This window comes from Zingiber officinale, chromosome 2B, assembly GCF_018446385.1.
Source record: "Zingiber officinale cultivar Zhangliang chromosome 2B, Zo_v1.1, whole genome shotgun sequence".
Classification (NCBI taxonomy): domain Eukaryota; kingdom Viridiplantae; phylum Streptophyta; class Magnoliopsida; order Zingiberales; family Zingiberaceae; genus Zingiber; species Zingiber officinale.
In genome coordinates this window covers 118,625,807-118,769,985 of record NC_055989.1, presented here as the reverse complement: position 1 = coordinate 118,769,985, position 144,179 = coordinate 118,625,807, and the positions used below count along the sequence as shown (strand labels likewise).

The 144,179-nt window shown below is 38.0% G+C and overlaps 3 protein-coding genes and 1 long non-coding RNA gene across 9 annotated transcripts; 1 reads left to right on the top strand and 3 right to left on the bottom strand.

The window, feature by feature from the left end:
* Positions 1 to 61,149: 61,149 nt before the first annotated feature.
* LOC122049470 lies at positions 61,150 to 62,297 on the top strand. Of its 2 annotated transcripts, XR_006130963.1 has the most exons (3): positions 61,172 to 61,548; positions 61,649 to 61,817; positions 61,920 to 62,297. It is a non-coding gene; the product is annotated as an uncharacterized LOC122049470 (long non-coding RNA). The 2 variants fall into 2 exon arrangements; XR_006130962.1 differs by having other exon boundaries at positions 61,150 to 61,817.
* A 1,012-nt stretch (positions 62,298 to 63,309) lies between these two features.
* On the bottom strand, positions 63,310 to 63,826 carry LOC122046926 (plasma membrane ATPase-like). The gene is made up of 2 exons (XM_042607886.1): positions 63,612 to 63,826; positions 63,310 to 63,525 (listed from the first exon to the last, which is right to left on the bottom strand). Exons 1-2 carry the CDS (start codon positions 63,824 to 63,826, stop codon positions 63,432 to 63,434), a joined length of 309 nt encoding a protein of 102 aa, XP_042463820.1. The 3' UTR covers positions 63,310 to 63,431.
* Positions 63,826 to 66,713, bottom strand: LOC122046925 (zinc finger BED domain-containing protein RICESLEEPER 2-like). The gene is made up of 4 exons (XM_042607885.1): positions 64,708 to 66,713; positions 64,319 to 64,631; positions 64,143 to 64,255; positions 63,826 to 64,044 (listed from the first exon to the last, which is right to left on the bottom strand). Exons 1-3 carry the CDS (start codon positions 66,403 to 66,405, stop codon positions 64,158 to 64,160), a joined length of 2,109 nt encoding a protein of 702 aa, XP_042463819.1. The 5' UTR covers positions 66,406 to 66,713; the 3' UTR covers positions 63,826 to 64,044; positions 64,143 to 64,157.
* A 1,562-nt stretch (positions 66,714 to 68,275) lies between these two features.
* LOC122046924 (symplekin-like) lies at positions 68,276 to 111,224 on the bottom strand. 5 transcript variants are annotated; one of them, XM_042607884.1, is made up of 22 exons: positions 111,091 to 111,224; positions 110,742 to 110,870; positions 110,049 to 110,654; positions 109,330 to 109,941; positions 108,712 to 108,780; positions 103,503 to 103,613; positions 103,158 to 103,403; positions 102,071 to 102,118; positions 101,761 to 101,901; positions 100,881 to 100,967; positions 100,636 to 100,698; positions 100,433 to 100,540; positions 100,252 to 100,335; positions 100,073 to 100,120; positions 99,600 to 99,674; positions 90,520 to 90,615; positions 90,339 to 90,419; positions 90,192 to 90,263; positions 74,429 to 74,473; positions 70,719 to 70,802; positions 70,538 to 70,641; positions 68,276 to 68,925 (listed from the first exon to the last, which is right to left on the bottom strand). In XM_042607884.1, exons 2-22 carry the CDS (start codon positions 110,787 to 110,789, stop codon positions 68,880 to 68,882), a joined length of 2,874 nt encoding a protein of 957 aa, XP_042463818.1. In that variant the 5' UTR covers positions 110,790 to 110,870; positions 111,091 to 111,224; the 3' UTR covers positions 68,276 to 68,879. The 5 variants fall into 5 exon arrangements, 1 of the variants encoding a protein (XP_042463818.1); XR_006130424.1 differs by lacking the exons at positions 68,276 to 68,925; positions 70,538 to 70,641; positions 70,719 to 70,802; positions 74,429 to 74,473 and having other exon boundaries at positions 90,190 to 90,263; positions 90,516 to 90,615; positions 100,815 to 100,967; XR_006130425.1 differs by lacking the exons at positions 68,276 to 68,925; positions 70,538 to 70,641; positions 70,719 to 70,802; positions 74,429 to 74,473 and having other exon boundaries at positions 90,203 to 90,263; positions 90,494 to 90,615; positions 100,815 to 100,967.
* Positions 111,225 to 144,179: the final 32,955 nt, after the last annotated feature.

Here is a 144,179-nt window from a genome sequence, read left to right as displayed (position 1 = left end):
AAGAGAAGGAAGAAGATTAGAAGGTGCCCCATCCTAGAACCTCTTTTTGTAGCCGGCGGTTTGGAAACCGAAAAGAGGAAGGTGGTGTTGTCTTGGTAGATCGTCGCCCACACGACGTCCAAGAAGAGGAGAGGAATACGGCAGAAGATCAAGAGATCTTTAGCTACAAAGATAAGGTACAACTAGTTCTTAATTCCACTGCGTAATTAGTTAGTTTTCTTTGTATCGGTTTTTGGAATACCAACACAAGAGGCCAGCGATCTTGTAATTCGATTAAGGTGCGCTTTGATCATTCAAGAACTTGTTTGATTGATCAAACACATGATTGATCGAATATGCGGGTTGCTAGGAAAAGTTCTGTTCTTGTATAATTTTTTGTACAAGGAAATTGAAACTGAACGGAATTCCAGCGCCTTCAAGTGGTATCAAAGCATGGTTTCTGGTTCTGTGTAATTGGTTTTTGGTTAAATTATGCACTGCTCGTATATAAATTTAGGCCGGATAATAGTAGGATGTGCAAGATAGATTAACTCTGTGGTTGCAGGCATCCTAGATCCAACTATTATGGCTTTGTGTCTTTGTGTATGATTTGAACCCTCAGGCATGTTGAGGTTGTTGTGTGTGCATGATTGTAATAATTAAATGCGACCGGTTGTGGTATTATTATTTTTTTTATATTCTGTTCGATCTAAATTACATGTAAATTCCTTTGTGGAATATAGGATCGATAAATGTAAATTTTTTTTTTTTGTTGTGGCTTGTATCCTTGCTATGCGTGGTGCTATTTTGAGGACCAGAGGTGCGGCGAAGAAGGAAGCGAGATAGACGTGACAGCGCGATCCATTGGCGGCATATTGGAGGGCAGCGTGCCGTAATAGTTAGAAATTTTATTTTCATATTTATTGCCTTTATATGCTGTGATGCTATGTGCTGTGATGTGTGTGCATGTTAAAATTCCTCGATTTAAATAACTAACTAGGAGAGGGATTATTTAAATAAATCTCATGGTCTCCATTTCTGGTTTGTAAGTGATGCATTCAAACTTGTGCGTTGACTTTAAGTGTCTTCCTCCATATCGGATGAGTTTGTTTGCGGATTACTAGATCAAACTTCCTCTATGGATGATTATAGGAAATTATTTAGGTATGTATGATCTTCTCCATCTGAAGGGGCGCAATCCTAATTAATGGACCAAGTATCAAGTAATGATATATACTTAGGTGCATTTAATAGTATCCTCCCCATCAGAGTCACTGCTATTATTTGTGTGACTGAAAATGAACCAATTATTAATTTTATTTATCATAAAGTTAGGTTGACAAGATAATAAAATTAATGGGTAAAACCTCCTCTTACACATGTTTGAATTAGTATACGTCCATACTATCGTGGCATACAAAATTCACGGTGTTTTGAGGTGTTGGTGAATTTAAATTATATTGTTTGAGGAATCAATATTATTTTAAATTCTAAAGTTTTGACCAAATATTTTATTTTATGATTCTCAGGATTTCAAAATGGCTTTCAATCCTCTTGCTGTTATTTTAAAAGAAAACATACTTACTGGTTCAAATTATATTGATTGGAAACGAAACTTGTACATTGTCTTAATTGCTGAATAATACAAGTTCGTACTTCTTGAGGTCTGTCCTAGAGTGCCTGATAAGGATTCTAGTGAATAGGAGATAGAGAGACATAGGAAATAGGTCGAGGCAGATGAGATGGCGCGGTGTAACATTTTGGCTTATATGTCAAATGTGTTGCAACATCAGCATCAAGCTCTACCCACTGTTTATGACATGATGCTCAATCTCAAGGAACTCTTCGGACACCAGAATCGGACTGCCAGGCAGGAGGTCATGAGAAACATAATGACGACCACCATGACTGAGGGGGCACCCGTGAGGGATCATATCCTCAAGATGATAGCTCATTTAAATGAGATGGAAGTCCTTGGAGCTGAAATCGATGGGGAAACCCAGGTCGATATCATTCTTCAAACGTTGCCCAAAAGTTTTGAGTAGTTCCGCCTGAATTACAAGATGAACAAGAGGGTTTATTCGTTGGCGAAACTTCTGACAGAACTCCAAGTAGCAGAAGGGCTATTTCGTCAAAGTTCTCAATTTCACATTGCTGAAAACATTTCTGCCTCTAACCCGAAAGGTGGAAAGAAGAAGAAGAAACAAGTTGGTTTGGCAAAGAAAGTGATTCGACCTCAAGGGACTGGGTCGTAGGCAGGTGTGAAGAAGTCGAAAGGCAAGTGCTTCACATGCAAGCAGTCTGGACATTGGAAGGTGGACTGTCCTCGTAGAAAGGAGAACAATAAAGGTATATCTTATTCATTAGTTGTTGAAACATGTTTAGCGGTGTTATCTATCAGTACCTGGTGTGTAGATACGGGAGCCACTGATCATGTCTGCAATTCATTGTAGGGGTTCCAGGAAACCAGACGACTACATGAATGGGAGATCACCATTTACATGGGCAATGCTACGAGAGTGGCGACTGTTGCAGTGAGAGATGTTTATTTATCTTTTGATAGGAATAAAACTTTAATTTTGAAAAATTGTCTTTACATACCATGTTTTAGAAAGAACTTGATTTCAATTTCTAAATAATTTATGAATGAATATTCTGTTTCTTTTGATGATAAAGTGGTTGTCAAAAAAAATAGGGTGGTTATCTGTTCTGGTGCGTTGGTTGGCAATTTGTATACTCTTAATCCAATAACTCCCACGATGCAACAAATAGAAATTAATAACATCTTCTAATTCTAATAAGAGAAAGCAACCTTCAAAAATGAACCAAACATATATTTGGCATCTAAGGTTCGGTCATATTAACTTGAGTAGGATTCAAAGATTAATAGCCGATGGACCTTTGGGTTCATTGGTAGTGGAAAACTTTCCGACCTGCGAGTCTTGCTTGGAAGGAAAAATTAGCAAAATGACCTTTTAAGGCAAAGGGGTATAGAGCCAAAAAAGTGTTGGAATTGGTTCATTCTGATTTGTGTGGGCCTATGACTATCCAGGCAAGAGGTGACTTCGAATATTTTATCTCTTTTATAGACAACTATTCAAGATATGGGTGCATTTACTTGATGCGCCGCAAGTTTGAATACTTTGATAAGTTCAAAGAGTAAAAGGTTGATGTGGAGAAACGTCATGGTAAAAGTATCAAGACACTATGATATGATCATGGTGGAGAGTACCTCTTAGTAGGGCTATAAATGAACCAAGCGTTCGTGAACAAGCTTGATGTTCGGCTTGGTAAGAGCTTGTTTATGTTCATTCAATATACATTAGATTAATTAAACAAACAAGCTTGAACAACTCGTTAAGCTAAACAAACAAGCTTGAACACATATGTGTTCAGTTCGTTAATGTTCATGAACAACGTTCGTGAACAATGTTCATGAACCATATTTATTAATAAAATTTTTTTCAATATGATAAATAAATGATAAAATAAAATAAAATTATCAATCTTAATAACCAATCAAACAATTAAAAGTTTCAAACAATCAAACAAGTTTGAATTGAGAGTTTGATAACATCTAAATGAACCAAGCTCAAACCAAGCTCAAGCCAAGATCGAACCAAGCTCAAGCCAAGCTTGAATTGAGAGCTTAATAACATCTAAACGAACCAAGCTCAAGCTAAGCTTCAAACAAGCTCAAGCCCATAAAAAAAAAATCAAGCCAAGATTGAACACTCATTTCAAAAGCTTGGTTCATTTTAAGCTCGGCTCGGCTCAGTTCGGCTCGGTTCAGTTATCTTATCAAACAAGCTTGAACACCCCAAAGCTCGGCTTGGCTCGGTTCGGCTCGGCTCGGCTCAGCTCGGCTCGGCTCGGTTCGGCTTGTTTACAACCCTACCTCTTAGGAGAGTTTAGAAGTTACTTATCAGAGGTCGGAATTCAATTCCAATTGTCTGCACCTGGTACACTCTAATAGAATGGTGTGGGAGAACGAAAGAATAGGACTCTTATGGAGATAGTTAGATCAATGATGAGTTATTCAGAATTACCAAATTCATTTTGGGGATATGCTCTGGAAACGACGGCGTACATTCTGAACCTGGTACCTTCTAAGTCAGTACCCTCTACACCCATAGAATTGTGGAATAGGCGTAAGCCTAGTTTGAAACACATTTGGATTTGGGGTAGTCCAACACTTGTGCTGAAGGGAGACACTGATAAGTTAAAATCATGTACAGAAGTTTGATTATTCGTGGGATATCCTAGAGGAACGAAAGGTGGTTTGTTTTATAGTCCTAAAGATCAGAAGGTCATTGTTAGCACCAATACCCGATTTTTAGAAGAGGACTATGTAATGAACCACAAGCCCATGAGTAAAATTATTTTTAAGGAAATAAGAGAGGATACTTCTACTTTAGTACCAACGGTACAAGATGAGATACAACAAGTAACTGCAACACGTGTCACAAATGATGCACAATTACAGGTAATGCGTCTTCGTAGTGGGAGGGTTGTTAGGCAACTTGAAAGATTCATATTTTTGGGAGAGTCTTCGGACTTGATCCCTGGTGAACATGAAGCTGATCCCTGGACATATGATAAAGCACTCCAAGATAAAGATGCAGCATCTTGGCAAAGTGCAATGAACTCTGAAATAGAATCTATGCATTTTAATTAGGTCTGGGAGCTTTAGAACCACCAAATGGTGTAAAAGTCATTAGATGTAAATGAGTCTACAAAAGGAAAAGAGGAACAGATGAGAAGGTAGAAACCTTTAAAGAGAGGCTTATTGCGAAGGGGTATACTCAGAAAGAGGGAATCGATTATAAGGAAACATTTTCACCGGTAGTCATGCTTAAGTCTATCTGGATTCTTTTATCTATTGTTGCTCATATGAATTATGAGGTTTGGCAAATGGATGTCAAGACAGCTTTCCTTAACGGAAGTCTTGAAGAAAACATCTATATGAAGCAACCAGAGGGATTCATTGCGAAGGGCAAAGAGCATCTTGTATGTGAGCTCAATCGGTCAATTTATGGACTGAAGCAAACTTCTAGATCTTGGAACATCCGGTTTGATGAAGTGATCCAGTCTTATAGATTCATTCAGTGCCCGGATGAGTCTTGTGTATACTAGAAAAGTGATGGAAACGTGGTGGTATTTCTTGTACTATACGTAGATGACATTTTGCTCATTGGCAACAATGTCAAAGTGTTGTCAGACGTAAGGGTATGGATGTCCAAGCAGTTTGATATGAAGGACTTGGGAGAATGTGAGCATATTCTAAGGATCAAAGTAATAAGGAATTACAAGAAAAGAATGTTGTGTTTATCCCAAGCTTCATACATCGATGCTATCCTAGCTCGTTTTAGCATGCAAAACTCCAAGAAAGGTTTTCTACCTTTTCGGCATGGAGTACCTTTATCTAAAAAGATGTATCCTAAAACATCAAAGGAGATAGAGGAGATGAAGGCAGTTCCTTATGCTTCGGCTGTAAGAAGCCTAATGTATGTGATGCTATGTATGAGACTGGATATCTATTTTGCTGTGAGCATGGTTTGCAGATATCAAAATAACCCAGGACTGGGGTATTGGACTGTCGTAAAGCATATATTAAAGTACCTGAAAATGACTAGAGATTATATGTTGGTTTATCAGGCAGATGATTTGCTCTCTGTGGGTTACACAGATTCAGACTTCTAATCAGATAGGGACAATAGTAAATCAACCTCGAGGTATGTGTTTACTTTGAGAGGTGGAGTCATAGCATGGAGGAGTGTTAAGCAGAAATGTGTTTCAGACTCCACCATGGAAGCTGAGTATGTGGCAGCCTCTGAGGTTGTCAAAGAAGTTGTATGACTCAGAAACTTCTTGATGGACTTAGATGTGATTCCTGGTTTATCCAAAGTTATCACAATTTATTGTGATAATAGTGGTGCAGTAGCAAACTCGAAGGAACCACGAGCCCATAAGGCAACTAAACACATTGAGTGCAAGTACCACCTGATACGAGGAGAGGTTGTTGTCGCCAAGATTACATCAGCAAATAACCTGACAGATCCTTTCACTAAGGCCCTTCCAGCAAGCGCTTTTGATAGGCATCTTGACGGGATGGGAATAAGATGTATGGCAGCATTTATGGCAGCATAGTCTTTTAATATAAGTGGGAGATTGTTGGGATGTATACTATAAGCCTAGCTTTTGTATAAACATCTGTTTTGAAATATTTTGAAATGAGAATCACTTTGGTCAAATATCTACATTTTATATTTATATATATGTCAATGCAGTTGTCCATTTAATTTATATTGTAGATAACATGGTGTGTGGTGCCACACAGAAGATCATGTTATCGGTTTCTTATAAATTATAAATAATAGCTCACAACCAAGATGGATAGAGACAAACCATTGGAACAGTTGTAGTGTAATTTGGTATTAGTCTGTCTTGACAATAAAATTACACTAGTACACTATGTGTGTATTGAGCAAGACCATTTGAGGTTGTTCGATTTATACTGACTATATAAAAGAACAGAATTTCTATTATTATGGATGTGCGCCCTCTTAATCTCGATATAATAACAAGCACGTATACTTAGTATTTATTTCTTTAACTTATCAATGGGTGAGATTTATTCGTTAAATCAATAAGCTCGATGAGTTGGGAGATAGTATTATTTATATGATGTGTTGTTGATTATAGAAGGAATCTATGTCCTAATGATTTAGACTAATGATGTCCCCTTGAGGAGCTCATAAGGATTATCATGTAAACCCTGTAGGTGGACTTAGTCCGGCATGATAATAAAGTTGAGTGGTACTACTCTTGGAATCAGATGTTAATTAATTGAGTTATCAGTAACTCATTTAATTAACAGGCATACGATATCTTAAACACGGAGAGATTAACACACTCATGATAAGAAGGAGCCCATATTGTAATATGGGATTGGTGCGGTAGTTCAATAATAACCCTTTGGTGGTATGGGTTATTATTGATGGACTTGGGTTGGGTGTTCGGGCCGAATACAAGAAGCCCAAGAACCAAAGAAGTACCTGAGATTCACCGTGGAGATCGTCGTTGCTTCAGTCGGTCCGTCGCCCTCTTCGCCGCCGTGTTCCCTTTTGTCGCACGAAAGAGAAAATAAAAACCTAACCCCTTCAAAAATAATAACAATGGTAAATAATTTAATGTTAAAATAAAAAACCTAAAACCTCTAATTATATTAATATCATCGATGATGTATGTAGATATATAATAAACTTATTATTTATTTAGTATCTAGGAGATTAGTATATTATTAAATATTTAATATGTTTTTTTCATAATTTTTAAATTATCAATAATCTAAACACGCACAGTGCGTGACTGTGCGCGTCGGGCAGGAAATCAGTATTTTTTTCCTTTTTAATTTTTTTTTTTTAATTTTGAATTAAAAAAAATCAATATTTCTATATATAAATATATCCTCTAAACACATTATAATACTCCATAAATATTTAAATATATTTTATTTTTATTTATTTATTTTACTAAACACTATAACCCAATTGGGATTCCTAAACCCTAGAGGTAAAATTTTTATAAAAAAATAGTTTGAAAATTATAATCCAATTGGGATGCATGAACCTAAAATAAAATCTTAAAAAATATTTTAATTAATTTTTTTAATTCAAAATTTAAAATAATAATAATAATAATAATAAATAATGAATATCTATTACTTCGATTTTGAATTTTTTTTTAATTCAAAATTTCAAAAAAAATTAAAAAGAAAAAAATACTGATTTCCTGCGCGATGCGCATAGTCGCGCACTGTGCGCGTCGCGCAGGATAACATAGCGCTCTCTCTCTCTCTCTCTCTCTCTCTCTCTCTCTATATATATATATATATATATATATATATATATATATATATATATATATATATATATATATATATATATATTCGATCCGTGTTGTGACCGTTCTATGAAAAGATATTGGAACTAGAACGGTAGAGTCCATAACGATTACCGTGACCGTTCCGATGAACCATATTCAAGATAATTTGAGACAAATACCTTTTTTACCGTCTTATTTGAATGTCTGAATGTCTTATATAATTATATTTTTAATCATCTTTATTAGGTGTCTTATTTAGTTGAATTTGAGACAAAATCTTAAATATTGTCTTAAATTTAATGTCTCTATATAAAATTTTGAGACATCTATTATTACTGTCTTAATTACTTAGTATTTGAGATGAATTTTGTCACTGTCTTAAAATTTTTGTCTCAAAAGCCTAGTTTTCTAGTAGTGTTGGTTTGCTTTAACATGGTTTGGTTTAACTTGGTTTGGTTTAACTTGGTTATAGAAAGGGAGATTATTTTCTTAACAGAATTCTGTTATTTTTCTTTCTTTGTAACCGACAGCAAGCCTATAAAAAGGAGTATGTTGTAACAACCCAAATTTCCTCATTTCAAGTCCTAAAAGTGCTTATAAATACTTAGAAATGCTTTAGAAATATTTTAGAGATTTTTAGAGTATTTTATTACAATTTTCGGAGTTCGTTTGGTATTTTTACCAAAAGAAACAAAGTTAAGGAAAAAAGAGGTCAGGCCGAGGATCGAACCGGAAACCTCTAGTTAAGCAAAGTCTTAAGTTATTTCGGATGACCAAGAACCCAGCAGGGTCGTGCTGATCAAATAGATAACGAAATAAACTTAAGTGGTAATAGATAACAGAAATAACCTAAGTATAAAAAGGGATAAGTTAAGAGAGGAATTAGGTTTTCTCTCTCGACCGAAATCTCTTCTCCTCCTCTTGCGCACGGCGTCGGCTGCTTGGGCGAAAACAAAAAGAGGAAGCTAGGGCTTCGTCTCCGGCGGCCGGCCAAGGACCCAATCCGAGGGCTTTTCACATCTTCGTGATCACCTCGTCGGGGAGAACGCGTAGACGTGAAGAAGTGGTCGCAATTTCAAGGTTCTCCGAAACCCTAGAAGCCGATCTCGGCTGTGAGTCAAGGGAACTAGGTAAGTGCTTCTCACCTGCAGTAGGAGTAGCTTTCGAATCTTCGTTTTCTTCTTGATTTCGAAGCATGTTGTAAAGAGTGTTGTTTTTGAAGCTTGCTGCCGTGAACCTCAAAAGGGAAATAAATAAATTGCATAGATTAGGCATGTGGTTTAGATTTTTCAGCCTTATAATTTAGGCTTTAATTCCAGCAAGTTGCAGTTTTGGGTTGTGTTATAAAAGGGGCACTAACAACCCCCTTTTGGAGCTTGTTGTGCAGTTTTGGTTTGTGCTATGAAAGGGGGCACGAACAACCCCCTTTGGAGCTTGCTGTGCAGTTTTGGTTTGTGCTATGAAAGGGGCACGAACTAGGCCTGTTCAATCGGTCAGTTAACCGGTTTATCGGTTTACTGGTTCCGGTTAATTTCGATTTATCGTCGATTATATAGAATCGGTTAACCGACCGGTATCCTTTTCGGTTGAACCGGTTCCGGCCGGTTAACCGGTTTGAACCAAGAACTGATGGGCTGAGGCCCAATGTCCAGTCCATCTGTGCCCGATTGGTTAGAAGCCAAATCGTGTTCGCAGTTCGATAATCGCTATACACTGCTTAACGTGAAGTGAAATCCACAAACCCAACAAGTCGATATATAACAATATATATATTGGAATGAAAGAGTCAAAGAGACGATTGGATATGGATTAAAAGGGAATTTATTAATTGATTATAATTATTAATTGATATTTTAGGAAATTGAAGAATGAGTAAGAAATAATCAAATAAATGAGAAATTACGATTTCAACTTTTCAAGTGCTGGGAGGTTGAATTGTTCTGTAATAAATCACCATAAAGTTGTATTGATTGTTGTGAACAGTGTGGGAAGCGCCGCCTCCAAACCTTCTGCTTCCCAATTTTACCAGTTTATCGGTTAAACCGGTAAAAAAAATCCAAAACCGGGAATCAACCGATAAACCAGTAAAAACCGGTTAACCAGAACCGGTTAAAACCGATTAACCGGTAAACCAGAACCGGTAAGCTACCGGTTCCGGTCTGATTTTCGGTTTGTCAGTTTTTTTGCACAGCCCTAGCACGAACAGCCCCCTTTGGAGCTTGCTGTGCAGTTTTAGTCTGTGCTATGAAAGGGGCACGAACAACCCTTATTGCTTGGTTTTGGTTTGTGCTATGCAATGAATATGAACAACCCTTTTGAGCTTACTGTTTAAATTCTGAGGTGTTCTTTTTATTAGGATTATTAACAAGTAACAAGTATTTTTCTTGAAAAGGCTAGTACCCGACTTCCAAGGTTGTCGTTAAACAAATCCAGGTGACCGGTACCGAGGTCTCGGCCCTGGTAAGACCAAGGTCTTCTCCTTCGTAGGACTGGTAGTTCGCCACCCCAGTCTCTATTAGGGAGCGCGCTTTGGTACTACGCCTGGGCCCAAGAGAGAGTTTATTATTATTTTGAAGTATAATAGTATAAGCTTTGAACAAATGAAACAAGCTTTACACATGTTTTAAAATTCCAGCAGGTTTTAGTTTTGTTTGTGCTATGCATTGGACATGAACAACCTTTGTTTCTGGGAGTATTCACCTAGATCTTTTAGCAGTTCATCTAAACATGCAGTTTGATTCCCTTCGGAACTATTTAGTAGGAACAACTTGTGTTAGCCATGTTGTTCGATCTGTTGTTATCAGTTTTATACATGCAGTTTTAGATCCATTGGTTGACTAGTTTAGCATTTCTGTTACAGATTTCCTTGTGAATTCTGAGCATGAACAGCTTTAATTCAGGTGTGCAGTTTAGATTTCGCTTGTATTTTCCATGAGCAAGAACAGCCCGCCAATTTCATATCAACTATAGATCTTTCACTAGGTTATGTACAGATTTCGGTTCCCCTTGAAACTCACTGGACATGGACAGCCATGCGTTTTTGCACTTTAGTTGAGATTTTCATTAAGAATTCCAGCTTCAGATATTCCTTTAAGCATTTCGGCTAGATCTTTATTAAGCATTCAGTTTTAGTTCTGTTATAGATATATATATGCACATTGAGTTTTTGTGAGTTAGACAGCGCTTACTAAGCATCTGCTTATAGTTGCATTTCCTCTTACTGCAGATAAAGGAAAAGGAAAGCTATAGTGAAGGAAGGCGACAAGGAGATGTGCGATGGGTGTGTGATGACTGATGAATGGAAGCCTTGGGACATTTCATAAAAAGTTTTATTAAGATTCTGTTTAGAGTGATAGGGAAACTTAGATGGTTTAAATTTTTTTGCACTGCTGAAATTGTACTTTTTGTATTGGTGATTCTGTTCATAGAACTCTTTCATTTCTATTGCTATACAATTAGTCCCATTATTTGAGTCGTATAGCTGTAGTATGCATGTGCAGATTTGTATTCAGTTGATCTCTTTGGTTTTTCGATCAGAGTATTGAGATGAACTATCTATTCCGTTATGTTTCTGCTGCTACTTAATTGCATGATTTGAGTTTCTGAGAGTTCTAAGTACCACTACCAATAGCGTGAGCAAGACTAGTTAAGTAAAGTTTATAGTTAAGTAACGTCCCACTCCCACAGACTAGTAAGAGTAGGGGTAGGGTTGTTACAGGAGAACGAAGAGCCCAGGACAACTGAGCCTAATCTCTCTAAAGTTGTTGCTCAACTCCAGAAACAAGTAGCAGAGCAGCAACAATTAATCGCAAATCTGATGGCAAATCAGCAGTCAGTTCCTCCCTCTCCCCCAACTATCAATGTGGAGACCCCAGTGGTGATTGGGGTTCCACCAGCTGTCCTGGAAGGCGCCACAGCACCTAAACGACAAGAAGCATACCTGATACAGTGGCTGAAGTTGAAGCCAGAAAGCTTCTCAGGCACGACTGAACCCTGAGATGCCCAAGCTTGGTTCAAGACACTGGAGAGCACAATGGAGCTTCTTGACTGGCCAGAAGTCGAGAAAGTCAAGTGTGCCTCCTTCTGCCTATCTGAAGATGCTCGTATGTGGTGGGAGAGAGTTAAGAGCAAGAGAGCAGCCAACCAGATGAGCTGGGATGACTTTGAGACAGAGTTTTACGAAGAATTCTTTCGCCAACAGATCACCAATAAACATTATGAGGAGTTTATAAAATTCAGACAAGGTGACCTGCCAATAGAAGAAGTAGTCAAAAGATTCAACAGGCTAGCTTGGCTCTGCCCAGAGTTAGTAAGTATAGAGAAAGAACGAGTCAGACTGATGCTCCGAATGCTAAGGCCAGAAATAGCACTTAACGTGAGTAGTGGAACTCACCGACCCCAGACTGGTGAAGAGTCGGTCAGCAGGGCATTAGTCGCTGAGCACTATCTGAACAACATCAAGGCACAACAAACGCAACTCAAGTCAATCAAGATAGAGGACAAGACAGCAGAGAGTCAGAAACCCCAGGCAAGTAAGCAGAACTGGAAGGGCAAGGATAACAAAAGGAAACGATGAAATACAGGAGACAGCCAAAAGGGAGGTCCAGTAGACAAGCAGGTCAAGTTCCCTCCTTGCCCTAAATGTGGGAGACTACATCCAGGAGCCTGTCTTTTGGGTATGACTGGATGTTATTCGTGTGGTCAAGAAGGACACCTGGCTACGGCATGTCCTAACAAGATCAAAGCACCTCAGGAACAAGCAGCGCCATACGGGAGCAAGCCTCAGTTACACTACATGCCTGCAACTCTGGACGGACCTCAGCTCAGTCAAGGAAGGTTGGAAGCCCCACTAGTTCCAGCCAGTGCCAGAGTATTCTCCCTCACTAAAGAGGAAGCTGCTAGTGCCTCCACGGTCGTAACAGGTCAAGTAGTTATTTTTCAGCATTTAGCTACGGTACTATTTGATACTGGGGCGACCCATTCTTTTATATCAGTGCCCTTTGCCAAGGAATTTCAGGTGCCTACAGAGAGCATGAACTCCAAGTTCTTGACAACCCTACCTTCTGGGGAGGTCATGGAGTCCAACCAATGGCTTCGGGTTGTACCAGTAAGAATTTCAGACCGAGAGTTATATGTTAATTTAGTAGTCCTTGCAATACAGAATTTCGACGTTATTCTGGGTATGGATTTCCTCAGCAAGTATAGTGCTTCGGTGGACTGCCGCAGAAGGAAAGTGATTTTCAGCCCAGAAGGTGAACCATCCTTTGAGTTCACGGGAGTCCCAAATAGAAAGACCCAGAAATTCCTCTCTTTACTAACAGCTCACTAGATGTTAGCTAAAGGGTGTGCTGGTTTTCTTACGTATATTGTGAATACAGAAGAACAAAGAGGACCCAAGCAGGAAGACATTCGGGTAGTTTGTGAGTATCCAAAGGTATTTCTAGAAGAGCTACCTGGACTACCTCCTAACAGAGAAGTGGAGTTCGAAATTGAGTTGGTTCCTGGCACCGGTCCAATTTCAAAACCTCCGTACCGAATGTCTCCAGCAGAGCTAAAAGAGTTACAAGAACAACTTCAGGAGCTACTTGACAAGGGTTTCATCCACCCTAGTCATTCACCCTGGGGAGCTCCAGTGTTGTTTGTTAAGAAGAAAGACGGATCGATGCAGATGTGCATAGATTATAGAGCGCTGAACAAAGTAACAGTTAAGAACAAGTACCCTCTTCCCAGAATAGATGATCTATTTGATCAGTTAAAGGAGGCAACAGTGTTCTCTAAGATAGACTTGCGCTCTGGGTACCATCAGTTGAAAGTGAAAGAAAGTGATATACCCAGAACAACTTTCAGGGCCAGATATGGACACTACGAGTTTGTAGTCATGTCTTTTGGTGTGACTAATGCACCTACGGTCTTCATGGACTTAATGAACAGAGTGTTCAGAGAATACCTCGACAAATTCATCATTGTTTTCATCGACGACATTCTGATGCCAAATTCTCAAAGTGCAAGTTCTAGTTGGAGCAGGTGGTGTTTCTAGGTCACATCATTTCTAAAAAAGGTATCCAGGTGGATCCTGCCAAAATAGAGGCGGTCAACAACTGGTGTAGACTCAAGAACGCCAAGGAGATCAGAAGCTTCCTTGGTTTAGCTGGGTATTACAGGAAATTCGTGGAGGACTTTTCCAAGATAGCCTCTCCATTAACAGGCCTAACTAGGAAGAACAAGAAGTTTGAATGGTCAGACAAATGTGAGCAAAGTTTCCAAGCATTGAAGAAAAGACTGACCAGTGCTCCCATTCTGACTGTTCCAGAGAGTGACAAGAGTTTTGACATATACAATGATGCTTCCAAGATGGGCCTTGGAGCTGTTCTCATGCAAGAGGGGAAGGTTATAGCTTATGCTTCCATACAACTGAAAGATTATGAGAAGAACTACCCCCCACTCATGATCTTGAACTGCAGTTGTGGTCTTTGCACTAAAACTCTGGCGACATTATTTGTATAGAGTTCAGTGCAGAATCTTCACCGACCATCAGAACTTGAAATATTTCTTTACCCAGAAAGACTTAAACATGAGACAGCGCAGGTGGCTAGAGTTGGTTAAAGATTATGACTGTGAAATCCTCTACCACCCAGGTAAAGCTAACAAAGTGGTGGATGCACTAAGCCGAAAATCCAGTGAAACCCTGATGCCCTTGTCATCATTAGCACTGCCACTGCAGAAGGAATTGTCAGACTTTGGAGTTGAAATTATTTATGGGCAACTCTCTGCATTGACCTTAGAGTCAACCCTGCTTGAGGATATACAGAGAAAGCAAAGTGAAGATCCAGATATCCAGAAGATCAAGCAAGGGATACAAAAAGAAGAAAATTCATAGTTTCGGGTATCAGACAGTGGAATCCTCTATCAGGGGAGTCGCCTTTGTGTCCCCAATGATGAGGAATTGAGAAAAAAGATTCTAGAAGAAGCTCATAGTACACCGTACTCCATACACCCTGGTTCCACCAAGATGTATCAAGATTTGAAATAGAGATTCTGGTAGTCTGGACTCAAGAGAGATGTTGCAAAATATGTCAGTACCTGCCAGACATGCCAGAGAGTCAAAGTAGAGCACCAGAGACCAGGAGGAGTCCTACAACCCCTCCCAATACCAGAGTGGAAGTGGAAAGAAATATCTTTGGACTTTATAACAGGTCTTCTAAGGACCACTAATGGGTACGATGCGATATGGGTGATAGTGGACAGGTTGACAAAGTCTGCCCACTTTCTAGCCATCAAGGTGTCCCACTCTATAGAGCAGTTGGCACAGCTATATGTTAAGGAAGTGATCAGACTTCATGGAGTCCAAAAAGTCGATTGTTTCTGATAGGGATGGGCGCTTCACCTCTCATTTTTGGGAGTGTGTTTAGAATACATTAGGCACCAAACTCAAGTTCAGTACAACCTTCCATCCCCAGACTGATGGACAGACAGAATGAGTAAATCAGATTTTAGAAGACATGCTCAGGGCTTGTGCATTAGATTTTAAGGGCAGTTGGTGCAAGTATCTGTACTTAGCTGAATTCGCCTACAACAATAGCTACCAGGCCACTATCAAGATGACGCCTTATGAAGCACTGTATGGTCGAAAGTGCAGATCACCCATTTGCTGGCAAGAAACAAGTGAAAGGAAAGAAATAGAAGTAGAGCTGGGCATTCAGACAGAGATGATAGATGAGACCACTCAGGCTATCCAGAAGATCAGACAGAGAATTGAGATTGCCCAGAGTAGGCAGAAAAGTTATGCTGACGCACGTCGTAGGCCACTTGAATTCCAAGTAGGGGATTCAGTCTTCCTCAAAGTTGCTCCTATGAAGGGAGTGATGAGATTTGGCAAAAAGGGCAAGTTAAGTCCCCGCTACGTAGGGCCCTACCTGATCACAGAGAGGATTGGGAAGGTAGCTTACAAGCTGGACTTACCACAAGACATGTCAACAATACACAATGTATTTCATGTCTCCATGCTGAAGAAGTGTCTCGACGACCCTAGTCAAGTGATTGAGCCTCAGTCAGTACAGATCCAGGAGAATCTTAGCTATGAGAACAGACCTACACAGATAGTGGACAGAGAAGTTAAGAGACTAAGGAACAAAGAAGTACCACTAGTGAAGGTCATCTGGCAAAATCAGAGGCGCGAGGAAACTACTTGGGAGCGTGAGGACAGTGTGAGACAGAGATATCCGAAATTATTCTAAGTTCGAGGATGAACTTTTTATAAGATATGGGGAATTGTAACAACCCAAATTTCCTCATTTCAAGTCCTAAAAGTGCTTATAAATACTTAGAAATGATTTAGAAATATTCTAGAGATTTTTAGAAATTTTTAGAGTATTTTATTGTAATTTTCAGAATTCGTTTGGTATTTTTACCAAAAGAAACAAAGTTGAGGCAAAAAGAGGTCGGGCCGAGGATCGAACCGGAAACCTCTAGTTAAGCAAAGTCTTAAGTAGTTTCGAATGACCAAGAACCCAGCAGGGTCGTGCTGATCAAATAGATAATGCAATAAACTTAAGTGGTAATAGATAACAGAAATAACCTAAGTATAAAAAGGGATAAGTTAAGAGAGGAATTAGGTTTTCTCTCTCGACCGAAATATCTTCTCCTCCTCTCGCGCACGGCGTCGGCTGCTTGGGCGAAAACAAAAAGAGGAAGCTAGGGCTTCGTCTCTGGCGACCGGCCAAGGAACCAATCCAAGGGCTTTTCACATCTTCGCGATCACCTCGTCATGGAGAACGCGTAGACGTGAAGAAGTTGTCATAATTTCAAGGTTCGTCGAAACCCTAGAAGCCGATCTTGGCTGTGAGTCAAGGGAACTAGGTAAGTGCTTCTCACCTGTAGTAGGAGTAGCTTTCGAATCTTCGTTTTCTTTTTGATTTTGAAGCATGCTGTAAAGAGTGTTGTTTTTGAAGCTTGCTGCCGTGAACCTCAAAAGGGAAATAAATAAATTTCATAGATTAGGCATGTGGTTTAGATTTTTCAGCCTTATAATTTAGGCTTTAATTCCAGCAAGTTGCAGTTTTGGGTTGTGCTATAAAAGGGGCACGAACAACCCCCTTTTGGAGCTTGTTGTGCAGTTTTGGTTTGTGCTATGAAAGGGGCACGAACAGCCCCCTTTGGAGCTTGCTGTGCAGTTTTAGTCTGTGCTATAAAAGGGGCACGAACAGCCCTTACTGCTTGGTTTCGGTTTGTGCTATGCAATGAATATGAACAGCCCTTTTGAGCTTACTGTTTAAATTCTGAGGTGTTCTTTTTATTAGGAGTATTAACAAGTAACAAGTATTTTTCTTGAAGAGGCTAGTACCTGACTTCCGAGGTTGTCGTTAAACAAATACATGTGACCGGTTCCGAGGTCTCGGCCCTGGTAAGACCAAGGTCTTCACCCTTGTAGGACTGGTGGTTCGCCACCCCAGTCTCTATTAGGGAGCGCCCTTTGGTACTACGCCTGGGCCCAAGAGAGAGTTTATTATTATTTTAAAGTATAATAGTATAAGCTTTGAACAAATGAAACAAGCTTTACACAAGTTTTAAAATTCCAGCAGGTTTTAGTTTTGTTTGTGCTATGCATTGGACATGAACAACCTTTGTTTCTGGGAGTATTCAGCTAGATCTTTTAGCAGTTCATCTAAACATGCAGTTTGATTCCCTTTGGAACTATTTAGTAGGAACAACTTGTGTTAACCATGTTGTTCGATCTGTTGCTATCAATTTTATACATGCAGTTTTAGATCCATTGGTTGACTAGTTTAGCATTTTTGTTACAGATTTCCTTGTGAATTCTGAGCATGAACAGCTTTAATTCAGGTGTGCAGTTTAGATTTCGCTTGTATTTTCCATGAGCAAGAACAACCCGCCAATTTCATATCAACTATAGATCTTTCACTAGGTTATGTACGGATTTCGATTCCCCTTGAAACTCACTGGACATGGACAGCCATGCATTTTTTGCACTTTAGTTGAGATTTTCATTAAGAATTCCAGCTTCAGATATTCCTTTAAGCATTTCGGCTAGATCTTTATTAAGCATTCAGTTTTAGTTCTGTTATAGATATATATATGCACATTGAGTTTTTGTGAGTTAGACAGCGCTTACTAAGCATCTGTTTATAGTTGCATTTCCTCTTACTGCAGATAAAGGAAAAGAAAAGCTATAGTGAAGGAAGGCGACAAGGAGATGTGCGATGAGTGTGTGATGACTGATGAATGGAAGCCTTGGGACATTTCACAAAAAGTTTTACTGAGATTCTGTTTAGAGTGATAGGGAAACTTAGATGGTTTAAATTTTTTTTCACTTCTGAAATTGTACTTTTTGTATTGGTGATTCTGTTCATAGAATTCTTTCATTTCTATTGCTATATAATTAGTCCCATTATTTGAGTCGTATAGCTGTAGTATGCATGTGCAGATTTGTATTCAGTTGCTCTCTTTGGTTTTTCGATCAGAGTATTGAGATGAACTATCTATTCCATTATGTTTCTGCTGCTACTTAATTGCATGATTTGAGTTTCTGAGAGTTCTAAGTACCACTACCAATAGCGTGAGCAAGACTAGTTAAGTAAAGTTTATAGTTAAGTAACGTCCCACTCCCACAGACTAGTAAGAGTAGGGGTAGGGTCGTTACATGGTGGCCCCTAAAACCTAATTTTCTCTCTTCTCCTCCTTATGGCCGGCGCCCCTCTCTTTCCTCCTCACCTAGGGTCGGCGCCCCTCCCCTTCTCCTTTGCTAGGGCTGGTGCCCCCTTTATCCTTGGTGCTCTGCGCCCCTCCTCCTTGGTGGTCGGCGCCCCCTCCTCCTTGGTGGTCGACGGATTGAAGAAGAAGAAGAAGAAGAGAAGGAAGAAGATTAGAAGGTGCCCCATCCAAGAGTCTCCTTTTGTAACCGGCGGTTTGGAGAAACGAGAGGAAGGGTGGTTTTTGTCTTGGTAGATCGTCGCCCACACGACGCCCAAGAAGAGGAGAGAAATACGACAGAAGATCAAGAGGTCTTTAGCTACAAAAAAAGGTATAACTAGTTCTTTAATTCTGCTGCGTAATTAGTTAGTTTTCTTTGTATCGATTTTGAATACCAACACATGAGGTTAGTGATCTTGTACTTCGATCAAGATGTGCTTTGATCATTCAAGAACTTGCTTGATTGATCAAACACATGATTGATCGAACATGCGGGTTACTAGGAAAAGTTCTGTTCTTGTACATTTTTTTGTACAGGGAAATTGAAACAGAACGAAATTCCAGCGCCTTCAAGTTTTCCTTCCAAGCAAGACTGGTAGGTCGGAAAGTTTTCCACTACCAATGAACCCAAAGGTCCATCGGCTATTAACCTTTGAATCCTACTCAAGTTAATATGACCCAACCTTAGATGCCAAAGATATGTTTGGTTCATTTCCGAAGGTTGCTTTCTCTTATTAGAATTAGAAGATGTGTTATTAATTTCCATTTGTTGCATCATGAGAGTTATTGGATTTAGAGTATACAAATTGTTAACCAACGTACTAGAACAGATAACCACCCTATTTTTCTTAACAACCACTTTGTCATCAAAAGAAACAGAATATCCATCCATAAATAGTTTAGAAACTGAAATCAAGTTCTTTCTAAAACATGGTACGTAATGAAAATTTTTTAAAATCAAAGTTTTATTCCTATCAAGAGATCAATAAACATCTCCCACTGTAACAGCCGCCACTCTCATAGCATTGCCCATGTGGACGGTGATCTCCCCTTCATGTAGTCGTCTGGTTTCCTGGAACCCCTGCAATGAATTGCAGACATGATTAGTGGCTCCCGTATCTACACACTAGGTACCGGTAGATAACACCGCTAAACATGTTTCAACAACTAAGAATAAGATATACCTTTATTGTTCTCCTTTCTGTAAGGACAACCCACCTTCCAATGTCCAGACTGCTTGCATGTGAAGCACTTGCCTTTCGGCTTCTTCACACCTACTTGCGGCCCAATCCCTTGAGGTCAAACCACTTTCTTTGCCGAACCAACTTGTTTCTTTTTCTTCTTTCCGCCTTTTGGTTTAGAGGCTGAAACATTTTCAGCAATGTGAACTTGAGAACTTTGACGAAATAGTCTTTCTATCCCTTGAAGTTCTGTCAGAAGTTCCGCCAACGAATAAACCCTTTTTTCATGTTGTAGTTCAGGCGGAACTGCTCAAAACTCTTGGGCAGGGTTTGGAGAATGATATCGACTTGGGTTTCCCCATCGATTTCAGCTCCAAGGACTTCCATCTCATTCAAATGAGCCATCATCTTGAGGATATGATCTCTCACGGGTGTCCCCTCAGTCATGGTGGCCGTCATTAAGTTTCTCATGACCTTCTACCTCGTAGCCCGATTCTGGTGTCCGAAGAGTTCCTTGAGATTGAGCATCATGTCATAGGCAGTGGGTATGACCTGATGCTGATGTTGCAGCACATTTGACATAGAAGCCAAAATATAACACAGCGTCATCTCATCTGCCTTGACCCATTTCCTATGTCTATCTATCTCCTCTTCACTAGAATCCTTATCAGGTACGCTAGGACAGACCTCAAGAAGTACGAACTTGTATTCTTCAGCAGTTAAGACAATGTCCAAGTTCCGTTTCCAATCAATATAATTTGGACCAGTAAGTTTATTTTCTTTTAAAATAACAGCAAGAGGATTGAAAGCCATTTTGAAATCCTGAGAATCACAAAATAAAATATTTGGTCAAAACTTTATAATTTAATATAATATTGATTCCTCAAACAATATAATTTAAATTCACCAACACCTCAAAACACCATGAATTTCGTATGCCACGATAGTGTGGATATATACTAATTCAAACATTTGTAAGAGGAGGTTTTACCCATTAATTTTATTATCTTGTCAACCTAACTTTATGACAAATAAAATTAATAGTTGGTTCATCTTCGGTCACACAAATAATAGCAGTGGCTCCAATGGGGAGGATACTATTAAATGCGCCTAAGTGTATACCATTACTTGATACTTAGTCCATTAATTAGGATTGTGCCCCTTCAGTTGGAAAAGATCACACATACCTTAATAATTTCCTATAATCATCCATAGAGGAAGTTTGATCTAGTGATCCGCAAACAAACTCATCTGATATGGAAGAAGGCACTTAAAGCCAATGCGCAAGTTTGAATGCATCACCTACAAACCAGTATTGGAGATCATGGAATTTAAATAATCCCTTTCCCACTTAGTTATTTAAATTGAGGATTTTTTAGCATGCACACACATCACAGCACATAAAACCATCATCACAGCACACACAAACAGCATATAAAGGAAATAAATATGAAAATAAAATTTCCAACTATTATGACCTCATCCAACGCTGTCCTCCAATATGCCGTCAATGGATCGCTGTCCTCCAATGTGCCGTCAATGGATCAAGACATCGCGTCTATCTCGCTTCCTTCTCTGTCGCGCCTCCAGTCCTCAAAATAGCACCATACATAGTAAGGATACAAGACGCAACATAAAGAAATAAAATTTATATTTATCGATCTTATATTCTACAAAGGAATTTACATGTAATCTAGATCGAACAAAATGTCAAAAAATAATACGACAACCGGCCTTATTTAATTATTACAATCATGCACACACAAACAATCTCGATATGCCCGAGGGTTCAAATCATACACAAAGACACAAAGCCATAATAGTTGGATCTAGGATGCTTGCAACCACATAGTTAATCTATCTTGCACATCCTACTATTATCCGGCATAAATTTATATACGAGCAGTGCATAATTTAATCGAAAACCAATCACACAGAACCAGAAACCATGCTCTGATACCACTTGAAGGCGTTAGAATTCCATTCTGTTTAAATTTCCCTGTACAAAAATTGTACAAGTATAGAATTTTTCATAGCAACCCGCATATTCGATTAGACATGTGTTTGATCAATCAAGCAAGTTCTTGACGGATCAAAGCACACCTTGATCGAAGTACAAGATCGCTGGCCTCTTGTGTTGGTATTCAAAATCGATACAAAGAAAACTCGACTAATTACGCAGCAGAATTAAAGAATTAGTTGTACATTTCCTTTACAGCTAAAGACCTCTTCATCTTCTGCCGTATTCCTCTCCTCTTCTTGGACATCGTGTGGGCGACGATCTACTAAGACAACACCACCCTTCTTCTCTTCTCTTCCAAACCCGCCGGACACAAAAGGAGGATGGGGCACCTTCTAATCTTCTTCCTTCTCTTCCTCTTCTTCAAGACGCCGCCCACCAAGGGAGAAGGGGCACCGGCCCTAAGCAAGGAGGAGGGGGGTGTCAGCCCTAAGCAAAGAGAAGAGGAGCCGACCCTAGGTAGAGAAGGTGGCGCCGGCCACCAAGGAGGGAGGAGGTGAGTGGTGCCAGCCACAAGGAGAAGGATGTGTGCCACCGGCCCTAGGAGGAGAGAAGAGAATTGTGGGAAAATTAGGTTTTAGGGGGCACCACCTACTCCTTTTATAACTTTTGTCGTCGGTTACAAAGAAAGAAAAATAACAAAATTCTATTTAGAAAAATTCTCCATTTCTATAACCTTGCCGCCAGCCCTAGGAGGATGGAGAAAACCAAACCAAAACCAAGTTAAACCAAACCAAGTTATGAATGGGTGGATGCGAGGTTTTATATAGAGGCTACAACAGGGACCTAGAGGAGGAATTGGTTTAGGCTTCCTGATGGGCTTGGGCTTCCTGTGTTCGACCCGAACACCCAACCTAAGTCCATCAATAATAACTCATACCACTAAAGGGTTATTATTTAACTACCGCACCAATCTCATATTACAATATGGACTCCTTCTTATCATGAGTGCGTTAATCTTCTCGTGTTTAAGATATCATATGCCCATTAATTAAATGAGTTACTGAAAACTCAATTAATTAACATCTGATTCCAAGAGTAGTACCACTCAACTTTATTATCATGCTGGACTAAGTCCACCTATAGGGTTTACATGATAATCCTTATGAGCTCCTCAAGGGGACATCATCAACCTAAATAATTATGACACAGATTCCTTCTACAATCAACAACACACCATATAAATAATATTATCTCCCAACTCATCGGGACTATTAATTTAACGAATAAATTTCACCCATTGATAAGTTAAAGAAATAAATACTAAGTATACGTGCTTGTTATTACATCGAGATTAAGAGGACGCACATCCATAATAATAAAAATTCTGTCCTTTTATGTAGTCGGTATAAATCGAACAACCTCAAATGGTCTTGCTCAATACACACATAGTGTACTAGTGTAATTTTATAGTCAAGACAGACTAATATCAAATTACACTACAACCATTCCAATGGTTTGTCCCAATCCATCTTGGTTGTGAGCTACCATTTATAATTTATAAGGAACTGATAACATGATCTTCTGTGTGGCACCACACACCATGTTATCTACAATATAAATTAAATGGACAACTGCATTGACATATATATAAATATAAAATGTAAACATTTGACCAAAGTGATTCTCATTTCAAAATATTTCAAAATAGATGTTCATACAAAAGTTAGGCTTATAGTATATATCCCAACAGACACATTCTTCTTGGCTTTTGATTTGTATCTCAAATCTCTCATTCCATTGAATGACTCTTGCCTATCTATCCTAGATTTTTTTTCTTAGGCCCTTGGACACTAATTGTCATTTTCTTAAAGGTATTCTCTAATTTATCAAGTCTTGACCTCAAGACTTAATTTTCTCTCTTTAAATCCTTAAATTTGAATTTTTATTGATTTTTTTAGTGTTTTTTTAGGCATATACTTAAAATCCTTAGAGTTTTCCCCTAAATTATTATCTACCTTTCTAATCTTTGGTGACGTAGTCTTAGCATGAAATGATTTATAATTGACCCTATGGTTTTCATGCTTTCTATTTTCATGATACATAGCATTAAAATTATAAAATTTAGAATCTAGCATGCTCTTTATCATGACACAAAGAAATACCATTGAATAATGGGACCTTAGTGTTATTCTTGAAAGGTCCCCCTTGACTTGAGTTTCCTCCTTTCTTCTTGGTTGAATCTCTTCCCCTTGGACATTGGTCCTGGTTGTTGGATCGAGACGCGCTAGAGGGGGGGTGAATAGCGCTCACGGCTAATTCGTTCGTTTCGGAATTGTAAAACGTTCGAAGAGTTAACAGAGTAATAAACGCAGCGGAAATTAAAAGCACACAGAAAGACGCAAGAGATTTACTTCGTTCGGAGCCTAGATCAACTCCTACTCGAAGGCCCGCGATCCTTGATCGCTTTCCGTGGGCAACAACTATAAGCTCGTAAAAACTATTACAAACTAATTACAATTCAAAGCAATAAAAAAGGTTATACCGACAACAAAGGACTAAATCTGAAGCTCCGGGTTGTCGGGGTGTCGTTGCAGCACTTCAGGACTGTCTCGTAGGCAGCTTGTAGTAGAAATTTCACTTGGAAGAAGATGTCTTGGCTGCTGCTTCGAGACACCCTTATAAAGGGTGTTCAAGGCGCCTTCATTAAGCTCCAAGGCGCCTCCAACCCAAGGTTTTATCCCGATTAATCTGCTGTCGATCAAGCTTTGACCGCTGCTCATTATCCACCTCAAGGCACCTCCAAGCCACGGTCCAAGGCGCCTTCAGTCCCCATGAAGGCGCCTCCAGCTCCTCTGGACAGCTGGCTTCGGCTTGCACCCGAGGCGCCTCCAAGCTCCATGGAGGCGCCTCGGACACTGTTCATCCGAGGTTAACTTGTGCTCCTTTGGTCCTGCAAAAGTGTTAGTCCCAAACACTTACCCTGCAAAACAAAGTTAACACTAAACAACAGTAAATAAGATAACATAATATAATGACAGTCTCCGGACTATCCGGGTCTGACTTCGGATTTCCGACCGGAAACCCTAGGTCGACCCGACGCCTACTGTTCCCTCTACGGGGAACTCGTCCTTACCTAGTTCGCGACACCAGAACTTTTCACCTAGGGTTACCCCCCCCCCCCCCCCCTAGGACTTTTGCCTGAAGCACTCGACCCACCAAGACTTTCCTCATAGGGTTACCATCCCCTATGACCTACGGTTACCACCCCCTAGGGTTTTCACCTGCCTAACCACAGTTAGGACTTTCCTGAAACACTTAGTCAAGCACGTTAGATCACAACACACCTTAACTTTGAATTCTTTGCCATTATCAAAACTCAGGTTCGATCGTCGGATGCTTCCCGCACCAACAGTCTCCCCCTTTTTGATTATGACAACCCAAATTCAAAGTTAAGTAAAACAAATGCATGAATATATTAAAAGATTTTAAGTGAGCACACTTAAGTATATAAATTCAAATAAAAGCATAACTTAAGCTAACACTTAAACTTTGTGAAGCTCTCCCTTAATACAGGGCTTCCTTTTACTTTAGATAGATTTTTACTTTTTGAATTTCCTACTTTGAATTTCCTACTCTCCTCCTTTGCCATTTATCAAAAAATAAGCCAGTTGTAGTCATTTACCAAAAAATAAGCCAGTTTAAGGAATTTTTTAATTTTTTCTTATTGAAAAATAGATTAGGCTTATAAATGGTAAATTGACTTTTGAATTTCCTACTTTCCCCCTTTTTCATTTACCAAAAAATAAGCCATTTTAAGGAATTTTTTAATTTTTTCTTATTGAAAAATAGATTAGTCTTATAAATGGTAAATTGACTTTGGGAAAAAATTCTCACCTAAGTTTAAAGTGCTAATATTTAGTAGACTGTTAAGAACGATTTTAGCCACGTTTGAAACTTAGTTGTTTTTTAAATATACTTAGTTAAATTTTGAAAATCTTAAAGAAATTTGAAGTCACTTTTTACTAAGCAAAAAATATTTTGAAAGCAATGATTTTTAATACTCTTAGGTAAGTAAAAATAGCTTAGCAAGAATTTATAAAAAGTTAGATTTGAGGGTTGGCTAAGTTTGAAAAAGTTTGAAGGTTTCTATATGAACTACTTAGCTTAGTCTTTTGCAAACAATGAATTTTGAAAATAGAGCTTAAATTAAAAAGACACTTAGCTTAATTTAAATAAAACAATACTTAATGTTAAAAACATAGGAGTAAGAACTTTTTAATTTTTAGGACGAAGAGGGATAAACTAAAATTTAATTTAATTAAATTGGTTGGTCCTTAAGTCCAAGCATGAGTCAAGTGAAATAATTGTTAATTTATTAATTTGTTTTGATCAGGTATCAGAGCCCTAAAGTATAAGCATGCTTAAACTTAATATTTCCTTCACCAACTGTCTAACCTTTAGCTACTTACTAATTGCCTAGAGGGCAGCAGCTTTCACTTGGTTAGTCAAGTTAAGTCATTTAGTCTAGTTAGATTTGACTAGAGCTGGAAGACTTGACTTGATTACTGTTAATAAAGTATTTAACGCCCAGACTCATATTGATGCACAAAAATAAGCATTCTTGAGTTCAGGTTGTACCCTTTGTATCTCACACCATTCTATGTTTTTCAAACACAAGCAAGGTATATCTAGGTGTTTGTGAGATGCTCTGGCTTAAGTCTAGGGGAACATGATCTCTATAGTAAAGCCTAGGCTAAATTCAAATTTTGAAAATTCTAAGAAAATGGGATTTTTTTTTTTAAAATCATTATTTTTCCTAGATTTTGAAAAGAATAAGAGAATGAGTTTTGAAGTAAGACAATGAATTTTGAAAATTAATATCTATTCTACCCAACACATCCCTATTTGTCTTCTAAGTGCACTGAACTCAAGTTCAGGTAAGGGTTTTGTGAAAATGTCAGCTAGGTTTGATTTGGACTCAACATAGTTGAGTGCAAGTTCACCTTTAGCGACGTGATCCCTTACAAAGTGATGCTTTACCTCTATGTGTTTAGTCCTAGAGTGGTGAATTGGATTTTCAGTTAGATTAATTGAGCTTATATTGTCAATTAAGATTTTTGTATTTTTGTATTCTAATTCATAATCTTTTAAGGTATGCATCATCCACAAAAGTTGAGAGGCACACTCACCTAGGGCTATGTATTCAGCTTCAGTGGTGGATAGAGCAACACAATGTTGCTTTCTGCTTGACCAACTTACTAGGCACTGACCTAGGATTTGGCAGCTACCACTTGTACTTTTTCTGTCTAATTTGCACCCGGCATAGTCTGAGTCATAATAGCCAAACATGTCAAAGGTGCTAGTTCTAGGGTGCCAAAGTCCTATATTGAGGGTGTCTTTTATATATCTAAGTATTCTTTTAACATATGTTAAATGTGATTCTTTTGCACAAGATTGGTATCTTGCGCACATACCAACTGCAAATATTATATCTGGTCGACTTGCAGTTAGGTAGAGTAGGCTTCCTATTATACTTCTATAGTATTTTGGGTCTACTGATTTTCCTTCTGGGTCCGAGTCAATGTTGATGTTAGTGGCCATTGGGGTATTTATGATTTTTGAGTTTTTCATGCCAAATTTTTTAATTAGTTCTTTAGCATATTTAGTTTGGTAAATATAGATTCCAGCTTTTGTTTGTTTAATTTGTAAATCTAAGAAGAAATTTAGTTCTCCAACCATACTCATTTCGAACTCATTTTCCATTAATTTAACAAATTCTTTTAGAAATTTAGAATTGGTTGAGCCAAAAATTATATCATCAACATAGATTTGGGCTATGAAGATGTCTTTTTCAATCATTTTTACAAATAGGGTTGGATCTATGTGACCTTGGCTAAAACCTTTGGATATTAAGTAATTGGATAATCATTCATACCATGCTCTAGGAGCTTGTTTAAGTCTATATAAGGCCTTTTTCAATTTAAATACATGATTAGGGTAGTCTAAGTCCTCAAATCCTGGGGGTTGATTTACATAGACCTCTTCTTTAATGAACCCATTTAGGAACGCGGATTTTACATCCATTTGGTACAACTTAAACCCTTTATGTGCTGCATAGGCTAGTAGCATCCTAATGGATTCGAGTCTTGCTACTGGTGCGTAGGTTTTGTCATAATCTAAACCTTCAACCTGACTAAAACCTTTGGCTACTAGTCTGGCCTTGTTTCGAACTATTTCACCCTGATCATCCAATTTGTTCATAAATACCCATTTGGTGTCAATTATGGACTTATCTATGGGTTTAGGTACAAGTTCCCAGACTTGGTTTCTTTTGAATTGTGCTAGCTCTTCCTGCATAGCAATGATCCAGTCTGGGTCGGGTAGGGCCTCTTCTATAGTCTTAGGCTCAATTTTTGAAATAAGGGCAATCTGACTTAGGTTCCTATATGAGGATCTGGTTCTGACTCCTAGGTTTGGATCACCCAAAATTTGGTCAGGTGGGTGAGAGGTACTTGCTCTAGTTAGTCTTATATTTGGGTCAAAAATTGGTTCCTCTGGTTTATTAGTTTTGGGATGAATTTCATCATCTTCATCAGTTTTTGGATTAACGTCAATACTTTCATCTATATTTGGTAGATTATTTTTTTCATCAAATATTACATTAGTTGTTTCTTTAACTTTTAGGGTATTTTGATTATAGACTCTATATGCCCTACTTGTTGTAGAGTACCCTAAAAAGATTCTTTGGTTTGATTTGGGAGTAAATTTTCCTAAGTAATCTTTAGTGTTTAAAATATGAACTTTACACCCGAAAACTTTCAAATAGTTTAAGTTAGGAATTTTATTATAATATATTTCATAAGAGGTTTTATTGTGAAGTTTGTTAATTAGAATTCGGTTTTGGATATAGTTTGCAGTATTCACTGCTTCAGCCCAAAATTGATGATTTAAATTATATTCATTTAACATAGTTCTAGCGGCTTTTTGTAGGGTTCAATTTTTACGTTCCACTAGGTCGTTTTGTTTTGGGGGGGTCCTAAGGCAAGAATATTCATGTTTATACCCATTGATTCTACAGAATTGGGTAAACCTATGATTTTCAAATCCCCCCCCCTCGTGATCACTTCTTATTCTTTTAATTTTAGTATCTTTTCATTTTCTATTAAATTACAAAAATTGCTAAATACTTCAAAGGTTTCATCTTTTGTTTTTAGAAATTTTACCCAAGTGAACCTAGAGTAGTCATCAATTATAACTAAGCAATACTGGTTCTTGCTTAGTGACTTGGCTCCATGTGAATCAAATAGGTCTAGATGTAGGAACTCAAGTAAGGAGTTGGTTCTATCTAGATTAGTTGACTTGTGGGTTGACTTGGTTTGTTTTCCTTGTTGACAAACATTACAGATTGAGTTTTCAATAAATTTTAGTTTGGGTAAACCTCTAACTAGATCATTTTAACTCATTTTTGAAATGAGTCTAGTGTGAGTGTGGCCCAATCTTCTGTGCCACAGATCAGTTTCCTCTTGTTGTGTTAGAAAACACTTTGTAGAGGATGTGGATAGGCCAATTGTGTAGATGTTATTTTTCCTAAGTCCCTTAAGAGTGATTTCAGGGTTTTCAATATTTTTAACTACACACCTAGATTTGTCAAAGGTAACTAGGTATCCACTATCACACAATTGACTTATACTTAGAAGATTAAAATTGAAATTTTCAACTAGTAGAACTTTTTGAATAATAAAATCGGAACTAAGTTCGATATTACCTTTTCCGATTACCTTAAGTTTACCGTTGTTGTCGAATGCAACTGATCCTAGGTTCTTTAGTTTGAGTTTAGTAAACTTCAATCTATCTCTAGTCATATGTCTGGAGCATCCACTATCCAACATCCATTGATCCAATTCTTACACATAAAGTAGTTGAATTGGTTTCTTTTTAACGGATTGATAGATAGCTTAATTGAAGAAGGCTCCCTAGTTTTTCCATCTCACCCAATCTAAGTTGACAATCAGTTAATCCTATGGGTGATTGTGAGATGGTTGAAAAAAAAAATCTTTTAGGTTAATTCATCGTGAAAATAATTTTAAGTTAATTAAGTTTAAAAAGAATTTTAAGTTAATTTAAAAATAATTTAATTTTGAAAGTAATTTTAATTTAATTAATTTTGAAAAGAATTTTAAGTCGATTTTGAAACACAATTTTAAGTTAATTTTGAAAAATAAGTTTTGAAAAGTTTTTTTTTAAATGATTTTGAAATTGAGTTTTAAAAGGATTTTTTTAATCATTTTGAAATTAAGTTTTTAAAAGATTTTTAAAATGATTTCTAAATATTTTTTCAAATAATTTTGAAATTAAGTTTTTAAAAGATTTTTAAAATGATTTTTAAAAGATTTTTCAAATAATTTTGAAATTAATTTTTTAAAAGATTTTTCAAATAATTTTGAAATTAAGTTTTTAAAAGATTTTTAAAATGATTTTTAAAAGATTTTTCAAATAATTTTGAAATTAATTTTTTAAAATGATTGTTAAAAGATTTTTCAAATAATTTTGAAATTAAGTTTTTAAAAGATTTTTTAAAAGATTTTTCAAATAATTTTGAAATTAAGTTTTTAAAAATATTTTTAAATAATTTTGAAAATAAGTTTATAAAAGATTTTTAAAAGAATTTTAAAAGATATTTCAAATAATTTTGAAATTAAGTTTTTAAAATATTTTTAAATAATTTTGAAAATAAGTTTTGTAAAGATTTTTAACATGATTTTTAAAGGATTTTTCAAATAATTTTGAAATTAAGTTTTAAAAGATTTTTAAATAATTTTGAAAATAAGTTTTGAAAAGATTTTTAAAATGATTTTGAAATTAAGTTTTAAAAATATTTTTAAAATGATTTTGTAAATTAAGTTTTAAAATAATTTTTAAAATGATTATGAGTTTAATTTTGAATTTGAATTTTAAATTCCTTAGTCATCTCACCCGATCTAAGTTTTCAATCAGGGAATCCTATGATTTTTGTGAGATGAATTGAGGTTCAATTTACGAGTTTGGTTTAACTTTGTGTTAGATTCAGGTTTAGCTTTGATTTCAACAAGTAAGCATTGTTTGGATAAACTTCTGGGCTATGGTGAGTCACAAGGAACTCATTAAAGTAATCATACCTTCGAGGTTTTCTAAATAGTCCTACCCATTGAATTTAATACTAAACCTTGGTCTAACTAGTCATGATTCATTTAAGGGTAGCTTCGGTCAGTTCCACTTGGCCAAATGCACCAGGTCGAAGTCATATCTTCCTAGACATGTGATGCCCAAGCTTCCCTAACGTACTATCATCCAAAAACTTCACCAGTACCGTGGGTCAAGTTAAACCTAGCCTAATTTTTCTAACCTTAATTACCCTGTCGGGTAGTCTACTCTTGTTTACCCATTTCGGGTAGATTAAGTTTGGTTACCTAGTCGAGTAGTTTAGTTAGGGGTGTCAGCTATTCTGGATCCTCCTTCTATATTTTTATTTGGTTTAAATTAAATTTTAATTTTTAATTTAATTTCAAATTTTTAATTGAATTTTGAATTTTGAATTTTAATTTAATTTTGAATTTTTAATTTAATTTTGAATTTTTAATTTAATTTCGAATTTTTAATTTAATTTCAAATTTTTAATTTTTAATTTTAATTTAATTTTGAAATTTTTTATTTAATTTCGAATTTTCAGATTATATAGTTTATTAAGTAAAAGATCTCTTTTACTTACCTTGGTGTCGGAGGTGCCCTCGTGAAGTTCTATCAGTTTCTCCCACAGCTCCTTTGCAGTTGAAAATGGACCGACTCTGTTGAGTTCCTCCTTGGTAAGACTACACTAGAGGGTGCAGGTAGCTTTGGCGTCGGCTTCCACCTTCTTGATTAGGGATGGCTCCCAGTCCTCGCAGGGTGTAGGCTTGCCGTCTTTATCAGTTGGCAGATCCAAACCAGTCTTGATTATCATCCAGGTTTCGAACTGGATTTTTAGGTAGGTTTCCATTCGTCCCTTCCAGTACCCGAAATCTTCTCCGGAGAAGAGGGGGAGACGAACGGTGCTGAAACCCTCTTGTTGGGCCATTGAGAGAATATGCAAAAGAAAACAAAAAAAATATGTCCCAAGACTAAGTCTTGGATTAGTAGTGCGGGAGTAAAGGATTGAAAAAGAACTAACTCGAGTGGTGTTGCACCAACTTCGAGCGAGATCAATACGAATGAAAAAAAACTGGAATATAGTAATGATACTAATTTCAGTTGACTCCGAAAAATTTAAAACACCGCGAAAAAAATTACGTGATTGGTGGTTGCACCAAATCAACGCGACCCCGCTCTGATACCAATTGTTGGATCGAAACGCGCTAGAGGGGGGTGAATAGCGCTCGCGGCTAATTCGTTCGTTTCGGAATCGTAAAACGTTCGAAGAGTTAACAGAGTAATAAACGCAGCGGAAATTAAAAACACACAGAAAGACGCAAGAGATTTACTTCGTTCGGAGCCTAGATCGACTCCTACTCGAAGGCCCACGATCCTTGATCGCTTTCCGTGGGCAACAACTATAAGCTCGTAAAAACTATTACAAACTAATTACAATTCAAAGCAGTAAAAAAGGTTATACCGACAACAAAGGACTAAATCTGAAGCTCCGGGTTGTCGGGGTGTCGTTGCAGCACTTCGGGACTGTCTCGTAGGCAGCTTGTAGCAGAAAGTTCACTTGGAAGAAGATGTCTTGACTGCTGCTTCGAGACACCCTTATAAAGGGTGTTCAAGGCGCCTTCATTAAGCTCCAAGGCGCCTCCAACCCAAGGTTTTATCCCGATTAATCTGCTGTTGATCAAGCTTTGACCGCTGCTCATTATCCACCTCAAGGCGCCTCCAATGCCACTCCAAGGCGCCTCCAAGCCACGGTCCAAGGCGCCTTCAGTCCCCATGAAGGCGCCTCCAGCTCCTTTGGACAGCTGGCTTCGGCTTGCACCCGAGACGCTTCCAAGCTCCATGGAGGCTCCTCGGACACTGTTCATCCGAGGTTAACTTGTGCTCCTTTGGTCCTGCAAAAGTGTTAGTCCCAAACACTTATCCTACAAAACAAAGTTAGCACTAAACAACAGTAAATAAGATAACCGAATATAATGACAGTCTCCAGACTGTCCGGGTCTGACTTCAGATTTTCGATCGGAAATCCTAGGTCGACTCGACGCCTACTGTTCCCTCTACGGGGAAAGTGTCCTCACCTACTCCACTCAGGAGATTTATCTGATGCCAGTGCGATCCTCCAGATCGACTGGACTTTTGCGCGGTGCTCGATGCTTCCGGACTTTCTGCTGGACTTCCACTTCCCGGCTGGTCCAGTCTTTCACCTGGTTCGCGACATCAGGACTTTCCACCTAGGGTTATGTAACACCCACAGAATGATAAGATAAGTATATGGGTGTTATTTGCTTTAGAGCATAAAAGTAAGAAGAATCAAAAGAAAAAGAAATAAGAGAAATAAAAAGAAGAGGTGAAGGTTTGAACCTTGAACCTCTCACAAAGAATAGAAATAAATTTATGTATGATAACCACTAGGATAATGAACAACATATGAATGTAAAATGATGGGAATGATAGTTAAAAGTGAGGATATAATTAAGGAACAAGAGAAAATCAAGTAGCTTTCTTCCTCTTGTTTACCTCTTGGTTAAGGAAAAGGAGTAAGCAAAAGACAAGTTGTCTTTTCTATTTTTTTTATCCTTGTTTTCGTGGGGATTAAGAGAGTGAGAATGAGGAGAATTAAGGGAGATGAATGAGGACATATTCTCATTAGAAAAGTATATACATGAATTAAGGAGAAAGGGAAGTAAAGTTCATATTTGTTTCTTCCACCCACTTAGCATAAAAAGGAAAGAAAGAAAAGGGTTTCATTTTCTTTCTTCTTCCTCACGATTGCCGAAACTAGAGTCTTTCTTCCTCATCACCACAAGCCAAGTTTAGGTTTTCTCCCTAAGAGAAAACTAAATTACAAGAAGGAGCCTTCAAGGTGTACCCTTCCAAGCAAGAGAAACCAAAAGGAGTAGCTCTCTTCTTCCTCTTCACCAAGGGTACCATTTCCTTAAGGATTTACAAGTGAACACTAGGTAAGCTTCCCCTCACCTGTGGTACAATAGCTCATATGATTTTCATGAAGATAGAGTGTTTAAAAAGAAACCTAGGGTTGCTTTATGGAACTTTCGGCCAAGACAAAAGGAAGAGGCTAAGAAATTTAAACTAGATGTGCTTATTATTTTCCTTATGACATGTATCTTATGTAGGAGGTTAATCTAATGTGTTCATACTAGAATGATTAATTAGAACTTAGATCCATGAACCTTAGACTCTCGGCCAAGCATGAACAAGAGGACTAGGTAAGCTAAAGACTCCAACTAAACATGCTCCCTTGTTCTGGTGTTATGTACCCTATGATAATGTTGTTATTAACTTTTCCTCTTACTTGTATGTTGATTTAAACTCCATTTTATGCTCATGAATATTCGGCCATGGAAGAATAAAAGGCCTAGGAGAGTTTAAACCTAAAACTAAGCATGCTATGATTTTTCCTAAGACAAGATATGAAGCTAAGATGTTATGCCATGATTGTATGTTGGTTTTGAATTCTATTTCATGCTTGTGAAGATTCGGCCATGTTGAGATTTGAGGCTTAGGAAAAGTTTAAACCAAGTCTAAGATGCTCATGACCTTCTTGATGAAATGTTATGAAACTAGTTTGATGTTCCTATGGTTGCTTATTACATAGAAATTTGGCTACATGTAACTTTCGGCCACACTAAGTTTTTGGGCTAGGATGCTTAGATTTTTAAACTAAGTTTACTCATGTTGTTTCTTGTAATGATGCCATGAAAATTGTGTAAGGTTTCCATGCTTTTAAGCCACATGAAAAACAATTCCATGCTCACATGTTTCGGCCACCATGGGTTTAAAGGCCTAGGAAATTTAGAACACAACTTAGAGATGCTCATGATGTTTCTTGTGATAAATGCTATGAAATGTAGTTGTGGTTTCCTTACTCTTATGCCACTAGAAACCTAGTTTCCATGTTTAATATGTTTCGGCCACCTTGAGTTAATGGGTTTAGGAAGTTTAGAACTTGAACAAAATGTGCTTATGATGTTCCTCATGAAATGTGTAGGAGATTGGCTTAAGGTTCAACATTTTCATGCTACATGTAACCTAGAATAAGGCCTTGCTAGGGTTCGGCCATGATAAGGTTAGAAGCTTAGGGAACTTAGAACCCAAATCAAACATGCTCAAGTTGCTCCTTATGAAATATGAAGTGATATGAGTTTAGGTTTACATGTTTGCATGTTGCTTAGAACTTGATTGCTCTTTATGAAAGTTTCGGCCATGAAAGAATTAGGAACCTAGGAGAGCTTAAAAATTTAGGTTAACATGCTTATGATCTTTCTTATGATAGGATATGAAGTTATCATGAATTTCTTATGTTTGTATGTTGTTTAGAATTCATGTCTCTACTCTTGACTTTCGGCCATAAAAGGTTTAGTGACCTAGTTGTGCCTCACATGCCATGTTATGAAATAAGAGATGTTATTTAAATGATTCCATGTATGATTATGTCTTTGTATGATGAGTGATATGTTCATTATGTATGCTTATGACCCATGCATGTGCTATGTGCCCAATTATGCATGCTTTATGATATGATAAATGACATGTCCATTATGTACGTTTATGATCCATGCATGTGCTGTGTGCCCAAATATGCATGCCTTATGATGTGATAAATGACATGTTCATTATATATGCTTATGACTCATGCATGTGCTGTGTGCCCAAATATGCATGTTTTATGATATGTTAAGAAATATGATATGCATGAAATGATAAGAATTATGATATGTATGACATGCTACTTTACTTTATGTATGGCTTGTACCAAGGGTGGGCTCCATAAGCGCCCCGGGGTCGATGGACTAAGAAACGTGCCTCGTTAGGGATGGGCTCCTAAGTGCCCCTAGGTCGATGGACTAAGAAACGGGCCTAGTATGTATGCCTTGTAGGGTTCAAGACTTGCTACCTTGGACCTACATAAGACGTGCGCATTTATGTATGTGGTACAAGTCGGGGCCCTAATCATGTTGAGATTATGTTTAAGTATGTATACAATAAGTTTTCAAAAGACATGTTGCATATGTTTCATGATACGTGATTAGGAATTTACCTTGTATATACGTTATGATTATGCCATGATATTTATGATGATGTTATGCTATATCAGGACACATTTGATGATTATGTTATATTATGCCATGATACCTTATGCTGGTTATGTTACGATATGCCATGATATGTTGCTTGATATGATAGATTTGTTTCCATGCATTATGACTTATGATTTTGATATGCTATGCGATTTTTTTTGTGAGTAGGAAAGGAACTTACTGAGCCATGAGTGCTCACAGCTTACTTTCTTGTACCGCAGATAAAGGCAAGGAATGGATGTACTAGGGGAGCAGTAGGAGGGGCTAGAAGGATGTGTGTGGAAGTGGTTGGCTAAATGGAAAGACCTGCTTTTGTTTAATAAGAAATATGCCATGTTATGTTATTACATTATGACTCCATGACATTAGTTATGTGTTAAGTATTATGATTCAAAAATTCATGTTAAGTAAGCTATGTGGTTTATATGTCCATGGTGATTTTAAAGTAAGGAAAAGTTTTAAATTCTCTAAGTAAGAATTCCGCTGTAGTAAGTAAGTATGTATGTTCAAGTAACCCCCCGTCGCCTTAGCAGGAGGGGCGGGGCGTTACAGGTTACCCCCCCTAGGACTTTTGCTTGAAGCACTCGACCCACCAAGACTTTCCGCATAGGGTTACCACCCCCTATGACCTACGGTTACCACCCCCTAGGGTTTTCACCTGCCTAACCACAGTTAAGACTTTCCTGAAACACTTAGTCAAGCACGTTAGATCACAACACACCTTAACTTTGAATCCTTTGCCATTATCAAAACTCAGGTTCGATCGTCGGATGCTTCCCGCACCAACACTGGTAATGTTCTTTTTTATTGCAAGAAAAACACGCAATGTGTTCCTTGCCCTTGTGTACTATGGGACCGACCTCTTTTGGCTTCTCTTTGCCCTTGGTGCCACTTAGATCTTCTTCTTCCCCAATTTAGGATACTTACTTATGTAGTATTTTTTTCTCTACACTCAAAATAAATAATACAATCATTATTTTTAATGCATGAAATTGATATACCTTCACAATTTGTGCTTTCTTAACTTGTAGAAGTGTCACCATCTTCTTTTTCATTGACTCCTGATGATGAAGCTTCTTCTTGTTGATACAGTCTGACCTGGATGTTGTTTTGATGTTGACACTGATTTAAGTTTGAATCAGATATTAAATTAACTCAGACTAATTACTAATCAAGGTTGACTTGGTTAACCTGATTGACCTGATTGGGAAAAGTCCAAGCGAGGAGCTTGGCACGGGAAAGTCCTGGTGAGTGAAGCCAGGCAGTGGGAAAGTCCTAACTGGGATGTTAGGCATTTGGAAAGTCCTGGTGAGTGAAACCAGGCAATTGGGAAGTCCAAGTGTGGAAGCTTGGCATGTATGGTCGGAGAGGGTTCGGTAGCACGCTCTCTGGACCGTCAGGGGTGAGGACAGCAAGCTTGGAAGCTTGACTCGAGACTCACAGTTTTGGATCGGTCTGCAGATCCCAACGAGCTACAGATGCCGATCGGTCCGCAGATCGATCCAGCTTCTGATCGGCCGGGACCGATCAGAAACACTCAAGAGCACATCGAGTGTATACGATCGGTCCGGGATCGACGATAACACTCGAGCACATCGAGTGTATCGATTGGTCCGGGACCGATCAGATAACACTCGATAGCACATCGAGTGGATACCGATCGGTCCGGGACCGATCGATGATCTCGTAGCTCGAGTGGATACCGATCGGTCTTACGGACCGATCCAACTGAGTCCCGATCGGTCCACAGCAGACCGATTCGCGTGAAGGGGTGGATCGGTCTTGGGACCGATCGAGCAGCTGATCGGTCCCCCGATCGATCAGGGTGATCGTAGATGGTCTGCTGACCGATCCACAGTATGGCTTGTTTTGCATGCGCTTTCTCTTATTGTTTCCGATTCGCAATTTCTTTTACCTATTTCGTTTCTAACCATCTGCTGCAAGTTTTCTCGAAGTTTCAGGTTACAGATTACGATGTTGGGTGAATTCAAATTAAGGATCATTAGTAGAAGGCAACAAAAAGCTTTTGCTGTGTCTTGCTGCGGACAAACCAGTTTTGGTAGCAACGTCTCGTTTGCGATCTGCTGGCAGCCGTTTGGTCGGATAGGTTCAAGCTCGGAGGTACCAGTGGAAACGAGGATGCCATTGGTGGGAGCCGAGACAATCAGACAAGGAAGAAGTGTGATTGGCGACGTCGTGGACGGTTGCAGGGATTTGCTGCAGGTTTGGCAGAGATCCGTTTCAGAGCAGAGAGGCATATGAAGGTGGAGAGGAGAGGCTCTCGGTACAATGCTTTTTGTGCTCTTGCTGTGAAAAACACTGTGGAGAAAAACTCTCTGGAAGATTGAAGCAGTGCGCTTGTTCTTCGCTGATTGTGGCTGTGAGCTTCCTTTGATCATTTCACTTGAGCCACTACTGTAAGTCTTGTGCTTAATTTCTTACTGCTGTTAAAGACTTTGTGGAGAGGTTACTCCACCGAGAAGGAGAATCCTTTAGCCGGATAGCTTCCGGGGTGTGATCTACCGAAAGATCAAGAGGATTCGTCCACCTTACGGACACGCCGAGGAGTAGGGGCAAGTTATCCCCGAACCTCGTAAATCTCTGAGTTAGTGTGCTGTGTTTTCTTGTTTTAGTTTTCTAATTCCGCTGTGCTAACAAAGTTCTTGAAGAAATTGTTGTTTAGTGTTTTTCAAAGAGGCTATTCACCCCCCTCTAGCCATCTAAGGTCCCAACAAGTGGTATCAGAGCCAGGTTCTCTTCATTTCGGCTTAACAACCCAAAGAGCAAAACAATGGCCATGAAGGAGGGATTTAGCACCAACCGTCCACCTTACTTCGAAGGAGCAGATTTTCAATATTGGAAGGGCCGCATGGAGTACTACCTCAAAACCGACATAGCCATGTGGTTCTCAGTCAAGGAAGGTTTCACACCACCAAAGGATGAAGAAGGTAAGGAACTCGAGTCGTCAAAGTGGTCTACCGAACAACTCCAAGCACAAGCCGATGCCAAGGCTATGGTCACCTTGCAATGTGGAATCGCCAAGGACCAACTCGTCAAGGTAGGTCCGTTCTCAAGTGCAAGAGACCTATGGAACAAACTCATCGAGCTCCAAGAGGGAACTCGGGATTCTCGGATTGCCAAGAGGGACCTATTCTTGAATCAGCTCCAAAATCTAACCATGAAGGACAATGAAACGGTGAGTGAACTTCATGGGAGATTCAAGGAGATCATCAATGGTCTCCACTCCGTAGATGAACGGGTAGAAAACCGTGACTTAGTAAGGTACGCTCTTAAATCTTTTCTAGGAATGCCTTGTGGTCATCCATGGTAGATGCCTACAAGGTATCCAAGGATCTTTCCATTGTTAAACTAGATGAATTTTTCTGTGAGATGGAACTTCATGAGCTTGCTAACAAAGGTCAAAAAGAGAAGGGTATTGCTTTATTTGCAGGACCAAAGAGCAAGGATGGAAGAAGGAAGAAGGAAAAGAAGAAAGAAAAGGAGATTTCCTCATCCACCTCTTCTTCCGAATCCGATGATGAAAGTGGATCATCATCAAGCGAGATGGCGAACTTCGTAAGGAGGATTATGAGAAGAGGCCGAAGATACAAAGGAAAAGGTAAAACTAATGATCAAAATTTTGATAAATCTAATGTTACATGTTATGAGTGTAGCAAGAAAGGACACATTCGGAGCGAGTGTCCGAAACTAAAGAGGAAGGAGGAAAGAGCCAAGAAGAAGAAGGCCCTCAAGGCCACTTGGGATGAGTCCTCATCAAGCTCATCGGAGGAAGAAGAGAAGATGGAAAAGAGCACTCGGCAATTGGCACTCATGGCAAGGGAAGAGTCCGAATCCGAGAGTGATGACTCAAGCGCTTCAACCACGGCTTCATCATCTTCGGATGATGAAGAGGTAACCCCTTCTCATATAGAAAAGTGTTATAAAACTATCACTCACTTATCTACATTGCTTAAAAAGTCAAAAACAGAAAATAAATTGTTGAAAGAAGAAGTAAAAACCTTAAGGACCCTTAGGGAAGATGAGGTCGATGACCTACATCTAGAAGTCCTTGAGAATGAGAACAAGGCCTTAAAGGGTGAGGTTGAGAAACTCAAGAAAATGCTTGAGAAATTCTCAACTAGCTCTAAGACTCTAGACATGATTCTAAATGCCCAAAGGGCAGTTTACAACAAAGCCGGGTTAGGGTATCAACCCAAGGAGTCGAGTTTCATTTCTCTAATGTCTAGAACTCAAAATAGTAGATCACATGTTTCTAGAGTTCATGAAACTAGGAAAGGTATGACCAAGGCATGGGTTCCTAGGTCTTTCGTTGTAGAAGCATTAGGTCCCAAGATTTGGGTACCTAAAACCTCTATTTTTCGTGTATTGTAGGCATTGGTCGAGGGGGAGCATCTATCAACTTGGTTTGTTGATAGTGGATGCTCCAAGCACATGACTGGGAACAAATCACTGTTTACTACCATTCAAAACAAAAGTAGAGGTAATGTGTCTTTTGGTAATAATGGTAGCCTTAAGGTTGTAGGAATTGGAGACATTCATATATCCGAATGTCTTCATATCAAGAATGTCCTTCTAGTCAAGGGATGACTTTTAATCTCCTAAGTGTCAATCAATTGTGTGATACGGGTTACACAATTGAATTTCATTCAAGTCAATGTTTGGTTAAACACATTGACACACTTGACACGGTACTAGTAGGCACAAGGGTTGACAATATTTATCAAGTATCATTTAAAAGTGCTACTAATGCTTTGATTAAGTGTTTCATGTCGAAAGAAGAAGAGTCTTGGTTATGGCATAGAAGATTGGCACATGTAAACATGAAGAACATCCGGAAGTTGGCCAACCAAGGATTAGTGCGAGGCTTACCAAGCATCAAGTTCCACAAGACCAAACTATGTGATGCATGTCAAAAGGGTAAGCAAACAAAAGCTGTCCATAAAGGTAAAAGCAATGTAAGTACATCTACGCTTTAGATTTATTGCACATGGACCTATTTGATTGCAGTAGTGTAATATCATTGAATGGAAGTAGATATTGTTTGGTAATCGTTGATGATTTTACTAGATACATGGACTTTCTTCTTGAAACATAAGGACCAAACTATAGATATTTTTATTTCCTTTTGTAGAAGAACTGAAAATGAAAAATCGACAACAATTAAAACCATTAGAAGTGATCATGGTGGGGAATTTCAAAATCATAGGTTTTTAGAGTTTTGTCAAGAAAAGGGATATAGGCATGAGTTCTCTACTCCAAGGACCCCACAGCAAAATGGGGTTGTGGAGAGAAAGAACCGAGTCCTACAAGAGGCTGCACGAAGCATGCTTCATGAGTACTCACTACCGAGCTACTTATGGGCTGAAGCTGTGAATACAGCTTGCTATGTGCAAAATCGAGTTTTAATACATAGGTTTTAGGAAAGACTCCCATGAACTTTGGTTTGGGAAACCGCCTACAATTAAACATCTTAGGGTGTTTGGTTGTAAAGTGTTTATCTTAAACACCAAGGACCTTCTTGGGAAGTTCACGGCTAAGGCTGATCAAGGGATACTGGTCGGGTACTCTCTTACCAGCAAAGCCTATCGAGTCTACAATGAGAGGACTAAATTGATTGAAGAGTCCTCAGACGTAGCATTTGAAGAAATCCCTAAATCAAATGATCAATCAAGGGATGTAGGAGAAATTCAATTCGAACTTAGAAATCTAAGTTTGAATGATCAAAACATTGGAAGAGTCGAAGTTGACTCTGAAGATGATGAGCAAAGGCAAGAAAGGGCTCAATCTGATCTCTTGCCTGTGCCGAGTGAGACCACTCATGAGGCACCGCCAACTCCAAGGCAATCTAGGATAGTCTCTAGTCATCCACAAGACCAGATTGTGGGAGACATCCAACAAGGGTTAGGACTAGATCATTCTTCAGAAATGAGTCGAATGAGATTGCTTTGATCTCAGAAATCGAACCTAAACTAGTTGATGAGGCATTGCATGATCCTGATTGGGTCATAGCTATGCAAGATGAGTTAGGTCAATTTGAAAGAAGCCAAGTGTGGGACTTGGTTCCTAGACCTAAGAAGACCACCATTATTGGAACTAAATGGGTCTTCAAAAATAAGTTAAACCAAAAGGGAGAGGTAGTAAGAAACAAGGCAAGATTAGTAGCCAAGGGCTATAGTCAAGTTGAAGGCCTCGATTATGATGAGACCTATGCTCCTGTGGCACGATTGGAGTCCATTCGTTCAATGCTAGCTTTTGCTGCACATAGAGGTTTCAAGCTCTATCAAATGGACGTTAAATCGGCCTTCTTAAATGGTTTCATTAAAGAAGAAGTCTACGTTGAACAACCACCAGGGTTTGTGAATACCGAAGCTCCAAACCACGTGTTCAAGCTCAAGAAAGCTCTTTATGGGCTAAAACAAGCACCTCGAGCTTGGTACGAAAGGTTGTCGACTTATCTATTAGAAAAGGATTTTGTAAGGGGTCAAATAGACCCAACACTATTTCTTCGTCGAGATGGTGAAAATATTTTTGTAGCCCAAGTATATGTCGATGACATAATTTGTGGCTCAAATAACAAGGGCTATTTAAATGAATTTATCACTCACATGGAAAGTGAGTTTGAAATGAGTCTTGTGGGAGAGTTGACATTCTTCCTTGGACTAGAAATCAAACAAACTAGAGATGGCATTTATGTCCATCAAGCAAAATACACTCAAGAGATGCTTAAGAAATTCAAAATGAGTGATTCTAAGGAAGTATCCACTCCTATGGCGACGAGCACTCGTCTTGACAATGATGAGAGTGGAAAATCAGTTGATCTAACGCAATATAGAAGCATGATCGGTAGTCTTCTATATCTCACAGCTAGTCGACCGGACATACTCTTTGCTGTGGGCATGTGCGCTAGGTATCAAGTCTGTGCCAAGGAATCTCACTTAATTGCAGTTAAGAGAATTCTGAGATACCTTAAAGGCACAATTAGAGTAGGTCTTTGGTACCCTCGTACTGAATCATTTGACTTGATAGGTTATACCGACTCCGATTATGCTGGGTGCAAATTGGATCGGAAAAGTACGAGTGGGGGTTGCCAATTTTTAGGTTCATGTTTAGTTAGTTGGTCAAGTCGGAAGCAACATTGTGTTGCTCTCTCCACGACCGAGGCTGAATATATTGCCATGGGAGAGAGTGTATCACAGTTGTTGTGGATGATACACACCCTAGAGGATTATGGACTCTCTTATAAGGGTGTACAAGTGCTATGCGACAACATTAGCACAATCAACCTAACTAAAAATCCAGTCCATCATTCGAGGACCAAACACATTGAAGTCGTCATCACTTCATAAGAGATCACGTAGCTAGGGGAGACATTGTGCTCACATATGTTGAGTCAAAGTCAAACCTAGCCGATATCTTCACAAAACCCCTTCCGGAGAATGAATTTAGTCATTTAAGGAGGGAGTTGGGAATGTGTTTGGCTCCTTAGGTCATTAGAACTTCACCATGATCAATAAGGACTATTAAGATGACAAGAGTAATTGGGAAACTGATTTGGGCAATTTGGGGACATCTCACACAAACGATAAGGTTTAACAAATTGTTTTTGTTTGCTAGAAATGGGGTGAGATGCTAGGAACAACCAATTTATTCAAAATGTATTATGCATCCCTTGAATAATTAGGTTGAAGAGACATTAATTGAGTATGGGGAAGGCCATTACATAATTCATGTGTATTTGGTTCCTAGATCTTACTCATATATTCCAACCAAGGAATCTTGGTTGGACATTTGCCTAGAAATTTTTCTAATCATGGTTGATGGTTAATGTGTTGATTGGTATTGTTGTTTGGTTCATGTCATGACTTTTGATTGATAAAACGATAGGTTATTAAAGGAAATAATAATAAATTGAATATATTTTGACAAACTTGAAACTAAACATAACAAGAATCAAGAATTTCAGCTTTCATGCCTTGATTGCAAATTAGGACAAGTTGTCTATTTTGACAAACTTGAAACTTGTCTGAAATCTCAGTGTTTGTAGTCGAATATGAAAGTCTCAAATTATAAACAAATTCACACCATAAGAGCCCATCGTTAGGACATAGTTATGCTTGTAGATTCTCAGGGTTCTAGATATTGATTTTGAAAGTTTTACTGGAGAAACTTCTACGAACTATCAAAGGATTTCGGTTACTGAAATCACTGAAAATTTCAGTATCAGACACTGATCGGGCTACAGCCCGATCAGGAGAAGATGGATCGGTCGACAGACCGATCCAAAAACTTCCCAATCTTTCTGTCTGTAATCTGATCGGTCCAGGGACCGATCAGGTTATTTTTGTGCGACTCACTGATCGGTCCAAGGACCGATCAGGATAATCTGATACGCATAAGGCTCTTCTGATCGGTCCATAGACCGATCAGTGGTTCCATTGGTTAAGGCTGTGACTTAGGGGCTTACTGTTCGATCTCTGATCGGTCTACGGACCGATCAGGAAGTTCCCTGATCGGTCTGGTGACCGATCAGGGGCTTCGCTGAATGCTACTGATCACCTTCTGATCGGTCCACAGACCGATCAGGAGGTTCCCTGATCGGTCTGGTGACCGATCAGGGGCGTCGGATACCTTCTGATCGGACAACCGTCCGATCATTTCTTCACTGTACACCCATCTTAACCCTTAAAACCTCCCGATCCCCTCTTTCCCTCATTCACGCGAACCCTAGCCGATTCTTCCCACCAGCCCACCCTTTCTCTTCTCCTTGCACGCCGAAGCTCCAGCCCTCGGAAGCCCTAGCCGAGAGTTCCATGGCTCCAAGGTAACTCCTACCTCTATAGAACTTGGCATTGTGTTTTCATTTCTCATCTGTTGTTGTGTTTGTCTCGGTTCTTATTTGTTGGTGGCTCCGGTGCTCTCTCTTTGTTTCCCATTGTCCAAATGGTTAGGAAGAAACCCACTAGTGGTGAGGGTACCTCTAAGGAACCAACCGAGAAATCCAAATCCAAGTCCAAGTCCAAAGCTCCTGCTACCTCCCGACCTCAACCGGCTAGTTCGGGGAGATTCCCCAACCAAAAATTTGAAAAATCATTTAAGGAGAGGACTTTCAAATTACTCCCTTGTCGATCTGTTGATAAGAAGTTCATGCAGGAATCTTGTCCCTCTATTTTAGAAACCATTGCCTACTACAAGCTCGATTCGTTGGTTTTTCTAGAAAGGGACATCAACTTTGATCTAGTATCTGAATTCTATAACAACCTTCATCAGACTCCTGATGGTAGTTATAGGACAAGAGTGGCTAAGCAAAACGTTGATCTCAACATAATTGACTTCTTTGGGTATTTAGGTTGTCGTTTGTGTTCGGGGACGGTGTTCTCCATCTATCCTGTTTTGCCTGAACCCATACCTCATCCTCTTAATGTCTCTTCTGACTCAATCTATGAGTACTTTTTTGGTCATCCGAGACTGGATGGTTTAGATGAGTTAGATGACGACTTTCCTACATTTGCAGCCCTTAGACTCTCTGCTCCTGACTACATCCTTTTCAAAGTTGTCACACAATGTCTTCTACCTATCACCTCTAAACCGTTGGCAGAAATTCGACCATATCACTGTCTGATGCTTTATGGGTTACGTCGACGTCTAGATTTTGATATTATGTCGAGTGTCTATATGTCTATCATATCCCATAGTGAACCGAGCGGCGACAACATCTATATGCCTTTTGGGCATATAATTACTGATTGGCTCGAGTCCATGGGTATTGACGTCTCTAGGGGGAGGATAGTGAAGATGGTCAGGCAGGATTGTCGACTTGGGAAACGTGCGTTTTCCAAGTCCGGAATCCTAAGTCAGGATGGGACGGTTAGGTGGAAGGATGGGAGGGCACTGGGTGAGCTACCACTTCCACGACAGGTTGCTCGTCCTCCTGCTGCTGCTGCATATGGCGAGGAGGATCCAGATCTGCGCTGGCAGATCGCTGAGCTGGAGAGCCGGTTTGACCGCCACGAGGAGATGGTGGCTGCAGAGTTCGATGGCCTGCGCCTCCAGATTGATCAGCGCTTCGATACTCTACAGAGACAGCAGTTGGCGACACATCAGACATTTCTAGGATGGATGGCCGGCCATCCACCTCCTCAGCACTCCGCGGGCGAGCTACCCTCAGGCAGCAGCATGCCTCTTCAGGATTCCACTCTTCCAGCTGATGCTGCGGATGATCCTCTTGATGAGGATGTTGGCTGACATTCTCTATGTTTTGATTGTTTTGTTGATACTATGTCTTTGATACATTTATCTGAACTGGATGTTAGCTGTGTTTCTTATATTCATGCTATTTATGATGCTTCACTATTCATGATACACTTATGATGTTTCATATGCCATTATTTTTCATATACCGTTTTTTTATGTGGATTAAGATTGAGGCGTTATTAGTTAATAGGGGGAGGTGCTTGTCAGTCTTATTCATTATTTTACACCTTTTCGGTGTTTGACAAAGGGGGAGAAAATAATTAAGTTTAGAGACGATTTGACCTCTTTGAATCAATAAGAAAAAAAAGAGAGAAAGTAACTGAGTTATATCCATCTTAGGGGGAGATCTTAATTTCCCTGAAATTATGGATATGAGAATTTTTCTGATCTAAACTTAAATTGTGTTGTCAAACAACAAAAAGGGGGAGATTGTTGATACAGTCTGACCTGGATGTTGTTTTGATGTTGACACTGATTTAAGTTTGAATCAGATATTAAATTAACTCAGACTAATTACTAATCAAGGTTGACTTGGTTAACCTGATTGACCTGATTGGGAAAAGTCCAAGCGAGGAGCTTGGCACGGGAAAGTCCTGGTGAGTGAAGCCAGGCAGTGGGAAAGTCCTAACTGGGATGTTAGGCATTTGGAAAGTCCTGGTGAGTGAAACCAGGCAATTGGGAAGTCCAAGTGTGGAAGCTTGGCATGTATGGTCGGAGAGGGTTCGGTAGCACGCTCTCTGGACCGTCAGGGGTGAGGACAGCAAGCTTGGAAGCTTGACTCGAGACTCACAGTTTTGGATCGATCTGCAGACCGATCCGGTAACACTCAGTAGCACACTGAGTGTATTCTGATCGGTCCGGGGACCGATCAGATAACACTCGGTAGCACACTGAGTGTATCTTGATCGGTCCGGGGACCGATCAGATAACACTCAATAGCACACCGAGTGGATACCGATCGGTCCGGGGACCGATCAGATGATCCTCAGTAGCTCTGAGTGGATACTGATCGGTCTTACGGACCGATCCAGCTGAGTCCTGATCGGTCCCCAGACCGATCAGGCTTCGTTACCAGATTCGCGTGAAGGGGTGGATCGGTCTTGGGACCGATCAGACAAGCACCTGATCGGTCCCCAGACCGATCAGTGACGATAAATAGAAGCGTGGATCGGTCTGCTGACCGATCCACAGTATGGCTTGTTTTGCATGCGCTTTCTCTTATTGTTTCTGATTCGCAATTTCTTTTACCTATTTCGTTTCTAACCATCTGCTGCAAGTTTTCTCGAAGTTTCAGGTTACAGATTACGATGTTGGGTGAATTCAAATTAAGGATCATTAGTAGAAGGCAACAAAAAGCTTTTGCTGTGTCTTGCTGCGGACAAACCAGTTTTGGTAGCAACGTCTCGTTTGCGATCTGCTGGCAGCCGTTTGGTCGAAATCAGCTTGACTTGTGCTGATAGGTTCAAGCTCAGAGGTACCAGTGGAAACGAGGATGCCATTGGTGGGAGCTGAGACAATCAGACAAGGAAGAAGTGTGATTGGCGACGTCGTGGACGGTTGCAGGGATTTGCAGGGATTTGCTGCAGGTTTGGCAGAGATCCGTTTCAGAGCAGAGAGGCATATGAAGGTGGAGAGGAGAGGCTCTCGGTACAATGCTTTTTGTGCTCTTGCTGTGAAAAACACTGTGGAGAAAAACTCTCTGGAAGATTGAAGCAGTGCGCTTGTTCTTCGCTGATTGTGGCTGTGAGCTTCCTTTGATCATTTCACTTGAGCCACTACTGTAAGTCTTGTGCTTAATTTCTTACTGCTGTTAAAGACTTTGTGGAGAGGTTACTCCACCGAGAAGGAGAATCCTTTAGCCGGATAGCTTCCGGGGTGTGATCTACCGAAAGATCAAGAGGATTCGTCCACCTTACGGACACGCCGAGGAGTAGGGGCAAGTTATCCCCGAACCTCGTAAATCTCTGAGTTAGTGTGCTGTGTTTTCTTGTTTTAGTTTTCTAATTCCGCTGTGCTAACAAAGTTCTTGAAGAAATTGTTGTTTAGTGTTTTTCAAAGAGGCTATTCACCCCCCTCTAGCCATCTAAGGTCCCAACACTTCTTACTCCGGTGTCAATGAATTATACTCCTCAATCTTTGAGGTGGATGCCTCTTCAACTTGAACTTCATCTTCTTCTTCGGATGTTGAACACCTTTCAACTTCTGAATCCTCTTCATCTTAATCCAATGAGTCTCCCTCTTTGAATTTTTCTTGATTTGGAAAAGTGGAGGGATCTTCATGGAAATTGAGCAACTTGCTCCATAACTCGTTTTCACTCTTATAATCCCCTATATTGCACAAGACATTATTAGGCAATAAATTAACCAAAATTTTGGTTACCTTATCATTAGCCTTGGATTTTCTTCATTGCTCCTTGGTCCACTTTCTTTTCTTGAGGAGCTTTTCTTTATTATCCGTTGGAGCTTGAAACTCCTCCATTCTAACAAACCATTGCTCTATATCCATCATGAAGAAATTTGTAACTTTTAATTTCTAAAGGTCGAAGATTCCAATGTTGAATGGTAGAGGTGCTCAGATATCGTATCTGAATCCATCTCTAAACTCTATTTTTGAACTTGAGCTCTTTTGATGATGAATCTTTGACTTTGGAATTAGGGCTTCAAGCTTCAATATCTTCTTCTTCCTCTAGCTCGTTGCTCTCTCGGCGATTAGTCCAATGAAGAGCAACCTTGCTATAATGCCACTTGTTAAGATACTCCGACGAGCTAAAGGGGGTTATTAGCTCTAATCGCTTCATTGATGATTTGTTGAGGCGAAAACTCAAAGCAAATGCTAACACCCTTGATTTTACTTGGTATCCAGATCCTTGAGGTAACTAATTCAAGGGGTCACTCTCCTCACTCACAGTACACTATGAAATCCTCCTTCTAGGAGGCGAAAAAGTCACATACAAGCAAATACACAAGTGAATATGAGATACAAATAGAAATACAACAAGAACAAGGAAATAGATATAACAATGAAAGATCTTTGCTCTTGATCTCTTGTTGTTGTGGATCTCTTCTTAATGCTTGGAAATGTAGCAACACTTTGATCCAAGAATCTTCAAGAACCAGTAGAAATAATCGGAGAAGAAGTATTGCATTTGAATCTTCGTCATCGCCTTTATATCCCGCTGATTAGGGCTCCCAATTGATTGGTCTTACCCCCAATCAACTACCAAGTCATATCCGAGCGCATCCAACCATCCAAACCTTACAACGGCTATTTTCTTCGTCACTTAATTGATTAGCCAATCGATTACGGACCTTCTTAATTGATCACTTAATCAATTATGAAGTCTTTTGTTTGCTCACAAGTTTCTCCCAATCGATCAAGCAGCTTCAATAGATCACCTAATCGATTCAAAAGCTCTCTGTTCGCTTGCAACAAATCTTAATCGATTAGCCAATCGATTAAGCCTCTCACGATATCCTCAATCGATTGGGATTCTTCCCAATCGATTCAGTACAGTACAATGCACTATGCTTCATGAAATCCCCCTTTAATTGATTACCTAATCGATTGAATTCAGGGTGAATCGATCACTTGATCGATTCACCACGTGTGCGTCCCGTAGAGATGCGCTCAATAGATCAGCTGAACGATTGACATGTTTCTCAATCAATCACTTGATCGATTGTCCAACTCTAACTTGTTTAACCCATGTCTAGGGTTTCCTTTTCCAATGTTCGGTTAACCGTGACCTGTTGAGACTTCTCTATTAAGTGTCTAATCAACCTTTTGACCCACTTGAAGTTTGCTAACTTCTCGTTGGGCTTCCAATCACTAAATGCGGTCCTCCTTGACGTACTTGGATTTTCCTCTTACCTAACTGTAATTAGGACTTCACCTAGCCAAGGTACGGTCTCCTTTGATCCACTTGGACTTCCCTTTGCCTAACCATAGTTAGGGCTTTCTTTTGCCAATGTGTGATCCTCCTTAACTCACTTGAATTTTCCTTGCCAACGTGAGGTTCTCTTTGACCCACTTGGACTTTCCTTTGCCAAATGTGTAGCCCTCCTTGACTCACTTGGACTTTCCTTTGCCTAATCGCAGTTAGGACTTTCCTTTCCAACATGCGGCCCTCCTTGACCCCACTTGGACTTCCCTTGTCTAACCCTCGAGTTAGGATTTTACCTTTGTCTAACCCTAGTTAGGACTTTACCATTGTCTAACCGCTAGTTAGCACTTTACCAGCTAAGTACCAGTCCTCCATGACCTACTTGACTTCTCTCACATATGTCCCACAACATATTATCTAAACATATTGTCTACAACATATTGTTCTATTATCAAAATTCAAATTCAAATCCATTCGAGGTTAGTCAAACTGTGACACCTTAACCAAGGAAATAATTGCACCAACAATCTACTAACATAGTCAACCTTATCAATATTGACCTTAAGTTGATTACACCAATAATAAATATATCACTCAGATATATAGTCACTATGAAAAATTAAAATAAGGATTATTGATGAAATCTTCCTATCCAAACTAAATTTTGTTGGTAGTTTACTAGCCAAATTTAATTTTAACCGCTAAAATATTAAAAATACAAGTCAATTGAGTTTTGATTAATAATTATAATTATTTATTGATCAAAGTAAACTTTATCTAGTATTTTTATTTTTTTTACTGGATAAATTTAATTTTGCCCATAAATATATAAACAAATAATGACCAATTGAGTTTTGATCAATAATTATAAATTATTTATTGAACAAATAAATTTCGATTGGTATTTTTAATTTGTTGACTAATCAAACTTTATTTGACTAGTAAAATATTAAAAAAAATACAGGTCAAATAAGTTTTAGTCATAATTATAATTATTAATTTGCCTAAATAAAGTTTGACTGGTATTTTTTAAATTTTTATTAACCAAACTTAATTTTGGTTGTAAAAGAATTAAAAACACAACCAACTGAGTCTTGGCCAATAATTATGAATTAATTATTGGCGAAAATAAAGTTAAGTTGATATTATTTAATTTTTTCTTTTTTTTTCTGTCAAAACTTAATTTTGACAAGTAAAAAAATTTTAAAAAAAATATTGACCAATTGAGTTATGGTCAATAATTATGAATTATTTATTAGCCAAAAAAAAGTTTGACTGATATTTTTTTTTACCAAACTTAATTTTGACCATAAAAAAATACTGACCAATTGAGTTTTGATCAATAATTTTTATTTATTTATCAAAATAAATTTGCATGGTATTTTTATTTTTTTTATCGACAAAAATTAATTTTGATGGGTAAAAAATTAAAAAATATCAATCCAAAATTACTAGCAAAAAAAAGTTAGTCAGTAAATTTAATAAATAAAAATTAATTTGTTATCCAAAATTTCGCTGATAATTATATTAGTTTTAGTTGCTAAAATTTTTTAAAATGTCATAAAAAGATTCATTTGGCATAAATCCTGTGACAAAGTTTTCATGCTGTGTCAAATTTATTTTTAAAAATCTTATAATAAAATTATCGGAAAAAAATGGTTAATAAATTTAATATATCAAACAAAATTTGACAAGTATTTATATTAATCTTAGCCGGTAAAAAATTTAAAAATCTCATCTAAAATTATTTTAACAGTATATTTTTATAGTATTTTGACATTGTGCTAATTTTTATTTTTTAAAAAAAAAAGAATCTACAATAAAATTTGTTAAAATTATTGGTAAAAAATTTAGTTAATAATTTTAATAAATAAAAATAATACTCTAATTTTGTGATTTTATTTTTAATTAGAGTAAAAAACATGCAAGAAGCATCATCATGTGACACCTTTCTTTAATACTCTAATTTTATCAATATTAGGTTTTTTTCTTAATTAATTACTTGCTTTAATATTAGGCTTTATTCTAAAATAGAATTTTAGGCTTAATTCCCTAAACCCACCTACAAGATCCGATCAATCTCTCAAAGCACCTCCTTTCTTGGTGATCTCCCTTCCTTACTCTTCCTTTCTTTTCTTCGAAAGGAACAAGAAGCAAGGTTTCCTCATCCCTTCAACCAATGGTGGAGCCAAGATTTGTAGTTTGCTCGGGCTACAAATTAAGATCTTTCTTCTCATTCTAATGCCTTCAACAAATTAAAGGCTATTTGATTTTTGTTGTAGTTTATTATTCTTTTTTGTTGATATTTGTAACTGAAGCACCTGCTGAATAAGGCTTATATTATTTCCTAGTAACATGAAACTCTAGTAAAGGCCATATTTTGTTAATATTTAATGGTTATGCATCGAAATTTCATTATATATACTAAAAACTCTTTTTTTAAAAAAAAAAAAAACCTAAAAGAAGGGAGTTGATGATGTTATTGTTTAAGCTATGCTTTTATCTAAGCTTATATATGTAGCCAAAGCGTATAACAATAAAATTAATCTATTAATTCATACAGAATAAATTTAACAAAATATTGATATTGTCGAAGCATGTAGTAACAAAGATTAATGACTTGTTGATTCATACAAAATAGCCAAGAAAATTTAATATTATTGAAGCGTATGGTAGCAAAGATTAACCAATTGATTCACACATAATAACTAAAAAAATCTCAAGAATATAATAAATACAATATCAAAATTGAAGTGTCGAATCACCTAAGAACTTCGAACAAAGTTGATGAAGCTAAAAATAAATTAACCTCAAAGGAATAATTCTCAAATAGAGAAGTTAAATTAAAAATTATATTAATTCTAAGATGTTTAAAATAAAATATAGAAATAAATGTTTTTTTTAAAAAAAAATGTGCTACTCTTAATAGGGATTATAATTTTTCTCTATTTATTACCAAAATAAAAAAAATATTAATTACTGTATGATAAAAACTAAATCTCTAATTCATTGCAGATGCATTAATCTTGAATATTTTCAATTTATTTCTATTTATTGTGAATATATCAATTTGAAATTTAATCATCGCCCTTATATTATAGTTTGGATCAGGGCGAGCTATCGGAAGCCACCCAAAGGTCATCCCCTGCTCGGCGACTAGCAACCTGATGACTTGTCTACCATCAACGACCTCCGTCAATCCGTCCCGATCCAAATTATAACTTGGAGGATGGTAAATCCAAAAAAAAATCGCAATCAGTTACGATCGAATCGCCGTCACGATTTAATTGTAATTTCATATGATCTATCTCCTGGTCTAAAAAATATGAACTAGGAGATCTAATCTGTCAATAATTAATCTAATATATTGATTCATATAGAATAACTAAAAAAAATAATGATATTGCTAAAGCGTGTAGGTAACAAATATTAACCTGTTGATTCACATAGAATAGTCACAAAAATCTAATGTCATGGAAGTGTGTGGTATCAAAGATTAAATTATTGATTCACACATAATAGCCAAGAAAATCTTAAGAATATAATAAATACGACATCAAAATCGAATTCTCAAACCACCCAAGAACTTATAACGAAGTTGATAAGCAAAAAAAGAAAATAATCTTACATAGAGGAACAACTCTCACACATAGAAGTTAAACTAAAAATTATATTATTTCTAAGATGTTTAAAATAATATATAGAAATAAATTTTTTAAATAAAGAAAATGTGCAACTCTCAATAGGGATTATAATTTTTCTCTACTACCAAAATAAAAAATATTAATTATTATATGATAAAAACTAAATCTCTAAGATGTATTAATCTTGAATATTATCAATTTATTTTTATTTATTGTGGATGTATCAATTTGGAATTTATCAATAATTTTCTTCTCTACCTTATTTGTTTATTATCATTCACATAAAAAAAATTAACTCTAATAAAGAACAAACTCATAGCACATAACCTTCCACATGTCATCCAATAAGACTCCTTTTGTTGAATCCACAAAAAATCAAAATAAAGTTGTCATTTTCTCCATCCTCAAAGAGAGATAGGGCATTTAAGCAAAAAAAAAAAAAAAAATGTTTAGCTTTTATTCTATTTAAGAAAATACGTAATTTTGATGATGTGTGTATCTACTTGAAGAACTAATATAAGTTTTTAGTTGGCTCCCAACTTACTTCCTTTTTCAACTCCCTATTTTAATTTGCTTAATATTCAAGGGCAAGTCTTGGACACTTGACCACTCAATCAAGGGGAAAAATAAAAACAGAAAAAAAAAAAGATGATGCATACTTCTTTGTCATATTTAGGGATAACAATGAAGCGGATAGAAATTCAGACTTGTAATAAATTTATCCCAATGGAACGGATTTAAACCGGCCTAAACGGATCTTAGGCGGATTCGGGACGAGTCCTGGGTTTCACTGGACCCACCCTGGACCCGTCCCGTATAATATTATTTTATTAATTATTAATTAAATAAAAATTAATAATTAATTTTTAATTGAATAATTGATAAATTTTAATTTATGATAATATTTTTTTGTTACAAAATATTATTAATATAAATATTAAAAATATTTTAACTATTTAATTAATTTTTTTAAAAAATATATTTTATATTTCAAAAATAAAAATAAAAAAATATGGTGGATCTAGAGGGTCTAACCCGGATCCGCCTCGCTAAATTCTCAGGACGGGACGAATTCTAGATTTAACTAAACCCGTTCTAATCTAAATCCGTTTTCATCCCTAGTCATGTTAGAAAAACATGTTAAGTGGAGCACAGTTAGAAAAACATGCTTTATTTTAATTAATTTATTAGTAACAATATAAAGATTTGCTTTAATTTCTTGATTAGTCAATATGGCAATATAATAACTTGTTTGATTGATGTGCATTATATGTTTCACATAATCAATTTGGATAATTGAGCGAAATAAATTGGTCAGGTATAATAATGGAGTTAAGGAATTATTGAATTTGGCTGCTTATCACATGAAGAAAGAGTCATCAACTATTAGGTGTCCAATAATTGTCATCTAGAAGCTTGGCTCAACACATAGAGGATGCATGTTAAATTAGAATTAATTTTATAATTATCATGATCGCTCTAGACACATGGTTAAATTAGAATTAATTTTATAATTATATGTTTGATTTTATATGAATGTTTCTTCTTTTCATTTTTATTAATGACATAAGTTTTTTTTTATTAAAATTGCAGGATATGATGCAATTGAGGTGTGATGTCGACATTACTGTAAAAAGGTCGAGTGGACGAGTGATTTTGCACCAAATAATATGTAAGTATAAAAAGGTCGAGTGGTGTGACATTATATAATTTAATAATTATTTTTTTTATATTTGTATATTATTTTTGGCATGATAAAATTCAACACATATGAGTATATCTTCTTTCATATCGGTGATGATTTGTCTTCTCAGTGTTGACCTAGGGATAGATTGGTAGGGACGAGTGAATAGTCTTTTTTCACAAGAAAGTTTGAACATTGGGTTGATGGACTCTCTGTTGTGAGTACTTTCCGATTTATTCTAATGACCAATGAAATATTTTCATAGGATTGAATCGATCATCCCTAGAATTAATCGACGTAAATTGGATACATGATAACATCTAAAAAAAATTCACTTTTGGCGAAAAAAAACAAAGTATGATTCTTCCCCAACCACCTCCAATGATTTCAAGAATCAAACATTTGAATGTCACTAGGAGGTCTTGGGTCACAAGTCTGGTTATATTCGTGGATTAGAATTGAAACTCAAACATACCGCCACAGGTATACAAAACTTTGACATATGCTTCTCCTATATTATCTAGTATGCAATCAGAGATGGACATTATACAAGAAATAATTATTGCATAAGAGACAGTATATATGTCAATTGAAGCATGAAATGAATACAAGAAGCACAAGCATAACATCAAGTCAAAACACACCACAAAAAATGTCAATTTTAGATAATTCAGTCGCAAATCGGTCACTAAATAAATTTAGCGACCGATTTGCGACCAAGGAACGATGTCTATATTTTTCAATCGTTATTTAATTTTAAAAATGAATTTACATATCGGTCGTTATTTTAGCGACCAATGATTTTTCAATCGCTAACATTAGTCATCAATTTTTTCTTCCGATAGCAAAATTAACAAATGACTTTTTTCATACCTAGCGACCGAAATTTAATATTCGGTCATTAATATAGTGACCGGAAAAGTTTGCAGTCACTAATAGTGTCATATTTTGTGCCTTAGCCCAATGGACATTAGCGACCATTGTAAAAAATTCGGTCGCTAAATAGCGACCGAAATTTAAATTTCGATGGTTAATATAGTGATCGAAAAGTTACAGTCGCTAATACTATCATACTTTTTTATCTTAGACACTACATTTTATCAATTGCTTTTAACAGTCGGTCACTATTTAGCCACCGATTTTTAAAATCGGACGCTAAAACACACAATCATATCTAATATCACATAAATATATCCAAATATATCAAATATCTAATGTCAAAATACTAAAGTGAAATACACATAATATCCAAGGGTCAACATCAAATTCCTCATAACTACGCTACAATCATACCCAAATGTTGATCACAAGCATATAAACTTGGAAAGGGTTGTCCAAGTTGAGGTCGGACAAAGATTGCCCGGCAAGGAAATGTCGTCCAAGTTGAGTCTGTCCAGACCGCGACCAACCTCGCAGGCTGAGCCGGCAGTTGAAATCACAAGAGAGGAACGAATGAAAAATGAATGAAGAGCATATTACCTGCACCGAATAGACCTGACCCAGGGCGGGGTCTGGCCCGGACCCGGCCCGGGCCCGGGCCCGTAACCGGGTTAACGGGCCGGTTGCCCGTTGACCTGGTTCGCCAGGTCGAACCGGAACCGGCCCGGCAAGTTGCCGGGCCGGTTCCGGTTCATTGATTGTAAAACCGGCGGTTCAGCCGCAAAATTTTTTTTTAACGGCTTGAACCGCCGGTTAACTGGCGGTTCGTAGCCGTTGGGAGGATTTTTTTGGGTATTTTTTTTCAATGGTTAGGATCATTTGATCATTTTTTTTATCAATGGCTATGATTTAGAGAGCTCATTTCATCATTTTTCGCACACATCTTCTCTACTCTTAATCTCATTTTCGTATTCTCTAATCTCTACATGCTTTCGTTTTCAATTTTCAATTACAATGGAAGGAGGCCGCGGAGGTGCATCATCTCGAGCTCGGAAGGGAAAGGAAATAATGAATCCGCGGGAGGAGGACCCCAACATTCAATCCACCGATGATGAGATCGAGCATCTTCCGAATCCGACACCCGAAACACAAGGAAGTACCAATGCAATTACTTCTAAGGTTCGGGAACTTCCTCCTCTAAAGTCTTCTATTTTTACTAAACATTTTGAGAAGGTCACTCTTCCGTCGGGAGAAATGCGTGCAAAATGTAAGCACTGCAATGCTTCCTATAAATTCCAAGCCGGCGGCGGCTATGGGTCGTTGAAACGACATGCAGAAACGAAGCACCCGACGGAATATGGACTCGACCGTTCTCAAATACAATTATCAAGATTTTCTTCAACTAGCGGTAGTACCGATTCCGGTTTATTTTTATATTCGGATAATAAATTAAGAGAATCATTAGCTAAATTTGTTTCCGTAGAACATCTTTCTTTTAGTTTTGGATCTAAATGCACATTTGAAGATTTTTGTAAAGAATCTCTTAATCCATGTGCTAAACGTGTTCCTAGGACTACACTTACTCGTATAATTAAAAAATTAGTAAAACAAGGAAAAAAGAATTTAATTGATGAATTTAGTAAATTAGATAATAAAGTTTCTTTATGTTCCGATATTTGGAGTGATCATTGGCAAACACATTCGTATATGGGTGTGACTTGTCATTGGATCGATAACTCTTGGAACCTCCAAAAAAGATTATTAGCTTATAGAGTTTTTGATGAATCACATAATGCTCATAATATCGCACAATTATTATGTTTAATTTTAGAAGAATATGGTTTAACTCATAAAATATTTTCAATATCATTAGATAATGCTAGTTCTAATACCGCTTGTATAGATGATCTAAAATTTGTTTGTCAACCTATTATTGGAGGTTTATTTTTTCATATTCGTTGTGTATGTCATGTTTTAAATTTATGTGTTCAAGATGATTTAAAAATTTTAGAAAGTTATATTAAACCAATTAGAATTGCAATTTCTTATTTATGGTCTCATCCATCTATAATGAAACAATGTGGTAGGTTTTGTAAAATTAATGGAATGAGACCTAAAAAATTTCCACGTGATGTACCAACACGTTGGAATTCAACATACCAATTATTACAAGATTCATTTCAATATAAAGAATTATTATGTTCAATTTTTGTACAAAACACTAATACTAATATATATTTATTTTCACAACAATGGAATATTTGTAGTAGTATTTGTGAAATTTTAAAACTATTTAATGATGTAACCGAACAACTTTCTGATGTTTATTATCTCACTGCTCAATTAGTTTTAGAAAATTTTTCTAATATAGTATAAGTTTTAAATGAACATATTAATAATGAATCTTTATCTCCTTGCATCTTAACTATGAAAACTAAATGGGAAAAATATTTTTATTTAATTCCTGAAATTTATTTAATTGCATTTGCTTTATATCCTAGATTTAAATTAGAAGTTTTACAAGAAATGTTAACTTTATATTATGACGCTTTAATTCCAATTAACAATTCTTCTTTCCCTAATCCAGTTAATATTATATATAATGTTAGAATTTATTTATATGATATTTATAATCAATATTATGCAAAATATGGAACACAAATTAATATTTCTGAAATTCAACAAACTACTAGTAGTAATTTAAAACTTACAAAAGCACAACTCTTATTAAAAGAACGGACAAAACGTCCACGAGGATCCTCAAGTTCCACACAGGAACTTGAGAATTATTTTACGACTTCTTTTGATTTTAATGAAACAGATAGCGAAAACTTCGATATCTTAAAGTGGTGGTCACAGAAGGCTCAAAGCTTTCCCGTTCTCTCCGTGATCGCAAAAGAAATTTTAGCTTGTCCAGTGTCAACTGTTGCTGTGGAGCAGACGTTCAGTGCCGGCCGCAACATATTAGATGAACGACGATCAACTTTGTCTCCCGACTCATTGGAAGCCCAAGCATTACTGGACGATTAGACCAGAGCGGAGAAAAGAATCCAAGGAATGCAACTTTCAGATGACGAAGTTGAAGATTTTGATACTGAAGGAACAAATACGACAGGAACAGGAAATGGAAGTGAATGAAAATGTAAAATGATAAAAATGTAAAAGAACTACGTGGGCTTTGATTCCCCTAAAGGGATACGTAGGCAACTTAAATAAGTGCAAGCCCTTTTTTCAATAAATTTTAATTTCTAATTTTTAATGTTTAATGTTTAATGTTTAATTTTTAATTTTTAATTTTTTTTAATATATTAATCTTGAACCGTGGCGAACCGTGATGAACCGTGAATCGAATCGTGAACCGGCGGTTCTGAACCGTGAACCGTAACCGTCTTGGGCGGTTAAGGTTAAGGGTCGACCTGCCTGGAACCGTCGAATCGGCGATTCCGAACCGTGGTCAGGTCTAGCGCCGAAGAGGAGCTCACGCTGGAAAGGATCACCGCCGCCTCCGGAGAGAATGGATCGCGTCGGAGGAAGGGATCGTGCCAGAGGAAGGATCACAAGGAAGAGATTGTGGTTTATGGATCGCGTGGGAGGGGGGGGGGGTCGGGAAATCCAACGATCAAAATTATTTCAGTCGATAATAATGAGTGATTTATAAATGTGGTCGTTCTATAGCTATTGATTTATAAATGCAGTCGTTCTATAGCTATTGATTTATAAATGCGGTCATTATATTGCGATCGAAGTATACATGTTATCGTTATATAGTGACCGAATCATAAATATAGTCGTTAAATTTTGATCTTGACTGAATCAATGGTCCGTTATTTATGTACCAAAACTTTTTCAATCAATATTACAGAGATCACAATTTATTTTGGTCACTAATTAGCAACCATAATATTATTCCGCTATTATTTTTTTTCGGTGATTCAAATTGTGATCAAAATTTATTTCAATCAATAAATTAATGATCGAAGTGAATGTCGATCGCTATTATAATTGTGATCATTTAAACAATGACTGAAATTAATTTCAATCTCTAATTTAACGATTTTTTTTTTTTTTTTTTTTTTGGTGACAGTCTAAGCCGACTCACAGCCGAGAGTTGGTCCAGATACTTTTCGATAACTGCACCCTTTTATTAGTTATTTGTCATTTACTTTTGTATAATATAATATTTCTTTTATCATTTTTATAATTAACTACTTTATTTAAAATTCATCATTTTATCAGTTATTTTTTTAAAAAAATTATTGACTATTATTTTTAAAAATGACTAATGATGAAAAATAGTACATATGTTTTTTTTTAAATTTAACAGCCAAATATCTTTTCATCAGTAATTCAATTAAAATTATCGATCAAATATATATTTATAATTATTGAAAAAATAATAAAATATTTAAAAATTATAGGCCAAATATATATTTGGGCAATAATTTTTTTTATAAATTACTGTTTTTTTTTTTTATAAATGACCGGTCAAACATATACTTGACCATTATTTTCTAAACAAGTTTACATTTGCTTGGCCAATAATTTTTTTTTAAAACATATTGACTATTGTTTTGCCCAACAGTGATATTTACCGATCATGGATTATCCGTCAAGTCCTAATAAAATTTTAAAAACTGGGATTATTAGTTATTTTTATTCGTCGATAATTCCTTCTTTTCGGGTAGTGAGTACTAATTTGTAAACATTATAATACATTTTTTATTTTTGAAAAAGGGCATTGGGTAGATTCAATTTTGTAGGCATTGGGTGCAAATGAATCAAATTGTAGGGGTGTCAATTCGGATGGGTTGGGTGGGTTCGGGTTGGGTTGAAAATCAATTTTTTTAAAAATCACCCAACCCGAACCCGACCCGAACCCGACTCTAACCCGAAACCTATAAACCCGAACCCGAACCCGTTCCAACCCGGACAACCCGCCAACCCGCCAACCCGATTTTATTTTTAATTATTCTTTTATTTTTTTTATCAGTCTCAAAAAAATAAAAGCATGAATCTCAGTTGATGGTATCCAGGTAATGCTTAGTTCCACTAACTTTAATGTTTAGTTGATGGTATTCAGTTGATGGTATCCTTCTCACACGGTCACACCCAATGCCATTGTTATTGGCTTATTGCAGAAGAAGATATTTGATGTTCTCTACATGATAGCAGACATTCCTTTCTTGAAACCATACTAGATAAAAACCATTGTATGTTCTATTATCTATAAGATTTTCCTATTTATATTCCTATCTTAAATCCAGATTAGTCCTTTCACATTTGATGACCGGTTTTGGTCTTTTGGAGCAGGATGTTATTGACTATTGAGAAGGTAGACTGGTAGAGAAACAACCTACCGTCACCATTGGGCATTGGAGTTCTGCTGTTCTGGTGTCCACGGTCGGTAGTGGTATTTGCCACTGCTAAGTCTGATTATCTGATAGTCAGGATTCTCTTTGGTAGCAAAAAGAAACCTCAGGTGAGTCGTTGAGAGGCTTTCAATCTGGCTTGAATCTAACTAGTTGATGTTCTATCTTTAGATATATCTTGGTGTTGACTTCCTAAACCTTGCATTTTACAGAGACAAGTCTCAGCACCGTCTGCTTCCAAAACCAAGTCAGCCGAAACTGTGGGGAATGATTCTCCAGGCACTAATGAAGAGAAAGAAGAGAATGTAAAAGTTGATGATGCATCTGCTCCTCGAGCTCGGAAATCCAGAAGGAGACCTGAGGTAGCAAGCTCTTCAAATTTTGTGAGATGTTCACAGTTCAGATATGCGTTGCGTTGTTAGGCTTTCCAATGGCGGCTGAAGCGCACATTTGCCTCCTTCCAATTAAAAGTTAGCTTTACAATTTGTCCTTGAATTTGTGGACTAGAAATCTGTGTCTGTGGCTTATATAATTTCTTGTAATTTGCTTCTTTGAACAATTATTTTTAGAGTTAACATAGCTTCTTGTAATTTTATAGTTAGTATAACATAAATGATAGTTGAAGATAATAATTTGCAGGAGACCAGAAGGTCCAGAACCATACTTTATCAGCATGAATCTCATTTGCATAATCAAAACCATCAAAGCCAACTAATTTCCTAAACAGCTAAACAGCCTAAACTTGTACTCTCGATGCTTTGACTAGGAGCAAATGGATGACCACCCATGCCCATATTCATTTAGTTATCCTTATAGTTAAAATCAAACGTAACTTAACCGTACTATACACACAAGTAGCATGCATAATTCTTATACTGTTATTCATAAGGGAATCTATTTAAAGTTGAAGCCGAGTTTACACAAACTATGCATATGGAGACATGGAGTAATGGAAGAACAACATGCAGTAATGGAAGAACACCCTTATCATTTATCAACACCAATTCCTATTCTTTCAAATTTGACCCAATGTTCTGGCTAATTTTAAGGAAACGCACACCACATCAACACCGATTCATCACCTTCCAATTCAATCCAGAAATTCAAAACCAAAGCTATCTCAAGAATCTGGAACACAACAACCATCCATTCACCATCTGCCATTCGATTCAAAAAAAAAACTCACAACTCACTTAAAGAACCCAAGCAGGGCATTATCATGAAAAGAACAACGCATAATCTACCAAAAATTTCATCTCAGAAATACAAAACTAGCATGATTAAACACCCATCCGTGAACTCATAACAAAAATTCCCTAAATCAACTCTGATTCGCCAAACCCACAAGGTTGCAGCAAGCACACATTGGATTGGATTCGTTACCAGGAAAAACATCACAGAATCAAATTTGTATTACCTTCTAAGAAGATCTACTTGCTCATGGTCAGGAAAAGGCCAATGACTCACCAAGTCAACGGCGTCGGCAAAGGCAGCGACGCTCGAGGGCGAGCGACAGACCGGAGAGGGTTGGCAGCATCACTGTAAGTAATGGAACACAAAATGACAAAATCTGAAAATCACCCATAAGCCATAACAACTCCATTGCATAACCAAAACATTGAACCCATTTTCTAAGCTCGTCCTAAATACCAAATACCAATGCTCGACTACTTGCAAATGGAAAAGAAACCACCGATTACAACATCATGAATCATAAGGCAACCTCAATGTCTCACAAATTCTAAGGGTCCTTCAAAACACACTCTTTCAAAAAAGGGCAAAACAAATACAATCTTACCACTCTGACTCTCTGAGCACCTGAAAGCATCAAATCAACAACAATTTTGGTAAACAGAATTTACAGGAAAGAAAGAAAGCTCCCAAGGGATCTTATAAGCTTGTACCTTCGTTTTTTGAGCCAGGCCAGCCATAAGAGCTGCAGCACAGCAGCAACATTGTCAGCATTGTTTTCTTCAATGAAACTGATGGTGGAGTTTATCACGAGCAGCACTACAATACCGACAAAGTCTTGCCAGTCTGGGGGTTTTCCACTGCCGATGGCCAAGGCAATGGCCATGATGGCAGCCATTTCCATCACCCATGAAAGGGGGTTCCACATGAAACCCAAAAAATAACTTTTAAGGCAATCCAAAAGGATTAAAGGTTAATACAACTATATTATCTATACAAGTAAACGATCCTATAGAGTCCAGAGTCTATACAAGAAAATTTATGATATCAATACAAAATAAAAAAGTTTTCAAGCTTCACAAAATAACTTTCAGTTTCAAGCTCCACTTTTCCATTGTTTTACTCCTCCTTTGTACCGAGTCAAACCTTGAAACAAGCCAACAAGGTATGAAATAAACAAATTAAAATCTAAAAGATTTTTAAAAACCTATACTTAATAAACTTAAATGGTTTAATCAACTTACTTTTCATTAGAATCATCAATCATGTGTTGCAGTAGGTTTTGATCCAGTATCCTCATTTGTGAATAAATTCATAATATTTTCAGTCAAATCATTCAACCCCACCTCAGTAGTTTCTACAAAAACAAATATTAGTAATACAAATAACTTTAAAATGAAAATAAAAAAAATCTACTTACCTTTCCCTCCAGCTAACCAATCTCTACAACAAACTAATGCCTCAACAACATCAGGCTTCATTGCACTGCGATATTGGTCAAGTATCCTACCACCGGTGCTAAAAGCCGATTCAGAAGCAACTGTAGAAATTGGAACACTCAAGATATCTCTAGCCATTTGTGCAAGGTCAGGATACCTAAATTGGTGAGCTTTCCAAAACCCGAGAATATCCAATTTTGTTATTCTATCAATTGTTGGTTCTTCCAAATATAGCTCTAATTGACTCTTTTGAGCTCTGCCAATGAATTCTAAACTTTGAAAAGTGTCAAATTCCTATATCATAAATGAAATGTATTAGTAACAAGTAGTAAAAAATAGTGAGGAAATGCAAAAAAATTATCAGCAGTACCTTCAAAACATCCATGCATCCGCTGCCTAAATTTAGAGCAAGAGAAGCATTATCATCAATGGCACTATGAGAGCTCGAAGATGCACTGCTAGTACTTACCTTGGAAGCAATTCCCATGTGCATATATTCCTCAAACAAAGAAACCAATTTGGATCTTACAAGACTTAATTCATTACTACCATGTCCATATAACTTGTTGTAACAAAACTCAACAAATTGCATCTTGAACCTCGGATCAACTATCACGGCAATGGCAAACAAAATGTTATAATCCTTCCAGTACTTATCAAATTTATGAAACATCCGATTGGCCATTGATCTCATGAAATCATCAGAGCTTTGCAAGGCTTGACTTATTGTCAACTGAACCGTAAAGATGCGAGGAAAGTAAAGGTTGGCAGTAGGATATTTCACTCCAGAAAACAAAGTTGTTGTCTCATAGAAAACCTCAAGGAATTTGAATATTTTTTCAACTTGTCCCCACTCATCAACCGATGGACAATGTGTGAAATTAGTATCAGCCAATCTCAAATGATTAAAAGCACGCCGATAATACATGGCACTAGAAAGCATCAAATATGTAGAATTCCATCTAGTAGGAACATCTTGCCTTAGTGATTTCTTAGAATCAAGTGAAGTTTGGGTAACCGATTCTATAAACTTTTGCTTTCTCACTTGACTGCCTTTCACATACTTTACACATTCACGAATTTTATCAACAGAACTATCAATTCTTTTCAAACCTTCTTGCACAATTAAATTGAGAATGTGTGCACAACAACGAACATGCAAAAACTCGCCACCACTCACTAATGAACAATTTAAACCAAGTTGATCCCTTAAAAGGCCAACAAACACATCATTTGCAGCCGCATTGTCTAATGTAATTGTGAAAACCTTTCTCTGAATTCCCCAAACATTGAATAAACTATTAATTTTATCACACAATGCAATACCAGAGTGAGGTGGAGGCATGTAAGAGAAGTTAATTATCCTTTTTTGTAAAACCCAATTAGAATCAATGAAATGTGCTGTCAAGCATATATAACCATCAGTGGCAATAGAAGTCCACAAATCAGAAGTGAAACAAATTTTTCCAGGGCATGAATGCATTTCTTGAGCTATTCTATTGCATTCATTTTTATGCATCTTGAGAATATCAGTCCTTGCGGTGTTTCTAGTGAAATAATTTACTTGAGGTTCCAAATACGTAAAAATAGATCTAATTGCCTCATATTCCACAAACTGAAAAGGTAAATCATGCTTCACAATTGCTAAGATTAGCAACTCTCTAAATCTTTCTTGGTTAAACCTTTGTGACCTAATGGCAAGACTTTTATCACCTTGTTCTAACAATGCTTGAGCAATATCACTAGTTTTCTGTTTCAGACATTGATTAAGGATATGACGTCGGAGATTACCTGTACCCATGCTACTTTCTGCTTTGTATGTAATCCCACAAGCTTTACATTTGCAACGCAAATCTTCTCCCTCTAGTTTAGGAAGTATCTCAAAATATTGCCACCACTTTGATTTCAAGAGTCTCTTCCGTTTGCCACTTCCGGAGGCCTTGCCTTGCGAAGAAGTTTCTTCATCTACATTTAAATCCCTCGTAGTCATAGATACAGCTGGTGCACCCTCCGGTTCCTCCTCCTCACTATCCTCCTCTTGATCGAGATCAATAGGTTGAGAAGCCATGTTGTCGATGACGATGTTGGGGAAATATAAGAGAATCGTGAACCCCCTTCCTTCGACTGCCTGAACCCTGTCCCTGTCGATTGTCGTGGATTTGTGGACGAGGGCCAATCACGGTCGCGTTGGCGATCACGACGAAGTATAGGACGGCGCCGGCGGCAGAGAAGAGGAGGAGGAGGAGGAGGACGGTGCTGGTCGCGGGCTCACGGTGTCGCCTGCCTCCTATCGCCTAAACTCCCGAGTCCCGATTCTCCCGAAGTTTCGAACCGAAGCTGTGGCTGCGATTCTGGCATTCTGCGAAGCGGCGAAGCCCTAATGGCCTAATTAAAAGTTTAAAACATTAAATAAAAAAAAAAAAAAGATTGGTCCAGTGGGTTCGGGTTGATTCGGGTGGGTTCGGGTTTATGGGTGACCTGATTCTTAATTCAGGTCAACCCGGGTTGACCTGAACCCAACCCAACCCGAAAAAAAAAAATCGGGTCAGATTTCGGGTTCAACCCAATCTGACCCTAATCCTAAAATCCCAACCCTAACCCAATATTTTTCGTGTCGACTCGGGTCGGGTTATCGGGTCGAGTTCATTTTTGACACCCCTATCAAATTGACCCATAAGCTTTTAGAACTAGTTAAAAAGAATATTTAATTCAAATTTAAAATTATTAAACTCAAACTAAATTCGAACGTATTCAATAATTTTTTTAAGTAAAATATAAACCTATAATATTTTACTTAATTATTCACAAACTACTTAAAGTTTTTATTCAATATTTTATATATTTATTATTTTTATTATATTACACAATAAAATATGATTGGTTTGAATATGATCAAGATTTGAAAAACTTGAATTAAACTTGAATTTGAGTCATTTCAAACTATAGCTTAATTCGATTTGAACAACTTGAATCAAATTCAAACTTGAATTTTATTTCAAATGGAACTTGAGATAAAATTATTATATTTTTATATTTCAAAATAAATTTTAATATCACGTATATTTTTCAAAATTGAAATCTAAATCAAATTTAAATATCACATCATTTTCAAATTTAAACCCGAATATCAATAGTTTTAAATTATTCAGCTCGACCCATAATCTCTATCCAATTCTAAACCCGAATATCAATAGTTTTATACTATTCAGCTCAACCCATAATCTCTATCCAATTCAAGCAACATAATAATAATGACAATCACAATTAGTGTAGAGGGGACAAACAATATCGCATGTGTTATATCCTAAAATTTCAATTAAAATTTAATATAAAATTATCTATTCACAGACACGTGGTCAATCACATGATTATGTATTTGAAGTATCCAATAAAATCTAACTATGATTAAATTAAGGGAGTGATATCGTCCATCCTAAATAGTTAAGTATTATTAATCTTCTAATAAGATACAAATAGATAAATCATGAGGAAGATAATATTTATCCTAACATAGTAACTCTTTATATGAAAAAAAATTAGGCATCTAAGGAAATTTTTTTTTACCTATTAAAATTGATTTCAAGACCTAATAGGGCATACACTCGTGCATTTACTAAATGCAGCAACCCGTAGAGACAACTATGATTAAATTCAAACTTGATAATAAAATAGTTATTTGGCAATTGTGATTGATAATAAAATTTTACTTAATTGAGTGTATCCATCATTCGAATGCACTCTTGACCAACACGAAGCCACCATCGACTGTTGGCTTTATTCAATTTTGTTCTCACTGCATTGTGTTGCGACAATGTCAGAGTAAACAGCCGAGATTCTCAACATGATTATCGAGTATAGTTAAAATTGAAGTAGTCACTATCTTTTAAGTTTTTAACAAATCTACTGATAATATCTAGATGACCATGTAACAAGCGATAAAAACACGATCTCTAAACTAACCTTGTAAAGGGGAACCGCAATAAATTATAATATACAACATCCAATGCAACCAACGTTAGGATTGCATAGTTGCCTAAGCCGGATAATTGATGTCAATTAAAAAAAACAATAAAATGGGTAAATTTTAATCTTTCAGCATCGAGTTTGGGGCACCTGAACTATCCTTAACCAGCTACATACGTCTCAAGAACAAATTGGGGCTCAGGATGAACAACTTTTTGCCATTAGAATACAGCTATGATACATCTAAATCTTCAGCCTGTTATATATCTACCGTGACTGGACAATCTTGTGTGGGTGAGTGAACTAGGTACTGTTGTATATCATTCCATTGCCTCCGAATGAACATTCTGATTGCTAGGCACGTTTCTTCGCAAGCTTGTTTTTTCTCTCTGGCAACAAACTGGGTCTAAAGCTGGATGCCAGTCTGTGAATCTCAGTCACCACGGAGAGTTAAAGGGGGTTTCCTTAAGTGAACCATCAAGATTTGGCTTTTTAGTTGATTATCATGGAAGTGCTGTACCATGAATTGAAGATCTTGTTTCAGGAGCCTGCAAAGTTGTGGGAATAGATGGTCTTGTATCATCTTGTGTTTTCATCAAGAACACCCAACACCTTGAGGCTTTGCCTGGTCATAATAAAGTAGATTTATGTCAAAATAAACTCAATATAAAATGGAAAATGCAGTTCTATCACGTGGTTATTAGTAAATAGGACAGAGAAATATATTATCAACATCAATGAACCCATATTTTTGCTAACTATTTGGTCAGCTATATGGTTCTTACTCCGCAATTGAACTCTATGCAATATGCATGACTAAACCATTGGAGTCTTAATTTTGTCAAGGTCTTCACTTTGTCTAACTATATCATATATTTTATTGAATGTCATTGAATATGTATATTTTTCTCGTGTTATGGTTATTTGAATTTACAAACTTAGTTACTTCTGAATATATTTTGGATCTAGTAGTTTCTGATAATCCCATGCCTTCATCTTAGCATTCTCTCGCCTTAACTCACAAGCAATAAAATAGGCCATTTTTTAACCCTGAACATATCATGGTAAAAAAAATCAACAATTTTACCAACAGCCATTTACATTCTTTGTTGAGATGAAAATAATCCAAAAAAGAAAGACAGCCTTCGAGGTTAGTTTTAGATGCCACCTTAACCTATGGCTATGCAAATTTTGGCCCTATTAAACTCTGAATAAAATCTATTTAGCACAAAAAATCATGTCAACAACAACAGCGTTGAAGCATCATTGTGGTGCAATGCTATGCACCACTGCTTGCTGTAAAAAGAAACTGGAGATGCTGGAGATATTTAGATTTAGGGTTTTAATTTCCACAGTATCCATTTTTACTGCACCTCTTGCATCTAATAACCTAGCAATAAGATTTGGGTGAGAATAAAATCCCACCAATTTGTGTTTCTAACATATCTTTTCTTGGTTCTTGGTTGCATATTTAATAGAATTGTTTTTCAATAAACTCTGTATTAATTTTTAAAAGTTGATATTGAATTTTTTAACAGGAATTCATTTTGAAAATATTAGTCTTGGTATAACTTCTAATTGTTGGTTATTTTTTAATGTAACTTCTTATATTAGAATGGATTAAAATTATTTGTGAAAAAGCAATACATGTAGTTGTAAATCTTTTATTTAGTTTCCAGTGAAGCATTTCCTCATCTTCTGAGATGGCCACTGTTAATGAAATCTATTTTCTTATTTATTTACTAAGAAAGGATTTTGGTTTTTGTCATATAAAAGTTTGACAAGCTTAGAAGTTATGGCTGTCATGGCCATTCCAAACCCGGTTAAAAAAGGAGGATTGTGCTAAGTTGTCAGCAAGCGTTAAACTAAGACAAATGTTCAGTCATAATCAAAATATAATTTGTTTTACGTCCAAGAATAACTTTGCCAAAAACATCCTAGGAATATAAATATATATCAAACAATCCCTTGGTGCAAATTGATTGAGAGCAGGGGTAGCTGGCATCCTAGTGATGATAATTGATAATCAGAAGTGCAAAGAATTCCTTTCCCAACTATGTAGGTGCTATAAGTTAGAAAATGTAGATGCTCAGCGACTTAAAACTGAATTAGTTACAAAGTTTGACTATCAAAGTGTCAATACTGAGAATTCCCAAAGTAAATCTATATCACGATTAAAACACAGTAGAAACTTTCATGAAAGAAATCATCACAAGGTGTGTAACAAATGGAAGTACCATGGTAGTGAAGTCCTCAAGTTTGGTTGATTAGCATAAGCAGCAAGCGGAGTCCGTAAGTTAGGATGCCGATTTAAAGCACTCTCAAGATGAAGTGATGGCAACTGTTATAAGTAATTTTACATAAGTACAGTACTAATTCAAACAAAATAAGAAATTATTGAATGGGGAAATAATAAACCTGAAGTAGAACATCAAAAGAACGAGGTTGTGTCTGTGCAGCACATTTCAGAAATCCCACCCATAATTTTGGCATCTTCCATATCTGCATTGAAAATGAAAAAAGGAAAGGATGAGACGTCATATGTCGGTTATGGCTAACCAGAAAATAAATCATTAACAAAACAAACAATGAAAAATGACTGTAGATCAAATATACAAGAATCTTGAGCTCTATCTATCATAAGGAATCGAGGCATCCAAGTTTAGTTTCACATGGATATTGTGGGCTGGGCAAGTAAGTAGGGATTATAAGCATGGATAAGTGAGCTAGTATTAACTTACACTTAACCATTTTGAGCTAGTGGCCTAGAGGTATAGTTCCCTCATCTATGCTCTTCATAACAAATTATTATATAAATTTAATATAACAATTATACCATGTAAGTTGTGTCAAGTACATGTACATTCTTAATTCTAAAATTAAATTTCAAAAAATATTTATTTTAAAATTATATTGCAATCAAAATAATATTTCTTTGTTAAGACCATGTTTTGTTGTGCTGCACATATATAATGCACAAGGTCTCAATTTGGGAAATGAACCATGGACCCACCACACATGGCTTAAATGCTTCAATCCCTTCTGAGTTATTCAATATTGTTTAATGTTGGTGAAATCTAATTGCCATCAAGTTATAAACTAAAGCTTAACTCTAGTTGAGCTTAACGAAACTGGAGTTATAAACAGATGTTTGAGCTAGGCTGGTAATGAACACGGCTCAAGTTCATTTGTGATTTTTGGCAAGGCTTGAATGCAGTTGAGCTCCACTAGATTCTACCCATCCATAATCTATACATGAAGTATATAAAAAGGGCAGCCCTATGCCTAGTGCACGAAGCTCCCGCCAATGCAGATCCTAGGGAAGAGTCGTACCACATAAAAAAAAAAACAAGTAGATCATGAGACAAACATGCAATTGCAATTGCAATTACAATGAAAGAACCAAAGTGAGTAATCATGCACTCAGACAGACCAGCACTAGACACAACATAAAGAAAATCAATAGCATGATATGAAAAGAATAAGTCATTGTTTACCTTGAATTGGAAATACGTTTATATGATCATGTTCAGAAATTTAGAGGAAAGAAAGCAAGTTTTGAATTTAAACGATTTACTTGTAGATTTTGAGAACAAACTGCTTGAGGGAAGAAAGCTTTACCCTACAATGGAAAAACTAAATAACTAAAACATTACATCTTGTACTTTCACAAATCTTAATTTTGTTTAATAATACAATTACGTTAGTTTAGCTGACCCTACCTAGTTGGATAAAGTTTAGTTGTTGTATACAATTAGGTTAGTTTACCATTTCTAAAAACATTATTTTGGAAATATTTATTTAGGCTGAACCATAGATTAAAATTTCAAGTCATTTCACCCGATTAGGGGTGTAAATGAACCAAGTGGCTCATGAACTATTCGAAACTCGATTCGATAAAAGCTCGCTTGAGCTCATTTAATGAGACTCGTTAAGATAAACAAATCAAGCTCAAACTTCACAATATTCGGCTCGTTAGCCCGTGAACATGTTCGTTAAGTTCATGAATCAACTTTTAAATAAAAAACATAATAGTTTTGATATTAAATTTATAGATTTTACACTCTACTTATGAAACATATAGACAAATATATTGTCCCCTCGGATGGGTCTAGTGGCTAGCGCATGAGGTGTTGCCATCATGAGGTCTGGGGTTCGAATCTCGGCAAAGCCGAGGTAAATGCCTCCCTTATGTGCTAGTCACTATTCCAAAGGCTAGTAGCCGCCCGTGATTTACCTCCTCCGTGTTGACCCTGGAACGGGTTGATGGGGGGCACTGAGGGCGAGCGTATTTGCCTTTTTGCCACCATATAGACAAATATATTAAATTTATTTATTAGAATAAAATTGTAAATTTTAATAAGAATATTATAATTTTCTCTAACTATATAATTTAGTTTTTAATGAATATTTAAATTTATAATTTATATTTATTAAGCTCGTTTAGGTTTGATAAAAGCTCGAATAAGCTCGTGAGCCATGAATATATTCGTTAAATAAAGCTCGAGCTCGGCTCGATTATAAACGAGTCAAACTCAAACATTCAAGAGTTCGGCTCGGCTCAATTACATCCCTACACCCGATACATCTCATTCCACCCATGGATCAGCACTAGCACAACGCCTACACCCGGAGGCGTCGCGGAAACCCAGCAACGCATCCAAAGGCATCGTGCGAGCCCTATGACGCCTTCGGATGCGTCGCGCGAGCTCGACGATGCGTCGTACGAGCTTGACGATGCGTCGTGCTAGCCCGACAATGCGCCCGGACTAGTTGTTCGGCCCCGGCGACGCATCCAAACGTGTCATACGAGCCTGACGACCTGTCCAGCCCTGGCGACACGTCTTAACGCGTCGTGTGAACCCAAAGACGCATTCGGACCAGTTGTTCGGCCCAGTGACGCGTCCGAACGCATCGCGCGAGCCCGGCATCCCAACCCCAACAACACATCTGACCCTTTGCCCGACCTCGACGACATGTCCGAACACATTGCTCAAGATCGGCAGCGAGTCCAGACGCATCACGCCGGCTAGCGTGCTCGCAGTCATCACGAAACAAGGATTACTTATGCTTTGATAATAAAGTTCATACCCAACTATAATTAGGATAATTTAAATATGCTTAATTAAAGCCTAATAAAAGTATCTCATTAATTTTATATATATATTAAAACAAAATTATTTTATTTTTTATTTTATATATAATTTTTAATATTTAGATTAAATTTTTAAGTTTTAGTTAATATATTTTATATTTAAAAAGTACTGAAACTATGTCAACACGACACAATACAGAACTGAAACCATATCGCTTCGATCCATGATCGAAATCTCAGTACGGCTAGAGATTTTAAACCATGGGTTGAACTAAAGAGATTATTTAAATTTTTTTAATCTTCTAATTTATTGGAAGGAATTACTTAATGCCCATTTTATTTATAAGTTTTTTATTCTTCTCACACACCCAACTGGTTTGATCTTGCACCCGTATGAATTTTAATCTTTATAAGCAATGATGCTCATACTGGAGTTTTTGTTCGCTGTCGGTTGTAAAATTTTGTATCCACTGTTAGCTCACAAAATGTTTAAGTTATATAGTTTTAAAAGCCTCTGACTAGGTTACACAAGCAACTGTTCAGGCGGACTTTGACAGGTGACACATGAATCCCATATATGCAATTGACAAAAAGCTCTTATTAGGTTTATCTGAACAAATTTAGATTGAATCAAACTGATTTAAAATCTTAAACTACCCTATTTGTTAGCTTCTAACTTATAAATGTTAAACACTTAGTTTCCATGTGACACTGTTATTATATGTGTCTTATATATATCATCTATTCCACTTATAATAATAATTAAAAAAACTTATTACAACCAAATGAAAGCTTAATTATATGTTGTAATTTTCATAGTTGCAACTATTTTTTTTATTAATTTAATGTTAACCACATAATGATATACATAGCGCATATGTGCTATGCAGTGAGACGATCACATGCCTTCACATACCCTTTTTCAAAGGTTGGTTACTTGATTACATATAAAATAATGGTAAAACAGAATATATAGAAAAAGAAAAAACTATCCTACGACATCATCAATGGTGAAACAAAAATAATATGTTACCTGCTTTGTCACTAACTTTGAAAGTATACCCATAACAAAATCAACCTGCAAGGTGGAGCAAGACCAGAAAATTTTAAGATTGTGCATTTCATGTTCACGAGCAATTAATAGAGAAATTCACTTCCATAATATGCAATGCATCACAGGGTACAGAGGAGAAGAGAAGAAAGGAGCTTCAAGAAGAAGACTCAAGGAGAGACCGGAGAAAGAAAAGGGGATCCAAGACATAATTAACTCAATTCAATGTAACGTAAGATAAAAATACACTGGCCATTGCAAAATAAGCATGTCCCACTTGGTCATCACAGTAACCCAAAGAAGTCCACAATAACAACCAAGTCTTATCCCACTAGGTGGGGTCGACTATATAGATCCTTCTACGTCATTGGACTCTATCCACTACTATATCATCATCTATACTTAAAATAAATTTTATTTTATTTTATTATTGTTAACCAAATCTTTTTTTTTCCCTCTTCCTCATTTGATATACGTATTTATCATATTTCACATCGCCTAACTGGATCATTTATTGGTTATCTAAACATATGTTTATATCATCTTAAACGTGTCTCTCGGAATTTTCCCTCAATAGATACAATTCCGACTTTCTCTCTAATGCTCTCATTTCTTATTATGTTCATCCTTGTATGTACACACATCCACCTTAACGTCCTCATCTCTGCAACTATCATCTTCTATTAATGTAATTGAGTCATAGCCCAACATTCTAACATAGCAAGTCTAACCTCCGTTTTACAAAACTTCCCTTTAAATTTTAGAGGTACTCTATCATATAAAACATCTGATACTCTCCTCCATTTCAACCATCTTATACTCCACCTCTGTGCACAATCTACTAATCCTCTCTAAGGAATTAGACAATTCAGAAGGATGCAGTAGCTCAATGTGGATCTTTTGTCTATGCCAGAACTTGTTAATCAACTTCCTATTCAAAAGACCATGCATAAGCCTGATTCTAATATAGATGACTTTTTCCTCCAACGGAGCTCTAGTTCTTTTGAAACTTTTTTTTAACAAAAACAAAGTGCAGTCTATGAACACAACAAAAACAAAGTGGTCAAGGATTCAAACTACTAATAAGAATATAAAAATAGCATGAAGTAAATAAGATCACTGGTATTAAGCAATTAACAATAAGTAGATCATAAGTCATGCCTTCAAAAAATGGTATGAAAACCATGGACGCATAGAAAATAGGTGGGCACTTGAAATTGCAATTTCTTAACTAAGTCCTCATTTGGTTTAATTGTTAGTTGCACAGTGGATACATAGACAAACAACAAAACAATAAGCATAGCTAAAACTTCTACTTAATATGGTTCAAAACCCCAGTTCCTACTCCATGGCTTATGACTCGTCGATAAGTCATCTCTCTATCTTTTATACTCCTAAAAGAAAGGAATCCTCTTAGAATGCATTGCTCACAATAAGAACAAAACATATTAAATAATTTAAGTAAAACAATAATAATACAATATAGAAAGCAATACAAGTGCACAACTTTTATCAGAACATTTTCACAATAGTTCAATTGTTTTCATTGCTTCCACTACATTTCATTGACTTTTACGAGCCTTGAGAACCTCCCTTTGCTTCCTTACTTATAGCCTTCAAGTTCTGTCAGCAATCTATTGTTCTACTTCAACTCAATTGTTGCTCTTTTAATCAACAATTGTTTTCATGATCTTGTAAACTTCTACATAGCAACAGATTTGCCGACTCCATCTGCAACAAATTGTGATTGTTTTCATGATCTTGTAAGCCTCTACCTAACAACAGATCTTTCAGTTGACTTCATCTGATTTCAATCGATTGTTTTGTTTGGAAATTGATACTTCAATTGAGTTCTTTTGTTCCTAGTCGATTGCCGTGCTCGATGCTCAATCACATAAGTCATCTGATGGCTCCTGCCATGCTTTGACAGATCAACGATCTTCTTCTAACTTCTTGTTGGAACATTTTGTTTATTGACAAATCTACGTGAGTCAACTTCCTAGTGAACTTACACACTAGTCGACTGAATGCAGCCTTCGGTTGACTAAATCATCAATTACGACCAATCTAAGGTCAAATTATCGCCTATGTCAAAAAATCTACTTGAAACACAGGTCATTTGTAGAGTCTCATCTCATTTAGACTTTATTGCTAAGAGGTCGTGCCTTCAAAACTTCCTTGTCTTGTGAAAAGGTCACCTTCAAAACTTTCTTTGTTAAGAGACCTTGCATCCAAGACTTCCTATGCCAAGAAGCCTCCCCGAGACTTCCTTTGCCAAGAGGCTAGACTTCTTTTGTCAAGAGGTGTCACCTCCAGGTCTTCCGCATCTGTCAAGTATCATGTCAACCTAGGTCAACCTTAACCTAACGGAAGTTCCACTTTCCAAACATTCGAAACCTTCACCTATCACCTGTGGACTTTCACTTGTCAAGCATATGATCAACCTTGCATGTCAGAATTTTACCTTTGCCAATACATCTTGGACTTCTCCTTTAACAACCTATGTTGAGCTCCTTTGATGCCAACACCGATTTGACTTCTCCAATACCAATACCTATTAGAATTTTTCGATTGCCAAGTATTTTGCCAACCTAAACATACTTGACAAATCACATTATCTTATCTTAAACCCTTATATCAAACATAAACCTTTGACCAAATATGAAAACCAAGTGATCATGCTCCTAACATCACTTGGGTACAATTGCACCAACAAGTTATTATGAAAGAACTCGTAGTCTGAAAGTAACCAATGTGAGACGTCAACTTTTGTATAGAGTAGTTGGTGTTAAAAAGGTCTGAAGATCAAAATTAATTCATTGAGAATAACATATCTAGAAAATATGCACATGTTTCTTAATGTGACTTTGCTTAGACAACCAAAATAGTTTAATTGCATTAACATTTATTCGAAATATCAGTAAATCAAACAATAATTTCAAATTAATATAGGCTACACTCATATCAAAAATTATAAATTAGTACATGAATCACGCTTCAAGATAAATTCTAAAGATGCCAACAACAACAACCAAGCCTTTTCCCACTAGGTGGGGTCGGCTGTATGAATCCTTTTACGCCATTGAGCTCTATCTCCTATTATATCATCATCTATATTTAAATAAATTTTATCTTGTTTTATTGTTGCTAACCAAGTCTTTTTTTGTCGTCCTCTTCCTCGTTTGATATGCATGTTTATCATAGTTTCACATCGCCTAACTGGAGCATTTATTGGTCGTCTAAGTACATGTCCGTACCATCTTAAACGTGTCTCTCGGAGTTTGTCCTCAATAGATGCAACTCCGACTTTCTCTCTAATGCTCTCATTCCTTATTTTGTCCATCTTCGTATGTCCACACATCCACCTTAACATCCTCATCTCTGCAACTCTCATCTTATGCTCATGTGCTCGAGTCATAGCCCAACATTCAGCTCCATATAACATAGCAGGTCTAACTGCGGTTTTATAGAACTTACCTTTAAGTTTAAGAGGTACTTTACGGTCACATAAAACACCCGACGCTCCCCTCCATTTCACTCATCCTGCTTGTATTGTATGTAAGACATCTCTCTCAATCCCTCCATCATTTTGTAAAAATGATCCTAAATATTTAAATCTCTCGATTCCGGGCAACTCGTCCTCTCCTATCTTAACAATTGTTTCATTACTTCTAATATTGCTAAACTTAAATTCCATATATTCTGTCTTTAATCTACTAAGCTTAAAACCTTTCCCTTCTAGTGTTTCCCTCTAAAATTTTAGCTTAGCATTTACTCCTTCACGTGTCTCATCTACCAAAATAATATCATCTGCAAACAACATGTATCATGGTAACGTGTCATAGATGTATCCATTGAGTTCATCCATATCTAATGTAAAAGATATGAACTTAGAGATAATCTTTAATGTAACCCTATCTTTATAGGAAACGCTTCAATTAATTTGCCTAGAGTCTTCACTCTTGTCATTACATCCTCATACATATGTTTAATTGTTTTAAAACACCCTACGTTAACACCTTCCTTTTCTAGAATTCTCTATAAAATTTACCAAGGAAAAATAATTTTACATCAATGAATACCATATGTAAATCTTATTTGTTTTCCTAATAGTTTTGAATCGATTGTCTAAGAAGATATATAGCTTCTATCGTTGACCTTTTGAGTATGAATCTAAATTGATTTTTTATCACCATGATCTCCTTCCATTTTTTTTTATAACTCTTTTCTAAAGATTCATGGTATGGTTCATTTACTTACTGCTCTTATAATTTACACAATTTTATACATCGCTTTTGTTTTATCTAAGGTATTTACCCTCTATTAATCACACATTTTTTCATTTTCAATAGCAAGTTAAATAACTTCAAAAAATTGTAAATCATTTTATACCTTGCTTCGCTAGGCACTTCATAGCTCTATTGGAATATCATCCAATTTAATCACTTTTCCATCACACATCTCATTTAAAGTTTGTTTTACTTAAGTTTGAATTCTCGATAAAAAATTAAAATTTCTATGCTCATTTGACTTAATTAAATTACCTAAGTTAAGTTGGTCACCTAAACCTTCATTAAAAAGTTAATGAAAATACCCCTTCCACCGCTCTTTTATTTCTCCATCATTTACTAATACCCTATTAAATTCATCTTTAATACATTTTATTTGGCTAAGATCTCTTGTTTTCCTTTCTCTCACTTTAGTTATTCTATAAATGTCTCTTTCCCCTTCTTTTGTATCCAATTTTTGATATAAGCGTTTAAAAGTTTCATTTTTTGCTTCACTCACTACTTTCTTAGCTTCTTTCTTGGCTATTGTATATTTTTTTAAGTTTTCCTCGTTCTTACAAATATATAATTCCTTATAAGCTATTCGTTTTTCCTTCACTTTCTCTTGTACTTTCTCATTCCACCACCAAGATTCTTTAAGATGTCAACAGAAATCAAAATTAAATCATGCCACAATTGTCAAACTCAAAAAAATTATGACATCAAATATTTGTTTTGCATTGTTTCTCTTTATCATCTAAATCATGGTGGTATGTCATCATTGAAACAGATATGTTGGAGCAACATTTGACCTTGGATTTGCTACATCTACCCAAATTTATTTTGATAATAACGTACTGTTATTTATACTCTAGAACGTTTAGACTTTGCATCATAAGATTCAATTGATTTGAGATTTCATTAATCAATAACTCCAAGTCAAATCTGACTTCTATAATTAAGAGTTATGACTGGAACATCCAAAAATGTTGACTGATACAAAGATTAATTACTTAAGTTTTGGTGATGTTATGCTTGAATCATGCTAAATTGGGTCCTCTCACACAAAGGTGCAGCTTGACACCAGAACAAAGCACAAGAATTGAAATTTCAATGTTGTCTTGCCCAAGTGAAACATCCAGTTCTGATATCACATAGAGATGTTGCACAATATCAGTACATATACCAGGTTCCTTGCCACCTTTCACATTGTCACAAGACTGCCAGACATCAGTCTCAATAGGGAAGGATAGAAGATGGTCAGCCCGATGTTTGTGGTGGCTAGGAATGTAGATGAATTTCTTCTTCAATGAACCGAGCTACTAACACGAGAGCAGGAACTATGTCTCAGCACAGATTGGCAAGTATAGAATCATTCAAGTCAGATATTGAAATTGGTTCCAGCATAAATATTTAGAACTCCAAAAAAGACATTTAGCAACAAATTGGCTTGACACAAAGTTAGAATTGTAAAAGCACTCAAGATCAAGACTCAATTCCTTGGGACATATCCCAGTCTTAACCAGATTGATAAAACCTCACAAAAGTGACCCCAGGAATTCCAGTTGGAACTTCAATATGAGTCCATGAAGTCATTCTAGGTTTATATCTTAAGCTTATTGCTTGCACAGAAATAACAAACCTTTGAGGTTTCTTGTAGTAAAAAAAAAACCAGGTCACGTAAGTTTTTGGGTTATTTAATTGATTTTATGTATCATAAATATATTTATGATAAAGGGTTTGAATAATTAATATGCTAAGTAACAAATTAACGGACCCGGTCCAATATGTTAGCAAACCCGCCTTCCCTACCCTTTTTAAATATATTCTTTTAAGAGAGAATTTTAGGTTTCCCTCATATTGGTGTCGCCGCCCCCTCCTCCACACAACCCTTAGCACCCCTTGAGGAAGAACATTGGCGGATTGCCTCATGTCGTTCCCCTACGGCTCGCTAGATACCTTTTTGCAAGCAAAACACTAAGGCAGATTTCAACCCTTATTTTCTGCACTATATGGATCATAGTGCATATGTTTGATGTACGCTTTATTGTTAACAATTTCGTTGTTATTTTATTTCTACATTATCATGTTATTTCTACCGTTGTTGACGATTTTGTTGCTGTTTTATTTCTGCAATTGTGGTGATTTCGTCGTCGTTTATTTCTGCAATTATTGACGATTTCATTGTTGCTATATTTCTGCAATTGTTGGCAATCTCATTGTTGTTTTATTTCTACAACTGTTGGCAATTTCGATGCTGTTTTATTTCTGCAAGTGTTGACGATTTCATTTGTGTTTAATTTCTACAATGGTTGCAATGATTTGGGGTTGAATCCATCCTTAATCTTCTTTGATTTCCATTCTGCTATCATTGAGTTTGACTCTATCGCTGGATAACTATTTCTCTTTGCTAATACATATTCTGCTTTCGGAGATTTCGAACCATTCAAAAATCTCCGTTGAGCTTCTCATTTTCACGTTTGTTCGTTTTATCCTTGGAGTTTTGAGGCTGGAAATCAAATGTGTAGCCTTTGGACAGACGTCTAGTAGACTATAACATGCTTTGCATTTCTTTGATGCTATACACGTTTTGTATGGACTATACACGGTTTTTTGTATTTCTTTGCTTTTCTGTTTTAGCTTTCTAGATGCACGCTTTGTATGGTTTGAGGCTAAAGTCATGAAGTAATGGAAATGAATTCAAATAAATAAAAGCCCAATCTTGTTGTACTAGTAGCTGCTAGAAATTCTTATTTCTTTGCTTAATATTACCTATGCTACATCAATAAGTTTCTCAATCTGCCTTACAATTCTTTGATGATACCATGCAATCAAATGAAAAATAATGTGATTTGTTTGTGACAGGTAAAGGAGTCCGGCTTAGAGGATACCGGAAATTCTTTATCAAATCAGAAGAAAGGGGGGCGTGAGATCTGGCTTAAAGGATACCGGAATCCTTACCCAAGACATGTGGAACCAGGCTTAGAGGATATCCGGGAACACTACCAAACCTAGTACTATGGTAAGGATCCAGCTGAGAGGATACCGGAATCCATACCAAAGCTTGTGGAACCCGGCTTAAAGGATACCGGGGAACACTACCAAACCTAGTACTAGGGTAAAAGTTTGGTCAAATGAATGGAGGTGGAGGAAAAAGGTGTCACATTCAATGATATGAACTCACTTAAATATTTGATGTTGAAAGTTAATGTTTGATGTTCTTTAATTAAAGTTTGAAGGTCGATGGGACTAAATGTCAGCAAGATTTAAATTTTAAATGTTCAAGGTATTTTCTTAAAAATACATATAAATAAGCATGTGATTGGATGTTTAATTCTTGCTATAAAATGCTTGGACTTGCTGAGTCTTTAGACTCACTAGATCCATATGGTGCAGGTAATGAGGAGACGGAGGGTCTTGTTGGATGAGCTAGTTACTTTCCATAGTTGGGATATTGATTTTTCTTTTCTGAGTTGATGTAATTGCCAATCAGTTGTCTGGTATTCCTTAATTTGGTTGGTTGCACATTCAGGTCTCCAATTAGTGCTTTAGAAAGGACTTTAGGTTATTGCTTTCTCACTAAACGTATTTAAGATGCACCACATCGGCATTGATTTATTTGAATAAGTTAAGGAAAGGAAGGGTACGTACAACGTGTTTTGAAAACTATAAGGGGATAAAGTTTTAGGTTGTTTCAGTTGGTATCATAACCAAGGGTCCTGATTAAGGGTTGTGCCTACAGTCGGTTGCAAGAAACTTAAGAAGTCTTTAAAGTTCAGATAAATTTTAATGTTTAATGGTTTACAATGAAGAATTTAAGAATTTAATTGATATTGTAAGTACCCCGGGTTGGTTTTGATATGATCAACCAAGTGAAGTTAGGTCCTGTTGTGTTTGATCCTTGTGTATAAGTGTGCAGGAACTTAAGAACACAAGAAGTCGAGCGAAAGACGCAGCGGATGAGAAGGATGACACGGGAAGCGAGTCGACAGGCTCGGTGCATCTAAGGGACGAGAAACTACAGAAGAGGACATCGGCAGACGAGAAGGACGCGCACGACATATCCGAGGGACAAGAAGCTAGGACGAAGTCTGCTTGAGGAGAAGGTCGGAGTTGAATTCAGGTGAACTTAACTCCTGTTGACCGAAGCATCACTCATATGAAGAAGATCAGCTTGGAGGTTGATCTACCTGCTGGAAGGCATCGCCAAGAGGCTTGGAAGAGCCCTCGCGTCTCAAGGAGAAGGCGCCCTTGAGCCTGGCTGGAGGCGTATCCAATGTTATTGGAGGTGCCCTCGCCTCCAATGGAGTTGGAGGCACCCTCACGCCTCCAACAGAAAGAATGGCCGTTACTGTGACCATTGCGAAGGGATAAAGTTTTATCTACTTGAAGGCGCCCTGGACCCTCTAAAGGCGCCTCCAACCAAAGGTAACATTTTCCTCTAGAGCTAGGAATCAAAAAATAACTTCTGTAATCAATTCCTAGCTATTTTCTGAGCTTTTTAAAGAGTGTAAGAGGCTTCTCCTCCTACAACGAAGGAGATTCTTCTAGTACTTTCATTGTCTTGGATTAACAACCAACTAGGTTGTAACGAAGTACATTCTTGTGTCTCTTTTTATTTTATAAGTTGTTTATTTAATGTTAAGTACTTGCTTTAATTAATTGTTTATCCTTGCTAAGTTCGAAAAGCAAAAGAAAATTCTAACTTACTTGCAGGGCTATTCACCCCCCCCCCCCTCTCTCTCTCTCTCTCTCTCTAGCCGGCCTCACCGGACCAATAGATATGTCTTTTCATCTTAAATACATGCGATTTATGTGCTTGTTTTGGGTCATGTACAAAGATGCCTCCTAGACGGCACATAAGGAGGAATTGGGGGCATGGGGAGGAGAGGCCTGAGGAGGCACCGCCTCCACCGCCACCGTCGTCTGACATTGGGGATCGAGTGCTTCAGACACCTCCACCTCCATCGCCACCGTCATCGGGCACTGGGGATCAAGTGGTTCAGGGAATGGCTTAGTTGTTGGAACAACAAGATGGCTCGTAGAGTGAGGCCCAAGGCGGTTAATGATCGTTTCAGGAAAATGGATCCTAAGGATTTTACGGGAATGACAAACTCACTAGTTGCTGAGGGATGGATCCGATCTATAGAGGTGATATTCAAATTCATGGCCCTTGGTGATGCTGACAGAGTGAGGTATGTTATTTATTTACTGAATGAGGATGCATTATTATGGTGGGAAGGAGCGGAGTTATCCGTTGATATGGGCACTTTGGCATGGGATGGGTTTAAGGAAGTGTTCTATGCCAAGTATTTCACTGCAGATGTACGCTCTCGGATGAAGCGGGAGTTTATGAACTTGAGGCAGGGAGACTTATCGATGGCTGAGTATGTGAGGAAGTTTGATCGGGGGTGCATTTTGTGCCCCTAATGGCTAAGGACGCAACAAAGAAGTTGAGGTACTTTATGGATGGACTACAACCGACTATCTACCATGACGTCACGATGGCAGACTCTACTGAGTACTCTAGTATGATTTCTCGGGTCTTCCAAGCTGAGCAGGCTCTGAAGGATATTGCTTCGGAGATGCAGAGGAAGAGGCCACCACCAGTGTAGTTACAACAAGGGAAGAAGTCGTTCATAGGGCCGCAGAGATCTCAGGAGCAACAACCGCACAAGAACGCAGCCCCTAACACTGATGAAAAACCTTTATGCAAGGAGTGCAAGCACAGGCATTTCGACACGTGTATGTGGGGATCGAACAAGTGCTTCAAATGCAGAGCTGCTGGACACATATCCAAGGATTGCCCACAGTTGAAGCAGCTTGCTTCAGGGCAATTGCATGTCATGCATGCTGAGGAGGCAGATCCAGACATGACACTCATTACATGTATTTTTTGCATTATTAGTGCTTGAATCTTTAAAGTTTCGAACCTACTTTTAAATCATGAGGAAATTGCATGTGCCCGATGACCTGTGTGCATGAAAAATCATCATAGCAGGGGTAGCCACTAAGGCGTTATTAGATTCAGGGGCTACTCATTCTTTCATATCTGAAACCTTTGTGAAATGTAGGGGCATCTAAACCGTTAAACTTGCTATAGGTTACACTGTGATCGTCCTGTCAGGAGAAGAACTCTAGTCTACTAGCATAGTCAGAAAGCTTGAGCTTGACTTACATGGTCACTTGATTTATGCCAATCTTATCTTGTTACCAATGCAGAGTTTGATGTTATACTCAGAATGGATTGGTTATCAAAGAATGGAGTATTGATTGATTATTAGTAGAGGTCAGTGCTAGTGCTACTGCTAATGAGACCAAAAGGAAGAGAGTAGTTCTAATTCGAGGCATTGAGATGCTTGGCTTTGCCCAAAGTGATATCCTACAAAAGAGCAAGGAAACTCATTCTTAAAGGCTGCCCAACTTTCTTAGTCAATTTGATTCCGGGCCCTACTGTAGACAATCCATCATTAAAGGAGGTAGAGGTGAGGGAGTTTCCTGATGTTTTCCCTAATGACGTTACTGGTATTCCACTCGAGAGGGAAGTGGAGTTTTCTATTGACCTTATGTCGAGTAAAATGCTCATTCCAAAGGCACTGTATCGATTAGCACATCTAGAGATGAAGGAGTTGAAGAAACAGATTCAAGAGCTATTAGAGAAGGGCTTCATTCGCCCTAGTTTCTCCCCATGGGGTGTGCTAGTCATGTTTGTTAAGAAGAGGACGGTAGTATAAGGCTCTGTATTTTATCGAGAGTTGAATAGGCTCACAGTGAAAAATAAGTACCCACTCTCGAGGATCGAAGACCTATTTGATCAATTGTAAAGAGTCGCAGTATTCTCAAAGATAAATCTCCTATCAAGGTATCATTAGCTGAAGGTGAAAGAAGCAGATGTGCATAAGACAGCCTTCATAACGTGATATGGATATTATGAGTTTCTAATTATGTAATTTGGGTTGACTAATGCCTCGGCGGTCTTCATGGATCTCATGAACTGTATATTTCGGCCGCATCTCGATCAATTTATTATTGTCTTCATAGATGACATACTGATCTATTTCAGAGATAAAGAGGAGCATAGACAATATTTGAGGACGGCACTACAAATTCTGCAAGATCACAAACTATTTGCAATGTTCAGTAAGTGAGAGTTTTGTCTAGAGAGGGTAGCATTCCTGGACAACATCGTTTTGAAGGAAGGGGTAGAAGTTGATCCGTCAAAGGTAGAGGTCGTGAAAGAATGGACAGTGCTTACGAATGCATCCGAGATTCGCAGTTTCTTAGGTTTAGCTGGTTATTATCGGAAATTCATCAAGGGATTTTCAAGTATTGCAATACCAACATTGACGAAAAAGAATGCTAGGTACGAGTGGGGAGCAAACTATCAAAGGAGCTTCGACGAATTAAAGCTGGTACTTACAACTGTACCAATATTAGCTATCCCCTTAGGGCAAGGGGACTTTATGTTGTTTACTAATGCTTTTAAGCTGGGTTTGGGCGCAGTTTTGATGTAGCATGAGAGAGTTATTGCTTATGCATCCAGACAGCTGAAGTTACATGAGAAAAACTACCTGACTCATGACCTAGAGTTAGCGATAGTGGTTTTTGCCTTGAAAATCTGGAGACACTACTTCTAGGGTGAGAAGTGCAAGATATTCACCAATCACAAGAGTTTCAAGTACTTCTTCACGCAGAAAGAGATGAACATGAGGCAGAAGCACTAGTTAGAGCTTGTAAAGGACTATGATTGTGAGATTAACTACCACCCGAGAAAAGCTAATGTCGTTGCAGATGCTCTGAGTTGAAAGACAACGGTTGTAGCACAGTTGGTAGTACAGTAACCTCTACAAACATAAATACTGAGGTTTGGACTAGAGATTTGTGCGAAGGGCAGCGCTTCGTGATTGTCTACTTTAACAATCCAGTCTACTCTAAGAGACCTATTCGAGATGAGCAGACTGTAGAAGTGGAGGCAGCAAGACGAGGCCAAGGGGCGTGCACTTTATATAGTTGAGAATGGTATCGTCAAGTTCCGAGGTCATCTCTGGGTGCCAGGATCAAACACCTTGTGAGTTTATGTGATGACTGAGGCTCATTCCACCCCATATTCCATTCATCCAGGGAGTACAAAGATGTACCATGATCTGCCACACTTGTATTGGTGGCCGGGTATGAAACGAGATATTGTACATTTTGTATCTGAATATCTAACATATCAGTAGGCTAAGGCAGAACACCAGAGGCTAGGGGGATGCTTAAGTCACTTTCTATTCCCGAGTGGAAGTGAGAGAATATTACGATGGACTTTGTAGTTGGACTACAACAGATAGAGAGAGGATCTAATGCTATATGGGTAATAGTTGACCATCTCACCAAGTCTACACATTTCCTGCCAGTGAAGACAACATTCTCCATGACGCAGTATATAGAGAGGTAGTCAGATTGCATGACATTTCAATCTCTATAGTGTCAAATAGAGACCCACAATTTACTTTATCTTTCTAGAAGAGTCTCCATTCTTCCATAGGGACGAAGTTATTATTCAGTACAGCATTTCACCCTAGACAGACGACCAGTTCGAAAGGGTGATACAGATTTTAGAGGATCTACTTCGAGCGTGCATGATAGACTATCTTGGAAGTTGGGAGAAGAAGATACTGCTTATAGAGTTTACCTATAACAACAGTTTTCGATTGACAATAGGTATGACTCCATACGAAGCCTTATATGGGAGGAAATGTAGATCTCCTATCCATTGGGACGAAATAGGGAAAAGGACAGAGATGGGCCCGAAAATAGTCAAGCAAACAGCAGCAGTAGTAGTCAAAATCCATGATCGAATGAAGACTGCTCAAGGTAGGCAAAAGAGTTATGCAGATAAAAGGAGAAGAGACCTTGAGTTTGTAGTTGGTGACCATGTCTTCGTGAAAATAGCACCCATGAAGGGTGTTATGCGATTTGGGAGTAGAGGCAAACTCAGTCCGAGGTTCATTGGGTCATTCGAGATCCTAGACCGAGTGGGGATGTTGGCATACAGAGTGGCTCTACCGTCGAAACTTGCAAGGGTGCACAATGTGTTTCACGTGTCGATGCTGAGGGAGTACATGTCGAACCCTTCGCATGTACTAAATTACGAGCCATTGTAGCTTACACCAAACTTGTCCTACAAGGAGAAGCCTACGTAGATCTTAGACAGACAGGAGAGGAAGCTGCGAAACAAGACGATCAAGATGGTCAAAGTCAAATTGCTGAATCACTCTGACGAGGAGGCCACTAGGGAAACCGAGACATAAAGAGTCGTTACCTAGAGCTATTCGCTAAGTTTTAAAATTTCGAGGACGAAATTTAAGGGGGGAGGAATTGTAGTGAAAAAAAAACAAGTCACGTAAGTTTTTGGGTTATTTAATTGATTTTATATATCATAAATATATTTATGATAAAGGGTCTAGATAATTAAAATGCCAAGTAACAAATTACGGACCTGGTCCAATATGTTAGCAAACTTGTCTTCCCTACCCTTTTTAAATATATTCATTTAAGAAAGAATTTTAGGTTTCCCTCATATTGGTGTCGTCGCCCCCTTCCCCACAATCCTTAGTAGCCCTTGAAGAAGAACATTGTCAGATCGCCTCACGTCATTCCCCTACGTCTCGCTAGATACCTTTTCGTAAGCAAAACACTAAGGCCAGATTTCAACCCTTATTTTCTGCACTATATGGATCATAGTACATATGTTTATTTATGCAATTGTGGCGATCTCGTCATTGTTTATTTATGCAATTGTGGTGATTTCGTTGTTGTTTTATTTCAGCAATTGTTGGCGATTTCGTTGTTGTTTTATTTCTGCAACTGTTGGCAATTTCGTTGCTGTTTTATTTCTGCAAGCGTTGATGATTTCATTTGTGTTTTATTTCTGCAATGGTTGCGATGATTTGAGGTTGAATCCATCCTTAATCTTCTTTAATTTCCATTCTACTATCATTGAGTTCGACTCTATCGCTGGATAACCATTTCTCTTTGCCAATACATATTATGCTTTCGGAGATTTTGAAACATTCATAAATTTCTGTCGAGCTTCTCGTTCTCACATTTGTTCGTTTTATCCCTGGAGTTTTGAGGCTGGATAGCCTTTGGACTGACGTCCAGTAGACTATAACATGCTTTGCATTTCTTTGATGTTATATACGTTTTGTATGGACTATACACGGTTTTTTTTTTTTTTTTTGCTTTTCTATTTTAGCTTTCCATATGCACGCTTTGTATGGTTTGAAGTTAAAGTCATGAAGTAATGGAAATAGATTCAAATAAATAAAAGCCCAATCTTGTACTGGTAGCTGGTAGAAATTCTTATTTCTTAGCTTAATATTGCCTATGCTACATCAATAAGTTTCTCAATCTGCCTTGCATTTCTTTTGATTATACCATGCAATCAAATGAAGAATAATGTGATTTGTTTATGACAGATAAAGGAGTCCGGCTTAGAGGATACCAAAAATTCTTTATCAAATCAAAGGAATATGGGGTGTGGGATCCAGCTTAAGGATACCGGAATTCTTACCCAAGGCATGTGGAACCCGGCTTAGAGAATACAGGAGAACACTACCAAACCTAGTACTATGGGACTGATTGGCGGGGGCGCTGGGGCGAGCGAATTGCCTTTTGCCACCATGGTAAGGATCTGGTTTAGAGGATACCGGAATCCATACAAAAGCTCGTGGAACCCGGCTTAGAGGATACCGGAAAATACTATCAAACCTAGTACTAAGGTAAATGTTTGGCCAAATGAATAAAGGTGGAGGAAAAAGGTGTCACATTCAATGATATGAACTCACATAAATATTTAATGTTGAAAGCTAATGTTTGATGTTCTTTAATTAAAGTTTGAAGGTCAATGGGACTAAATGTTAGCAAGGTTTAAATTTTAAATGTTCAAGATTTTTTTCTTAAAAATACATATAAATAAGCATGTGATTGGATATTTAATTCTTGCTATAAAATATTTAAACTTGCCGAGTCTTTAGACTCACTAGATCCATATAGTGCAGGTAATGAGGAGATGGAGGGTCTTGATGGATGAGGTAGCTCGTACCAAGTAGTGCCCACCCGATGGCCTTGTTTTTTTTAGATTATGTTAGTGCACCCGATGGGATATTGAGTTTTCTTTTTTGAGTCGATGAGGTAATTGTTGGTCAGTTGTCTGGGATTCCTTAATTTGGTGGGTTGCACATTCGGGTCTCTTATATATATATATATATATATATATATATATATATGGTTTACTGCTTTCTCATTGAACGCATTTGAGATGCACCGCATCGGCGTTGATTTATTCGAATAAGTTAGGGAAAGGAAGGGTAGGTACAACATGTTTTGAAAGCTATAAGGGGATAAAGTTTTAGGTTGTTTCATTTGAGCTAGGACTCCAAATGTCGAGCGAAACAAATAAGTAAAACAACAGAAGATACATTAACAATTACCAGAGATGGAAAGGCATCTATTGCTTGAATAACAGTTCTCATGAAAAGAAGAGGGAGGGGCACTTGCTCAACCTGAGAGTCACAATTGTTGATTAGTGCAGACTCTAAAATCAAACCTAAAGAAAATAATGCTTTATTCCTGCATACCAAATGATTCAATGATTTTTCTAGAACATGCTGAGTGAAAACTATACGTTGCTCAAAACATGCTGTGCAAGCATCTGTTATCTGAAGATAACAAACAAGGTATCCAAGTGTGAAATAATTTTAATCTCAAAAAAGGCAGTATTCTAGAATCATACATGTAAAGAGAAACGGCTTAACTAGCCTTCTTAAGTGCAACACCATCTTTCTGATGATTAATATTGTGAATTGCAATCAATACTTCAGCAGGAGTTAATGCAGGACCAGTATGTGCAGATCCCTAAGAATCCAACAAAGTTAGTACTGATACAAGATCTAAAAAATATCAGCTAGTGGTTGATTTCCAGATGTTACATTTTTTCTCTAAATGTTTGAATCAACACACTGCATTCAAAATAAAGGCATGTGCATAGAGATAAAAAAAAAAAGATAGGTGTAAGATTAACGAAATTATGAGAAGCGAGGGCTAAAAAAGAGATTACTTATGCAAACGTGCAAACAAAGGAACAATTGGGAACAAGACGGTGTTGATAATATCTCCATTTTAATATTAGAAAAGAAGTTTGCAGAAGTGAATGAGCAATAGAATAAAAGAATAGAAGAATCCCATTATCGAGATAGATGAGAAAATAATATAATTGCACTATAATAAAAAGAGCTCCACTATAGAGTTTGACATCCACTGTTCTTAAAAGCTGCCTAGGTGGGTGCCTAGGCAGTTTTGACACTGAACAGTTTGTTATACTTAATATGCAACCTCAGTAAGACAGGAATTTTAAAAAGTAGTTCAAGTGGACTACTCACAGGTGGAAGTATTAGGCTAGAATTGTTTTGCAAATTTCACTTCTAATGTTGTTTTTTTATACCCTTTGGTTTTATGTTTTTGATTATGGCTTGTTAATTGGATATACATTATCTTGTTATGTATGCTCTATTGTGTTATGTGTTTACTTACAATGAGAAATGGTGAATTATATGTGTTTACTTATCTCTTGTTTATTTGAGATTCACTTGTTAATGTAAACTAAGTATGATTGATTAATATGCTTTATTGGATATATATGTTAGTCATTTTTAATGTTTAACTAACCATTATTTTTAAAAAAAAATAATCTTGACCACATACGCCCCCACATACCACATATGTGCTATGTGGTTTGCCACCTCACGGGAAGTGTTGAAAGCTATCACAAATGCAAACAAGGGTAAATCGGATACTAAGTTGGGTCAAAAGTCAAAGGAGGTCAATGGGACCATCTCTATTCGGCCAAGCAGACCCGTCAGTTTCCTTGGTAGAGTTGGGTCGAGCCGAACAGAGTCGAGTCGACCCGCCAGTCTTCTTGGCCGAGTTGAGCCGACCCGCCAATCTTCCCTGTGAAAGTTGACCCCCCCCCGGGCCGACCCGCCAATCTTACTGACCGAGTCGACCCGCGAGTCTGCCCGGCTGAGCCGACCGTCAATTATTCAGCCGGCCCACTAGTCAATCCAGTCAAGTTGACCTACCACCCATTGGGTGGTCCCATACCGATTTAGGGGCTCAGCTCCCCGACCAGGTATCCAGCTCATGTCCGACTAGCTTTGCCGCTCGGACACTTCGACTCACCTCCACTTTGACTAGCTTTGCCGCTCGGACACTTCGACTCACCTCCACTTTGACCCCATGTCTCTCTCAGGCCCAAATATTCCGAACAACACGTGGGCCCCCCTTAGGTTCTCAGAATACATGGGTTGTCAGAACGCGTGGAATAGTATGTGTGACAATGTGATCCCCACAAGATCATATAGTGCAAAATATGAGTGATATGACCCCCTTGATATAGCGATGGGACACCCTCCTTACCAAGACATGAGATCTTATTAAAAGTGCACTATCTCGTCTGACAGACACGGATGTGACATATCACTCCTTCGTGCTATAAAAAGTCCTACCCCGTGGGCCAAGATAGGCTGGATACTCATTACTGCACGCACTCACATTTCATTGCTCAACTACTGTTTATCTTCCCCATTTTGATATCACCGGAGACTAACTTGAACATCGGAGTGGAAAACCAGGGCAACCCGGTCTCCATTCTAAGCCCCTCCCTCGCTCTCTACTCTTAGCAGGCAACTTGGTCCGCATTCCAACTAACTCACCGGTAGTTCATCCCTCACTAATTTCATATTAGATCAAATTTGACGTCGTTTGTGAGAACATACGTCTAATCTAAAACGTGAAGATAGATGACATCGAAAAATTCTCTACCATCACCATGACCTCGGGGGATTTCAACAAGCACAACGCCACCGCAGTGCAGGAGCTAGAAATTGGAATTTCTTAGGCATCGTTCTCATTCGACCATTACGCTAGAAGCCCACGTGTCTTCGTCCTTGTAAGATCCTCACTTTTTGGATACTGAGTCAGTATCTTGTTTTTCTATTAGTCTCTCCTCGACTCCGGGGGAATTCAAGAGTCGAGGATCAAGACAGATACTCAATCGGCATCTCCCTTGCAAGTTCCGATCAACAACACCTTGCAGGCTTGACTCGGCAACACTAGGTGGCTAAAGCCGATCAACAGTTCTAAGGAATACAAATGTCGTCGGCCAAACCTGTGGTTGTCTCAGCCAAGATATTCCAATTGGCCAAACCAATTCACAAATACCAAGTGGTCAGTCCAATCAAGAAGTTGCAATCGGTCATCCAATTGGCAAAATTCCAATCGACAATTCCATTGGACCAATTTCCAATCAGTGTCAAATCCACTTGACCATGAAGTCTCCAAATCAGTAGTTTCAATTGGCAAAATGACAATTGGCAAAATGCCCAATTAGCAACTCAGGCACGAGCGTCAGCCCAAGACACCAAAATGGCAGCACCAAGTTTGTCGGTTGGCAGCTCTAATGGGCAAAATCCAATCAGCAAGTTAATCAGTTTCAAACGGCAACATAAGCTTTCCATTCGGCAGCCCCACAAGTTGATTGGAAAGATTCTCCAATTGCCGATCAGCAACCCTCTTGAAAAAAATAGAAAATTCCAATCGACACTCGATCAACCTCTCCAAAAATTGGAAAATTCCAATCGGCGCTTGACAATTTCGGTAGCAGCACTTGTACAAATGGAAAAAGCAATTAGGTGCAAATCGGCCAATTGGAATTCCGATCGACAATATCCAACAGCCAATCAGCCATTTGGAGAAACGTCATGCAGTTGGCAAACACCATTTGGCGGCTTTAATTGGCGAAACCATTGGCATAATAAATGCCGATCAAATGGAAAAATCAATCCGCTTAGTGGCTTCATTCGGCTTCACTTGACATTCGACTTCTTCAACTTGATCAAGTTCCAATCACATACAAAATCCAATCGGCATTCTGGTTCCTTATTCTATATTCTTCTCGACTTTGATGACATTTGGAAGTCGGGAGTGGCGGAATCACCCCAAAGTTATGCATCAAGTTCAATCCCATATGATTCTCTCTCATACATGAATTGTTGCTCTTCTTTGCAGCTTTGGCACAGACATTAACCAAGTCACTCAAGCCACTTCATCAAGTGTCAAAGACTCGCGTCTCTCGACTGACTTATAAGTGTGGTCCCCACGAGCCCAACGACCTTCCGGGCAAAAAACCACTCTTGCATCTCTCGACCAAGTTATAAGCATTGCGTCCATGTGCCCAACAACATTCCGATCGGCAAAATCTAGACTCTCGTGTCTCTCGACCGAGTTATATGCGTGATCCCCACGTGTCTAATGACCTTCCTGTCAATAGACTCTCGCGTCTCGCAACCGAGTTATAAGTGTGGTCCAGACTCTCGCATATCTCGACCAAGTTATAAGCGTGGTCCAGACTCTCGCGCCTCTTGACCGAGTTATAAGCATGGTCTCCACGCGCCCAATAACCTTCCGGTCAACAAAAATCTAAACTCTCACGTCTCTCGACTAAGTTATATGCGTGGTCCCAATGTGCTCAACGACCTTCCAGTCAGTAGACTCTTACATCTCTCGACCGAGTTATAAGCGTGGTCCCCACGCGCCCAACAACCTTTCAGCAAAAATCCATGCGCCTCTTGGCCAAGTTATAAGTGTGGTCCCCATGCGCCCAACGACCTTCCAGTTGATAAAATCTAAACTCGCATGTCTCTCGACCTAGTTATAAGTATGGTCCTCACACGCCCAACGACCTTCTGGTCTGCAAAAATTTAAACTCTTGCGTCTCGTGATCGAGTTATAAGCGTGATCCCCATGTGTCCAACGACCTTCCAGTCGACAAAATCCAGACTCTCGCATCTCTCGACCGAGTTATCAGTGTGGTCCCCATGCGCCTAACAACCTTCCGATTAGCAAAAATCCAGACTCTCGCATCTCTCAACTGAGTTATAAGTGTGGTCATCATGCGCCTAACAACCTTCCTGTAAGCGTGGCCCCTACGCGCCCCGTGACCCGTCGTTCACTTGGCACCCACTCTGTCGCTCGCTCGGCACACACTCCGTCTCCTGATCAGCACCCACTCAATCGCATGCTCAGCACCTACTTCATCGCTTGCTAATAGAAATTCCAATTAAAATTAAATTGGCTAAGCTTGGCAAATCAAATTATAATCAAGCACCAGTTGGCAAGAAGTCGATCGACAAAATCCCATCAAATTCACATGGCTGAAGTCCAATCAAAAGCAAAATTCAATCCAATACAATAGAACAAATTTCCAGTAAGTTACTAATGGCACAATCTAAAGCATCTCCATCAAAATTCTCCCAAGGGCCTCTTAGTCGGAACCACTCAACTCACGGGCTCACTCAACTCATGGGATCTGCTCCCGCTAGACTCTTCCTAACCTCTCCTTAGTAGGGAGCGATTCGTCAAACTAGCACCTCCTTCGACTAAACTTGAAGGGGAGACTTATGATACGGAGAGTGTTGAAAGTTACCATGAATATAAACGAGGATCAATTGGATGCCAAGTTAGATCAAAAGTCAAGGGAGGTCAATGGGACTATGTTTATCCAACCGAGCCGAGCCGAGCCGAGCTGAGTCGAGCCGATCTGTCAGTCTTCCTGGCCGAGCAGAGCTGACTCGCCAGGGCCGACCCCCAATCTTCCTAGCCGAGCCGATCCGCCAATCTTCCTGACTGAGCTGACCGGCCAGTCTGCCCTGTAGAGTCGACCGCTAGTCATTCAGCCAACCGCCAGTCAGTCCGGCCAAGCTGACCTGCCACCCACCGGGTGGTCCCATACTGACTCAGGGGCTCAGCTCCTCAACCAAGTATCCATCTCATGGACGACCGGCTCTACCACTCACACGCTTCGACTCACCTCCACTCCGACCCTATGCCTCTCCCATACCCAATTATCTAGAAGAGCACATGGGCCCAGTAGGTTGTCAGAATACATGAGTTCTCAAAACGTGGATATCCAGACACGTATAGTATGTGTGACATAGTGTGATCCTCACAAGATCTCCACACCTTGATATAATGATGGGAGACCCTCCTTACCAAGACATGACATCCTGTCAAAAGTGCACCATCTCCTCTAACAATCGCGGATGTGACACATCACTCCTTCATGCTATAAAAAGTTCCGCCCTCATAGGCCAAGGTAGACAGGATACTCATTACTACAAGCACTCACATTTCATTACTCAACTACTATTTATCTTCCCCATTTTTGACATCGCTGGAAGGCTTGGGCAACCCGATCTCCATTCTAACCCCCTCGCTCTTACTCTTCGCAAGCTCTTCCGGTGACGAGGATAGATCACCCTCTTTTTCGAAAGCTCCACGACCTGGTCAATATCAAAGACAGCACACCTTCTTCTCCCTCCTAGTCATGGCGACTTGGTTCGCATTCCAACCAGCTGGTGGTAGTCCAGCCCTGATTGATTTGAGACGGGATCACAAACTTTTAATTTTGGTGACACTAGAATTTCCTTTAAACCAAAAAGGAAAAAAAAAATCCTGCCATGGAAGAACAGTAGAGATAAAAGACAAATCTAACAAGTTATATGAATCCATAAAAGAATAATAGCCAATCCCTTGGCACTATAACAAAAGAAAGATAATTTGTAGGGAAAAATTCTTTCTTAGGAAGCCAGAACCAAAAACTTAGCACCCTAATCAAAGAAAATTGTGTTACTCTAAAAACAAAGGCTTATAAGAATTCCTAATCATCAAAATGTCATAGAGCCCCTAACTTAAAGGAGAAGAAGTTTATTGCAAACAAATTTCCATCTTGTTTATAAGTTAACAGTTCGAATATAATTTTAGTCTTATATTGGATATTGACTAATGGTGAATTATACAATCAATCAAACTAACAACCTAACTATCAATAATACAATTTTCTATCTCTCAACTCCATCAGAGTTAGATTAATCTACAGTTTATGTTTTTCTTTTATCAATCCCCTTAGGACTGTGACTTTTATCATTAAGTGATAGAATGCCGCTTGACCTTTGCTCCTCCCCTCTTCTCTGTGTTATACTTCCCTTACCTACAACCTCTTTTTGCATGGCTAACATCTTTCCATCATTGTGTCACCTCCTTACGAAATTCCATGTTTTTGCACCCTTGGTTCAACTTAATGGATCCCCTTATCAACGTCCTTAAACTTAAATCATCACCAGCACTTCTCTTTCTCATGTTCTATGTATATCATAATAATTGGCATCTATGCTAATTGGTTAATCAAAAGCAAAATAAAAATGATCAAGGTTAAATATGCTCTATCATTGGCATTGTAGCATTCTTGATGGTGAAGGAAACTTCTCCCCAAATAACCTTGCAATTTAATCGCTCTGCCATCCATCTTCATGCATGCCTTTTTGCCATTGTTCCACCTCTGACTCAAGAGCTACAAGGAAGTTTATGCCATAGTGTAAGTCCCACTGGCCCCTTATGCCAACTAAGAACCCACCCATGCAGCCTCACCCATACGTACACATGCCCTAATCTCCTGTACTAGATCTTGGGCCACTAGAGCTCACAACCCAAAAGAGGTAAAGGGGGCCAATAACATTAAGAAAATAATAATAGGGACAATTTGGGAAGTAAAAAAGAGCAGTATTATGATTTCAAGAGAAAAAGAAAAAGAAGTGACAGGTTCTCATGAAAGGGGATAGACTTGAGGGGAAAAAGTTATTAAAAAAAATATTTAAAAAGGTGAAATAAAAATAATACAATAACAATTTAAAGTGTTTACTCCTCACCATATGCATGGAAAGTGTCTTTCACCTTACTTGATTCTTCTACAACGTCAATTTCATTTTTCATTCATCTTTTGATATCGTGTGTGATTCGTATGAGACAGTTATTGTTAGTCTCTTCCCAAGGTCTCTCTTCTCTCAACGTCACAGTCGACATTTTTCTCTATTTCTCTCAAAATAAAATGGTTGGAACCCAATTCAGTCTTCTAATATCTTCCCACTCAAGATTTTGGAAGCCTAATCTCATTTTTATTTGCAATACTTTTCAGTCTGCCCATTGACTGCAGACTCTATGGTTATCAAAATTGAAAGATACTGATGTTGATCACCTGAGTTAGATCAATATCAGCAAAGACCAATATGATATTTCCCAAGAAATAAATTGCCTCACAAAGATAGATGAAGAAGTTTAAACTAGATACTCAAAGGAATTAGGTAGATCTTATTAATCTAAAAATGATAATAGTATAATTTTGTCCATGTAAGGATAATAATATGATATTGTTGATATTATGATAATACATTATAAGTTTATAACATGAATCTAATTTAAAAATTATACAATTTATTTATATATTATAATTTATTAACAATCTGAAAGCAAAATATACATTATTATTTGTTCTCTAATATATGAAATTACATTTTCCCCTTTTTTTTATTTTTTTAATTATCACCTGAACTTAACATTGGTATCAATTTCATCGATCATGGTAATAATAAGAGATGGAAACTTCATGTCACTTTCCAATATCCTCTCTTGAGTGAAGAGTAGAACATTATTAAGCAAGGTTTCAAGCAGTAATGTTTGACACATCTGTATCATTCAGCTGCTACCTGATATTAATACCTTGTCAGCAAAGACAAATGAGTAAATGTCATTGTGTTACCTATACCAATACAGTCAATGGTGCCAACTAAGATAAGGTTGTCTCATCCAATATAGGCCAAGACAAGAAAAATTCTCTTTGGATTTTGTTTCTCAATTATGGGAAGGAGATAAAACACTAAAAGGGAGACGGGAAAAGGCACAGAACAAGCACAGCTGCATCAAAAAGGATGATATTCTATTTGTACTCTTTCAATTCCAATTGTGCTAGTTCAAATCCAGTTCCTTTTAGTTAACTGAGATATTTATAACATGTGAAAAAAATAACCCCAACAATCCTAGGAGCATTAGTTAATCTGGGCCTTGAAAATTTTATTTGGTTGATCTCACTAGAATGCTATGAGAGCTAATGCTTTCATTTAATACATTCATTTTAATGTTAGTAAGGTACAATGATTAGTTAAGATGTTTGTTATATTTTCTTCAAAGGTAATGAAAAGAGATTATGAGATCATCCTGGTATGTGTGGAAGGGGATTACAAACCAAAACTCCTTTGAGTTGATCTTGGAACATAAATGTGCCAAGTGTTGGCATGGCACGATATCAAAATCATATCATATCAACCAAAATGCGTAATGATCCTTTAAACCTTGTTACTACATCATCTCTTTGAAATCTAAATATTTTTCTCTTTAACCCTTTACAATTTGTCACTTTTCTGAACAAAACTTAGTGTCTTATGGTTTATTTATTATCGGAGGAGTTAAAAAAGAACATTATACAAAAAAGATCTGACTCTAAAGATCAGATCAAATTGCATTTTTATCAAACCCATATGTATAAAACCATATATCTGTCAAAACAAATCATCAATTCTTTTGAATATCAATTGATAGCATCATGTCATCAAGTTTCGCAATCATTATATCTATTATTTCTTTATATTCATCAAGAGTCTTATCAGACATTGGCCTTATTTTATACAAATAGGGGACACTCTATTGTGTGTTACAAGATAGAAATGGATCAATATTTATGCCCCAAGATGAAAGGGAGTGTCAGAATGTTCCTCAAGTGTTAACACTAACCCACTTGAAGGATATCTTGGCTCCAAATGCTTCTAGCTTGAACTAAAATAAGCATATAAAATTTTGTGCGTGCTTATATAAACATATATAGAGAGAGAGACATATGTATGTATGTACATACGTACGTATGTATGTATATATTTAGATCACAAAGTAATATATACCTGCAAAATGCGAGCTAAAGCAGCTTGAAATTTCTCCAAGGGAAGATCAACTAGACGTGGAAAGATAGGCAACACCTAAGTGCAAAAACACAAATGTTAGATCAGTCAATAAGATCACAGGTGCATTCTCTTGAATGAAATCTTCAACCATATCTCAGCTACATTGGTCCTCATAAAAAACCATATGCCAAAATTGGTAAAGAAGATGAAAGAAAAACCTAAGTAGAACATACTGCAGCTCCTTCTGGTCCTAATGAAATATATTAATCATCACTAGCATTAATAAACCTGGAGTCACATAGAAAAGTTATATGTAACCATTGGTTTCTTCTTCTACGACATAATATAGAAGATTATTTCAGAGGCTGGCTATCAATACTAACAAGAAGTAAACTTGACAAAATGTCAAGAAAAATGGAATGAGGTATATTTCTTCTTTGATGAACACACACACAAAAAAAATGTAATAAGACCTCATCCTTTGAAAAAGAAGACAGCATTGGAATGAGAATAACCGCATCCTGACAGAAAAAAAAAAGAAATAATGTTAGAATAACTCATAGCAAACGAATAACCACTGTTACACCATTCTCCCATATATTTGACGATAAAACAAAATCAGATGCAATGAAAAAAACAGAGAAGAAACAACCTTCAGTTTAGTCTCATAAAGATGCTTGACTGTGGCAATTAACTCAGACGAAGGTGTTGCCTCTTCAGTTAGAGTTTCCAAGACCTTGGTTCAATGGCAATACAATCAAAATGATACAAGTTATTGCACAATCATTATCAACTTATAATAGAAACAAATATCCATCAGAAAACTCACATACCAAAACAATCAGAATTTTACTTCCTTCTGGAGGATCAGAGAATATTTTCAATAGGTGAGAATATGTACTAAGATTCTTTACAATGACTGGAATGTGTTGATGAATAGACTGCATGTAGCATTTGTTTGTCGTTACTAATAACTATCTAAACTTTCCCAATACAATTTAAAAAAAAAAATCATGGCAAGTGAGCAGCAAAATACCTGCTTGACAACCTTTGGAGCCTTCCCATATATGTCAAATACAAATTGGAGAAGAATTGGTTTCTGCTACATAAAGCAGAGAAATGTCACACAGAAGGGACACTTTAGTTGATGTTCTTCAAACACAGAAAGTCTGCTCCTAATTTCAATGTCAATAAAATATGGTTTCATAGAAAAACCTTTAAGCATAGAGCAAAAAATAAGGATGTTTTCTGTTGTGCTTGTGACAAAGATAATGCAGGAACCTTCATCACAGAAGCTTGATTATCTTTATTATTTTCGCTCTCAGAAGAAGCAGGCTCTGAAGGCCTGGGGCCACAAATAAGTTCATCCTGGCCAATCATTTGATAACAATCTTACATCAATTAGATATACCAGTATGCACCTAAAGTGCAATTGCCGTAGAAGAAACCAATGTACTAATAATGTAATGTCAACAGGCAAAACTAGAAATGACCTTGGCAAATACTCATGCTCCAGATAGACTATTTTGTCAGAGTTCAATTGTGATAGAGAGAAGTATCAGTAAAGCAACCAAGATAATTAATCTTATTAAAACCAGTATTACAATGATTTGATGTTCTTTCCTTTTTTCATTATTTGGTTAGTTCAAGGAATTAGAAGTTAGTGTACTGTCAAAAAGTGCCTGAGCAGACGCGTACAAATATAAATCTAAACGCCATTATTTATCTATGAGCGGCCTTACATTCCTGCCAATCCAATGGGATTATGCTAACTAAACACCTTGGTCTGTCAGTACGAGATCAGAATGGTAGGAGACACTATCCCTAACTGCAGTCAATATGGTAATTAACATTCTACTACGACAATATATTCCTCGGAAGCAAAAAGGATGGTTTAAATAACATGAATTGATTACCTCAAAGCATAATTAATTATACAACATGAAAGAGAATACAAACAAGCATGCAAAAATTGTGAGAAAAAAAGGGATAAAGTTGCAAGGAATTAAAAATTTTTAGTAGTCGTGTCGACTATGGAATAACTTTAGACAACTAGTGCAAACATACACAATAATACAAAACATTTTTTTACAATTATAATCAATACTCAAATATAAAGGGTAATTTTTCATAGCAATAATAGAGGTATGGATAAAATTACTTCTGTTTGTTGGTCATTCGAGTTTTGAGTACTGATATCCTCCTCAAAATTTTGCTGCTCAACAACTGATAGTAGCATTTGCATAGCAAACTGTTCAATACTATCTGAAGCATAGTTCAGAAGATAAAGCTTGTTTGCAACCTAAGGATAGAATAATAGAGCAATGTTAGTATTCAAATAAACCTACTATGATTGCAACTATATTTCGAGTCAAGAAAAAGGTTCCTAAAGGATAAACAAAGTACGGAAAATGTTGACAGGCATTTCAGGCTAGACTGCAATGAACTTCAAGAACTTTAAAAGCACATACCAATCGAATAGCTTTAGCTCTAACTTCTTCCTGAGGATGAAGGGCGCACTGCAGCCAAACAAAAATACATTAGACGAAGCATTGGATATCAATGAACTCAGGAATAAAGATAATGAAATCTCTATAGAAAGTGCATTCCATTTGGTTAACAACAAAATTTAGTAAATTGTCAATGATTTGCATATCCGAAACTTGTTTTTTGAAAAAGAATTTTCACAACAAAATTTAGTAAATTGTCAATGATTTGCATATCCGAAACTTGTTTTTTGAAAAAGAAACTTTCATCTTGTCCCTTACACAGACAATAAACATGTGCTTAAGAAACAATTGCAAAAGGAACAACTCATTTATGGCAACCCTAAATTACTAGTGAATAAAAATGATATAACTAGGGATAGGAGCAGGTTGGGTGCCTGCATTTTTGGGTACTTCCTAATTTTGTACCAGAACAAATCTACTGTCTTAACTCATTTAAATAGTTACTTTTGATAATAAAAGGGTACTCAAAATCATAGGTACCTAACTTAATGGAAAAAATAAATAAATGTGGATATCCTCCAATGCTAGGAATTTTTCAGCAAACCTGACCCTGATTATCAAGCACAATCAAGGCACCTGCATTACAGACTATTATCTAAATATGTAAAGTTGTAAGAGTGTATATGTAATATTTTTATCCCTTAATAATATATATACATAGGTGTAGGGAGGTTATTTAGGGTTGTGCGACGAATTATCCCTCCCACAACAACTCGAAACTGACCTAAATGGGTCAGGTACCTGTTGATACTTGATTATTGGGTTCCCATTGTCATCTAAAGATGAAAGGCACATATTTTCATCTACTAAATTAATTGCCAACTAAATACATGATCATAATGAATTATGATTTAGTTCATTATTTTAGTTCATTACTTCAGGGGCAAAACCAGCAATATGACATAATTCTCTCAGAATAAATAGAATGAGTAATAAGTTCACTCATAGAAAACCACAAAGCAATAGAGAGTCACTTTATCATCTAGGTTTTCTTACCATGTCAATTCATGGTATCTTTCACAGTATATAACTATGGTAAAAGACAAACCTTCAAGGCAATATCCAAGCAAGCTTGTCTATAAGAAGGACGTCCCAAAATTAAGCCCCATGTTGCAACAAGACCTTGAGTGACATGATCACCATCACGTGTTTCTTCTAAATGATGCTCATTATAATTTGCATGGCACAAATCCTCCAACAATTTCAATGAAGAGTCAGGCAGTATTGGAGCTTCAACAAGCAGTTTACTGAAGGATTTATCTGTAGCTGGAAAGGAATCCAACAATGCCTTTGCCTGCCAAAGCAGTAGCCAACCAAAAAAGAAAGTTTTAATATAATAAAAGAGTTATGCTTTTAAATAAACAAATATTTGTGTCATCAGACATATGCTTACAATTCCCAGAAGAAATTTCTCGTAACTAGTAGCCACTGAGGAACAATTGTCTACCTTGGAAATCACTATTGCTTGCAGGTAATAGAGGACATGCATTGCAAGTTCATGGCCCTGCAAAGGTAGAGGAGTTGCAACAAAAGAAAACATATGATCAACAAAAGGGAGAAAGAAATTTTGCACTGTATTGTGCAGTACGTATGAAACCCATCAAACTGAACTACCATCAGTGTTGTTAGAGGCGCGAGGCGCACCAAGGCGCAAAGGGCTCATAGAGCCCGAGGCGCGAGGCGAGCCTGAGGCGCGCACCTCTTGAACATGAGGTTGATGACTACTAAACTATTCACACACTCATATAATATGTCAAATATGATAACTATTAATATTTCACACACATCAATATCAAATACGACAAGCAAAACAACACCATGATAAAATTAATAAAAGTTTCAATTTTCTAATTTAAACTAACAAAGTTCATCAAAACAAGCGTAATAAGTCAAATTAATCATCAAGCTCAAGATCATCCTCATTGTATTCTTCTTCTTCTTTATCTTCATCTTCTTCAAATTCAATTTCTTCTTCTTCTTCTTCTTCATCTCTAAGTCTTAAAGATGAGTGTCTCATAGAGGAAGATGTATTTCCCTTCTCGACTTGTTTAGATCTAGCATGTGAACTAGAGGTCATGGATACAATATTTTTTTCCTCTAGTACAATATTCAGGCTCTTCAGCTCCACTAGCCCTAGCAACGACATCCCATGTCAAGTTATCAACTTCAAAAACCAACTCATCTTCTTCATTATCACTTTCTCCATCCATTCTACCCATCAACCATTCATTACTATCATCAATATCTGTCAAAGAGATGGGGTCAATCTTATCACGTGCGTCATACCGAAGTTTTAAGGCACGATTGTATTGCACAAATATCAAATCATTTAAGCGCTGCTGAGCTAGCCTATTCCTTTTTTTGCTGTGAATCTACAAAATATCAAAAATCACAATAAGTATAATAAAATAACAAAGAATATTTTCTACTTATAAAAGTAACATACTAATAGTATTAAACATTTATATTTATTACATACCTGCTCAAATACACTCCAATTGCGCTATAACCAGAAGCACTACAAGTGAGGCTAAGCACTTTAATAGCAAACTTTTGCAATTCTGGGGTATTTGCTCTGTAGCATTCCCATCATTCTGCTGGAGATAATGCTCTTCTATGTCTAATTGTCACATTCCTCCCAAATAGCCCTTCTGCCTTTCGATATATAGAGAGTTGGGCAGTGATTTTATCTTGCTCGACAGCGTTTGAAACCAATCTCTCCATAGTTTCAAACAAACCATTCACCACTTCTCCGCAGATATTTGAATCTGTGTATGAATAAAAATATTCTGGATTCAAATAATGTCCTGCAACATGCAGAGGCAGATGAAGTTGGCATTCCCATCTCTTATCAATGATCTCAAACACTTCTTTGTATTTCTCTTCTTTCTCCTTAAAGGCCTTCATAATTGTTTCTTTTGCCCTATCCATAGCCTCATAAATATAGCCCATTGTAGGTTTTCTTTCGCCATCAACCAGTCTCAGAACACGAACTAAAGGGCCATATATCTTTAAAATATGCACAATACTGCTCTAAAATCTAAGTGTCATGATGATTTTAGCTACCTTCTTCCCCGCCGCTTCTTTTTCCCATTTACTCTCTGTACAATCCTTTGAAATGAACATTTTTCTTAAATTTTGCTTCTGTAGGTGCATCCTTTTAAGAGTGAGAAAAGTAGTAGCAAATCTTGTGACACCCGCCCGACAAAGCTCTTTTTGTCTTGTGAATTGCCTCAACATATTTACCATACCGGGGCGAACATAAATGTAAGCATTCACACTCATTGCCTTCTTTAATGTTACTTTAAAATCAGGCAATTTCCCAATATCTTCTAAGATCAAGTCAATGCAGTGAGCATCACAAGGAGTCCAATACCAGTGTGGCCTTTTTGCTTCTAATAATTTTCCTATAAAAGAAGTTAGAAAACTAGATAATTTTAACATATATAAGAAAAAGCATAATGATAAGAAAAAATTAAATAAATTCTTACCAGCAAGCACATTGTTACTTGCACTATCCGTAACAACTTGAATAACATTAACTTCTCCTACACGCTCCACAAATCGATCAAGCAACTGAAATATTTTCTCTCTAGTTTTTGCATAATCAGAAGCATCAACCGATTCGATGAAAACTGAACCTTTAGGAGAATTCACTAAAAAATTAATCAATGTCCTCTATCTTTTGTCTGTCCACCCATCTGCCATCAAACTACAACCATACTTTGCCCATTTTGTTTCACATGACTTAATGTAATCATTAGTCACACTATCAACAGCCTTTTTTAGAAAAGGAACCCGCACCTCATGATAACTAGGTCCTTTTAGACCTACACCATATTGGTCAACCAAGTCCAACATCCTTTTGAAGCTTGAATAGTTAATGGCATTAAAAGGAATTGCCGCATCATACATCCACTCAGTTATAGTCATACAAGTTTTTTCCCTCAATTCTTTCTTGTATGCCTCATTTATCGTAGTTTGCCTCTCTTTACCCTTTCTACTTTCAATATTTTTGTACATTAGGAGCAAAATACGTATCCATTGGACCTATTTGTCTTGGCCTTTTTTACATATTCACTGATCTAGAACTTGTACTTGTACTTGTACTTATAGGTGGTACAACTTTAGCTCCAATATCATCCATATCAATATCATCACCAATAGGGTCTACATCCTCAAAGTCTAATGTCGCAAGTTTAGAAAGATTGCCTTTCTTCGCCTTTTTCTCCATGAAATTTTTTATTTCTTCACGTACATGAGGCGAACATTTTTTGCAAGTCATAGTATTTCGAAACCCCCCAACAAGATGCTGTTTTGCACGATAGATACCTCCTTTTGTAACTTTTTGACAAAAGTTACAAATCAAATCATTTTTGTTATTCGGATAACTCTTTGAAAATAATTCCATGTCGGATCTTTTGATATATATGTTGGAGTATCACTACTACCTTCCATGATAATTAAACAAGAAAATAACCTAAAAAATTAAAAACAAAATAAAAAAATATTTTAATGAATTAATGGAATGGTAAACTACTGTACCTAGCATCAACAATAATAGAAAAGTACTGTACCACTGGTACCACTACTAGCAATAGAAAAATAGGAAAAGAAAAAGAAAAACAGGGGAAAAAAGAAAAAAAACAGGACCAACAACAAAATAAAAAACTGGAAAACAAAACAGGAAAGGGAAAAAAAAAAGAAGCTATCCAGTTTTTTACAGTAACAGCAACAGAAAACAAGAAAAAAACGGGACAGCATCACAGCAGCAGTAGTTTTGCTATCAACAGAAAGGGAAAAAAAAAGAAAACAAAGGAAGAAGATATAACAAAGAGAAGCTGCAGTTTTGCTGTCAACAGGAAGGGAAAAAAACAAGAAAACAGAGGAAGCAGATATAACAGAGAGAAGAAAAGAAGGTGATGAAAAAACGTTGAAATATCGAACACTGAAAACGACGAGAAGAAGAAGAAGAAGAAAAAAAAAAGAACTAACAAAAAAAGAAGAGAAGAAGCGAAGGAGTGAAGAAGCGAAGAAGAAGATTACAACAGACGAAGAAGAGAAGAAGAAGATGAAGTGAAGAATAGAAAAACAAAAAAAAAAGATGGAAAAAACACATACCTGGGCAACAACGGATGCGACTCAGCAGCGGCGGCGGCAGCGGAGGAAATACCTGGGCGATGGCACGACTGTTTCTTCTTCTCCTTCCGTTCTTTTCTTCTTCCCTTTTCTTCTCCATGCCCTAATTCCAAACCAAATTAGGTTTGAAATGTTTTTTTGGTTAGAAATCGTGAACCTGAAGGATCGCGCGATGCGCTTCGATCGCACGATGCGCATCGATCACGCCTTCGGTGAGGCGCAAAGGCGCCCTAGGCGCGCGCCTGACAAACAGCGCCCGCCTCGCGCGGTAGAAGGCGCTTTTCTCAGCGCCTTATGCGCCTAACGCCTCAGGCGTGCCTTGGGCGCGCCTTTAACAACCTAGACTACCATATTATTGTTTATCAAGTATTCAGAGTTAGAAAAATAATGTTCCTTCCCAGCACTGTCATAGGAAGACATGAAACAACTTGTCATTAAGAAATAACCTTAAAGTCCAACAATCCAAGCTAGCATCCTCATCAACACGCACATACATGTCTACACCAAAGGACTGTCTATTTATAGCAAAAAATATCTAGGCTATCTTGGTAGATATGGTGATTCCTTATTCAGGCATGATTCATTATGCAGAAAAAACATCCAAATGCTGCCTTCTAAGCTAAGTTAATGATGTTATTATTCTTGCATTTTCTATATCCAATGTGTTTTTGGGTGTTCATTACAACACCAAGAAAACAACTAGAAAATTACTAGAAAACTTAGACAAACAAAGAGTTAAAATCAAATTATCATTTCTCTAGCAAAGGCAGAAGAATTAGTTGAAAAACAATCCAACTAAAGCATTTTAAAATTATCTCCTAAATAACAATGACAGTGGTGAGAACTGTAATGGTTCATTTATTTAGGATCAGGAAGAAAGATCTAATGGGAAAAAATAATGTGGCCAAAGGCATAGCAACAAAATCTACTTGCACTACCAACCATAACAAGTTAAAGACATAAGAATTAAATACTCAAACTCCTTGATTAGTGAACAAATCATCATACTCTTTTAAAAACAATCAATAAAATCATCCTATTTACAAGCATTCAAATTAACCAAATCCATGTAACATGTAGACGATAATGTCTACAACTACCCCAGAGTGTAGCCGAACCTGTAACCACATGGCAGATTTGCAACATGGAGCAAGAGGTTGAATCCCGGCGAAGCCCGTGAAAATTGTCCTCCCACATAGGGACCTGCTTGGTACCTGACTTACTCCCTCCCAATGGCGTGGGGCCGTCATGGGAGGCACCAGGATGACGGATTTCACCTTTTGCAGCACGATAATGTCTACAGCTCTCTAATTCCATAACTAAAAACTTGTATGTGATTTATCTTAACTAAAAATCCTTGGTTTATCTATGTTATGTTGCACTGTTTTAAATTTAACTGATAGCGCATACTAAAACTTAGAAGTAATAACCATTTGCCAGTCTTGGCATGCAAGAAACAGTACCTTGTGATGAGGATAATCCAATACAATATGTTCTTCTAAAAACATAAGAATGTCATCATCAGCCCCACTCTGCAAAAAGAACATAAGAACACCCACAAGTCATCTTTAGTAATTATAATTAAGCATAGACGATAACATTTCATGTTAGACACGCAAGTGGCAGATCAGATTTAGAATGTTTTAGGAAGTGGCAAAGTCTTTCACATTTCACTTTAAGACCAAAAAAGAAGATGGCATTTAGTCACTCAAGAAAATATAAAACTTTAACCATAAATAGGAAACCATCATAGTAATACAAATAAAATACAAACATAATGCCTTGTGGTGACACATAAAAAGTAAAAAACATAAAAAAGCTTAACTACTGCAACAAGTTAGTGCAAACAGAGTGACAATTATACCCTTCAGATTGCACCATGGAAATGGCAGATGTATACTGAAGATAAGGTAATCTAGAAATAAAGCATTACAATATATCAATTATATAATAACAAAACTAGTAAGAACAGTGATTGACTTTGGAATGGATTGAATCCAACAAACAAAATTTAGCAACTCACAGACCACATTACAATGCATAAAAGTCTAAACGATTAGATTAAAATGGATAGTTCTTACATGTGCAACCAGACGAGCAAGCAATGGAAGGCATGGTTGACTAGATCCTGTGACATGGAATTTCTTGTAATCTTTGATAATCCGAGTAACAGTTAACCTGTGCAGATTGCTTCTCTGCTCATCTTTTAACTCAAGTAGAGATGGATGTGCAATCAAATTATGAAAATCCTCTTCAGGGACCATTGAGTTAATATCAGGGGAAGCAAATTCATCGGATTCTGGAAGATTATAAACATCATCATTAGCTGTAGCATCTGATGGTGTAGACTCTGCCAGCTGTTCTTCAACAGTTTGTTCACAAGTTAAGTTTGGTGGTGTATGGACATCTGAAGTTTGCTCCATAGCCATGGCATTGTCCTGGACTTCTGAGGCTTCTAATGATTGTATTTTTCCTGTTCTCTGAGTATCTGGTATTTCAGAAAGCTCCACCTCAGTTTTGTAAGTCAATGGCATGGAAGATTGTTCAACAATGACAGTTTCTGAAGTAGGAACAGCTTTACTAGATAGCTGAGATGGTACAGTTTGTGCATCACTGCTATTCACTGAGTTCAAAGGTGCAGAGTGTAGACTTCCAACTGGCCCTGGCCGACGTGGATCAAGACGACGAGGATCCTATAGATGAATAATAATTAGTGTATCAACTATCCAGTTTCCAGATCTTGCCTAACAACGAAACAGAAAAAGGAAAATACCATACAAAAATTAGTAGATAATTATACCCTCCTGGGATCCCTTCTAACTTCAACAGCAAGGTTAGAGACAGTAGATGTATCAGGACTGAAAATGCCAACTCCATTTGTCCCTACAGCAGTGGATGCCAATTCAGCAGGTAATGGAGTTGGTGCAGAAACAATTGCAGCGGTTGGCACAACCTGTGAAGAAATGCTGGAAGAGGGAGTCTCTTCATTTAATTGTGCATTATTGTGCCAGACTGATACCGCCATTAAGTTCTTGGGGAGATGCTTCATAGTTTCTATAACTATATCTGCCATAAGGTCAGCATGAATATTGGAAATAAGAAGCTCAAGGGATTCAGCCCCTCTTTCCCCCTCAGCCAGGAGAGCACCGATCATGGCAATCATCTTTTCAGCTGCTGATAAGTCACCATTCGCTAGAGAAGTGTTTGATGAATAATCACCATTTCCATCATCATTATCATCTGGCAAATCTGATGTCATATGTGTAGAATGTGCCATACTCAGTGGTACCTCAAATTCTATTCTCTTAGCAGGCAACTCTTCAGAAAGAGCAGCACCTGAGAGTCGTGAAATCTTGTTCCTAATCTGATTCCCCGTTTGCAGTTCTTGAATAGCTGGTGGTTCCCCCTGGTAGCACAAATAAAGAACACAATAAACCTTTCTAAGCTCAATATCAATTACGATTTAGTTGGTGAAGGGCACTATTTTCATTACCTTATTGGAACGAATTTCATGGGATACACGATATATAGTTCTTGCCATTCGTTCAACTTGACGTACAATTTGATCAATTGATTCACCCGGGATTATTGCTCGCAATGCTTTGTTTATCTTGTCTCTGGACTGAATTTAACAGAATTGATGGATTGCGGGAAAATTCAATGTATGATTGTAAAATTAAAATGTATAACAATCCGAACATCAACCGGAAAGAATCTGCTTATCCAATTTTTCATCTTTATGATAAGAAAGATTATAAATAACTTAGAACAGGATGTACCTTGACGTAAAAAGGAGGAAAAAAAATCCATTAATACACAAGGATTAAGCACAAGAACTTTACCTCAGTGAATAATGGGTGATTGCACCGTAGAAATCCTACAAAAGCAGTCCTTAGAGAGTATCGTATGCTTGAAGCATGACCTTTTTGGGATTCAAAATTAGGATTGAAAGAAATCAAAGCAGAAAGAATAACTTTGGATTGAAGAGGTCTTCTCTTTACAATTGTTGCGAGACTGTCAACCATAAAAAAAAAAAGATGTTAAAGAATAACAACATAAGTACACAATATTCCATTAGCATGCACAAACAAGAGAACTTGGGGTAAAACTACAAATACAGGAATGGGTATATCAATGCAAATGCAACTTAAAAATGCAGTTAATAAAAGTAAAGAATGGTCATTAAAACAAACAAAATGCATCAGTAAAAGTGCTACACTATTTATCTTTGTAAAGGTTATACTTGTGATGTTATGGACTTTTTTGCAAAAGTGTAAATTTAATCAACCAAACCCTATTTTCCCCATACCGATGTGTTCTCCACTTTCCCCACTCACAACACCCACGCCACTGCGAGTACGGGGTTCGCCGCTGCCAGTACAGGGTTCACCGCCGCCCTTCTTTTCTTTGTCATGATCTCCCTCGTGATACCAGACCTACCCTCTCCCGATCGTGTTTCCCTCCAATGTTCCGACAATTGCAGAGCAACAACAGCAGCGGTTGGAAAGTGCTGTGGTTGCAGTTTTGCTGTTGTTGCATGAGAAGAACGGGCTCTCTTGGTGATTCCAATGAAGGTCGGAGATAAAAGAAAAGCTCCAAACACCCATACAAGTGCAGTACAATGTGGCCTGCTATAAGTACTGGATTAATTTCTGGCATTTCTCTGGTTTTGAAGCTGTAGGAAATTGGCTGACAACAGCCTCTTTCCTGACAAAAATCATATACTTCCTTGATAAATGTACATGCAAATAATCTAAATCTCGATCTTGCATTGGAACCATTCATTGCAATGAACTCTGCAGGTATTCAGCCAGGTATAATAGATTATAAGGCCTTAATATGTGACAAGTGAAGTCGATAAGGCTCAAGATGCTCAAAATGTTTTCCAGAATGTGCTTCAACAGAACTGGAGCCCTGATGAAATGGTTTGGGCAATACTAATTGGACTTTTAAAGGGAGGGAAACCAAATTTGTGCACAGAGTTTCTCCAAATGGTATAAGCTAAGGAATTGCAAACCCATTTCATATATGTATGATAGTTTATCCAGAGAAACATTGAAACAAGCCATACTCCTAAATAGATCCAAGATGTGAGGACAAATTCCCTCTACTGTGATCTACCGTCAAATTGTGAAGCATTCACTACCTAACTGCTCGAGTAGCAGTTCACCAACTGAAGCAGTTTACAGACTCTCATTTGACTAATTCCAGACATGATTTTGTAAATTCTATGAAAGAACCATTTTTCAGTTGCAAACTTGTTGGAGATTGGAAAAACGAGCCAAAAGCCTACATGGTACAACTGCAAGAATGCTCCCATCAGAGAGCAACTGGAATATGCCAATGGGTAACAAGTACAGACGGCACTTGAGAATTCCATATCACACTAACTAGAAATACAAACGCCTTAAGGTGTGCAAGCTTGAAGCTTATAGAAGGAAAGTGTGCAGTATTCCCAAAACTAAGCTATTTAATCTTTGTATAAAAGTAAAGCCGACCCACCTAGTGGGATAAGGCTTGACTATTGTTGTTATTGTAATCTTTGTATAAAAGGAACCCATGTATATGGCATGAGTTACAAACTCGCCTCAGAAGACTGAGCATAAAGATCCACCAGGAAAAGAAGTGCAAAGTTTCCTAAGGCGAGCCGGTGTGATTTAAGTCCTCGATCGGATGGGCATTCCTCCTTGTTTCCTAAAATAATATTGTACATGATTAAACTGATGAAATAGATGTTGAAAAATTAACTGTGATTTTATTTTAGAAAGGAATCAGTTATGCTCATCTTTTTGCTTGATAGTTTTCTCTTATATTGCTTGTTCTTTTTATAGTCTAGTTAATTATCGATTCTGTTTGTTCTCTGGTAAGAGTTTCTGATTATCAAGAGATAACTATAAATTAAAAGAAAAGTATGAAACCCAAGGGTAGTCCCCATAAAATAACTTCAGATACTGTGAGAACAATGATAAATTGCATATATTAAACAAATCAAATAATAGATAAATTATAAATGAGAATTATGGATTTGCGCTCTATAAGAGCTGCAAATTCACAAGATAATGAATGCAACACTTAAATCGTGTTCTGCCTCCACGCTCTAGAAAAGAGTGTAACTAAAAAAGTTGTAGTAAATTAACAAAACAATGAATACATTACTTATATCATAGAGCTTCGATTGCGCACTCAAAAGGAGTTGCATGACTGATTATGTTGAATTATTAAATGAAATGAATTATCTATATTATAACGCATTGGTTCCACACCCAGAAAGGGCACTTGGGTCTTTTCGCATGTTTATGCTTTAGCCATTTTATATAAAATGTTTTTGTCATTATGACACACAGACTATGCCATAGCCCCCTATATTCTAACTCTGTACTAGATCGTGACACAACATTTTGTTTCTTACTCGTCCATAAGATCTTCTATTCATTTTGGAACCTGCCTAATCAACATTTGAAAAACATTCAATATAAGTGTACCCATGATTTGCATATACAATACCCCGTCTGGGTGCTTCTGGTAAGTAACACAAAATTTACTCTAACGTTACCCAATGATGAATGGTTAGAGATGGCATAAATTGACTAACAACACTAACTAAATATGCAATATTTAGACAAGTCACGATAAGGTAATTCAACTTCCCAACCAACCTTCGATATCTCTCAAGATGTTTAAATAGTTCGTAACTCATGTGAGGTACATGTTCTGAGTCATTGAGCACTACATGATTTTGTCCCCAATTTTTCTGTCTCAGTTAATGAGTCAAGGGCATATTTTCTCTGAAATAGAAATATACCTTTTTTACTCTTTGTAACTTCAACACCCCAAGAAATATTTTAGCACCCCAAGTCTTTCGTATGAAACTAAGTATGAATAAAAGATTTAAGAGATGAAATTCTCGTAGTATCACTTCCCGTGATAACAATATCATTGAAGACAAAATGGTCAGACTTGCTTTTCATTATACCAAATTTTTCAACAACTTGACTAAATTTTCCAAACCAAACACGAGGACTCTATTTCAAACTATACAACCATTTTCGAAAACAACAAAGTCGCCCCGACTTCCCCTAGCAACAAAACCAAGATCACTATGAAGAAAAATATTCTTGATATCAAGTAGATGTAAAGGCCAATGATGAGTAGCGACCATTGAAATAAATAATTGAACTTTACAATAAGAGAAAAAGTGTCAGAATAATCCACACCATAGATCTAAGCATAGCCTTTAGTGTACAGACTGACTTTTAATCTGGCAACTGACCCATCCGGATTAACTTTAACTGTGAATACTCATTTGTATCCAATAGCCCATTTCCATGAAGGTGGATCGACAAGACCAAGTGGCATTGTCATCTAAAGCATTCGTCTCCTCTATCATTGCATCTTTCCAACCAGGATGAGATATAACCTCATGGGGAATAGAGATAGAGTCAAGTGAAGCAATAAAAGAACAAGACAACGACGATAGGTCGTTACAAGAAACAAAAGAAGTAGGATAAGTACATTAGTGTTACCTTTGCGTAATGTAATAGGAAGATTATCGCTCAAGACTGGATCTGATGACGAAGTAGTAGATGCAAGACATGAATCAAGATGTTGACGCGTGAAGTAGACTTGAATAATAGGAGGCTTGACAAGAACTGGTTCCAAGACGGGTCCAAAGGATGTGATAGGATACACCAACAAATCATCATCCTCCCTTTGACGAGTCGGAATAAATGAGGATGGGAAATAAGGTGTGTCTTCCATAAAGATAACATCAATCGAGACAAGATATTTGTTAATATTGGCACAATAGCACCTATAACCTTTCTGAAGATAAGAATAACCAAGGAAGATGCACTTTGAAGACTTGGGATTTAATTTAGTGACATGTAGAGGAACATTCTGAATAAAACAAGTGCTATCAAATATCCTAGGGTTAATAAGAGACGACTTATTGGGAAAAAGAATTTTATAAGGGATCTCACCTTAAAGAACAGCAGATGGCATGCGGTTAATGAGAAAACATGTTGTAGAAACTGCATTAACCCAAAAAGCTTTGGAAACATTCATTTGAAATAAAAGGGTCCGTGCTCAAGAAGATGTCTATTTTTACATTCAGTCACATCATTTTGGGATAGAGTATCAACACCAGAGATTTCATAATGCATGTCATTCTGACCCATATAAGATTGGAATAAACTAAACGAAAATAACTCAGAACGATTTTTCATTAAATATAACCAAATTACATGAGAATAATCATTTACAAAAGTAACAAAATACCTAAATCCAAGTTTAGACAAAATAGGACAAGGATCCCAAATATTAGAATGAATTAATTCAAAAGGAATAATAGCATGTTTATTTACTCTAGGACTCAAACTAAGACGGTGATGTTTTACAAACAGACATGACTCATAATCTAATGAAGACATCTTACCATATTATGGACAAAGTCTTTTGAGCAAAGGGAGAGATGGATGTCCTAACCTATAATGAGCCTCAAAAGAAGAAGTGGCATTCAAGCAAGCTAAAGAATTTGGGAGCGATGCGTCAAGAATGTAGAGGTTTTCAGACTTATGTCCTTTATCAATAATCTTCTTCGTCAAAAAATCCTGAAATAAGGAATGATTAAGAAAAAATGAGAAGCAACAATTAAAATTATGAGTTAGTTGACTAACAAAGAGAAAATTAAAGGATAAATTTGATAAATATAAGATAGAGGAATGAGAAAGCAAAGGGGTAAAATTTATAGTTTCATACCCACGAACATAAGATAGAGACCCATCAGTTAAAATAATGGTAGAAGTGTTAGCTTTAGACTAAAAAGTAGAAAATAAACTAGAATTACCTATCATATAATCTGTGGCACCAGAATCAATGACCCATTTGAAGGATGAGGAAAGAAGGCATGTGCTTTGTTTACCTGATTCAGCAATAGCAGTGACAAAGGAGATGAAGACTTGAGTGGTTCCTAATATTTTAAAAACTTGGCAAATTCATCTGTAGAGATAAGGATCAATTTATTAGAGGCATCATTAGTGGATGCAATATGGGCCAAGTGCTTTTGCTGAATTTTATACTTAAGCTTTTTGCATTCAAACTTCGTATGATCTGGCTTAGGATAGTAGTTGCATATAATACCACCCGAATTCGACGTTCTAGTTTCAAAGTCCTATGAGCCACATCTTTTACTTCTACTATAACTAATTGATCTTCCAGGCACATAATTAGTAGTGCGACTCACAACTCACCAAAGCACCACTAAGCGAAACGGGTGCAACGGGTGCAGTACTTTCTATTTAGAAAACACGACTAAATACATCTTATAAAAAGAACTCAAAACCAAAGAGAACTTGTGACTTAGCAGACTCAAAGTCAAGAGATAGACCAACGAGGACGCTCATGATAGCCATCTTCTCTCGTTTGTGTTGTTGAACCTTCATATCAGGCTAAAGGGCAGTAGCATATTAAGCTCCTCATATGTCTTCTTGAATGCTATAAAATAATTGATCAGAGGCTATCTTGTTTTTCCACACAGTAAAATGCTTTATAAACCTGCGGGAGAGATTTCCTTTTCCAAAGTATAGAAATTCCAAGTAATCCATTAGTTCTTTAACAAATTCACAATGATTAATCAAACCAATTACCTCACTATTAATACAATTTCGAATATGAAGAAACAAGTGAGCATCCTCTCTAAGTCATCTATGCTTCGAATCATCTTGAGGAGGATCATCAGCCAAATGACCATCTTTGTCAATACTTCGGAGATAAAGACAAGCAGTCTTACTCCAATCCAAATAGTTTGAATATAAGATGTTTGACAATCACGAAATTTGTCCAGGTTCGACAGTTTGATAAAATCCTGGAGTCGCTTAAACGCCTATTCTCTCGTGGGCTTGGCGTCCTCCTACTCACACGGAGAGCATACCTATTACCGGACGATCTCCAGATCAGGTGGACTTCTGCCTAGGGTTACCCCCCTAGAACCTAAGGTTACCGCCCCTTAGGGTTTACCACCCCTACGACCTAAGGTCTCCGCCCCTTAGGGTTTTCCATTACCTAGGGTTACCACCCCTAAGGGTTTCCACCTGCCTAACCTCAGTTAGGACTTTCCTGCAAACTCATTCACACATATCAGATAACAATTAACCTTAACTTTGAATTCATTGCCATTATCAAAAGTTGAGTTCGATCGTCGAATGCTTCCCGCACCAACACTATGATTCAGCAAAGGAGCTTTGGGAGAAGTTGCTTGAGCTACACGAAGGGACGCCCGAAGCCAAGCTCGCGAGACGAGACTTACTTCGCAACCAGCTGACCAACCTATAGCTTGAAGAAGACGAGACAATTGTGCATCTTCACTCGAGAATAAGGAGTTCATCACCGGACTATCGAATCTCGGAGAAAAGGTATGTAACCGAGATTCGCTAAGGTACGCGTTAAATGCATTCCCTAGGAATACGAAATGGGCTTCACTTGTAGATGCTTTTTATATCTCTAAGGACTTAGAAACTATTACCTTAGAAGAATTATTTTCTACGTTTGAAGTGCATGAATCGAGATGTGCAGGCACAAAGGAGCCAAAGAACAACATCACCCTCAATGCAACAAGAGACGAAAATGAGTCAGAATCTTCTCTCGATGATGAGGAAATGGTAATGATGGTAACGTGCTTTAAAAAGTTGTTTAATTCAAAAAAACTAACCATCCGCAGGGTAGAAAGAAAAGGACGATCAGATGCTACCACTGTAACGAAGAAGGGCATGTCAAAGACAACTGCCCAAGCTAAGGAACAAGGACAAGGACAAAGAAAAAAAGCCTGTCCAAACAAAAAGGTTCAAGACACTAAAAGCGACGTGGGATGATACGTCGTCCGAATCGGAAATCGAGGCCTTCTCCGGACTTGCATTAATGGCAAGTCATCAAGACGAGGACTACAATTTAAGCTCGTCCGAAATGAGCATCGAGAGCATCGATGAAGAGGGAGCTACGTCGGAAGAAAGCAGTAGTTCAGGGAGAGCCACGGCTAACGAGATCGACAAGGTAAGTCAGGTACGATCTCTTCCTCCCGATAAATTATTTAAGTTTGTTAAAATATTAACTAAAGATTGCTACAAATTAAAAAAAGAGATTAAAAATTTGAAATTAATTCTAGCTAAATCTTGCCCATTAGTAGAGTTTGACAAAGTAAAATTAGAAAATGATAATTTGTAAAAAGAAATAAATAACTTAAAAAATCTTACATGCTCATCTAATACAAGTTTTAGAAAATTCAATAATCTAAATTGGTATTTTAGATATCACAAGGGACAAATTAGAAATATTTCAAAGAATTATGTCCCTAAGAAATATCTAATTAACCCAGTTGGCTGGAACCTATATTGGGTTCCGAAGTTGTGTGTAACTTGAACCTTAATTTAGATTTAGGGTTTTTAGATAGTTCTTTAAATGTTTAATTTCTTTATGAGGCTTTGTCTAGAAGTGATTGATAATCTAATAACCAAGAAGGCTTAGTGCCTCGCCACAGTCTGGAAGTCAAAATATTGAAATAAAATGTTTAATTGACTAACTGATAAAGCATTAAATTAGGATTAGTTAATGCTTTAGATTTTTTTTAAAATATTTTCTACTTGGAAATGTCCAACTTAGATTTTTTTTTTCTTAAAAATATTTTTTTGGAGAAAACTTAGAAAAAATATTTTTTAATAGTTAGTCAAAAATATTTTGCTTCTTGAATTTTTTTTTTACTTAGAAAAATTTCTCAAATTTTTTGCAAAGTTATCTAACTTAGAAATTTTTTGTTAGAAAGTCTTTTTCTCTGCTTGTAATTTCTTTTACTTAAATTTTTTTTAGAATTATTACAAATTTTTGGTGATAACAAAATAATTTTCAAATTTTTTTTCAAAGTTTTTTAGATTAGTACCCTTAGATTTTTCTTGGTACCCCATTTTTATGTGATCAAAGGGGAGAAGGAAAAAATTAAGTCTAGGGGGAGGTGGGGAGGTAGATTCAATTTTTTTATTTTTTGCACTTTATTACATAATTTATTATTTTAATTTTATGTCTTTTTACCCTATCTTAACTTGGGTTCCTCACATCAAAAAGGGAGAGATTGTTGGAACCTCAAGGATGTTTTGATGTGATCAACCAAGTTAGGTTAGAGCCTGTGGTGTTTTAACCTTGTGTCTAAGTGTGCAGGAACTTAGGAGCACAGGAAGTCGAGCAAACGACGTAGCTAGCGAGAAGGATGACATGGGAGAGAGCCGACGGGCTCAGTGCGTCCGAGGGATGAGGTGCTACGGAAGAGTACATGACCGGACGAGAAGGAAGCGCTCGGCGTTTCCGAGGGACAAGAAGCCGGAGTGGAAGGTTCCTCGAGAAAGTTGAAATTGGATTCGGGCGAGCCTTATTTGGTTGGCCGAAATCACCCAAGCGAGTGAAGCCGGAAATGATGACCCAGACCGAGGCGAGCAGCACCGGAGCAAAGGGCCTGGACCAAAAGTCAACTATGTTGACTTTAGTGGTCCGGGCGCTTGGACCCAATCCAGGCATTCGGACCAGTCCGAACACTCGGAGTGATTTCGGGCGCCTGGAACCTGATTTTGATCGGATCACGTTTGACCATAATTCGTTACGAAGGGGATAAAACTTTATCCCCCTTATAGGTGCCTGGAATCCTCCAAGTGCCCTGACCAAGACTATAAATACAGCCTTGGTCCAGAAGCTTTTCAATTCAATAAGAAATTGTAACAATACTTGTACGCTTCTATTGTTTTGTTTAGCTTCATTTTTTCTGTGCTTACACTGCTGTAAAAGAGGCTTCTCTGTCTGAAGGAGAATTTAGGGCGATCATCTTCCTTGGATTAACAACCTCCCTGATTGTAACCAAGTCAAATCCTGTGAACCTCATCTTTATATTTCTTTCTTTATTTAATTTATGCAAGTGTTCTTTTAAAGTCTGAGAAGGGTATTTTTATATTATGCAGGGCTATTCAAACCCTCCGATAGCCAGCTACCAACGGTCTCCAATAGAATATCCTCAATTGGATTCGTTCGACTAGTTTTCACAATAGATGGTAACGGTAAGTCTTAGCTGTTCCCTCTTCATATCCCCGAGCGTTGTTAATCCTGCCCTTTCTATAGACCTATGTCATAGGGCTGATCATCTCTCAGTTTATGTCCAGTCTTCATCAAGAAAATGAATCTCCGAGGGCTCAAATTCAGGAACTAGCGTCCCCTGCTACTACAGGTCAGATTTTTTTATCTAACAACCCTAGATAGTTTGCTACAATCCCACCTGTAAATGGTGGAGGACTAAACTCGAACTACCCGGGACCTAGCTCATGCTGAATCTAACAAGGTGAAGTCACTAGAGGTCGCCTTAAAAACAAACACGACTAAACTTAAGTCTGAGGGCCTGAGACACGTCAAAATCTTGGCCAAGTTAGAGGAGAAGGACATAGAGGTGGTGAGCATCTCCTCACAACTACAAGACCTCCAAGTGGCCCATGCCTCCCTACAAGCAGACCTGGCTACTAAAATGGATGAACTATCTGTCGTCGCCGATCGGGAAGTCGCCCTTCATAAACATGTGGGTGCGGCTCAGGCCACCATCAAGTCTCTTCGAGCGGAACTTTCGGTGGCCAAGACCGAGGAAACGACTACACGCTAGGAGTTAACTGGGACACGAGCTGATCTAAACAAGGTCTAGAAAGAGCTGAAGGAGTACCGGGCGGGGGAAGACTCTCGCCTTGCAGCTTACAAGACTTCCTTCTTAGCCTCCAAGGACTTTAGGGTTAAGGTAGGTCACCTCATCGACCAAATGCTCTGCTATGGCGGTGAAGGGACTTTAGTGCAGCTGCAAGAGAAGGGCTTGCTATGATCAACTTCTCCCGAAGACTTCTTGGATCATACCTGCCTACTCAATGAGCTCCCTGAAGAAGCTTTTCCTATTTTTGAGTAACTTGGAGCATCCTGTAACTTTCTTCTCTTGTTTAAACAGTGACGTAATGTCCTAAACCCTCTTATGAACTTTGAAATTGTAGTTATTGTGCATGTTATGTGAGTGGACCTGCTATCAGTGAGTTGTGTCACTTGAATATCTATTAGACTTATCCAGACTCCTTCGACATTTCCTCTTTTGCGTCTAAGTAATAGGTTAAGTGCCCCACTACTGGGTGGATGACTGGTCGGTCTATCCACTCGAGGAGGTATCCTTACGGGGGATGATCACTCCCCCAGGGCATGACCTATTATGAATGTTGATTACTCTATTTTCCCAGGTGAGTTCCTTTGTGTCAATGTCAGTCGCCTACTCGGTCGAGAGCTATAGTGATTCTAGAGTCACCCCTTGCCCAGTGAGGGTTGTTGTAGCTTCTCCTGTTCCCTATGTCATAAAGACTTCTAATTCCTTGCCACCACGTGCCCTTGTTATCCACCTTTTCCAAACGAGACCATCTGTACGCGATATTCTATGGCGATCCAACGGTTGGCACACCCTTCTCGCCCCTCACTGATGTCATCTACTTTTTCTACAGTTTACATGATTGGTGCTTGTACCGAGGCACTGTGCCTCACACCCTCTCCACTGGCTATAAAAACCATCATCGACCTCTACTTTGGACTTCCCATCGCTAGTCATTGACATACTTCCTTCTCTTCTTTCTTCTGCGATCCCGTCTTCCTGTCTTCCTTCTATAATCCCTCCATGGATCCTTCAGAGTTAGGGTTTGCTCCGAGGGTTTCGACCTTTAGCGATGTTGATCTAGATGATCTTCTCTTCACGTATGAGGTGCCCACTAGTATGTACATTATCATACATTCTGAGATCCATAATCTCCATCAGCCTTCTCAGGGTTATGTGACTTTCTTCAAGGAACAGATTATAGCAGGTCTTTGTTTTCCCATTCACCCCCTTTTGTCTGATGTGAGCCGCTACTTCTGCATCTCCCTTTATCAACTTGCCCCTAATTCCTTCTGGATTATATGCGGGGTCATCCTTATTTGTAGATTATGTGACATCTGCTTGACTCCTCGCTTGTTTCGCTATTTTTTCACTCCTAGACGTCATAATGAGGATCTCTTTTGTTTCCAGGCTCGCACTAAGACAACTCTTTTTGCTCCCATGCCTCCTCCAGAGCTTGAATAGAAAGAGAAGTATTTCTTCCTTAGATTCCCTTCGGTTGTAGCGTGGCCTACCGGGCGCCAATCAACCCTTCCTTCTATGCCCTTTCTGGGAGACTTTCGCTTAGACCCAACATTTATAAAAACGTTGGCACAACTAGTGGGCTGACGCTTTGGCCTGCACGTGATACTGTCAGAGGGCGTTTTGTATTTATTTGGGTTAACCTTCATTCTTTCGGAGCTACCACACTCTCTGGGTAAGTGCCACTACTGCGTTAGCCTTCTCTTGCTTTCTCAATCTGACCTTTATTTTGCTGCAACAGACACTCTCGCCCGAGAGTCTTTAAGTAGGCCTCTTCCGCTGAGTGCCTTAGAAATAAATCATCGAGGACGAATAATCCTGAGTGAGGGAGGTATCTCGCCCGGGAGTCTTTAACTAGGCCTCTTCCGCTGAGTGCCTTAGAAATAAATCATCGGGGATGAATAATCCTGAGTGAGTGAGGCAGCTCGCCCCCCGCTCTGACTGCTTCCTTAACGACTGTGGCTACTTCTACCTCTCGTCCTTTTGCTCCTTAAGCGATGCAGCCAGTTAGTTCTTCTAATCCAACGCGAAGAACTCCACCTGCTCTTCCCGCTTGTTGCTCCACAAATCTAGAAGAGGAGTCAGATTCAGATGAGCAGTCGCTTGAGCATCAGAAAAGGTCCAAACCCATTGGGGCATCCTCTGTAGCTGGGGCATCCTCTGCAGCCCAGATACCCAAGCCTACCCCGGCCCCTATTCTAGAGCCAAGACCCTCGGACATCTCTACTATTCCCTCGGGGATTCGAATGAAGCCTGACCGAGGGAAAGCCCCAGTCGAGAGGGAAGAAAATGCTCTGGAGAGGCAACCTCCTCCAATTGCCCCGATCGGGTCCTTGAAAGCCCAGGCCGAGAGGGAAGAAAACACTCAAGAGAGGCAATCTCCTCCAGCTACCCCAATCGGGCCCTCATCCCCCTGACCTTCCACTTCTACTCGACCTGCTCCCAGCGGGACTGCTCTGGGATCCTCCAGGTCCTGGTTGTTCCGCTTTCATGCCATTGTGCCTTCGCAGCGGGGGTTGTATCATGCCCCCCCCCCCCCCCCCCCCTCTCCATGCTGGATCAGTCATGTTGTGAGGACTGCTAGCAGCTGCTTGGATGGAGTATATGGAGCAGATAAACACTAGTATGCTTCTCACCCAAACAGACATATTCTTTAAAGATGCTACTGCAATAAGCCCGCAACTTCTTCTATTGCTCTTCTCTTTCGATCTTGACTTACCTTTGTTGGTGCAGTGAGTACCAGATGATCAAACCTATATTTTGATAATGGCAAAGAGTTCAAAGTTAAGTTTTCTTGTTATCTAACAAGTGTGATTGAACTTGTAGGAAAGTCCTAAGTATTCTTAGGTAAAAGTCCTAGTGCATACTAGGTAGGTGGAAAATCCTAGGGGGAGGTAACCCTAAGTTCTAGGGGGCGGTAACCCTAGGTTATGAAAAACTCTAGGGGGAGATAACCATAGGTCCTAGGGGATAGTGACCTAGGTGGAAAGTCTTGGCGGATTGAGTGATTTTGGCGAAATCTTAGAGTTAGGTACTTTAGGTGAAAATCCTGGTGGTTGCGGACCAGGTGAAAGTCTGGACGGGTCATGGAGTGAATGTCCAGCATAAAGACCTGAAGTCTCGGGCGCTAAGTAAAATTCCAGTCGAACTGGAGGACCAGTCTGACAACAGGTAACTTCTCCTGAGAGAAGTAGGTGAGAACACGCTCCTCGTTGAGGGAACAGTAGACATCTATTCGACCTAGTGTTTCCGGAGGAAATCCGAAAATCAGAATCAGACAGTCCAGAAGTTATCAAAAGTTATTCTTTCATATTGCTTTATTTGCTATTTGCTCTATTTTATAGGAGACTAACACTTTTTATAGGTCAACCGAACATCTGGATCGGTTGACCGAACCTTAGGTTCAATCGACTGAACAGTGGATAAGCATCCGTGTGTTCAAGCCGAGTTGATCAAACCAGATGAGCTAGAGATTGGTCGACCGAACAGCGGGATTAGTTGACCGAACAAAGGCTCTTAATCGAGAAGAAGCATATAGATGAGAAGTTGGGCAGGTTCAGAGGGTTCGGTCGACCAAACACCTGAATCGGTTGACCGATCAATTTCAAGTCAAAGACTGATCCCGAGATCAGTGGATCTGTATTAGGTCTGGCTCGACTATAAAAGGAGGGTTGACCAACAGCTTCAAACAACACTAACAACACATTCAGAACAATCAATTAAGAACAAGTTGAGCCCTTGTGCACACCCCAATGATGACCAAGCTAGAAGATTGATTTCACTAAGTCGTCGGTAACAAGTTGTATTTCAATATTTGTAAAGCTTCTACTTGTACTTGTTTTGTGTAAAGTCTTTTCAGATATATAGTGATTTCCCAACAAAAGCGATCAATGATCACGAGCCTTGGAGTAGGAGTCGCCACAGGCTCCGAACCAAGTAACCAAAAGTGTCAGTGATTGTGCTCTTGTTTCTCTTTATCTTACGCTGTGTTTACTTTGTGTTTTTCGAAAAGTGAAAAAGTCACAAGTGCTATTCACCCCCCTCTAGCACATCATCGATCCTACAACCTTCCCTTTGGCTAGTTCTTCGCGGCGGGGTTCCGTTTGAGCCAACTGGCCATGGACATGTATCGGCAGAACAAAATCTTGAAAGAATGCGTTGCTGACCTGGAATCCCATCCCTCCAACTCTATTTTAGCAGTACACCAACTGAAGGCGGAGGTAGAATCTTTGGAAAAGCACACGTAGCCCAGGAACAAACCCCTTGTGAGGCTCTACGGGCGACCAATCTCCTACAGGATGACAAGAAGAAACTTGAAGTCCTCCACCAAACAATCGATATCAAATATCGGGAGGAGCTTGCTCTTAAGGAGAAGGCGTTGTCAGAGCTAGCCCGCAAACTGCCACCCTAGACAACCATAAGCTTATGCATAAGCAGGAGATATGCCATTGGGCTAACAAACTCAATTCTAAAGACATGCTCCTTATGGACTACCAAAAAGATTTGGAATCCTAGACCACCAAGTTGGGTTCCTTACAGATGGAGCTAGCTCAAGCTCAATCTACCCTGTCCAACTTAGTCATTGCTTTAGAAGCTTCTAAGGCTGGGGAGAGCGATCGCATTCGGACAGGTCAAGAGGAGTACCTACGCTCTTCAGAGTTATTAATATTTTTTTAATATATTTTTTTAATATATTTTTAAAAATATTTTATTATTTTTTTCTCAAAATCAGTGAATTGTTATTTTTTATCTTTCTCCTACACTACTAATCCAAGACCAAGTCTTGGAACATTTGTTTTGTTTTTATTTATGTGCGAGATTCCTTTTTAATGGCTTACTAAGATGGGAAAAGCACAGATCGCCTGCCGCTCTTCTCCGGAGAAGATTTCGGATACTGAAAAGATCAGATGGAACACCAACTAAAAACCCAAGTGGAGATATGAACCATAGTTCAGATCGGATTTATACCCCCCCCCCCAGAAGATTTCGGATACTGAAAAGATCAGATGGAACACCAACTGAAAACCCAAGTGGAGATATGAACCATAGTTCAGATCGGATTTATACCCCCCCCCCCCCCCCCCCCAACCGAAGGAGGTGTGGCCATTGCCTATGACAAGTGAGATGCACAAACAAGAAGAAAATTCGAGGCAAATGTAAAAGTAACATGGACTTGTTGGTGCAATCGACCTATGCTTGATCGGTATGATCATGGTTTTGATGTGTGTGTCAAACAGTTTAAGTTAGGCTTTCATATATGTTTGATATGTGTGTTTGGGTCTTGTAGGACTTAGTGAAACACACATGAGAAGCTTGGTGCAGCTAAGCTTGGGAAGCTCATCCTAGGGCTCAGATCCTTGAGTCGGTGAAGGATGGTGTGGAAGACATCCGAGGGACCGCTGGACGAGGAGCAACGGAGTGGAGCCGAGGAAAGTGGACTTCAAGGTAACGTGAAGGATGGCACGGAGAGGAGCCGTGGGCTCGGGTGCATCTGAGGGATGAAGGCCGAGGAAGTGGACTTCAAGGGCGACTTCGGAGAGGATGAGTGTGAGTGTGAGTGTGAGGTTGCAACTTTTAGCAGTCAACTGCACCAGTCGACTGCATGTTTTAGCAGTCGACTACATGTTTTAGCAGTCGGCTGGTAGTGAACAGAAGCATTTTGTTCGCTCAGTCGGCAGCGACCATCGACTTCTAAAACTAGCAGTCGACTGGTAAATGGTCGTTGGCCAACCGTTGGTGCTATGAAGTAGTCGTTGGCTACCTCCAATGGTAGTACCAGTTGACTGATGGTTTTGCCAGTCGACTGGTGCCAAGATGAGTTGATATGATGATCAACTCTCTCCTCTTATTTATAGGAAGCTTTGGGGCTTGAAGGAGGTTACTCATGCTTGTTGAATAACTCCTTAGCAATTATCCAAAGCTTCCAAGTCATTCTCTTCCTCCTAATCTAAGTCTTCATCTTGTAAGAGGAAGAGAGATTTGTGAGAGGTTGTACTCCACCGAGAAGGAGTAAGAGCTAGTCGAAGATTGCCGGGGATTGATCCACCGAAGGGTCAAGGGTTCGTCCACCTCAAGGACATGCCGTGGAGTAGGAGCAAGCAATCTCCGAACCACGTAAAGGAATCGTGTTAGCGTTTGTATTCTTGTTTATATTCATTGTTTTAGTTTTCATATTTCCGCTATGCACTAACGTCTTGTAGAGAATAAAGGAATTGGGGGTGGCCTAGCTATCCAACCCCCCTTCAAGCCGGCCACCGATCCCTTACGGGACTCTCCTATGCGGACTAACAAATTCAGAGCTTGATCGAGTTGGAAAGTTCAACAATGCTAAGGAGCTTTGGGAGAAATTGCTCAAGCTACATGAGATTCCTTCAGAATTAGAAGATCAAGTCGAACCAGAGTTTGAATCTGAGTACAAATCTCCAGAGTCAACCTCTGAACCAGACTCAAAAGAATTAGATCAGACTGATTTCATAGCACTGATGGCCAAAGAAGAGATAGCTGAATCTGAATCCGAATTCGAGATGACAACAATCAAGGGAGAGAATCATGGATCTAAAAGGTAATATTGTAAATTCAAATAATAAATTTCATATAACCTATTTTAAGTGTAGGGAGAGAGGACATTATAGAAACAAGTGCCCTACTCATAAGATTCGGCCGGCACAACCGAAGAAGAACAAGAAATCGATTCGGAAAGGGAATAAGCACATTGAATGCTCCAAGTATAGATGAATGAGTCACTGCAAACGACAATGCCCAGAAAGAAGGCCCAAAAATCCAAGGGGAGAAATCAAGGTAAGTAAATTTACATTATATGAAAATCTAATTTTTACAACACATGTATATACCCTAGCTAATTCCGCTTACTCTAGTATAGATTTCTCTAGAAAATTAGATATGCATGCTAATAATACAATGAATAAATTTGATTCAAATATAAATAAGAATAACTCAAAATTAATTAATAAGAAATTAACTTTTAGAAAACTAAAGAAGCAAAGTAATATTTTAAAAGATAAAATATATAAGTTAGAAAAGATTATTGATAATTTAACTAATCCACAAAATCTAAACTTGGGTTACGAGTCTAAGGTAAAACTTAAACCCTACAAACCAAGTTATAATCAAGTACCTTTTAATTATAATCTAAACTTAAATAAAATCTAACCTAAACTAAAATCTAATCTAACTTAAATCTAACCTTAGATTCAATTAACTTAGATCTAAACTAAATCAAATTAAAACTCAAAAGTTAACTTAATTTGGTTAACTTAACTAATAAATTACTTGACTTGGTTGATCCATGCAAATTACCATAACCATGCATATGCTAAATTGATAAATGTCAATCATGATTGTTAATTGTATAATCTAGAATGGTTAAAAAATGACTTAGGCGTAATTTACACTTGATTAGTTAGCCCTAGGGATTTCAAAAGGAAAATTAAATATTCAATTTCTTTGAAAGGTTTTGTCTAGAAGTGGTGGATGATCTCATACTCAAGAAGGCCTAGTGCCTCACCACAGCTTGGAAGTCAATCATTGAAATGTATATTTAATTGACCAATTGAAAAATATTAGTTTAACTCAAATATAAATTAATCCTTAGATGATAACCTAAATTAAAGATTAATTTAATCATCTCATAAAACTATTAAGGTTCTCTGAGTGATAACCTAGAAAAAGGTGCGATGGACCTATGTTTATAATAGTTAACCAAATCCACATTAATTAATTCAACTTAATTAATTTTAAAAAATTAATTTAAAAAGGTTAATTATTTCAAATTCTAATTATTTTCAAAATTCCAATTAATTTCAAAATGTTAAGTATTTTTAAATCATAATTAAATTATAATTATTTTTATATTATGATTAATTTCAAAACCATTATTTTCAAAATTATAATTTCAAAATCATAATGAATTTCAAAAACATAATTATTTGATTATTGACTTTCAATCATAATTAAATTATTAAAATTTTAAAATCTTAATTATTTCTTAATGATAATTAATTTTCAAATCATATTTAATTTTTCAAAATCTTAATGATAGTTAATATGTAAGATTATAATTTCAAACATTAATATATTTTCAAAATCTATGAAAATTTAAACGTTTACTCATATTTTAAATTCAAACTCATTGAAAATTCAAACTTATATTTTAAATCTAAATTTCAATAAAGTTGAGTCCGTCTCATGCACACTCATAAGCTAAACATGCTTGATAACCTAGAATAGGTGAGATGGAAAATTAGAAAAATAAATAATAACTTTTATATTTTTATACACATGCTTTGACTCCAGAACCCTCAAATATTCTTAGCATTAATTAAGGAGGAGTGCAAAGAAATTTAAAGACTTTAATTTTTATTATTTTTCAAAGTTAAAAAGTTCAAAATATTTCTGAAAAAGGAAGTTTTTTTTAAACTAAGTATGTGCTAAAGCTTTTATCAAAATTTTTTAAGTACTCCTAATTAAGTTTTTAAATTTATCAAAGCTTTTATTGCGTGTTTTGAAAACTAAACTTTTTATCAAAGGCTTTTTAAAGCTAAGTTTTGAAAGTACTAAATTTATCAAAGTTTTTTTTATCTAAGTATTTTCAAAACTAAAAATTTAGTTAAATCTTCTTTGGAAAGGCTATGACAGTTTCAAAATTTACGTTTATCTAAGTTTTTTTGAAAAAGCTAAGTATTTTCGAAAACTCTCTACTTTAGTTAAATTTTTAAAAGAAATTATTTTCAAAGCTAAATTTCACTGAGTGCTACCCTTCAGGGGGAGCTTAAAGTTAAAAAGAATAAACATTTTTTACAACCCTCTCTCTACTTAGTATGCTTTTTGATTTATGTCAAAGGGAGAGAGAGAAGTCAAAGTTAAGAAAGTTAAGAATTTAAAAAAGAGGAAGCATAAGAGGGAGCACAAAGTTTTTTTCAAAATTATTGTATTTATGCTCATGATACTTATGCTTAAATTCCTTCATTTTATTGTTATGTTTTACTTAACTTTGAACCGTGTTACCATAATAAAAAAGGGGGAGATTGTTGGTGCAGGAAGCATCCGTCGATCAAACCTGTGTTTTGATTATGTCAAAGGGTCCAAAGATAAGTTTTTTTGTTATCTAATGTGTTTGAATGAGTTTGTAGAAAATTCCTAAGTGTACTTAGGTAAAAAGTCCTAGCTGCGACTTGGCAGGTAAAAAACCCCAGGGGGTGATAACCCTAGGTCTTAGGGGATGGTAACCCTAGGCGGAAAGTCTTGGCGGGTCGAGGGTTTCGGGCAAAAGTCCTAGAGTCGAAGACTCCAGGTGGAAAGTCCTGGTGTCACGAACTAGGTGAAAGACTGGACGGGTCGTGGAGTGGACGTCCAACGAAAAGTCTTGGAACCTCGGCGCTGAGCAAAAGTCCAGTTGGTCTAGAGAATCAACTGGAAACAGGTAAACTCTCCCGAGTGGAGTAGGTGAGGACGTGTTCCCCGGTGAGGGAATAGTAGGCGTCGGTTCGACCTAGGATTTTCGGTCGAAAATCCGAAGTCAAAATCGGACAGTCCGATGACTGTCAAATTCTAATGTTTAATTTATTTTATTGTGTTAAACTTTGTCTTGCAGGATGTGTTTTACATTTTGGACCAACCCATCTTGCAGGGGATGAAAATGAAGCAAAAGCCTCAGATGAATAGTCTTGAGACGCCCTCCATGGAGCTTAGAGGTGCCTCAGGGCACTAGTTGGAGATCTCCGCGTAGCAGGGCAGAGGGCGCCCTCATGGAGCTTGAGGGCGCCTTGGACGCTGAGTAGGTGGCACCCTCATGGAGCTTGAGGGCACCCTGGATGCAGGTGGAGAGCGCCCTCCATGCAGTTGGAGGCACCCTCAAGAGGATAAGCCGTGAAGAAGTCAAGGCTTATCGATGCTGCATTTTTGGCGGGGTTGAGGACACCCTCCATGGTGTTGGAGGTACCCTCCACAGGCTATAAAAGGAAGTCTCGAGCAGTAGTAAGGAACAACAATGAAAATGTGATCCATCTTCTGTGCACTGCTCAAAGAACCACCCGATAAAGCTGTAGCAAGACACCGAAAACCTGAAGCTTCGAATTTCCTATTCTTAAAGTTGTTGGTATATTTTCTTACTGTACTTAATTGTTGTACTCTTGTAAACTTATAGTGATTGCCCAAAGTAAACACTCAACAAGCATGGGCCTTGGAGTAGGAGTCGCCCCATGCTCCGAACCAAGTAAAAAATCCTTGGTGTTTGCGTTTGTATTATTTACTTTTCCGCTGCGTTTACTCGAAAGTCTTCTGAAATGAAAGTGAAAGTCATGAGCGCTATTCACCTCCCCCCCCCTCTAGCGCTTTCGATCCAACAGGAGTTAGGTAGATGAAAATGTATAGGGGCATTAACTAGCATCATAATAAAACCGAAATCCTAGCATCTCTCACCCCTGAAATCAACCTCTCCATTTCTCCTCACTCACTTACGCTCTGTCTTCCCTCTCTCTCCCAACTCTCTCTCTCTCTAGTGTTTGTGAACTAACCCTCCGTTGTCTATATAATTCATTGTGCGAAGTTAACTAGTGCTTAATCAATAGTCCCTATGAGATCAATATTTTATTACTTAACAACAATCGTACACTTAAGGATTGTACAACACTCCCTAGTCCTAAAATCAAGAGCACTACTCCATAGTCATTGAGTTACAACAAGAAGACATAGTAAATAAGCTTTTATAATCCAAACTCAAAAGAAGAGAGAGAAAAGCTTATTCTATGAAGCGTAGATCGTCTCTGGGCTATTCCTCCAACTCTAAACACGGATGAGAACTCCTCTTGCTCCTTGGAACGACCTCCTAGGGTTCCTTATCACCAAGGAACCCCTTCTCCCTTTTTTATGAGCCCAGGAGATCCTTTTATATCCTCTCTAGCCCTTAGAATAGAAAGGAACTTACAAAAATACCGATTTGGAAATTCTACGGTAGGGCGACACGACTGTGTGAAAAACACATGGCCGAGCCATGTCTTTTTCCATGGCCTTAGTAGAAGTGGGACACGACTGTATGAAAAACACATGCCTGGGTTGTAGGTCTTCTTGGAAAGTGGTGCAGGACCATGTAAAAAAAATTCATTGTCAGGTAGTCTGTGAGTCTGGAAAACTCATGGTTGCTCCATCTTCGCTCCTTTTTGTCTCGAGAAATATCTTGGGGCATGGCTAGAGTGTGTTCCTTGCTTTATGTATTCATTCCAAGACTCTTTTAATTCTATTTTAACTCCAATTCTTCATCCTATTCAATAAAAAAGTACAAGAGCAAATCTCCTAATAAGAAAATAGCAAAACAATACTAAAAGGGAATAAACCATGTGATGTATGCTCCTAGAATATCACAAGATAAGTGCAAAATACTAATAAAAATCATATATGAAATACACTCATAAATAGACCTTGGGGGCATAAAGCCATCATCAACCCTAGCTACATCAAGTCTCCATGTGTTTTTTACCAAGTCCTTGTATAACTTCATACACACATCAAAAAGACTAGTAAAATTTAATTTAAATCTTTTGCTTAGCACATCAATACTTATTATTAGGGCAATCAGTGTGATCCTTGATTTTGATATTTGGACAAATGTTTAAGTTAGATTTATTATTGTATTTGATATGCGTTTGTGAGTATAGGATGCATGTACAACAAGGAAAATCCAAGTGTGATCTTGGAAAAGGTAAAGTCTAAGTTAGATCTTGGCAAAAGTAAAAGTCCAAGTGGAGTCTTGGCAGTGTAAGTCCAAGTATGTAGTCTTAGCAATGTACATCTAATTGCAATTTGGTAAGGTTAAAGTCCCGAAGCGAGGAGCTCTTGGCAAAGGATAAAATCCCGGAGGTGAGGAGCCTCTTGGCAATGGAAGACCCAACAACAACGATAGTGCTGAAGGATGCTCTTGAAGGAAAAGAGTGAAAGATGAGGAAGTATCTGAGGGATGCAAGACTGATGAAGGAGGCTAGAAGGCAAGGCTAAGGTTATGCAAGCGAGTGTCAGAGTATGAGAGAAATGTAGTTGAGAAGGGAATCCCTAGGTTTAGAGTTTTACCCTAGGTTTAGAGTTTTACCATACGATTGAACACTGGATTAGTCGACTAGGGCAGGGCATAGAATATTTCTGTGCTCAATGGCTGTGAAAACTAGTCGATTAGTACTATAGTTAGTTGGCTAACATTGTGGCCAGTCGATTGACACTGTAACCAGCTTACTAACACTATAGCCAACCAACTGGTACTGTATCTAGTCGACTGATACATATAGTAGTTGACTGATACATATAGTAGTCGACTGATAAAAAGTCGTTGGCAGAATCGTGTATTCTATTGCTGATTTCCCCAAGTTTTATATAATGGAGCTTGTGGTGGCTGGCATTGGTGACGAAATATACTTGGTTAAAGTCTATTAGAGTCTTTTAACCTCTTGTGTGATCAAGAGTATTTGTGTGATGTTGTAGCAAGATTTTTCCACCCACAAGGAGTTACTTGCGTTAGCCAGAGTTTTCCAGGGAGTTATCCATCGATGGATCAGAATCGTCCACCTTACAGACAACCATGGAGTAAGAGCTCTAATCTCTAAACCACATAAATGAATGTGTTAGCGGTTTAGTGACCCGATGGTGAGGGGTGACCAAAACAATCGATCAATTCACCCTCAAAGCTCACATTCTATACCACAGCAACTTACACAGGTTAATCCTAATGCTCTTGTCACATGTTATCATTGTGGAAGATAGGGACACAAGGCTAACTAATATAGGAAACCTACTTCTACTAATCAAAAAGACAAAACTATGATCGAGGAAGATATGGAAAAAGAGACCAAAGCAATTGGTGACCCGGAGTATGATGCGTCTGACGAGGTGATTTATGGTAATGGCCAAGAGACATTGGTCATTCATAAGAGTCTGCTGGCTCTCAGGGATGATTCAGAGGAAAATTAGTTGAGAACCAATATTTTTCATACTACCAATACCATCACCAATAAAATCTACAAGATGATCATCAACAATAGTAGTTATGAGAACGTAGTCTCCGTTGAGGCTATCTAGACATTACAGCTAAAAATGGATCGTCATCCTAAACCATACAAGCTATTTTGGATGAATAAAGATAGTGTGGTAATTATAGACCGATGATGCCTCATGTCTTTTTTCAATTGACAAATATTTTGATAGTACTTGGTGTGATGTGGTGGTCGTGGATGCATATTATGTATTATTAAGACTGCCTTAGCAGTATGATCATAGTGCTATTCATGATGGGCAGAAGAATATATATACCCTTCAGGTCAAGGGAAAAATGATTGTGTTGGCGCTACGGCGGGAAGGAGCCACTCTAATTTCGATAGCCAAGAATACTAATCTACTTTCTATATCTAGGTTTTTAGATGAGATGGAGCATAGAGACGTTGTATATCTTTACTTTCACGCTAGAGTGAAACTGTAGCCACAAACATTGAGTTACTAGATGAAGTATAGTAACTGCTCATAGATTATGATAAGTTGATGCAAGATGATCTTCCTTGTAGGCTACCACCTATTCATGATATTTAGCATCAAATTGACATTCTTCTAGGGTCGAGCTTGCCTAACCGACCAGCATATCACTTCAGTTCCAAAGAGTTTGAAGAATTGCAGTGATAGGTGGTGGAATTACTGGAAAAGGGCTATATCCATGAGAGTATGAGCCCATATGCAGTTTCAGCCCTACTAGTGCCAAAGAAACATGGTTCATGGCGTATGTGCATTGATAGCCGAACCATCAACAAGATCACAATAAAGTACAAATTCCTAATTTCTCACTTGGATGACATGTTGGATCAGCTATCCAGTTCTAAGGTATTCTCAAAAATTGACCTTAAAAATGAATACCACCAGATTAGAATAAGACCCGGAGATGAATGAAAAATCACATTCAAGATGCAACATGGGCTATATGAGTGGATGACCATGCCTTTTAGATTATCCAATGCGCCCAACACTTTATGAGATTTTTGCATCAGATTCTACTTCCTTTCATGGGAAAGTTTGTGGTGGTCTACTTTGATGACATTTTCATCTACAGTTTGACATGGGCATCCGACTTTGATCACCTCTGTGTTATTTTTGAAAAGCTGAAGATAGAGTGCTTATTTATCAACATGAAGAAGTGTTCCTTCTTTACTATGTCAATAATTTTCCTTGATTTTATTGTGCCTACTAATGATGTGCACGAAGATCAAGCAAAGATAGACGCCATCTTAGAGTGGTCGTAGTCGAGGACCTTGTACGACTTCAGAAGTTTCCATGGCTTGGCTTCTTTCTACTGTCGGTTCATCAAGAATGTTAGCACTCTGATTGCTCTAATCACCAAGTGTTTCAAGGGATGAGATTTTAAGTGGTTTGAAGAGGTAGAGCCTAGTTTTCAACTAGTCAAGCAAAAGATGACCAAACACTAGTTTTGGTACTTCCTGATTTTTTTTCAAGTGTTTAAGGTCAACTGTGATGCATCTGGTATTGGTATAGAAGGTGTTCTAAGTTAGTCTAGATGCCTAGTTGCTTTATTCAGTGAGAATTTGTCCGGGTCCAAGAAGAATCATTCTACCTACAACCTGAAGTTCTATGTCATTATTCAATCCTTAAAGCATTGGCATCACTACCTAGTACAAAAGGAATTCATCTAGTTTATAGATCATGAAGCATTGAAATATATCAAAGGTCAACACAAGCTAAGCAGGTGACATGCCAAGTGGATAACTTATTTACAGAAGTTCACCTTCATACTAAGACACTAAGTTGAAAGTCTGAATCATGTTGCAGATGCCTTGAGTCTTCATTCATCATACTCACCACCATGAGAGCTAGTGGTTATGGGCTTTGAGATTTTTTCAGATATGTACGTAGCTAATCCATCATTGGGAAGGATATTTCAGGAGGTATACGATAGACACCGACATAATTTTATTTGTATAATTGTTATCTATTTCATGGGTTGTAGTTGTGTATTCCAGATTGCTCTCTAAGATAGTAGATCATGAGAGAGCTTCATAATGAGGGGTACTTCGGACGTGATAAGACGTTGACCCTCATCTCTGCTAATTTGTATTGGCCCAAGTTGACTAGCGATGTGAGTCGATGTTTTGTATGCTAGTGATCTAAGGGGGTGCTCACCAATGCAGGCTTGTACACTCCCTTACCTATTCCTGAAGCTCATTGGTTTGATGTTAGTATGGATTTGTATTGGGATTACCCCACACCCAACTAGCCTTGGATTCTATTCTTATTGTGGTTGATAGATTTTCAAAGATTGTAGACTTTGTAGCTTGCAGGAAGACTATGAATGTTGTCCGAATTGTCCATCTTTACCTTAAGGAGATCATGCGCTAACATGACATACCCTTAATCCATAACTTGAGATCGTAATACCAAGTTTATTAGTAATTTTTGGAAAAGCTTATGGGGAAAACTAGGTACACGATTGAACATTAGCAGTGTCTATCACCCCCAAATAGATGGTCAGACTGAGATGGTGAATTAAAGTTTGGGCAATCTTCTTGTTGGATCATGAAAGTCGATAGAGGGGAGTGAATATCGATTGAAAAGTTTTAAGTGAGTACACAGCGGAAAAATAAAAATAAAACAATGCTAACACAAACCAATTTACTTAGTTCGAAGCCTTGGTCGACTCCTACTCCAAGGCCCACACTCGTCGAGTGCTTTCGTTGGGCAATCACTAATAGTTCACAAACAGGTTTACAAAGTTGAGTATAAGAACTATAAAAAAAATGAACAATACCGACAACAATAAACAGAACTTGAGCCACAGGTTGTCGGAGAAGCAACGTCGCAGGAGCATAGCGCAGTAGAGCAGATGTTGTTGTTGTTCTTTGCTTCATGACTCACCCTCCTTATATAAGAGGCTTCGGGTGCCCGGATCCCTTCCGGGCGCTTGGACCGTATCATAGCCCAGCCAACCATGAGCTCCACGTGCGACGACTGCGTCGGGATGAAATTTGCCTTCCGGGCCCCCGGACCAACTCCGGGTGCCCAGACCACCTTTCTCCATAATGTTCTTCTCCTGCAAGAAAGAGTTAATCCGAGATAAAAATAATAGTTTAAACTACCCTACAAAACAAAAGTTAGCATAATAGAAGAAAAGTAGTAATTAGATCTCATCTCACCGAGACCGGAATCTAGTCAAGATCTCAACTTAGAATTCTGAAATGGTTCTAAGTTGGATCGGCGCCTGATAACTAGCATTTTTATCGATTATTTTGGCTCTTAGACTTAGCATTTTTTGCCTTCTCACATGCTTAATATTGTGTTTATGTGATGTTTTGTGAGTAGAACTTATTTTGGACTTAATTGTAAATTCTCTATAAATTATGGAATTTAATTTCATGTTTTTATGTGATTTTGTAGGAAATCTAAAGAGCCATGGATTATGATCTGATCTGATCGGATCAAATTTGACTTGATTTGGAGGTCAAATGGGTGAGATCTAGCAGAATCAGTATCAACCGTTGATCCAGATATGGAACAATCTGAACCTTTGCTTCATCAAATCAGATGAGAGGAAATCCTCTCTTAAGTCTTCACGCGACGCTACAGTGCGGAGACATTCTGTTCGCGATCTCTGCTCGCTGCTAGGGCTTGCGGAGACTTCCTCCACAGCGCGCCCCTTCCTCTCTCCTTCTTTCTTCTCTCCGGACGGCGGCTTCTCCTTTGCTTTCACTACCACCGGCCGACCAACCACAACCCATCACTCCATCTTCGTTTCCAGCAGCGATGGTAGCAACACAGTGGCGGGAGCAGCAGGCGACGATAGCAATTTCCGACTAACTCCACCTCACCGGAGGGGTTCTCCGGTGAGACCTTCACACTCCAACACTTTTCCAAGGCTCTACCTACTGGGGTTCAGGCGGCAGAGCATAGGGAGGTTCGGCGACGGTTCATTCCAGCACCTCCATCTTCATTTCCAACCAACTTCCAGCAGAGGGGTTCTCCGTTGGAAGATTGGCTTCACCATTGTCGAAGCTAGCAGCAACCAACAGATTGTGCGCTGTCCACCGATTTTGGGGGTTCCGAGCCGGGTCTTTCGTGTGAGGGCGAAGGGTAGTCTTTGGTAATCAGAAACGGATGTGTGGATTGTGGTTGGAATTTTTAGTTTATTATCTGTTCATTGCTTATGTTTATTTGTGTTAATGTTTTGTGGATTATGTTTATTTGTGTTAATGTTTTGTGGTTGAATGTTTGTATTGAACTAGATTTTCCATGTTTAAATTGCACGTACTATGTTCAATTTGATTAATGCTCACAACGTGTTCGATCAAATGCTTCAACCAGTAGTTAGGTTCAATTTTGATGCATTTTAGTTCGGTTAATTTTTTATTTGTCTTGTTCTTTTAATTTGGTTAAGTTCTAGTTTTGATTAAATGCAATTAGGTTAGGTTAGATTAGATTTTTTTAATGCTTTAGGTTTCGTTCCATGCTTAATTTCATAGATGCTTCCTTTAGGTTAGATAGGGATTTCTTTGCTTGCAAAGTCTTTTATTCATTAGGGTTAGTTTCATTACTTGTATTGTCTTTCATTATGTAGGTTATATTTTATTTGATGCTTCGCTATTTCGATCCTTAGTTTAATCGTGTTGATGATTAACCTATAGCGTAGAGTGACAATGCGTTGTGGATTAATTGTTGGCACTTAGTTAGATTTCATTCCACATTAAAGTAATTTCTTACATGTTCTGTTTTTAATTTGTTAAGTTTAGAATCAAAAACCCAAACCCCCATTTTTATATCAAAAAAATAGAAATAACATACAATTCTAAGTTTATCATCCTATTGTTGCTTTCGTTGGCGGACGACTCGAGTCATTCCTATGCTACATTAGTGTAGGCGGGGTTTGGTACTTTATTATTTGATGCCCAATTCGCGACAAATTGGGCCGTAATCAGCGCCTAAGTTCCCTAACCGGTAATGCGACCTCACCAAGTCACTCTCCTCCAGTGACTTACCTTAACTTACCTGCCAGACGCCCGGTCAGCCCGTCGACCCATCTGGACTTCGTGCCAACTATCAGGTCAGCCCGTCGACCTAGCTGGACTTCATGCCAGATATCCGGTCAGCCCGTCGACCAGTCTAGGCTTCGTGCCAACTATCTGTTGGAACCCCAAGGTTGTTTTGGTGTGATCAACATGTTAAGTTAGGTCCTGTGTGTTTGTAACCTTGTGTCTAAGTGTGCAGGAGCTTAGGAACATAGGTAGTCGAGCGGAAGACGCAGCTAGCGAGAAGGACGGCAGTCCGAGGGACGAGGTGCTGCGGAAGAGTACACCGGCGGACGAGAAGGAAGCGCGCGGTGGTTCTGAGGTACGAAAGCCGGAGCGGAAGATTGCTCGGGGAGCAAGAGACGCAGCTAGCACGAAGGTTGGCACGGGGTGCGACCGAGGGACGAAGTCTGCGGATGAGTACCCTGGTGGACGAGAAGGAACACGCGGTAATTCCGAGGGACGAGAAGTCGGAGGGAAGCACGCTCGAGAAGACCGGAAGATGGGTTCGGGTGAGCCCTATTCCGGAAGGCCGAGATCACCCAAGCTAGCGGAGCCGGAGCGAACAGACCCGGACCAAGATGAGCCGAACTGAGACGAGTTGAACCGGAGTCGAAAAGTCAACTTATGTTGACCTTAGGGCTCCGGGCGCCCGGAACCATTCTGGGCGCCTGGAACCGACCGGGGCGCCCGGAATCGACTTTTCAACAGGATCGAGTTTTGACTCGATCCGACCATTGGGGGATAAAATTTATCCCCCCCAGGGCGCCCGGAACCCTTCTAGGCGCCCCGACCAAGGCTATAAATATAGCCTTGATCCAGAAGCTTTTCATCAATTTAGAACTCACGCTTTTCTTTCAAACACTTGTACGCTTTCTGTAGTTAGCTTCTATTGTGCGCTTCAACTTTGTAAGAGGCTTCTCCGCCTGAAGGAGAAATTCTAGTGTGATCATCTTTCTTGGATTAACAACCTCCCCGGTTGTAACCAAGTCAAAACCTGGTGCCTCGTTTTCTGTTCTGATCTTAGTTTATTGCTTTGATTATTTTACAAGTGTCAGTTTAAGAGTTCGAGAAGGGTTGGTTTGTGTTTTGATTTCTGTAGGGCTATTCAACTCCCCCTTCTAGCCGGCCCAACGGTCCTACAAGTGGTATCAGAGCCGAGACGCTTCAGGAGGACTAACCGTCGAACGAAGCAACGCGATGGCCGGACCAAGCATCCACCCGCCGAAATATGAAGGGGACTTCGCTACCTGGAAAAAACTGATGCAGGTATTTCTTACTACGGATATTGAATTATTTTTAACAATGAAATTTGGCTTTAAAGCTCCAGAGGACAAGGAAATAGATAAATGGACAAAAAAGGAGCAGGCCGACTAAAGCAGAGTACCATCTGCTAAGTGTCCTTCCGCCTCAAGAAGTCAACAGGATCGGTAAATATAACTCCAGGAACTTTGGGAGAAGTTCCTCGAGCCGCATGAAGGTACGTCCAAGCCAAGCTCGCTAGATCTCGCTCAGAATCAGCTCACCACTGCGACTTGGGAAGACGAGACAATCGTACATCGCACTCCAGAATAAAAGAAATCATCACGGACTCACGAATCTCGGAGAAGAGGTAAGTAACCGAGATTCGCTCATACGCTTTAAATTCCTTCCCTAGAAATTCAAAATGGGCATCACTAGTAGATGCATTTTACATTTCTAAAGATTTAGAAAAGACTTCATTAGAAGAATTCTTTTCAACATTTGAAGTGCATGAGTCAAGATGTGCAGGAATGAAGGAGCCTAAAAACAACGTCGCCCTCAAAGCCTTGAGAGACGAACCAGAATCTGAATCCTCTCTCGACGACGAGGAAATGGTAATGATGGTAAGAAGATTCAAGAAACTTTGTAAATCCAGATCTACTAACCATCCGCAGGGAAAGAAGAGAAGAACGATCCGCTGCTACCACTGCGACGAAGAAGGGCACGTCAAGGACAACTTTCCCAAGCTGAAGAACAAGGACAAGGAGAAGGGTAAGAAGTCTATCCAAAAGCGAAAGGCCCTAAAGGCGATGTGGGACGATACATCGTCCGAATAAGAAGTCGAAGCTTTCTCCGGACTCGCACTGATGGTGAGTCATCAAGACGACGACTGCGATTCAAGCTCTTCCGAAATGAGCATCGAGAGCATCGATGAAGGGGGAGACACGTCAGAAGGAAGCAGCAGCTCAGGGGGAGAAATGGACAACGAGATCGACAAGGTAAGTCAGGTACGATCTCTTCCTCCCGATAAAATGTTTAAATTCGTTAAACTTTTAACAAAAGATTGTTGCAAGTTAGAAAGTGAAAATAAAAATTTAAAAGTAATTCTAGCTAAATCTTGTCCCTTAGAAGAATTAGATAAATTAAAACTAGCAAATGAACAATTGAAACTTGAAAATGATGGTTTGAAAATTCAAGTAGATAACTTGAAAAACTATGCATGTTCATCTAAAACTAATTTTAGAAGATTTAATAATTTAAATTGGTACTTTAAATATCAGCCGGGACAAATTAAGAATATTTCAAGAAAATATGTCCCTAAAAATTTTTTGGTTAATCCAGTAGGTTGGAACCTATATTGGGTTCCGAAGTCATGCTTAAATTAATTTTAAAATTAAAATTCGCACTTTAAGTGAGAAAATTAAACAAAGAATTTCTTTAAGAGGTTTTGTCAAGGAAGTGGTTGTTGCTCCAATAACCAAGAAGGCCTAGTGCCTCGCCACGACCTGGAAGCCAAAATATTGAAATAAATGTTTAATTAACTTACTAATAAAGCATTAATACAAGAATTAATTAGTGCTTTAAAAGGGGTTATTCAAAACATTTTATTTCAATTTAGAAATTTACTTAGAATTTTTTTTGAATTAGTCATTTGTTTAAAAAAAAAATGTGCTTAAAAATTCTCAAAAATCATTCCTTCTTAAGTTAAAAGATTTTCTGAAATTATAAATTTATGCTCAAATTACTTAGAATTTTTTTTTCTAAGTCAGAAACTTAGAAATTTTTTTAAGTTAGAAATATTTTTTCAAAATAATTCTTGCAAAACCTTAAAATTATTTTTATGAATTTATTTTAAATATTTTTTCAAATTTACTAAATCTTTAATCCTTAGATTTTTTTTCCTTGGAACCCCATTTTTTTTGTGATCAAAGGGGGAGAAGGGAAAGTATAAGTCTAGGGGGAGGTAGATAGATTTAATTTTTTTTCTATCTTTTTGTACTTAAATTGCAAATTAAGTTAAGTTACTTAATTTTATTTAAAAGTCTATTTTACCCTATCTTAACTTGGGTTGATCACACCAAAAAGGGGGAGATTGTTGGAACCCCAAGGTTGTTTTGGTGTGATCAACATGTTAAGTTAGGTCCTGTGTGTTTCTAACCTTGTGTCTAAGTGTGCAGGAGCTTAGGAACACAGGTAGTCGAGCGGAAGACGCAGCTAGCGAGAAGGACGGCAGTCCGAGGGACGAGGTGCTGCGGAAGAGTACCCCAGCGGAAGCGCGCGGTGGTTCCGAGGCACGAAGCCGGAGCGGAAGATTGCTCGGGGAGCAAGAGACGCTAGCAGAAGGTCGGCAAGGGGTGCGAGGGACAAGTCTCGGATGAGTACCACAGTGGACGAGAAGGAACACGGCAATTCCGAGGACGAGAAGCAGGAAGCACGCTCGAGAAGACCGGAAGATGGGTTCGGGTGAGCCCTATTCCGGAAAGCCGAGATCACCCAAGCTAGCGGAGCCGGAGCGAACAGACCCGGACCAAGATGAGCCGAACTGAGACGAGTTGAACCGGAGTCGAAAAGTCAACTTATGTTGACCTTAGGGCTCCGGACGCCCGGAACCGACCGGGGTGCCCGGAATCGACTTTTCAACAGGATCGAGTTTTGACTCGATCCGACCGTTGGGGGATAAAATTTATCCCCCCGAGGGCGCCCGGAACCCTTCTAGGCGCCCCGACCAAGGCTATAAATATAGCCTTGGTCCAGAAGCTTTTCATCAATTCAGAACTCACGCTTTTCTTTCAAAAACTTGTACGCTTTCTGTAGTTAGCTTCTATTGTGCGCTTCAACTTTGTAAAAGGCTTCTCCGCCTGAAGGAGAAATTCTAGTATGATCATCTTTCTTGGATTAACAACCTCCCCGGTTGTAACCAAGTCAAAACCTGGTGCCTCGTTTTCTGTTCTGATCTTAGTTTATTGCTTTGATTATTTTACAAGTGTCAGTTTAAGAGTTCGAGAAGGATTGGTTTGTGTTTTGATTTCTGCAGGGTTATTCAACCCCCCTTCTAGCCGGTCCAATGGTCCTACACTATCAAGTTGACTCGTTGACCTAACTGGACTTTGTGCCAGACATCCGGTCAGCCCGTGGACCATTGTGGACTTCTCCTGCATACTTAGTTAAAGTGTTAGATCATAATTAAACTAACTTAACCTACTTTGTCATTCATCAAAATCTGGGTTAGATCGTTAGTATTAACCGCACCAACACTTCTGAGGTGTCTAACAGGAAATAAACCAAAGAAGTGGGAGTGACGTTACCTCAAGCAAAGTTTGCCTATAATAGATCGAGAAACACGATCAAAGGTTTGAGTCCTTTCGAGATTGTCTATGGGTGAAATCCATTAGGAGTTCTAGACTTAGCCCTTGTCCCACGTATGAGATAATTTAATCTTAAAGCAGATATGTCACGCCCCGGGGGAGTCCCTGTCCAAAGAAATTTCGGCAGCACCTCCCCTTTACCCCTGTACGGTTGACAATCTGAATCATTTCTACATGCACAATATACATCAGCCACAGGCGGCTGGAATATACACACAACCACGCAGTTATATGATACAGCCTACTCGGCTGATACAATAAAAACACAACCACGCAGTTATATGTAAAGCAGCCCACTCGGCTGTACCAAAACCAAAACACAACGAAAAATGACAGAAACCAAATACAAATCAAACACAAAACTGTTAGCCGGCTAGGCTTACACAACCAACAATAATACAAAATACCACATAACAACTTCAAAACTCCAGAAACAAAACCGGAGCACAAACTAAACACACTGACACATAAAACAAACAAAATATAAATGAAACCGATAGATCTTCTGAGGTGACGTGGGGGCCAGTAGACAGGATACTCCAAGCGACATCATAAACAACCTGGTA

Excerpts from the sequence above, each read along its gene's own strand:
- LOC122046924 (XM_042607884.1), bottom strand. The coding sequence starts at position 110,789 with ATGGCAAGAACTATATATCGTGTATCCCATGAAATTCGTTCCAATAAG. Across the intron at positions 100,968-101,760 it reads CGAATGACCAACAAACAGAA|GATGAACTTATTTGTGGCCC; the intron begins GTAATTTTATCC and ends ATGATTGGCCAG. Across the intron at positions 70,642-70,718 it reads CTTTTGATGTTCTACTTCAG|TTGCCATCACTTCATCTTGA; the intron begins GTTTATTATTTC and ends TACTTATAACAG.
- LOC122046925 (XM_042607885.1), bottom strand. The coding sequence starts at position 66,405 with ATGGCTTCTCAACCTATTGATCTCGATCAAGAGGAGGATAGTGAGGAG. Across the intron at positions 64,632-64,707 it reads GATGCATGGATGTTTTGAAG|GAATTTGACACTTTTCAAAG; the intron begins GTACTGCTGATA and ends TTTATGATATAG. Across the intron at positions 64,256-64,318 it reads TTGGTTAGCTGGAGGGAAAG|AAACTACTGAGGTGGGGTTG; the intron begins GTAAGTAGATTT and ends TTGTTTTTGTAG.
- LOC122046926 (XM_042607886.1), bottom strand. The coding sequence starts at position 63,826 with ATGTGGAACCCCCTTTCATGGGTGATGGAAATGGCTGCCATCATGGCC. Across the intron at positions 63,526-63,611 it reads GCCTGGCTCAAAAAACGAAG|GTGCTCAGAGAGTCAGAGTG; the intron begins GTACAAGCTTAT and ends TGATGCTTTCAG.